This window comes from Syngnathus scovelli, chromosome 16 (assembly GCF_024217435.2).
Source record: "Syngnathus scovelli strain Florida chromosome 16, RoL_Ssco_1.2, whole genome shotgun sequence".
Classification (NCBI taxonomy): Eukaryota; Metazoa; Chordata; class Actinopteri; order Syngnathiformes; family Syngnathidae; genus Syngnathus; species Syngnathus scovelli.
The window spans coordinates 3,644,762-3,766,730 of NC_090862.1; the positions used below are offsets into that span (position 1 = coordinate 3,644,762).

A 121,969-nucleotide genomic window follows, 5' to 3' on the forward strand; every position below is an offset into this window, starting at 1 on the left:
CCAAACATCGCATACTAGGAAAACAAAGAGACTTAGTAACTAGTTTGTCAAATGTTGCATAGATTCTTACCGTTTAACCTCTAACGGACTGAATGGGCTCTTGCGCAGGGTGGCGAAAGGAGCTCGACTGAAGTGAGCAAGGCGAGTGACACACGGGAAAAAAAGAATTGACGTTAACAAGCGTAACAACATCCGGGAAATGCTATCAAAATAAAAGCATGACTCAATTTGGTAAAATAAGGTTGCAATGCTTGAAACTTGACTCCCTTGACATTTTATTTGTATGCAAAGTTAGTATTATGAAATAGTTAAAATACGCGACTGATTTGTTCTAAAAGCATGCACTTCAATAACACTGCACCCCAGAGCCGTTAGTCACTTATTTCATAACATTTCCACTGTGAAAGAACAGGTGACTGTGGCAAGATGGCGGACATTTGACGTACAATCCGACTAGCAATGAGGAGTCTGGGTTTAACCGGAAGTGGTTTGCTTTACATTGAAATCTATTCACCTTCTAGTACTTATTTGCTGCGTAGTGACACCTAGCGGTACAACTGTAGAACAGCGTTTACTTTCTAACTTCACTGCGTAACCCTTTGCCTCTCCCAAGCATTTATTTGGAGGGTAATCTTCCTCCATTCCAGATCAGACTGACTAAAATAATAATAATAATAAAGAACAAATTGAACACCTGTTGTATTCACTGCAGATGTAGAAAACAATACAAAACATTGGTTGATTAATATACACCGTAGGTTTTATTATAAGTTTCATTTACTACAAGTTTTACGGAATGAACTTGGAAATTACAACTTTTAACCTACAGACAAAAATCACTTTTGTCAAAAAGAAAAGAAAAAGAATGGTAAAAAACACTTCAGAGCAGTTAAGAAGCTGGAGCGACGACCAAACACATCAGGACAACCATGTGTAAAACAATTCGCACTATTGTAACAAGCATCCTTCTGTGCAGGACAAGAAAGGATGACCAAGTAGAACTGCAACACTTCTTAGCTGGTGTCCATCTGAGAATACAGAACCAGAGTAACCATTAGACAGCTGAAAAACAAAAGCAATCCTTTAAAACATTAGTAGGAAAGTCAGACTCACTCTTGCATTGTAGGCGTCTAACTGGGCATCAAGTTCTTCTGCTGATATCGGCTGCTTGCTACCGCCTCGGCCTCCTCGGCCCCGTCCTCTGAAGTTGCCACGACCTCCAATGCGGCCTCCTCTTTGCATGCCACCGAAGTTGCCCCCGCGGCCCCTGTTCATGCCACCGCCTCTGTTCATACTTATGGGGGTAAAAAAAATAAAATTAATGAACATCAGGAACTTTTAGGGACTCAGTTTATTGATAAGGACACCTACCCCTGCATTGGCCGCCTTTGAGTATCAATCTGTGATGTGACGAGTTGAATGTTCATGGGCCTCCCTGAAAAAATAAACAATTATCAGGAGACTTGTAAAATAAGCATGCAAATAAACATTGTATGCAAAACAAAGTGTTTGAGCAGTACTTACCATCAAGCGGGATGCCATTGTACTGTTTCATGGCCTTGAGCGCATCTGCCCTTCTTTCAAAGTGAACATCTGCAGTCCCTAAGCTTCTTCCTGAACGATCATAATGGACTGCAGCCTTTTTCAGTGTGCCAAACTCAGCAAAAAGTTCCTACAGAGCAAAAGAAACTTGAGCAAAAACGCCACAATCCCTCATTTGCCGACAAAAGAACATGGAATTGCACCTGAATATCGGCATCAGAAACCCCAAAATCGAGATTGGAGACAAGAAGTTTCCCTCCGGTTTCGACACCAGCGCCGCCACCTGCTGCGCCGTTGAATCCACTGTAGCCGTTGTCGAACATGTCGTGTTGCCATTTATCCGGAAGTTGTTTGGGCTGCAACAGACGAAAGAGAACGCACCTGCTGACTTGAGGAATCCGCTTGCCTCTCTGTCAATCACAGAGTCCACATGGCTGGGCGTTGGGGCAAGCAGAGGCTCCACTTCCAACACGGCCAGGGTGCTCCGCTTCCCCAAAAGGGTGCCCATTATGCCCACCCAATTACGAAATGCATGTCAATCCTTACAGGAGGATGTAATCAATCACAAGTATATGTGGGCGGCACTGCCCGTCATGCATGCATTATTTAGCTCAGTCTGATGTTTGGTGCTTTTTTTTTTTTTTACATTTCTCCAAACAACCACAATTTTTTTTTCTCTTTTCCTTTTTTTTTTTTTTTTAGTGGTGGTTAACTGGCCCACCCAGACTAACAGCAATTGCAGCCCACTGCTTCCTCCACCACAGGCTCTCCAGAAATGATCCTGATCTTCTTTGTCTCCTGCTGAAACAGCCTTGCCTCCCGCGATGAACAAGCATTCTTGGCCGATCAAAAGTTCATTTAAGCCCAAGGAAGTGGCTTTAATTGAAGTAGGGGCAAATGTCCATGATGAATGTAGATGGAATAGAAAACTAGCTCAGCTACGGCGTTTACAGAAGCGTAGCTTTAGCCGAGCGTCCATTTTGAGACCACGCCATTTTGACTTGGGCTTCGTCTGGTACGTTCAGAGACGCACGCAAACATGGGCCGGTGATTATTTAACTACCAGGAGGACACTTTTATGAAAAGGTGGCGTGAAGTCCTCGGATCCATCCACCACACCGCTTGAAAAAATAAAAAGGCCTTCATATGGAGCCGGTCTGCCATTCTCGGACAAAGGACATCGTGATCTCTCACAAACTGCTTCTTCTTCTGAGATGAAAAAAATAAATATTGGATGCTCTCTCTTGGGGGGGTCTCCTCTCACCGCCACAAAGACGCTCGATGAAAAGCAAAGATATAGGCGGTGGCCGAAAAAATGTAATCTGCGGTAGTAGATTCAAAATGGCGCCGCCAAGACCTTCCACGATCCAACTGCAGCTAATGGGGCCAAGTTGGCTAGCACATTAGCCGTTTCAAAAAGGGGCTTCTTCTTGGGGCGGGTGGGGGAATGCAACATAAGGTTTGTTCGGGAAAGGACAGACATATAAAGCATACAATTTCCTTTAATGCTCAACCGCTCGTGTTTAGAGCTCTCCGTCGAGAGAAATTTGGCGGCTAGCAATCACTTTTATTCGTTGATTAGCAAGCTGGCTGGAGTATAGAAGGATGTTACCCAGGCATTCCGAAGTTTGCCCAAGGTTTTTTCCCCCTTTCCTGCCCATTCTCATACCCTGTTGTATGGCGTCGGTCTGCCTCGAGCGCGATTCGTGTTTTGACGGCTCCTCATGGGGCCGGATCCTCCGCCTCGGGTTCCAAATCCTCCGCCGCTCATTCCAAGGCGCCCAACGCCTCCTCGGCCGACGCCAAAACCTCCGCGGCCTCGGCCTCTTCCACCCCTGCCACCACCTCTCTGCTGCCTGTTCTGTTTGATAATGTCGTCTAAAGACATATCCATTTTGTCGGTCATAATGCTGACTTCAAAAAGCTTAAATTGAAAAAGGAATTTAAAAAAAAGTACACTGGCCTAAACTTGCTAATCTTGCTCGTCTGTCTTCTCTCGCGCCCGAACCCAACTGGTTCAGTGAAACACAAAGGGTTTAAAAAAAAACGTTCAGCTACTCCTACGTCATCACGCAACATACGTAACTACGTACTTACGTCACAGACCTTGAGCGCTGCTGTTTTCTCAAAATATTCTCTTTTGTAATAATCCCGTTTTGAATACGTTTTGAATATCTTTTTTTGTTTCCAATCTGCGTATTGCGTCAAATTACAATTTTGCATTAAAAATATTTCATACTAATGAAAAATTCGGATGTTGGAAACATGCAGTAAAACAAACAAAAAACACAACAACACAAAATTCGCGAGGGTATTAAAAAGGGTAAAGACTTGGAGATAAAAAAAAAACATTCAGAATAAGCAACAATTTTCAACTGGATAAATTTAAACTTTATTATCTCCCAAGTCATTGGCTGCCTCAGGGACATAAAAACAATAAACAGCTTTGGTGCCTTAAATAATTTGCAAACAGGTGTAGTTTCATTCCTTTTCTGTTTATTGTCCCAGGGGCGATATTTGTATGGTATCTGGGCATTGCTATGGAATGCTGAGATGTTCTAAACAATGTCCTCAGTTCATTTTGTTTGTTTTTAGGTAACAGAAAATACAATGTGGAAAGATGACATTCACAGATTGTTTCTGAAAATGCTCAATTTTGTTGCATTCTGACCTGGGATATTTAGTACACTAAAGAGTACATGTCATCAATATCTGTGGTAGATGAATACAAGAAGGTTTAGTGTAAAAATTATTTTTATTCAACATTTTGTTGCAAGGCTTTTGGAAGAGGGGCTAGTCAATTGAGAATACTTTGGGAGCTTTCTTAATGAAGCCTGTTTCAGGGTAAACACAATTTCGGATTAAGATCGTTGGCATGGCATTTGGCTTTTCAAATATGCTCAAGTGTGCATCTTTCATGCTACACCTTATCTAGCCGACTACCTTTTTACAAAAACAATAAAACAAAACAGAAAAGCCCTTTATCATCTTCCCCCAGAATCGTGTACGTAGTAGTAAAGACTGCAGTCTTTTGTGTCCGATGGAACAGTTTGTACCTCGGCATCAGATGCCAACAACATCTGAGAGAGGGTTATCCGTCCTTTTTCATAGATTAGCGGAGTTGTGTGGCCTTCAATATGATTCGCGGCAAATTTTTAACAAGAGGAACTCTTCGTCACTTCTAGGGTGTAAAGATGAGGGCTTGCTGTAGTTCAAAGTTCACAGAAAATTGTTTGGCATTCTGCCTCAGACTGGCAAATAGGGCTGACTTTGGATGTCAGGGGAAAAGTTCTCGATGATGACGCTTGGGGAGGATAAAAGTGCTTGGACCATCTTGAGGACTAGGACTTCTTTGAGTCCTGTGTGTTACGTTTCTTGAGGTCAGTCAAGTCCACTGGCGTGAAAGCTGATGATCACCAAAAGGAAAAATGTCAGTATGAATCTTTTACTGATGACTGACATTTGATTTCACATATGCTTACAGTGTAGGTTAGGATTTGGATTCTTCTCAACATATTCCTGTGGTCCACGGTCATTACGCTCTGCGTTCTGTGCTGATCTGATTTCTCTGAGCACAAACTGCCATGCTGTGAAACAATTAAAAACACAGCTTGATTAATTTAGACCCTTGGGGTAGAATCTGTTACACCCTTATGCTTATGTTGTTGCAAGCTTGCTTGGCTTGTTGTTCAACCATACTCCACCAGTATGTATTTGCAAGATGTTGTAAAGAAATACTCAACCCCACCCTGCTTTCTTACAATAAAAAGGCTCTTGTAAGATAAAATAATAAAAAATAATATGGCTAGGAAATACAAAGAGGTAATAATAAAATCAAATAACAGTTAGAATGGAAATAAGTAGGGAATAATAAGACTTGGTCTGTGTGAACTGATACTTACTATCATGAATAAAACGCACATTTTCCTCATGTGCTGGAGTGAAGAGCTCCCCGCAGTTGGTAGGTGATCTGGGGCTTGTAGTCCGCTTGTAACTATTCACCATTCTGGGAGCAGATGAGCTGTAGAAATTTGAAACAACCACATCAGAACAACAAATTGCACGTTAGTACTGATGTACTAATCTGATGTATTTATACGAGTTGGAATAATGCACAATTTACCTTGTCATCCTGTTTACAATACTGCTCTCCCCTCACTGCTCTGTGGCGAGTATCCTTGAGGAATTCTGCAGTTTCCAAGTCCCCAATCAGCAATGAAAATCAGTGAGAATTTTAGTAAAACGTCAAAACACAATGGCAACAACAAAACAAAACCGTACCATCTGTGCCATTTAACAGAAACGATCATGTTTAAATTAATATAAAAATTGCTGATGCTGAGTTGGTGGTATAAACTCTGTGGCAAAGACACGACATACGTCAGCAAAATTGAGTAAACAAAGGAGCTTTGTTTACATTTGGACTTTCCTCGATTCAGTTTTACTATCAGCCAACGCAACCAAAACTACAGTAGAACGTAGTTCACACTGTGGACTCGCTGTTAAATATTCGTAGCAATTAATTAAGTATGTCGCCCTTAAGTTACTCGGGGACAACAACCGCTGCAGATTTGCTGACACAATAAATTCAGCTAACATTAGCCCGCATTGCTAGCTGTTAATTGTCTTGACGTAACGTTAGCTTCGAAAGCCAAATTGTTTATCAATATGAGCACTATATTTAATTATTACAAGATTGCATGTGTGTATGAAACAAAGAAAATCTCAAATACAAACCTTTAAAAATATTTCTTTAGGTTTCTTTATGCTGTATACGACGCTGGATTTAGCTAAAACGTTGCCAATGCCAACCAATCATTTCCGGTAAAAAACACGGAAGTGCTCTTCTTCGTCCTCTCATTGGGTTTTAAGACGCAAACGCGCTGCATACTGCCGCTTACTGTATCGGCGCAGAATTGCAATATCTAGGAAAAATAATTTTAGCGATTAATCACTGTGACCCTAATGTAAAATAGGCCACTTAAACCACGATTTTACAGCAAAACAGAAATAATGGCATATTCGTAATTTATCTACACATTTTGTTGTATTATTTTTTTGCATTACACATTCTGCCGTCATAATTTGTATCCTGTACTGTTTTTTAATTTTGAGTTGATTTACTTTATTCTTTAAAATGTTTACCAAACACAATACTGTATCATCCTCCAATATGCCAATGCAAAATAGGTAGGTCCACACATAATGTCTTGTAATATCTTGCCATAATACTCAAAGGGTATTACCAGTAACACTAGCAGTATGCTGACTCCCTCTAGCGGTGAGTGAATCACGGCCACACTTAGGCATACCATACACATACAGTATAAACTATATATTCATATATATATGTATATACCCCCCACACACAAAATATTTGAAACAAACACAAATTCTGACATTTATATGTTTATTAAAAAAAATCTTTGTTTATGAAAACGTACAAAAATAATTATTGAGGAGAAAATGATAAGACTTTCCTTGCTGACATTGTTTTATTCAGCATAGTCTTTATGACAAAAATATACTTATATATAATGGGGAAATTGTACAGCAGTAGATGAAGAGCATCAAGATTTTCCTGACTGAAATAATAATTTATCATTTTGATGCTCCTCTTTCTGCCCAGCAGCTAGAATTTACACAAATAAACCTCGACTGAATGGAAGACAAACATCTCAAATCCCCCATTTTAAATTAATTTCAAGAATACTGGAAGTAATTCACAAAAAGTGCTTACACCATGACATAACTCGTAATATTTCCATTCAGTGATACATTTTGGACATTGCGTTATACTGGTAAAGTTAAACGGAAAAGAGAGTTACTGTCAGCCACCGAACAGAAACACAGAAATAGAAATAAAAAAGTGACTCGTTAGAGAACAGCTGCAGCTCCCAAATGATATATTTAAAAAAAACATGACAAATTCTCATTGTCGTCAGTACCAAGTTCTGTGTAAAAAAAACCTTTGGAAAAAAAATTAACTATTTTCCAAGCTATGACTAAGAAGTGCGTAATTACACGCAGCCAGCCTCGAAGAGTTTAGACAACGCTGTGCAGTCGGGGTCAATGAGGTCGGCCGGTTTCTCTCCGTTCTCATTTTCTGCCTCTTTGTTGGCTCCCAGCGCAAGGAGATAGCTGTGTGGGGTTTACAATTTTAGACACTGTAGGAAACAATTCCCTGTCACTTTTATTTATTTATTTTTTTACTTTTTATTTCATATGTGATGTTAATCATTTAGTTCTTTTTATTTGTACACATAAAAAATATACGTATCGTATAATTTTTTTTTTATTTGAGGCAAAATTCAGAATCTGTCTATCTATCCATTACCTTGTTTTTTGTTCCATAATTTTTTTATTTTCATTATTTATCACTTTTCAATTGCTAATTCACTGGATAAAAAAGGAAAACGTGATTTACCTTGCAATCTCGGGATAGCCATCACTGCAGGCCATGTGAAGAGGTGTCCAACCTTCCTCATCCCTCTGATTAACATCAGCACCAAACTTGACCAGCAGCGTCACCACTTCCAGATTCCCCGTCAGCACCGCTTCATGTATCGCTGCCATACCTGCACCACACACACTCCATGAAACCATCTCATCATCACATCACCCTCACCAACCAATAATAATTTTCATGCTCACCTGATGGGAAGAGCGTATCCACACGAACCTTCCTCGATCTGATGAAGCGACCAATTTGCGCCAATTCCCCTCGTCTAACAACATCCTGGAAGATGATGTCATTAGGAAAATGCACAGTCCTCTTAATAGGTATGATCGGTCTCACAGGAGCAGGATTTTCTCGCCTTTGGGTACTCTGCGTTGAGCTGTAGCGGGAGGGGATGTATGTTGATGTAGAATTGTAGGAGGGTGTGTAGTATGACGGGGTGTAATGTGTACTACTATACTGGGTTGGGGTGTATTTTGATGTCGAGGTGTACGATGGTGTGTAGTGACTGGATGCAGAAGGTGTGTGGTAAGTTGGGATGTACTGAGAATGCCGTGTGTACGTTGACACTGGCACGTGGTAGTTGTACTTCATTCCTGTAGTCTTCTTTTATGCTGTCAGCACAGCAGAGAGAATATAAAAGCTCAGAGAACAACAAAAAAATCAGAAAAAAAAAAAGAGGAAAAAATATCCTTTTTGTTCCTTCGTCCTTGGATCCTTCCACCTGGGTCCAACTTGCTCAGTATGATAAAAGTTATTTTATCATCATTGTCTTTAGTCCGTATTCCCCGGTTAGCTCGTGTGATCTTCTTTTTTCTCGTTGAAATTCTGCGCTCGCTCCACTGGAAGTTTTGAAGGCTGAAAGATGGCGCGAGCCGTGCAAGGTCAGCTATATAGCTTCTGTTGAGCTATTTCTGGGTCTAATATCCAATGACTTCAACGTGAAAATGAGAAGCCCTTGTCCAACTCCACCCAATGTGAAGTCACTTGACCAATGAAATTGCACACACGTCTTGCTCATAAAAATGTTTACTGCCGTGATGTTCCTTGGAAGTCTTGCAAAATACGTATAACCACCTTAAAAACAAACGGATCAAAATGGGGTTCATCTTTTTATATTTTCTCAGGTTCTCCTAAAATATTACATTTCCTTACATAATTAAATATTACAAAAATGATCGGGCTAACATTTGGTCAACAAATACTTTCTGAACGTGTGAATCGTGTTGCAACATGGAGATGGTGGCACCAGCTGTCCTGAGACTCGCTGATCAGCTGGTCATAACTGGTTTAAAAGAAGAAGAACCATTTGGAACTTTAATCTACTTCCAAATGGTGTTGACAACCCCTGTAACTTATCTGCTCTCAAAGGATTCTCTTCACAGCAGGAAATGATCTCGCATGGCCACCAAAAGTCTCATGAGGCAATGTTTAGATGCTTGGGCTAAGTCTATTAAAACTACTCAGAAGATTTCCATAAATGTTTTCTGGCGAGGTGGTAAATGTGGAGACTAATTCCGTGCAGACTGAACAGAAGCTTCAACAATTGGAATTTCCACAGCTTGAGAAGGAGGCCTTCTCAGATTTCAGCCCCTCTTATATGGTTCTGCAGGAGTCCAAGGGTGTCCCTGACTTCCAAAACACTACCTTGAATGCAAGAAGAAACCTGGAAAATGTTTGTTTGCTACATCCCGGTGTTAAACCTCCTCCTGATCATGTGCCAAATGGAGGTCTCACACGTTCCATGGGCTTTCTATACATAGGTTCAGGGTGCCCTACCTCCCACCTGCTGTTTGGGGGTGCAAATTACCAAGAAGTCACAGTTGACATTCGGATGCACCTAACACCACCAAACACAACGCCAGCCGCCCTCTGTCTCCAATAATTTTGATGTATATCTTTGTGGCCGTTGGCTCTGCTTTGTGAATTTTAATCTTTCTTTTGTGGCTTGACACATTAGTGTCAAGGCCATGGATTTAAGTAGCACTGGTCACTTCTCAGTATTCCATGCCAGGGATACCTGCTCCACTTCAGGAGATTATGATTCAGTTACCAGTTATATTATTTTTAGTCTCATGGAAATATGACATTAGTATTTTGGCAAATCCTAATTCAATCAGTTATACAGAATGAGGAAGTGTTGCGTAATTGCTAGTACCCCGCTACTAACTTAACTACATATATGAGAATTGCTATTTTCAAGGTTAAATTATATTTCAGTCATGCAGCTACTATAGTAATATTTTAGACCGTAAAATACATGTAGGAACAAAAAAAAAAATTACACTCACCTCGCTTACCAAAATGAGTATATGTAGTGATGCATTTCACTAGTGACTCTCATGACCCGGGGTGAATAGTTTGGTGACTTCATTCCCTAAAAATAAAGAACTGTGTTGCAAGCATGCTCGTTCATAGCATGTTACCAATACAAGTAGTGATCAAATTCAAAACAGTCTTCGGGTGTAACACAAGTCCTCCTTTTTTATGGAGGCTCTAAAAATGATGCTAAGTATAAAGAGAATGAAGACCATATGGTTAGGCACAGTCCTCTCCAAAAGTATTGGAACGGAAAAGTCAATTCCTTTGTATTGTATTGTATATTTTAACGTAAATATGTTTTCAGATGACAGCCTGGGGCTTCCTTTTTTTATTTAACATCATCTGTGCATAACATTTAAAAAATAAGAAATTAACCACCATTTCCAGCATCATCTATGGTGGCCTGTAAGCACCAGTAAGAGAGAGAGAGAGAGAAATAAATCTCTTAATGCCAAGTTGGCAAAGAAAGTGGACGCGTTGAACTCTCATCTTATCTGCTCATAAACACGAAAAAACTTGCCAATGTTTTGAAATTAAAGCATCTAATAAAACAATTTCTACAATTGTCCCATAAGAGTCACTTTAGGAGTCATTGCAAGGTGTCTCTGGATGGACGTAATAAATCAGTGTTATCCAACTTTGAATCAAGCTTCCCTGCAAATAAGTAAAGGCAGGAAGGGATCCAGCAGCTGTCCAGAACGGGAGGACTGAGAATTAACACGCATTTGAACGGGAGTATCGCAGCTCAAGCTCACTGCTTGTGTGAGGATGAGGTTACACAGGCCCAAAACTGCATCCGTGGAAAAAGATGCCAAAGCGGGGGCGAAAGGTTATGCCTCATGATACCTGATTACACAATAGCGTGTGTGTTTCACGGCGCAAATGTCAATTATAACCCGGATCAACAATCACCTTAAACAGTCGGGCAACAAAGTGTAGACAAGGTTATTGAATTAGTGCTTATGCAATGAAATATGCTTGACCTTAATCAGGTATACTCACAAAATGTAACCTTTTTTTTATTTTTATTTTTTAAAAATAAAATCAAGTTATGTACTGATGCACCTTTCAAAGCTCCAAACTGGACTACAAGCTATAGCTAGTAATAAGTTAAATAAATAAATAATAATAATAATAATAAATAAATACAAAAATAAATAAATACAAATGAATAAATAAAATAATAATAAGAAATGATAAATAACTTTTTCATTGTGTTAATGGCTAAGTCCAAATGATGACCCCATTACTGTGTAGTAGCTTAAGACAACAGATTTGTCCCCATAAGGCCAAGTCAAAAGAAGATATTCCCCGAGTGCATTTCACAGGGGTCAATACGCTAATATTATCCCATCAGCCAAAGGCAATTTAGGAGTGGTGCCCCAGAAAGAGGTGACGTCTGGGTTGGGTTTCACGGTGAAGACTTGAACAGCATATGGGCTGAAATAAAGAGGGGTCAGAAGACTGTTGTATCATTCATACTATGGAGTCAAGTCGCCTGCCTTATTTAGTACCATTGGTCTTAATAGCCTCTGAGGCCACATGAACTCTTACGTCATCATCGATCATCTTTTCTCGTGACACACCGACGCCCCCCGTTCTACATTTTTTTATTTTTTTTTTGCTATGAGGTCTTGTGATTTCCCAAAATAAAATGGCCGATGGCACTAAACTCAGTGTCTACTTCCCTATGAGAACATCATGGTTAAGATTAATACTCTTATTATTTAATTCAGATTCATAATTTCAAATTATTATTTTATTTTTTTAAAATTATCATTATTCATGGGTTCCTTCATGGTCACACCACACTATTCCGCAAAGATTTGTGGAACTTTTTGATTAATTGCAAGTCCATAATAATAATAATAATAATAATAATAATAATAATAATAATAATAATAATAATAGATTTTTTTTAAACAACACATTTTCATGAAACAATTGAAGAAGATGGGTTAGTCTTGGAATTTCATTGAGGAGCCACTGCCATCAAATTAATATATCAACTAATAGTTTGAAATTGCTACAAGGGACGTACTACATTTGTTAAATTATAAATAAAAGATAAGATAACAAATCCTCATTAAATTCTAATATAAAAAACAGGCAACTTTTCATTAGAATTTAATCATGAGGCCATTCACATTAGTGTTTAACGAGATTGCCTCGATTTCATCATGATCCTGCAAGATGCAGAGATTTCCACTGAGGGGTGCTACAGATTAACAAAAAATGAGCGGGGAGGTGGTTAGGACGCTTGGAGCCACATTGTATCGAAATAGAACAGAGGTACATGATAAAATAGATATGAAGGAAAACTGGAAACTGTATTGCAATTGTTGCATATGTGGTTTGATCCCTTATTTTTTTTTGCTTTCTCCATGCACGGCCATACTTGTGCTGTCTATTCTATGTCCATCTGTTTTCAGCTGTAACAGGTCAACTTTAGTTAAAAATATATTTCTCATCTATTTTTTAAGAACTGTGTAACACGGCACAGAGTGATGGATGGTGACCGTGGCAGTAACATTGACACTGTCAAATTTGGATGGTCCAATGGGGCGCTGTGATTGATGTTTCTTCTTCAGAGCTCTTTGCTGTCAGCACTCTTGTCCACCCAAACAGGAATCATAGTCAGCTGCACACAGACATGCATTGTGTTTGGATTGTGCATTACATGTGCCATAAAAAAAAAAAAGTGGTCACCTAATCACTACTTTTATAATTAACTCAGGATGCAGGGAATAAGTTGCAGATATTCTATTTATTGCACTTAGTTGAAAATGCTTCAAGGAGACTTTGATCACTCGTCTTATAATTCTTTACATATAAATATTGAATATGTCAAGAGGCTTACCAATCTCTGCAGGCACTCTTTCTGTAGGTTAGAATCGTCACGGCATTTCTGTAAGGGCACAAAACTGAAAGGGGACATGCTCATTGTTCCGTAATGCAGAACATGAAAGTGAGCATTGCCGGATGTGTGTGTCAGAGCACAAACCTTCACTTGTCCCCTGCTGGTGTTGACGTGGACTGTCACGCCATTCTCTCATCAGGGGGGTGTTTATTAAAATATCAGAGGAAAATCTGGATTCAAAGAAACATTTTTGGGTGTTTTTTACAAATAAAATGGCAGCATTGAGGTACGGGGTGACCCAATTTATGTGATTTATGAGCAGTTGATTGGATATTTTGCTTTGACTTGCAGATAGATACAAGGCGGACACAACAATATCAGATAAGTAAATAGTCTACAAAAAGGCTTCAAGCTCGGTATTGACACTCTCAACTAAAGGTTACTGTCAAACTAAACATAAATAATTCTCTTGAATGAAAGATATAGAACGCCACTCTACATACACCATCCATCCTTTCCCTTCAGGCAGGAGGCGATGGAGGATCTGGAGCAGGATCAGCAGGCGGAGGAACAACTTTTTTCCTAAGCTGTTATACAATACAGCACTACTGTATTGGATTAAAAAAATATTTCTTATATTCCTAAATGACAATAAAAAATAAATATAATAAAAATATATAAATATTTTATTAAAGGAAACTTTGACTTTGTATTGTATAAAAAATATTTCTTATATTCCTAAATGACAAAAAAAAATATATATAAATATATGTAATGAAAAAAAAAAAATAAATATCTTAGTCAAGGAAACTTTGACTACAAGGTTAATATGAATAGGAGCCACTGGAAGGAAAAAATGTGATTTAGAAGAGGAAGAGAACACATGAACTGCAGGATTTAACTGTCACCCCGGGCAGACAGATTACAACGCTAAGTGGATGTGAGCGGCAACATTGAAATAAGGCGCAAGACACAGGAGGAGACAGACAAAAGTAAAATGAGAGACGTTTTCTTTTTGCCTTCACCCTTTTTCTCCCTGTACAATAACTCAGAATAAAAAGTTGGCTCGGTTTGCTGCCAACAATTACTTTTGAATCGCCTTTTCCTCATTAAAGGTCATTTATTCATTATCCCAGCTGTCTTTGGGTAAGAGACAAAATGGTCGCCAGCCAAATTGCAGGGTACAAAAGACAAACCATTCCCACTCACATTTACACCTGCAGACAATTTAGAGTTCAATGATAATTCAATTTATTTTAAAGCCTTTTTTTGCTCTGCAATAAAATAAACAATAACTACAACCCAGCAACCAAACAAGCAAACGCACACACTGGGATGAAAAGATAATGTCACTGCTGCTTTTTGTCGTTTCCAAAGCACAGTACAACTATTTTATAAACAACTGTGACTTTTGAGAGACATTTGACTGGAATAACAAAACTGTTACTATAGCAACAATTAAACAACAAACTGAAGAAAAGGCACATTCTTTTGGATTCACTCCTTACACAAGCTGACCCATAATGAAATATAAAAAACTATTTATGCGAGTATTTTATACAACAAAGCCGCAAATTACGCTTGACAATAAGGTGGGTAGATTTTTCATACTAATTATTATTAGAGAAAGCGTTGTGGTTTAGTCTTAAGCAAAGTGAAGATGAGCTGCAATGTTCTTTTTGAAAGGGAGTCGTGTTGTTCCGTGTTGCCATGGTGAAAATGTCCTTTCGTGTGGAAGCACTGCATATGTATGTGTGCCATCTGAGTTTGAATTTAAATTTATAACATATATTATTTACATTCAAGTTATAAACAGTGTCAAAAAAATAGACTATTAAATTCAAAATCAAACTTAGGGCACAATGATATTGAAGTACGGTCATCAAATATGGTCATTCACATTTAAAAAAAAATATATATTTTTAAATATATTTAAAAAATATAAATATATTATATAAATATCTAATGATATAAATATAATATTTTAAAAATATTTAAAAAAATATATTTTTCCACAGTGGCATATTAATACAAAGCAATAAGTGTCAAGAGTGCATCAAAGTCCAAAATGCTACATTTTAATTTTTTTTCAGTACATCACTAAGGTAATTAATTTCGTTCCTGTTTCCAAAGTGACTGCCATCTTGACAGATCATAATTTACAACTGCATCTGTTACACAACAAATTTGAGAAGGACACAGCATCACCTTGCTCTTCTTTTCATAGCTGCCATCTGACCTGACAGCTGCGAATAAATACACACCGACGTGCACGTTACAAAAGCGCACGTGCAACAAAAACACAAAAGCAATATCGACCAAGGCTTTGATGACCGGATGGTCTTCCTCTCCGAGTCAGGAGACTGCAAACTGGGGACAAATAAAGACATCGGGGGAATGTGCACAACGGTACTCAGCAGAATGAAACACGCATGATGATAATCTTAGTCATGCAGGTGATGTATAGCAGCAAATGGTGATTAGAGTCTTGAACAAAATCATAATCCCACAGGTTTCAATTATAGAATTTAATTATGGCAAAAGCTAAGCACACATTATTCATATCAGCTTTGTGGTACTTGTATATAAAATGACTCAGGGGAAAATCTTGGAGCATATGCAAAGTGATGCAAGGCTGGAAGCAAAAGCCCTGTTGTTGCTGAAGACTTCAGCGTCATGCTTTTTCAGATTGTTTTTACCCGTGGGACTGATGATTCTGTTAGCAACTTGCATTTTGTTGCACTATAGAGGGCAATCTGTGATGTAAGGATTTTTTTTTTTGGCAACACAAAATAGAGCCTTGGAGAAGTTTTTGGTGGCATTTACAAGAGACCGTTTAAAAAAAAAAACAAGGGTACACGTTTTTGCGGCGGGACTCGGGCAATACTCGGGAGACTAGAACGTTCGAAAATCCATAAATCATATAAGACACAATTTCTGGAGCAATGTATGTGCTGTACACAGCCTCCATTTTTAAAACAAGCACACAGAAATGTGGCTTCTGCTCTGAATTATTCATAGTCAAGTGCTCTTTTTCTAAAGAACAGGGATCAGCCCCTTGGAGAAAGTTCTCCGGGTTGCCGTGTTCTTGCAAAATCTAAGTTCACTTAAGCCTGATGATCAATATACGGTCAAATGGATGTATGAGCAAAAATGAAAATATGTGTTATATAAAAACTATATGTGCTAATGAAGGCTAGCCTTTTTTTTTTCTGGATTAAAAAATAAAGACCAATTAATCAGATTTAAAAGAGTGGAAATTTCCAGATGAAGTTAAGTTGTATCTTAAAGCCAGTGAAGCGTATTATATTTCAGTTGTGCTCCGTGAAAAGCTGCCAGAAGGATCAAGTGTAAGAGACAGCCAAGATATGGAACAGTGGCATCTGAGGAACTGATCTGAATTCTAAAATGATGTTAGGGCTCGGAGCATTTCAAAAACTGCGCAGGTGGGACCCAAGTGACAGAACATGAGGCAGCCAGCATCTGACTGTCTGAGATAGACCAAACCTACGCCTTCTTATGTTGCGTAACAAAAAGAAGATCTCAATTGGAAAACATTTTTATAATTACAACTATCATCATGTTTGCACAATTTTTTTTTTTTTACTTCTATTATCCACAACAATCGTGTGAAATTAGATTTTCTCAAATTACTGGAATGATGAAACTCGAGCGTTTCTGTTTCTCTCTTATTACCTTTAGAAGCGACATCACAGTCAAATGTGAGGCGTAACACGAGAACTCTTGAATGGAATGTTAGCGTCTGATAGATAGGGAGCGAATTCTAACGATGAGGAAAAAAAATGCAAGTGAGTGGGTGGACCTGGACCTTGAACCTAGAGGAAGCTTCCGTACCAATCAAAATTCTCTCAATGGATTCCTGAGGCAATTACAGGATCTGACTTACAAGGTGGTGAAAACAACCAGCGTTTATTATCAGTAAATTTTTACAGATAATTTTAATTCCTTTTCCCAATCAACTGCCCAAAATAATTAACTCATTCAATGCAATTGATGGTTATAGACATCAAGGATATTATTAATTTGATCAATGTGAGCACACTATTTCCAATACTGCTTTGTTGGTTTCATTTAGTTCTCTGTTTCTCATGCTCTCAGCATCTGAGACCAGAATCAATATTACAGCAAGCAGTGATTAGTGCTCAATTAAGTCTCGCCTTTTTTTTTCCACAGTTGCTTTAATTTGGACAGAAATCATGTAGCTGATTAAAGAGATTGATTCACATTTTTTTTTTTGGAGCATTGCATGCAAGGATGTTTTTTTTTTTTTTCTTCTTGGCTGACTCACTGCAGCCACATTTTATGTTCAGATTAATTACCTGCCATGTTGTAATATTGTTTTACAATCCAGAACTAATAATATAGTTTTGGTAGACCACAAATGGCAGCCATGTTGTCAATCTTGATGTATAATTATATAATGATTTTCTGGTGGCGTTTTAATATTATTATTTTTAAGTAATTAACTTGAGCAGGTCAAAAACTCCTTTCAATCGTGAACATTCCTCAGGTTCCAATGAAATATTTTGTCCTCCTTTGCTCACACTACAAATATATTTTTAAACATTGCAAGCAGGAATGTTTTGCCCGTTAACATGACAAGATGTCACGGCATCAAAGGAAAACAACGATTCAGTTCCCTTTGCTATATGTGACCTCAGGGTGTTGACACAATAATGATCTCAATCTGTCTCTGGCATCTGTCAACAAGTTACTTTTTTTTTTAGCTGACTGAAAAATGTGACACTTGCAAGACAGATGATAGATGTGTGTGTGTGTTTTTTTTTCCTACTGTCCATAAATTCTCATGAAATGTCTGTCAGGTGTCTTTTTTTTTTGTTTACATTTAATTCATCTTACACTTAGATGGCATGTTGAACTATTTCTTTAATTGCCACCTATAGATTTATTTCATGATAGAAGCCGATTTTTATTCATTTTACATCATTGAGATTTTTTTCATTCAAAATGATGCACTATACATCTATTGTACGATCCATCCATATCTTTTGCATCTTTCTTCTCACATCCTGGTGAAGGTCAAGAATACCAGCACTGATCAGATTGCATTTTGTCTGCAGGAAAGCCTTCAAATTGTGATTATTCATGAATTCAAAGCAGTGAGGATTGAGCTTCAGGGTTTTTTCAGGTTTATTCACGCCGAAGGTCCCCGAAGAGCATCAGGCTACTTTTGGATAGAACATGACCATGAAATTTCTAAATGGTTTTCTCGGTAACCACAAAATGGTTGGACGGCTGACAGACACTTAATGAAAAGTAATGGGCAGTTTAAAAAAAAAAAAAAAAGAACATGTCTATCATTTGTCTTGGGAGTGTCAAATTAGTAGTATGAGAAGCAGGATTGATGACAGGTTACACGTATGACAAACTTTTTGCCCGACCTTCATTAAGGCCATTTTGATATATCCAGTTCACATTTAATGACAACCTACATGGGCACTAATGATCTACGTTCACGGCAGCCCCTTCAGCACTTCTCTCGGAAGGCTTGACATTTACTAGCGCTATGACAAAGCAAGTTTGTTCCCGCTGTTGTCTTCTGCAGGTTGAGCGGGTTTATGCCACTAAGGTGATTGTCCACAATCTGGTGGAGTGCATCTGAGCTCCTTCTTTGTTATATTCTAATTACTGTACTGTATTTATAGCTTCTAAATATATTTTTCCCTTTTTTTTTTGGGGTAAAACCACTTTTTTTTTTATTTCCACATGTCAAATTTCCATTAAAAAAATGCCAATTTGCTATAATTATGTATATTTTAAATTCTCTAGATACTTTTAAAGTAATATTTTAAAATGGAAAATTTTTCAGTGCATCCTGACAATCACTGAGAGCTACTAAATGTTTTCTAAATAGAATGTTTGGCATTTCATTTTTTTGCTGTTGTTGGAGCACAATATAAAGCAGCACACCTTGGTAAATAAACTCTATGCAAGGGCAGAAGGTTGCAACATAATGTCTGAATCGAAACATTTTTGCATTATCTGTGTGCTGTCGGAATGAACCTACTGAGCTGTTATACAAGCATATATTTATATTCTCCACATTTTGCAAAACATTCTGCTCTACTTCGATTTTATCGATTAACGCAGACAAAAAGAGCATGGCCAAGAGGTTCAACAAAATAAAGTTTTAGGCTGAAGACTTGCAGTAATATTTTAGCTGTCGCAAAAACACTATTTAGGTTTATTATGGTGAGTGAAATTTAATGCTTCAATTTAAATATTGATTGCAATATATAGTCTAAAATGAACTGGCAATAGTCGTTGACGCCACAGTAGATTTAAGGGATTAAACACTTTGAATAGGTTCTATTCATCCTTTCCAGACAAATTGATCCCGATTCATATTGTGAGCTGCTCTAGTGACGTCTGACACGCTGTGTCTAAAATAATTCACATGAAACAGAGCGCCACGGCGTGGGGCGGAAAGGATGACGCCGTCGTGCCCTCTGTTCCATCCAGATGTTGCGTCAGAAAGTCACAGCTGCGTGACACACGTGCTCCCCCTCTGCCTGCTCTGATTTGTTCCTTTTCAATCCCGAGATCTTTTTTCCTCAATGGATTATAGATGGTTATCCTGCTACACACGTGCGACTCTTGGGTCACACTGTTGAAGCAAATCAGATTCAACTTTTTGTTGTGGTCAAGATAAATGTACCGTATTTTCCGCACTATAAGGCGCACTGGGTTATAAGGCGCACCTTCAATGAACGGCCCATTTTAAAACTTTGTCCTTATATAAGATATATACATTTGGCCCGCAGGCTGGACTTTGGACACACCTGCTGTAGTGGCTCAATATTGGTCCATATATAAGGCACACCTGATTAAAAAGCGGCTTTTGAGAAAATTTGAGGTTTTTAGGTGCGCCTTATAGTGCGGAAAATACGGTAACCAAACATGACAACTGTCCTTAAACAAATAGAGAGTAACTTTTGAAATTGCTTCTATGGTCATTGATGAAAGGATAAATAAAGTTTACTTTTCAACATCTACGATATATTGAGCTCTGGAGACAGAGATGACATGATGACCCAGTGCGACACACACACACACACATCACCGAGCACACATTCCTCTTTCCCCTTGATGGGATTATCATCCTGAACGCTATTTGATGAGAAGTGGACCTGCTGCAGCAGTAATCCATGCTCTGGTGTCACCTGACCTGTCAGCATCCCCGCTACGCCATGTGACAGGCGTCATGTGTGATTTATGACGGGGTTACGAGAGAGCCCAGATAAAGGTTACAGCTCAAAATTACACGGCGTGACTTCAATTGACACGGGAGGATAGCACCAAATTCTGACATTGACTTCAATGTTGGGGGAATGAAGGTTTTTATGATATTATTTTGATATTTTATATTATTTTCTTCGATGTGTTAAATGTGACGTTATATAATGAGAATTTTCCTAATGATGACAATGACGTGCGGCCATGTTGACCTGACATACTTAGCGAATATTTACCATCTAATGGCACTTAAAAATCCAGACAGCTGCTGCGTTCTAATTTCTGATGATCCTGTAATCCCGCAAGTCGTAACCTGCCAATGGGAACATGATGCAGCACCATTTCTCTCCTAAAAAAAAACGTTTTCAGGCCATACGCAGTAGCGAGTGTAAAAAAATTATAAAAGCATCATAGCTAAAGCGCTGCTCTGAATTACACCAGAAATAGCCCAAGATCAGAGAGACAAAATATTTAATCAGTCTGCACTCTATCTGGGTCAGACTATCTGAATTTCCAGCAATGAATAAACAAAAAATAAATTTAAAATACAGAGAATTTGAAAAGCCTAGATTTTTTTTTTTTGCCCACCTCAATAAGAAGCAATGTCATTCATGGCACGTTTGCTGAACGCACACAATCCCATCCTTCCTCCCGTGATAATATTCCCAGTGAAGTGTGTTGTGATTTATTTTTTCCACGCACAACCAAGCAGTTTATGACTCTCTACTGCTTCCATGTTTCTCTCGCCTTGTATGTGGGAGGAGACGCCATAAAACAGCAATGACTCAGGGTACCGCCAAGGGTTTAGACAGGCCGTAAAAGTCAGGGACCAGCTGATGATTATCTGCTCAGCAGGACATCATCGAGGCTATTTTACGGCCTAACATCACCCCACAAACTTATACGAAAAAAAGCTTCGTGTTGCATAATTTAAGTTGGCTGCATATTGTTAATATCAAAACGGCCAACACAAATTGTAATGACCCCATTTGGTTGTTAATTCAAACACAAAACATTGAATGCAATACAGCCAAACACAAGCCAGTGAAAGTCACATAATATAACGTGACAGCTTTTGTTAAGCTCATTTTGTCATCATTTATTATTTATCTCCACAGCCAGCCTTTACTTTTAATTGGTTATTTTCGATCTGTAGGACAACTTGATGAAAGCGTACATTTGAACTGTGTCACTACAATATGGAGACTGTGCCCCTGCTTAGATTTACATGTGACGGGTAGATGGAGGTGAACCCCGCTTGTAATTAGGACCCAGATGGCATTGCACTGACTAATTATAGATGGCGCCGATATGTGACAGCGCATAATAAATACTCATGCAAACAGGAATATATCGTTAAGAGCCTGATGGATTTATGATTAGCTGAGGGAGGGGAAGAAGACAAATTTATCTATCACATGTTACAGTTTCATTTTAAAATAAATATTCCAAGTGCTCTCTTTTGTCTCATTTTCCGGCTTTAGCTTGCTTATGATTTTTTTTTTCTATCTTTTTAATCATTCCTTTGAAATGATCGCTCTCATTAAAAATGGATTATATTATTGGCTGGGAACAGCTGCCAGATGTTGATCTCCCACTGCTTCCCATATTCATAAAACTACACTGTACAGTATACATCAATTAATGAAAAATCATAACAAATTATAAATTCAAACTTAGGGGGATATCTTTATATAGTCGTTTTCAGAATCTGTGGCATAAAAGTTGATGAATGAAGTTAATGAAAAAAAAACAAAAGCAATTTGACAGTATCAATTATTTAGTATAGCAGTTCCACCCTTTCACTCAATCAAAATTGAGCTGGAAAAAGAGCAAATAAAACTGTCGTGGATATACTACTCTTGTTCACTTACAAGTCTCAGTTGTGTCTTTCGATGAATGCCCTCAAAATTGAACCGGATGAAAGTCTCCAGCCGGCGAGAAAACAATATCCCTTCCAGTCAAGACTGTCAAACCTTTCATCACGGCAAGTCGGAGTTGCCAACCAGCCACAAATCTTTAATTATAAATCAATTTCTTATTACAGAGTGCAATCAGGAAAAACGGCCGCTCGGAGACCTCCCGCAGGACCAGCGAACCCATTTCGCCGCGTTGAAATTAGTTTCAACAAACAAAACAACAAATGAGAATGTTGACAGATGCATGTCTTCAATAACTACAAAATGTAAATAATTTCTGGAGGCTTATTAGCAAGTTGATGGATACAAGAACATATTAGATTTTAGTAATAAACCCAACAGGCGTTTTGCTTTTGCTTCATAATTTGGGAGGTCGATGAAGCCCGAAGACGGAATGTAGGCCATGTTGTGATACTAATGCGCTCCACTGACAGTAATAAAACTGTTGGAGCCTAAAAAAAAAAAAAAAACTTTCTGAGGAGGAAAGTGTTGAATAAATTAAACTTCAAAGGAAGTAACAATAAGCAAGCATAACCGTTGTCGCCCGAATAAATCCAATCACATAATCGTGTACCTGAATACCAATTCCATTTTATTTCTGAAAACGGCACACGACATTTGTCCGCTTCACTGGCATTAATGGATTGAAAACGCACGTGCGTTCATTTAGGAAGGTAAGAGGACGTGACAAACATGTCGGCGGTATATTTTAATCAGATAAGGTAAATTACACGGAGCGACAGAACAGATAAATGTAGGAAACAAGTACAAGTCGGGTTAATATGATGCATGTTAAGTCTAGACAGTCGGAACGATTTAGACCACCGGTGACACATTAATGGGGTTTTATGAAACGGGGATTAATCTCTGAATAGGTTATTCATGCGGAGTGTTGGAATCTGTTTTTTATTTTTTTTCTACTGTGGAGTTCAACAGTTGGCAGCGGCTTGTTCTGGTTTGGAATTAAAACTGATTATGGGCCAAGCATACCCTTTGGGTAAAATGTTCATATGACAGATTCAAAGATTTCCTTAAAAGTGACCAAATTAATTAATTTGACAGTAGCTGGCAAAATGTTCAAAACGGTGGTCAGAATATGTTCCAACTTCTAATTTGTTACGGAAATGTTGCTAGAAGGTACTCCTTGTAGGACGGTAATGGACTTTAAGAGCACTACCTTCGTTAATGTTTTGGAAGTTTGACATAATTTATTTAGGTGCTGGTCTTCGGAGTGCTGAGGTCCCCACTTTGCAGTGTCCATGCAGGATGATCCTTTAAATAAAGTAAGAATTTGTCTTGCATTCATCAAATTACCCCACTGATTAAGAATTATTGCACACTTTACACACTTGTCTTGTTGAAATCAGAAATCTGAACCATATCATATTTTGCTTATTGGAAATAAATGTGTGGCTGTATGTATGATATAAAAAATATATTTATATTACAATGTCTATCTTTGCACCTCTCTCTCTCTGTAGAGAAAACATAATGGAAACATAGTTTAACTCTAAGGTATTAGTCTTCTCAAGCTTTTTTAAAAACAATCTAATGTGGTTTATGATGTCTCTTGAATTATTGAATAGCCTACTAAAGCAACAAAAGCCCTTTTCTAAATTAGACACAATCACCTCTCCAAAGCCAACATATTATTTATCTTAATATTAAAAATTCATGCGCTACTTAATGGTCACATTATATAAAGCATGTCGACTGCTTGGGTATTTACTTCTTGTTCTTCTCTCCCTCTAAAATAGTATTCAAGTCACACGGTTAGAAAATACAGCATTTGAAGGTTCTTTGCAGTTCAACGCGGCTTTGATGCCTTCACACGTGTGAATGCGGCTTCCCTCGCTTGAATATGTGAGTCAGCCTTCTTTCAAAACACAAAAACTAATCTTTGGAATAAGCTTAACCTTACTTTCTCAAGGTTACATTCCTCAAGTTTCACCAATTATTATTTTTTAATATCTTACAACCACATTCACTTATCAACTTGTCGTGTTTCTTGGAAACAATCTACCGTAATTTCCGGACTATAAGCCGCGGCTTTTTTCCAAAATTTTGAACCCTGCGGCTTATAGTCAGGTGCGGCTTATATGAGATTTTTTTCGTGATTTTTGTGATGACTTGATCGCTTTTATACACTCGTAAAAAGGCTGTGGACCACTGTTGTGCGGTATCTTGAAGAAAAAAACAACAAAAATACTATTTTAAAACACTACTATGGCTGCTGCTTATTCTGGCTGTGTTGTTTGTGACTATTATGAGCTTTAGTAGGAATGCACACTAGGTTACCTGCGTCAAAGGGCTCTAAACCCTTTCTCTTACTCTGCCATGTGACTCAGAGTGGCGCTGTTTGGACCATCTGCATTGTATTAAAACCCAATCAATCAGCATTTAAATTCAATTCTTCTGAAATTTTGCTCACCAAAAACAAGTTGTAATGAATGTGAACTTTTAATGCATTTTATTCAGAAGGTTACTTTGAACCCTGAGGCTTAAATGGCGGTGCGGCGTATTTATGGATTTTTACGGCTTTCTGTGTACTGTCTTTCTTTGTGAAAAACTCATGTGCACGTGCGGCTTATAGTCCGGTGCGGCTTATGTAAGAAAAAAACTAAAATATCCCTGAATTTTAGCTGGTGCGGCTTATAGTCCGGTGCGGCTTATAGTCCGGAAATTACGGTACTATTAGGAATCAATCGACTAATTCGCCTCAACAACTCTGCTTATTGATTGTTGACGAATTGTGTCTTGAGATTTGAGAAGTAAATTTAGTTAAATGTCATCAGTGCTTTATTTGCAAATACAATTTTATGAGACTACAACAAATATGCGGGACTGTCAAAAATAAACCCGTGCTTGCCATGAAGCAAATCTGCTGAGACTTCACACCGCTCGCATGATGGCCGCCATTATCGTAAAACATACCGAGCACAGGGTATATTAAAATGTTTACTCCGTGCATGCCACTGAGTGCGATCAATACAATCTCAGTATCCTACGTGCTGCTTGTCAGTCTTTTTATGTGCGTCATCACTTGACTAATAATTTTCCTCAGCTGGAGGAATCTCAAGAAACTCAACCAAAGTTAATCGTCAAGGAAATAAAGAAAGAAAAAGAAAAACCGTCAGTACAGAAACATAAATCAAAAGTGGCAGCAGTTTAAGTTGGATGACAAAACGAGATTTCTGATGATATATGGTTCTGATACTTTTAAAAATGCAATATATAATGAAGTAGCTCAAGTTGAAGGTCTGTAGGTGACATCAATAAAAGCGGGAAAAAAAATTTGATTAAAATGACTTGCTTAATAATGGATGATTAAAGATCAGCTTGTTGGTGAGCCTGTGAGGCCATTGTGTGAAATCAGGACAAGGTCAGCAGACAGAAAGTATCGTGGATTATGCGTGCAGGTGGGAACGTGCTACATGAGCACATGCTAACCGTGGAAACGGGTGAAAGGAAGAAACATACTTTCGGTTTGTTTACATCGACAAACATTCAAATTGTGATTTCCAAAAGGGAATTGGGTTAAAGCATATTTTGGTATGTATTATCTTTATGGCAGTGATGCGAGAGAAAAAGACTGCACCTTCATCAGACAAGGCTCACATATCTCGGGAACAGAGGGACTCAAGAAGAAGATCCTACCTCTATTATTTCTTAAGGATTGTTTTTATGGAATTGTTTTCATTCCCATGATACATTTCTTCTTTTTTTTTTTTATGAGACGCTTATCTAGAGGGAAATAAAAGATTCCTCAATTTGCCATGCACACTATTATATTCCGTGTTTGTTGTCGGGTATATTATATCAGGCAGTACTTGTTTGGAGTACTGAGTATTTGTTTCTTCGGAGTTAATAAAAAAATACCAGCCCGGAATTATACTCGTTTATGGAAATCTCAACATGTTGGAACAGATTGAGTGAGTCCAATAATGTTTAGACTGACCAGGCAGATTGTGTGGTAGGAATCCCCTTGATCCATATTTGCAGGTAATCATTTCTGGCACATAAGGATGACATGTTTCCAGAATATTACAGATGCCAAGAGTCTATTTGGGAGTCCAGGTTTCCTTGACGGTCCGGAACACCCATATGTGCCAGATTAATTATTAACTCCGGCAGGGGAGAGAGTGGGCCAAGGCATCTGCATTGTTCCAGATGGTGACCTGCAAACCCTGGAGATGGACTTGTGGACAGTTTTGAGAAAATGAATTAGGAATGCAAAATGGAGGGTAAACAATGCGAGTCGTTATTGTGAGTTCAGTACATTCCTGGTAAATTTGTGCTTTTGAAACTTCATTTTGTGTCACAGGTGGCTGCTTTTTCAGATTTGTTTTATTCCATTACTTTGCATTCACTTCTAAATTCATAAGGTCTCCTTAGAGGAGCACTTTTCAAATTAGTCTCCGCTAGATATCAACTGTTTTGACGGCATTAGATTTGAGTTTAGATTGCGTCCTTGTTTTTCGTGTCTCAATTTTCTCTTTGCAAAACAAATAAATGGAAACCATTTTCAAAAGTGGCAAAGAACCTGGAGGCAGAGGTCCGCGTGGGTGGCGAGATGGAGTCGAGCATGTGTGCGGCTCAGGAATTCCTTTGACTGTAAAGAAAAGACGGAGGAGTCGCTGTCTCACTTCGACTTGGATTGAAATAGCAAGAGTTTGCGTGACTGTTAGATTCACGAGCGAGAAAATATGTCAGTATGTAGCTTAAATAATATATTTACATCAAATCCATAAACTGAATAATTAATTTTCAAATAAATCACATCCCACGTCACTGTGAGTCATTTCATCGTCTTTCTTTCACTCTCCCGCCAACAATTGTCATTTCGAATATCTGGAATAGGCTACAAAGACAAATCCACTCTTGCTGGGCTTTGATTGAGTCACAATTTTTTTCTAAAACAAAGCAGGACTTGCAAAAATTACGACTTATAGTGCATTATAAAATGTAAATAGACTATAGAACGGAATTGAATCTATAAGCTTTTCTCGCCCACGTTACGTAACTGTCTGTTACCAACATCAGATACATTTTGATGTTATTTTAATCCACAGTTTATCTCTGCTGAGTCTGAAGCATCACAAACTGTGAGAGTGTGTGAGGATCTGTCACCCTATGCATTTGTAAAATTCCTACAGATGTTATGTATTTGTTTTCATTTAGATTTACACACGCGTGCAACGAAACGATCTAATAAGTCGACACGCTTTCTTGTAATCGCACAGATGAGCCAGGTCAGAGGTCATTAAGGTCAACTCAGGGGGAAATACTAGCATCAGCAATACATGCAGTAGAACAGAATATAAAATATATTAATATAACAACATAAGCAAATAGACAAAAGGATTTCGATTTATTTGTTATAGTTGAAACGCTTACAATTATCGTGTTTATTCTGCTCAACAAATTGTTTTCAGTGGAGAGTTGATTGTTTTTCTTGTTTTCTAGCAAGTCCAAGGTAATTGGGGAGCTAAAATGTTGATTTACATTGATCTATAAAAAGTTCGGGGGATTCTGGGAAACATCCCAAGCCCCCAGTGAACTAAAAGAGAATAAAGAAGTGTAGAAAATAGATGCATGCATTTTGTCAGTTCTTTTTCATGTTTTTATTTTCGTCTAAAGCTCCAAGGTAATCTTTGTTCATCTTTGCAGAATGTGACCTCTTTATAACCCAGCATCTTTTTCTCGCTCACTCTGCCCGCATTTAGTCTTCCTGTTTCATATGCTGTCGAGGTTTGGACTGTTCGCAAGCCCAGCAGGAGCTGGTCAGTCAGGTTGCCATGGCAGATGACGTGGCGGCAACATGGCTCAGGAAGCAAAGATTATGTAAAGCTACAAACTGACTGCCAGAGAACTGCAAAGAATTGTGCAACGCTTCCAAAAAAAGTGACTATTAAATGTGATGGAAGGAGGTAGAGCTTTTTGCAGTTCTGGGAATCCATCAAAAAGATTTGCCCTTTGACGACAAATCGGGTGTCAAATGATTTTTGACATTCTTTAGATAAATCGTGACTGATCAAAACAGTCATATAAAAAAAGGAACGCGATGTAAGGAGTGCTACTTTTGTTAAAAAACATTGGCAAACAAAAATCGCACAATATTGACATTTAAAAAAAAAATTAAAAAAAGGAAAATATTCTTATTTTTAAAGGTGACTATTTCAAAACATTTTAAAAAAATAGGAAAATATTTTTTAAGAGTGACTATTTCAAAAAGTATCATCAGCTGAGTTCAAAACAATAATATTCTATTCATTTTACAAACCACGGTAGATGTGCACAAGCCTTACTGAAAGGATTACAAGTGCTACAAATCTGGATAAACACCTTCCCAAACATTACATCACTGTAATTGTTTAGGACAAACACTTCTTGCGTCATACACACGTCCAGGGTTTGGCACCCTGTCAAAAAAAAAAAAAAAAAAATCTCCCACTGCGAGCCCCTCTATGTCATTTCTGCAAATTGAAAATCTTGTTTCTTCAGCCCCTGTCAGTCACGGGGACCACTATCAAGCGACTTAACTTGAATGCTTCCATATCCACATGACCTTCAGAACATCCTTTTTTTTTTTAGTCCCACTGTAATTTGCCTTCAGGATGAAAACCACCCATCGCTATATAACTGCATCAAAAAAGGCTTCTGTGCAACGTGCAAACGTACAACCGTCCCTGAAGAATCAGAGGCCACTTACTTCAAGGAAAGCGGTACTATTATGTCTGTAACATTGAACCCATTAGTCGTTTATTTTTATTTTTTCCCATCCCACAAATAAAACCTGAACAGCACTCAGAAGAGCGCTGACCTCATCCAAGGTTTTAGTGAAACTAATTCAATGGTCATAAATGTGTGTGTGTACTTGCAAGCACACACATGCATACATTGAGATATCTCAGGTGCATTTTTGGAACAGACAGGAAATTATTTTGGTACACTTACTAAATATCTTAGAGCTGTGAAGTGAGATGTCGTTTTGTTATAAAGAGAATTTGTAGTCTTTCACTTCCGTCCAGACATTTTACAACTTCTGATGACAAGTTCTATTTCATGCAAAAGGTTATTTATAGTCAAATCTTTCCTTTAAAAAGCCAAAATGATAAAGAGGTAATAAATCTGTGCTTCACCGGACAAAAAAGTAGAGAAGATGAGTTGAGGATGAAAAGTAGATCAAATGAATCAGCGGACACGCTTGACGTCATACGCTTGCTCCATCTTTGTAATATGTAACCATTTGTTGCAGTGAAGTCTATCCTGTATAAATCTTTTTTTTTTTTTTTTTATCTAAGAGTGGGATGCCTTTGGGTTAAAAGAAAAACAAAAAAGGAAGTAGGAGAAAACCTCAGTTTGCACTTTGTGTTTCGACCTCAGCTTCCTTTGTTCTCCGCAGCTGTCGACCTTTCCCCGCTAAACACTCGTGCGTAGTTTTATCCCTGTTTACTGCATCAAAAAAGTGCCAACGTGCTTGCATCCGTACTGTTTTATCTTCTTACCAAACAAAAAAAGGGAGACGAGCTCAGATTCAGTGAATTGTGTGAGCTGTCATTATCTTCAAAGTGCATTGATGTGATTGGGCATTAAGGAGACATGGTTGACTTTGTGAGTGTTGATTCACAAGGATGCTTATGTAACTTGCAGTCCCAGGCAAGAAGGTTTCAAAATAACTATCTAAAATCATAAATCTAAAAGCAGATTTTTCCTTCATTGAAAAGTAAAAAAAAAAAAAAAAAAAATAGAATTCGTGACTGATATGAACAATGACGCTTTCTAATTTTAGTAAATTTTTGATGAACATGACAGGTTGTAACTTTTGACAGCTCTTGAAAAATAGATTATATTGTATTTTCTGTGTTAAATAAAAAATTAATAAAGCTAAATAAAAATACACCACTTAGTGTACTGGTATCAAACTTAAGGCCCAGATTTGGCCCACTTTATCATTTTATATGGCCCGCAAAAACAAATCATGTCAACTCCCATGATCATTGCTGAAATCTGCACCAACATTTACAATTTGCATGTATAATAAATAATGTAGAATTTTTGCAAAAAAAAAAAATCAGTTACTCTTTTTACAGTAATTCGAACGATATTTGAATAAAATAATATTTCTGCTTTCTAAACCGGTAATTTGTTGTGCATCTGAATTAATACGACACGATTAAACATTTATTTGGTGTCACTGTCCTAAGGGAAGCCACAACTACAAAGAAGTCCACAATAAAAGAGTTTGACACTCCTGCATTTCTGCACACCACTGCCTAACTATAAAGGTGTGATCCAGAAAAAAATCCCCCTGGCTTGTAATACAGTTTTGGCCAACAAATTGAACACAGCAGGAGCATAAATAAATAAATTGCCATCTTGTGAAGAAGACCTTAATGATCCCACGGTGGAGAAATCCGCTTGTTGTGTAAGCAGACTTGTACTTCGACTCCATCTCACAATGTGCCACATCACACAGGTGAAAATGTTTCCCATGTGACACATGCAGTCATAAAATTAAAGATAAAAGCCAGAACCTTGCTGTCGAATCGTACCCCTCCACTCTTTTGATCACTCTACGAATGGCTCAAGGCGCACGCTCTCGTCGTTAAATAAAATGCATAAATCACACTGAAACCTTGCCAGTCGGAGTGCATACACTATTTACCAGGAGGACATGCATTTTGTATTCATGATGATGCCTGCGTCAGCAAAAATTCATGCACTCCTCTCTTCGAACACATTACAATACAGTAGATGATGGAGAACATTATATTTCAGTACATTAAATTCCTAGAGCAACTTTTGGCTTGAGTCATTCACATGATTTGTTTGGTCCAGTTTTTATGTTGTACGCATATTGCATCATAGTATCGTAAAATAAGAAAACATTACTGTACCATACAGAAGATGTGGTTCTGCAGCTTGAATGAGTTTCGGGCACTAATAAGGAAATAAATACTGATAATTATTTGTGCAAACTGACAAATAATGCATGCAGGTGGAACAATGCAGCACGATAATTAAAATACTCGACAACACACAATATTGCAATATGCATGACGTAACTACTCAAAGATGCTAAAATAACTATAAAGTGAGCTGAACAACATTCCAAACAAGTCACCAAAGTGGGCGTGGCCGCTGTCATGGCGGCGCCCGTTAAAGTACACGCTGAATATGTCAGGACGTGCCAAAGTTGCATAAGCATGCAAATAAGTACATATTTTGCGCTTATATTTCTTCCGGCGTAGGGAAATAGACATGTGAGCATTCGATTGTTGTTATTTGGGGCGCTCAGGAAGATAGAAGGCAAATTTAAAGGAGCGCACCGGAGCTGTCAAATCAAAGTACAGCAACACAAGTGCAAAAAAAATGCAAAAAAAGCAGCACAACAACAAACGATATTAACATACTAAACATTATTCGGTGTACTTACGTGATGTCAAAGGTCACAGCAGCATCGAACTCCCCTCCATACATTATTGCTGCACAAGTTGTAAACAATCAGTCACGCGAGGCAATTCACGCGAGAATTATGACGTGGTGACGTCACTTTCAGCCCAACCTATACATCCTAATACAAAATATATATTGATGTCCAGCAAGTATAGAATATGATATGTGATACAGTAGTAGTCAGCAAAATACAACAACATGCACTGTAGTGTATTATATGGCAACACTATAGTGTGATGCAATCTTTCACCAAGTAGTTCTCTTCAGTAATGTCCATTTTGGTGCCTAACAGAACAGCATGCTTGTGCAGAGCTGAACTTGCTGCATAGTAGAGGAAATGGCATTGCAGTGCAATAATGAGGGGTAAAAATAAAAGTGAATTAAATGGAAATTCAGTATCCTCCAAAAGTAAAAGTGGAGAATTCTAGGTTTTTTTTTCATGCTGGCTGAAAAAAAAAAAATCATCCATGATGATACTGCAATGTAATGCATTATATTAGAACCCAATGCCATGGCGGTGATTGTTTTCCGTTTTTGACCCTTGACGGCTCCAGAGGCCATGGCAAGTGTCTCATCGATGATGACTTACTTTGGCACTTCATATGGCAGCGCCTGCCATAAGTGGGTGTCTGTGCTGTAAAGCATGATGATTCATTGGTAGAGATTAATATTGCTGTGGAATTTTTATCAAAGTAAATCAGTCTCAAGTGAAGTGCTGTGTATAATCTTGTTTCTGTGAAATTTATGATACCCAAAGAGCAACACTTCTTTCCCTTTTGATTTCTGTCCTTCTGTAGCGCTTTAATCTTCTTTATAGGTCCACAAAGATTATTTGTGTCTCTGATTACTCACATATCCATAAACACATTCAGGAAAATAAAACACTCACTTTATGGAGCATTGTGTGACCCTGGTAAGTTTTGCTCCCATTCAAGTTTGCAATTGTAATATTTGAATATATAAGAAAAACTAAGATACTTTATTGGTGTGTCCGGAATATTGAATTTAAAATGGCTTCCCTTGATTTTTTTTCCTGACATGTAAAACAAACAGAAGGAAGTTGGCTGAACAAGCAGGTCAGTTAAGGAAAAGACATTTGGATGTTGTTGGGCCACATGTGCAGCAGCGGGTTAAATACTATTGGTGATTATCGGCTTGGATGGAAAAGACAGGCTTAACTAAGGCTTAAGCTTAACTTATAGCTTCTCCCGGTGGGCAGGATATTTGCTTCAGGATGCTGACCAAATAAAGGAAATGGCATGCTAACAAGGATTTAAAGAAAATAAAAAATAAAAAAGTAAAATAAAAAATAAATAAAATAAATAAAATAAATAAAATAAATAAAATAAATAAAACATTGACATGTACTGTTGAACAATGTTGACATTCAATTTCGTTTAGTGTCTCACAGAAAAAGAAAAGAGGGAATTAAGTGACAAGTATTCCTAGCCAAGGGCGATGGAGTTGTTTGTGCTCGCTGTCAACACCATCTGCTTCCGGAGCATATCAGCCTGCCAATGAAGGGAGCAGCACAACAAGCGTGTGCCAAGACGTTTTGCAACAACATTGCAAGCAACACAAACAACCCTCGCAGATTGCAACAAACTACGCTGCAGCATGCTAACTATCCATCAAAAGCTGCAATCACGACGTTGAATGAATTCCCAGCGGCGGGTAACACAATAAGGAAAAATAATAACCTTCATGTCGGAGAGATAACTTGCAATACTCTTGTGAGCTGTGTTCAGGTGAGGCAGTGTGAATTCTGGGCCCAAGGCTGGCTGAGTCAGGCCCATGATGACAGCGCATGAGAGCACCCGTGAGAAAGCAGCGATGTATGGCAACGTGCTGAAGTCAGCTCCACCAATATCTGGTCTCAAGATTTTTTTTTCCCTCTGCTTGTGCCGCATGTGTTTTTGTGGCTGTCTCACAAATTTTTTTATGATCTTACAGGCTAATCCGGCTCACATTCCCAAAACATGCTTGCTAGGTCAACGGAAGATATTGAAATCAATAGGAGTGAATGTGACCGGAAAAAAAAAAATGGATACCGTATTTTCCGGACTATAAGGCGCACCTAAAAACCTAAAACGCCTTATATATGGAGCAAATTCCTAAATTTAAACTAGCCCGAAGCATTGTGTCATGAAATCAATCATAAGTGGCCCGCTGAAGACTATGAATCATGAATCAAAAAGACTATGGATCATTATTTTGTGATTATAAAGTAATTTGTTGTGTCTGAAGTTGAAATAAAAAAGATACAATGGAGAATGATTTGATTTGGATTAAAAATCTGACATGATGCATTAATAGTGTGCCTTATAGTCCGGTGCACCTTATATAAGGACAAAGTTTTAAAATGGGTCATTCATTAAAGGTGCGCCTTATAGTCCGGAAAATACGGTACATGTCACCAGTGGTAAGACTTCGCAGATGACCGCAAAGTCTTTTTTTTTGTAGACTGTCGGCATGTGTCCTTTCCAAACCAGCACGTGGACAGTAGAAAAATGATTTGTACGTTCAATAGAGTTCAGAATATAGCCACTCCATCTTCCTGTACCTTACCTGTCAATGACCCTCAAATGACTTCTTTACAGTTTACTTTCGTGGAAAAACAAAGAATCAATGCACATACACAAAACCTTTGCGTAAGCTATTTTTTTTAGGTGGAAAACAAAAGTAGCAGATATTACTAGATTGAGAGGCAGCCAATTATCCAATTACCATTTACACATTAAAGCACTTCTAAAAAAAAATCTCTGAAAAGGCTCAGAACTCAATTTACTCAGGATAATTATGTTAAAACCACAGAATTACTTAATTAAATTGGTAAGTGGCTTTCATTTTTGAGAGTGATTTTTCAATCTTTAGAAGATTGCAAAAAATGCATCTCATATTGAAGTAATCCGTCAAGGGTTGGGCCGAACCCCAAGAAATGTACCCATCGATCCATCCATCTTTTGGCACTCATTAAGGTCACAGGTGAGTTGGCGCCTATCCCAGCTGACCTTGGGAGATCAGCAGGGTACAACTAGAGGCTTCCAACTTTGAATACATCTGGGAATTTATTTTCTAATCCCAATGCACAAAAGCGAGGTCGAAGGCGTGCTTGGATGGTGTGGATGAACTTGAGAGCCCTGATGCCAACCCCCATCAATCACCTACGAGATGAACTAAAACCAAGATTCCCGCATTGCTGCATATCAGAACGGCAGAAACAATCACGGCTAGCATTACTCATTAGCCGATAACAACATCGCAATGTGTGAGGTGACCCGTCATTTCTCAGTTATCAACCACGGTCACATGATGACTTTGACCCTGGCCCTTTCTCCCATGAGCGTTTTCTTAATAGCTTTGCCGCCGGCAATATATTTCCCCTCTCACTACCATCACTAACAATCTCCTTCTCTCCTTGGGCTGCAAATTATTGGCTAATGCCAACGACTAGCTGAATGGTAATTTGTGGAGGAGCGGACCTTCATCCTCTTGACCTTCTCTCCAAGTGAGACAGCAGACGTCACTCCCATCAATTCCTCCATTTAATTTTCCCCCCCCCCCCCCCCCCTTTCCGCCAGTGAGTGTCTCATCACTCTATACGTTCTTGTGCCAATTTACACTCCTTCAGAATAAACACTTTATTTTTTTTTTTTAATTGACTGATAATGAGCCGACATTAGTTTTGCATGCGTCGCTTCTATAAACGGACGCAGGTGCAGCCCCCCCAGGCGCACGAGGTTGGCTATCATTGAAATTCTAATGGCAGACACGCAGACACCACAACGAGATGAGGCTTGAGGAATAAAACTCATCTTCTGAGTCAGACAGAGTCAAGAGAGCATTTGCTCAACAATGCAGAAAGAGAAGAGGGCGGTGTGACGAATGAGTCAAGTTGATTCATCGTTGGTAGGCGAGTGTGCGCATTACACTGCGACACCCACATATTCAACATGAAGACCTGCTGTGGGCCGCCTGCTCTCTATGGCAGACGTAGACATCTCTTTTGAAACTCAGAATAGGTTTCAGAGACCATCTACCAATCCGGTAAAACGTATCCCAAGCCGAGCTCGCAATCTTTGTTCGGGTTTTTGAGTTATATAAAGTTGTGCTGCTTCCAAAATACTTTTTCCCTCTATTTTGACCTTTTTAAAAAACGATTGTGATTCATTGAGGTAAACTGTTGTTTGCAGCTGAGTCAGAGGGATTTATGACAATGTATGATGATATAAAATGTCAAATGCGCTCAGTTTGAAGGCAGAGGCGTTTCACTGTCCGATAATAATAATGACAATAATAATAATAATAATGATTTGTTTTGATTATATCTATATTTTTTTAAATAGCTTTTCAGCACTAGTAAAGAGAAAACGTCACCTATCCATGACATGCATAAAATGTCACTTGCTAGGGCTACCTTCTTTGCTATCATACAATCCATCCAGAGTGCAAGTCCAATTTATTTCCCGTGCTCCATTATGTTGTTATGGCAACTAACTTGTGAATTAGAGAATTGAGAGACATGCATATACTGTTAATACACGGGTGCAATGTTTATATACTTCTTTTCCTCTCCTTCTTCACTGGGAGTAAAGTCTTTCGGACTGGTCAGAACCCGAGCTGCAGCTTTCTGAACGAGATGTTTGCAAATAGAAAGACCCATTTTATCAAGAAATCGTAACTAGCGTAACATAGCGTAACATACCGTAACATAGCGTAACATCGCGTAACATCGTGTAACATCACGTAACATCACGTAACATAACATAGCGTAACATATCGTAACATAGCGTAACATCGCGTAACATAACGTAACATAGCATAACATAACGTAACATAGCGTAACATAACGTAACATAGCGTAACAGCGTAACATAGAGCGATGCACTTAATAAGCCCTATCCTTTTTTGTCACTGTCGCTCACAAAAAAAAGACCAAATAAAAATATCACCATAAAATAAAATAACAAGAACAGCCACAGTACATTTTGATCCTCGTGGTCCCTGCTGATTCCAGCTACATTTGCAGGTTAATTACAGAGGCTGCTGAGCCTCCGCAGCGGACCAGCTGCTTTGTCGGCCATTGATCCTGCCAGCTGGGCGCTGCCAAATGACCCAAGCATCTGTTATGTTGTAGTCAAAGACCTTGTGGCATCTGACTTTCACCTTATACATATACACTAATTAATTGGGGTTGGTAATTGGCTTAATTATGACATTTTGTCAAAAACCTTTTGTCAGGTTGAATGCAGACCTCAACTCTTTGTAACCCGAACTCAACATTTATTACTTGTGCGCTCATTTTCTGTCTTTGTAAGCTTTGATTTTCCATGACGACAAGAGCACAAACCAAGTACAATTCACCAACCAAAGAGAATGCAAGGTGTGTCAGAAAAGTTCCAAGACTAGTATCACGAATCCAAACTACAAGTTTTCACATCAAAGTAATCCCCCCCTGGATTGCAACACACTTTCTCAGCCTTAATGTGCCCCTGGAAGGATTCTATCAGAATCTCCGTTGTGGCAGCCATCTTGATGTCATCCATTTCTTCAAAACTGCCCCCTTGTGACCCCAAGTTTGGAAAATAAGAAAAAAATAAAGCCAAATTGGGTGAAAAGGGAGGTTGCCCCAGCATGTCGATGCTATTCTCAGCTAGGAACTACCAGATGCTCATTGTCTCCAGGCGTGTTGTCATGGTAACACAACACGATTATATCTTTCCTCGTGAAGGACGTTTTTTTTCTAACAACCCACACCAGGCCTTCCAACTGACACAGGCTTGGACATCCTAATTTGTTTTACTTCAGCTCATGAACTCCACCAACTGATTTAATCTATGGGAGATTTGATCGGAGGATTGCTGCAATGATCCTTTGCGGGTTGAATGATAAAGTTGAGTCAATTTTTAATGGATTTCACCGTATCAGACTATGCTCAGCATGAGCACAGTGTCATGTTGGATCCGCTTTCTCGAGGTTGTATTGATGGATTGTACCTTCAAGGCTATGCTACCTATAGCTCAGTATAGAAACTATGCACTACAAAGCAGTTGGCGATCCTGAGAAAGAAACATGTCCAATATTAAGTTCCAGGAATTCCATTCTTGGTATGCAGCCGTTGGTGTTGGACAGCTTAAGGTGTTGATGAAGGTATGGGTGAGAAAATGTTGAATTTACGACCTAGGCATAGAAAATTCCGTCTTGTAAAGGCCAATTTAATTGGTTTTAGAGAGCAGCCTATAAAGTCTGAAGATTCCCAACCTCTCAAAACAAGCACTCTTAAGTCCTCATCAGAACTCACCCAAACTTGGAGCCACTGCATAATAATCCTTCAATGGTCTATTTGATCTCATCAGAACACCACGGCATCACAAAACAAGCCCCTTTAATCAGAAAAAAGAAGTTAGAGCGCTAATAACATTTTCTGGGCATTTAATCTAATAATTTGTCCAATATTAAGATTTTGAATTAGCTTTGTGACACAAATAAAATGACAGATGATGCTAAAACTGCTATAAAACAGCACTGATGAAAAAAAACTAACAGAGCAGGGATCAGAAAAAGGAAATCACGATTCATAGTAAAAATAGAACATGGATACAATGAAATCTCCGCAGGGGATTATTAAAAGGCCGCAACGTGGAGAGCTGCGAGCTCTTGACTCATGATAAAGGGTCATTCTAAAAAAGGTGCAGCGAAGCCATGAAGAGTCTTAGCCCAGTTCTACATTGTCTTAAGATAAAAGCATAGAATCAAAAAATGGATTTATCAATAATTACCTGATTGTTCACACTGTGCGATACAAGTCTGACTGATTTTTGGGCTCGACATGCGGAGCCGCGGCATCATCAGTGTGAATCTTCCTCAGGTTGTTGTCATGGCGACAGCGAGCTGAAATGTTGCGATTGAGTTTTGTGCATTGAAGATAGAAGAAAAGGAGGAAGGAAAAAAATGGCAAACTACATGAGCACGGGAAAACCCCTAATGAGACTTATTTGGCCAGAATTGTCATTAACAACCAAGTAAAGGATGTTGGAATTCAAAATAAATTGCAATTAAAAATAACTTAGCTGCCTTTCAAGAACTTTTTCTTCTAATTAGAAAGATCAACACGTTTTAAGGACATTAGCTAAAATTCTGCATATGACACAAAAATCACAGATACATTCTCCAAAATAAGCAAATGCCCTGTCAGAAAAAAAAAAAAAGATAAAAGGTCACACATATTAGGTTTACATAATGAAATATGGCCATCTATGACATTTTGGGCAAATGCATTCAAGGCCTCATTTAGTAAAAAATATAAAAAATAAAATAAAATAAAATAAAATAAAATAAAAGAAAAGAAAAGAAAAGAAAAGAAAATAATAAATAAATAAATAAATAAATAAATAAATAAATAAATAAATAAATAAATAAATAAATAAATCTGCTTTTAGCGTATGCAACAATACACTCTATTAATTAAAGTTATTAAACTTCACAACATTGAAGATCAATCTCAAGGTCTACTTGAAGGAGCAAAATCAAGTTGAGGTATTGGATTTTTGTATGTTTGTACTTCTACTATATCGACAATTATCATCGATACGTGTTATTAGTCTAACCCACGTCATCGATCTAAATGAAATCAATCGAGCTCAAGTAGGGCAAGAATGTCACATGTTCTATTGTTCAATGAACTTTAAATGTGTCATATTAAAAATTTCATTGGCTGTACATGCTGTAGGAATATTGCAGCTGTTAGTCGGAACCTTCCAGCATATCACACCGTGACTCATGTTTTATTTTCTTTTTCTGGCTCCTACATGCCTCTTTGTAACGCTGCCGTCAGATTCTTCTCTTTATCCTCTCTTCCTTAGTGACTTACAGAATCAATGCATTCCATCAATACTCTAAAGAAGAACACTCATATACGAATCTCAAAGGGACACAGATAATTTTTTTTTTCTTGAAGGCAAAGGTCTATTTATTGAGATAAAATCAAATTGAGCCTTTTTAGTCACTTCACAGCTGCTAACGGCGGGGGATGACAGCAACCCGCCGACTTGGCTGATTTGGACTGATGAGGTGGGCATGGTGGGGCAAACCTGGACTTTTTTTTTATTTTTTCATGCATGTTGCCCAAACCAAGGTTTGTTCGCACCATCGGGGTTTCCCCCGGCCACATTTCTCCCCACTGACGATATTGAACCTTCAATAAGTCGAGAGAGTGGTCAGTTTGACTTTGCAAAAATTCTGTATTGCACTTTGAATCCCTGCCAGGCAAGCCTGCCTTGATCGATGCACAGAGGCTTAGAAGAAGCGGAGAAGAGCTGGCACCTGTGAGCTGCATTGAGTTTCAATTGACAGTTGCTGAGTTCTGAGGTGTTTCTCCGTGTAGGCAGGTGGCTGAGCCTCACAAACCTCTCCCTACACTTTGTTGTACTCTCGTTAAATAGCTACAAAGCAACACAATCGCCAATGCTATCTTTCTAATCAAGCATTTATTTATTTATTTTTTTACATGCAATCGTGAGAGCTCCTGTGTGAAAAGCGTGAAATTGCAGCAGTGTGATAGCTCGCAAATGAATTGTATTCTTCCCAGCTTTTTTTTTCATATTGATTTCTAGATGAGATTGAAGTGTGATGTCTTTCCTGACATCAATCTTCCCTATTTATCTGGATTTGAGTTCAGCAATGAGTTTGCAAAATAAAAAAGAAGATATATTCTTATCTGAGATAGGATTATATAAACCTATTGGTATACCTGGACAGTATAGTGAGTGGCCATTAAGAACTCTTTTTTTTTTTTGGTATGCCTTTAAAACAAAGTCACCACTCAGTAATCTTCAGATATTCCGGAAGCAATCGGAATACGGAAGCAACAAGGCTTTTAGAGAGTAAATATAGAGGCAGAGTGTGATGTGCATGCAAAGTACCCGGAGGGCATTTGTGAAGATGTACAGCTGGTAAATATGGCACGGGAAAAGTCAATGCAAGCTTTTAGTAGTTGACCGCTTACTTTCCATTATGGTTATTCTGCTACCACAATTCAACAACAATGAAAATATTAATAAAAATGTTCTACCGTCATATAAATACTTCAAATGAGACAGACGTTCATTTCTGAAGATGAAAAAAAAAAATAATAATAATAATACAATTTAGAGCACTTCATATTTTATACAGTAAAAGCTATAAAACAAACTGACAAATAACTCCTTTTCAAATCAGACGAGTTAAAAACTGGTCAAATATTTTAAAAAAAGATATTATTAAAAGTGAAGACAATTTGTAATTCTAGTAATGATAATTTGATGCACAATTTGTCTCGGCGGGCTGTATCTGGCCCCCGGGCCTTGAGTTTGACACCTGTGATTTAGATGATCTGCAGAATGTGGAACATATTACAGTTTTTTTTTGTTTGTGTAAATGTTTGCAGTTGCCCAAAAGCGCTGCTGTTATCCTTTTAGCTGCATCCATTATTTGCCATCCAGCTCTAACAAAGCGATGAGTCGATTCAATGAACTGTGTGAACTGCACATAACTAAACTTGCCTGACACTTGGGTGGCTTTTCTTCCCACAAGCCAGAAGGCATCTCGGTAAATGCTCGGGTGTATTCATCAGTGACTTCCAATAAACCATTGAAGCAAAACACGGAGATTTTGCTCATGTAATGGGATAATTGGGTTTTCCCTGCTGTCATGATCCGGACGGAATACAGCGTATGTATTTATTTTTCCCCTTTTTTTTTGCATTTCGCCATCTGCAACAACAGGGTTACTGCAGATTATTTTTTTTTTTACCACAAACTTTCCACTTAGAATTCTCAAAAAGGTGCATGACAGAAAAGTTGTCTTCTGAGAACAATCACTAAAGGTAGCAAAAGATAAATTGTTGGTGTTAGAGACACACTGTCCTAAAGAATTCTCCCAATTTGCATCACCACCATTATTCCGAGTAAACTCAAGAGTAATTTAACTTCTGGTAAAATCTGCCAAGGACAAAAACAGACTGCAGCTTTGACATCTGTTCCATTGGCTGCTGTGTACTTTTACACCATAACTTATTCTTAAGCTCTACTGGGACACTGCGGTGAGCCGATAAGGTTGGACACGCTCGATAAAAGAACATAACGTGCGGCTCATTCAGGACAAGTGAGCTATTACTTTTCTTTGTCGAATGCTCGTTTGCTCTGAAATATTGGACGTTTTTTTGCGAGCTCAAAGACGATATCACAGATTGTGCTCGCGTAATCCTCATGCTGCTCAGAGTCGGACGGGGCCCAGTTTTAGGATTGGCATGATAGATGTGATGAACTTAATGCCGTATTAAAAACTGCTGAATTTTTTCCAAAATGACTTTCAATGACTACCGTATTTTCCAGACTATAAGCTGCTACTTTTTGCACAAGTTTATAGTCCAGTGCGTCTTATCTATACATTTTTTTATGATTTTGATGATATTTTCTAATTTGTGTATATTTTTTCTTACATATGGAAATTAAACATTCGGGCTATAGTCCAGTGCGGCTTACGTAGATATTAGCAAAAACGGTTTTCCCTGAATTTTACCTGGTGGGACTTATATTCAGGTGCGAGACCCTGATCTGAAAATGAAGTTAAAAACACTCTTGTGAGTGAGCAGTGAGCAGAATGAACTATAAGTGGAAGCAAAGCCGACACCAACATGAGCACTATCAGCAACCTCATAAGCACACATTATATAATAAACAGCAAGGTGGCTCTCTGCGGAATATTCGCCTTTCTTCCTTCCTTCCAGTCAGTCGGGAAGGTCAGGAGAGCATTTTGTGCAATATCAGCTAAAGAACTCTAACTAAAAGCCATCGAGGGAAAGGCACATGGTGTATGAGGTGTACTCCAGCGCCAGAGAAATCACATTTGCTCAGAGGTGGTGAGACACACGACTGATCATGCTGTGAACAAATGGGCTCGCAGTAAGCGCTTCTTCTCTGCTTGAGTGTGCATTACTGATGACAAATCGGACTTGGGATTAATTGGGAAGAAACAAGCAAAGAAAGGCTCTGAGTAAATTTATCAAGAGCTTGCTGCATGTAGCAGTTGCTCCGAAATAAATCACTCCAAATTATGCAAACAAAAAAGTGGGAACAATTCATAAAGGGGTGGCCGGAATGCAGACAAAAATGGCCTCCATTGCCAATTTCAATTCATTCTGATTATTCGTACTCATTTAAATTACATATGCACCACCTCCACTAAATAAAATGTGTCCAAATAATAATATCCAAATAATACTTTTTAATAAAATACCTCATGGATCAAGAATTATAGAGCCGTTTGCTATTCCCGAATATTTTTTAGGTTTTTTAATTTCTTTTTTTGGACGGGCTTGAGAAGTCCTTGGCCACCGAAAAAAATCCTAGCTCTACCAGCAGCTAAAAGTATTGCTGAAATAAGCCAAACTGCACACCCAACACCTGAACCAATATTGAATACAGTTTTCGTTACCATGACAACAAGGGGGGTAAGTTACGGGATGGCTCCTTACGAGAATAATGTGGGATCAAACATGCCCAAAAATATTTTGACTCAAGTTAATGCCAATCCATGCAGCCAACAAAACTCAATGCAGCTCTGCTTACTTTTTTTTTTTTTTGCAAACTACGCATTGGCAATAAAGTGTTGGATTTACTGTCCAAACGTGGGCGAGGGTAAAAGCCATCTTAAATTTAACATATATCTTAAAGAACATCAAAAGTGATAGAAGGATTGAAAGTGCAAATGAAATATTGAAGAGAAAAGGAGGTCTATTTTTAGACGCAAGTGGAGGTGGCTGGGGGGCGTGGTTTCGTTGTATTATTGATGTGTCTCTGTGAGGGGGGGGGCTTTCTGGTTTCTTGCCTGAGAGAACAGCTGAGCAGAACTTTGTGGTGTTCCGCGAGGAGATCTTGTTGCATTAGCGAGACAAGATTAGGCCAAAAGAGTTCTTAGCTGCAAAATAGTTGCATATCATTTTTCCAGCGAGTCTGAAGAGGTCAGAAGAATTAAAGGAGGTTTGTCAGACATTCGCTTTTTATTATATCGAAGCTTGCGTAATCCATCATCATCCATATAAATCCTAAAACTAAAGTGTATGACTTGATGTACTTACGTGATGACGTTAATGCTCAAAATACTTATGGATAAAGGGTCGATGAAGAGGCAGCTGAGACCGGATATGACCCGAGCGACGTGCGTAAAGACGATCCGGTAGCTTTGGATAAAGCACATCTTTAACAAATGAAGTATATAAAATGGGCCTGACTGAGCTGTTCCATCTCAGACTTTGCACGCAACCCAAATACAGATAAGCTGCAAATGAAAAAAAGTCAAATCACTTTTTCAAGTCACTTTTTTCTCTTGAGTTTTAATTGAATATAATTTGCTAGAATCTGTCATCTACTAAGTGTGTGGGAGTGTTTGAATCTTAATAAGTTGGGTCAAAGCGTAATTTTTTTTTCTCCCCCTCGCCTGTCTACTTTTCTCTCATGCCAGGCGCGAGCCAGCGTGATTACTTCAGTTTGGAGTCTCTTCTGCAGAGAAGGTGCCAGACAGAAACCTTGAGCAAGTCACTCACTTTTCTTTTGTGTTGCTAAGCAAGAGCACATGCCTTCATTAGACTGCTACTCTTGACAAGCCGTTCATGCTTCCACAGCTTCTCTGACAGCACACTGCATGCTTCACCGGATGAACGCTACAATGAAAACTGTGGCACAAACACATCGACCCGTTCATTAAATAAACTAATAAATATATATAAATCAAAATAAATGAATGAATAAAAAAAATAAATTAAATAATACTGTGTTTAGAATAGTGTAAAGTGTAAAGAACTTCCACTTTAGTATGTCCCCTTTAAATACCGTATTTTCCGGACTACAAGGCGCACCTAAAAACCTAAAATTTTCTCAAAAGCCGACAGTGCGCCTTATATATGGACCAAATTACTAAATTTAAACTGGCTCAAAGCATTGTGTCATGAAATCAATCATGAGTGGCCCGCTGAAGACTATGAATCATGAATCAAAAAGGCTATGGATCATTATTTTGTGATTATAAAGTAATTTGTTGCATCTGAAGTTGAAATAAAAAAGATAAAATGAAGAATGATTTGATTTGGATTAAAAATCTGACATGATGCATTAATGGTGCACCTTATAGTCCAGTGCGCCTTATATAAGGACAAAGTTTTAAAATGGACCATTCATTGAAGGTGCACCTTATAGTCCGGAAACTACGGTAAGCACTTTAAAAAACAAAAAAGACACAAAATCAGTGTCCTACAATTACCAGAGGCTCGCCGCATAAAAGCGCAATAATAATTTAGTGAGTATATCACATCAGAAATGTGCACATGTAAGCCTTCTTTTCATTGATATATATAAAATGGCGATAAATCTCACATTAATGAATCCAATCTTCAGTGTGAGGTTCTTCGCTTTCTCCCTCAGCATTTCCTCAAAAGGTTGCAAACTGCCAAAGGAAAAAGTCAACATGGACAGTGTAAACAGATAGAAGCAGAAAAGGGCAAGTGCATAAAACCAAACATGCACAAACTACAGAGAGCAGATTACTTCCTGGCAGATTACAAATACTGCATTGGCTCTCCACGACTATTTTCTGTGCCTGAATCTTTGCATGCATTTCAGATTAAATGTGAGGAATTAAATCAGGAATAAGCAAGTAGTGGAAAATCCCAACGCGGATATATTTAGAAATCTTCACAGTCTTGGCCATGAGAAAGTCTGCCATGCACTTGTTTGTAAACAGTCGTTGCTCTTCTTCTGGAACGAGAACACAGTCACTTAATGAGGCAGGATGATCCCCATGCATTGCATCAATTTCCGAAGATATAGCGGCTCATGCAGAAGAAAAAAGTAATTAAACCACAAACTAGACCATGAAGGAAATTAGAAATAAAAATAAATGCAGCTGTAACACACTGTTTCTTCGTCTAATTTAGCTTCTCTTAGCTATTTGTGTACAATTGCTTGGCATTAATTGCAATTACTTCATAGTTCCAGTGGGGGAAAAAAATAAAATAAATAAATATTAATAATTAATTACAAATAAATAAATATATACTGTATACTATACAGTGACAGCACATCAACAAAATTATTAACTGATCCAAATCTGTAATTTTTGATTCACAGTTCCCGTTTCCATGCTCACTTTAATCCACCACCAATTGGTGCACAGCCCTAGACAGCACCATTGATTTTTTCCGATACTGTATAGCAGAACTTCATAACGTCTGCTTGCACTCCACTCACTTTGAGTAATAGGATTTATCTTTGGCGATCAACATCTATGTTTACTGCTACTAGCGTAATGGGCAGTTTGTCCCCCTTGATGACATTGTCACATCAGCACCACAAGTCAGAGCAATGAACATATGAGATTACAACTATTGATTAGCCGGTGTTGTGGAATTCTTCCATCCATATGGAGAAGACAGGTGGACGCTGACCTGGCTGCAAAACCATGTTAAAATAATCAATGCAGGGTGTATAATTGTGCAACAAACAGTTGTGTGTACCAGATTAGTATCGCCTTATGTCACATATTGTTTTGTTGTCACCTACACTGTAAAATAAAAACTTATTCCAAAGTCCATTATTAATTCATGCACATAGAGTTGAACAACATTAGGCTGGCTGTGTGTTCAACAGCTGTTAGTAGAAAATATTTACTCAAAAAAAAAGAAAAAGAAAACCACAAACAGTTTGTCCAGGCAAATGAAGTTCTGCCCACTTAAAGCATCTGGCAGGAACACTTGTTAGTGTGTGGGAGGTACTAAATAATGATTTTACAATGAGGAAGATTTTGGATATGTTAGTGATTTGGGTTTTAGAAATGTAAAGAAAAAAAAAAGCGGCCATTGTGTCATCTGCTGGCGGACAATTGGAGGTTTTAAAGAATTTTCTTTTACAAGACCATACACCTTATGCTTCAGAATTGAAAGAGCATAATATAGCAGATGGCTTGTTTCAAAAGCACTTGTTTCCCACTTGCATACTAATGACCTTGTGCTGCAGTTTTGTCACACCCAAAATTACCAGCTCAGTGGCCTGAGAGGAGAGTGCCCGCCCTGAGATTGGGAGGTCGTGGGTTCAAACCCCGGCCGAGTCATACCAGTGACTATAACAATGGTACCCATTTCTTCCCTGCTTGGCACTCAGTGTAAGGGGTTGGAATGGGGCCTCCGATCACCAAATAATTGTCAATTTGAGATTGTCAAGCTACAATATAATCAATGATTTGATTTTGAGAGCTGTCAAATTAAGGTTGTACTCAAGTTTTCAAAACTTCTGAACAACCTTCAGCATCATTTTAAAAGGACACTAATGTATTTATCGGGGAGATTCAATTTGACAAAAAAAATGAAATGACATGATGACCGGTCTAGTTTGAAGGCATCTGAAATAAATATTGAAAATTGATGGCGGTTATTTGCCATATAAAGAGCGACACCTTCGACTCCCATCTTAACAGATGCTCTCATTGCAATGAAGCCATTATGTACATGGACAGCTACAATCTACGACCCATTTATGTGTGAATGATGGAATCCATCCATGACACATTAAACTCCATCCAAGCACCTCCCTCCCTCAAACACATTTGTTAATCATCCTTTTCGTGCCTCCCTATTCCTCCTCTCCTAATACATCCAGTCTAATCTGACCGACCCAATAGATTTTCATTGCTAATTGAATGTTCTGATTTTATGATTCAGCATGAGTTGAATAATGTGTGCAGAACGGACAAAGGAGAGTCACAAATGTGTGCTTCCTGGATAATGAATGTCATGATATTTCATTTAATAATTTTTCAAACCACTTATCCTCAGTGGGGTCACAGCTAATAGCACGGCAGTTTGAGGTTTGATTATTGAGGATTCACCCTATCCTATTGCGGGTTTTCATTTAGTGACCTTCATCTTTTTGGACCAGTCAAGAAAATGCCAATTTAAAAAAATAAATAAATATTCAGAGCATGGTGGGGGGCTTACTGTATATAGTTAGAGATAAAGAAGTAATGAGGTTTTGATTGTCTGTGTGTAAAAAGTAAAGGGCATAGCGAAAACACTGTTTTTTGGATGACGCTGTCCTTGGTGCTGAAACTCAACTTGTGTTCTGCTTGTGCGCATTTGTGCGTATGTTGGAGAGCGGGGGGGGGGGGGGGGGGGGGGGGGGGAGGGAGAGGGAGAGAGAGATAGAGAGAGAGAGAGAGATGTGTGTTCACAAAAAAAAAAAACACAGAAAACAAATCATGCTGCATTTAACTGTTGGTTTCCCGCCATGCGTAAACAATAACCAGCAGTGATAAAGGACAAGTAGTCAAATGATAGAAAAATTGAACATGTGCAAGCCTGGGAGCAAAATGGAAGGGCTTTTCTTTGGGAAGTGACGCTGCCTCTGGTGCCTATTAATGAGGGACTCAGATTCCCTCCCCTCCGGTGGTGATGCAGTGAAGCTGCTCTGCGCACAAGCATGCTCTCTGTATAAAACGGCTTCTCCTCCACACACGGATTACACTACACACGGGAAGTCACTGGGGCTTCTTTTTAAAAACCAAAGCAAATTGCAGACCTCCAAAAAGCCAACATGCAAACTACAGACGGTGTGAGCTTTTGGAGATTTTTTCTATTTTCATGCCTCTTTTTGCAGAGTTCCAGTCAAGACTTTGGAGGACAAACGCAATTTATCTGCACCTCGGTTCCAAAGGATACGGACATATGCGCCGCTACTTTGCAAAACAGCGTCCCGGGTGATGATTTGAAGAGCACCGTGGTGCAGCTGAGGGAGACGGTCTTGCAGCAGAAGGAAACCATCATGAACCAGAAGGAAACCATTCGAGAACTGACCTCAAAGTTAGCGCGATGCGAGAGCCAGAGCGGCGCCGAGGCAGGGGAAGGGCGTCCCGGGGGTAGGAGGAAAGAACCTGGCACCAAAAACACCATGGGGGATGTTTCCAGGGGCCCCGCGGACACTTTGGCGCAACTCTCGCAGACTTTACAGTCCCTCAAGCAGAGATTGGAAAACCTTGAGGTAGGGTGGAGACATTGCGATCAGGCTATTTGAGAAAATATGCATCATGATTTAATCCAATACAATTAATTATTTACTAATAGCTACGACACATTATATATTTTTACACAGCTGCCAGAATTTGTGTATTGTTTTCAATGCATGAGCAAAACTTCAAATATTTCTTATGTATGTGAACTTAACGAGCAGTTTCAAATTGCTGCTATGCTGAGAATAGATTCCTCAGCTCAAAGTGTATCTATCTCTCCCCCTTTCCTTTCTCACAGCAATTCAGTCGAAGTAACAACTCGGTACAAGCCAACAGCCTCAAAGACCTGCTACAAAGTAAAATCGATGACTTGGAGAGGCAGGTGTTGTCCCGAGTGAATAGCATTGAGGAGGGAAAGCCCGGACTCCGAAATGAGACAGAGCAGCGTGGGAGAGTGGAGTCCACCCTCACGTCTCTGCACCAGAGGATCACCGACCTGGAGAAAGGTACAAATACACACAATAGAGGACATCTGGTAGGTCCTTCAAGACCAGAACTGTGGGGAAATCGGATCATTCCATCATCCCATGAGGGAGCAAATATTTTTGGAGACTTTACAGCTCTTCCATCAGATTAAAACATTTTATCCCTCCATTTGAAACCTAAAACCAGAAACGTGTGCACGTGTTTGGGACCGGGCTCTGATCTCCTGGCAGACACAAGTATTCATGTGGCAGCGAGATGAAGGTTGGAAACGTCACCTCTCCTCGGATGTGAATATCAAATTGAGATTAAAAGCAAATCCGGAGCATCGCCATCGTGGATTTGTTGTGTAATATATAATTCCAATGTAAATCCCCAGCGTGTTTGCACGAGTGTGTTGAGAAGGATCCATTGACTGGACACTTGATTAGGGATACTAGCGCAATCTGATAAGGGATGACTAGACAATATAAAAATAATTTTTGTAGGTGTTCAACCTCTTTAAATATTGAAATATCTAAGATTAAGTAGCTGCTGGCGGAGCTAGGATTTTTTTGTCCTTGTGAGGGCCATTGGGTGGCCAAGGATATCCCTCAAGGAATCCACACCCCCAAATTATTTTCACACCCCCCCCCAAATTATTCAGAAAACAGTAAAAAAACATTTATTGTATGTTTCCAATGAGGGATGGAGGGAAAAATATGAAAATACCCCAAATCTGGCACCTGGGGACGACCAAGCATATTTCAGGGGGGGCAGTTTCCCCTGGAGACCCCCCTCTAGCTCAGTCTGTGGAGATAGCGTATGCTTTCTTTTCAAATTTTTCATGTTAACTTTTGAGAATTAATTAAAGTATATTTATGTAGTACTTTTGTACATTTAAGCTCTGCCTGCCACTATATGTCACAAATATATTTTGGGGACCAATTAAGTGAGAGGTGTTTTTCATATTTTGGCCTCATGAAGATCTATAAGAAGGGCAGATCTAATTCCATTGTGCTCCTGTACCGAATCAAATACTTGTAAATGTCAGTGGCTAAGCTAACCAAATAGAAACGTGATTGAGGAAGCACTTGTAGCAGCATTCTGCAAGATGTCGACATCATGCAAAATATATGCCACGTAAACACATTTCCATTTCCTCTAAACAGGTCAGCGAGAAAACAGGCCTCTGGATAAATTCCAACTCACATTTCCACTGAGAACCAACTACATGTACGCAAAGGTGAAGAAGAGTTTACCTGAGATGTACGCACTCACCGTTTGCATGTGGCTCAAGTCCAACGCGTCCCCAGGAGTGGGCACGCCTTTTTCCTACGCTGTTCCCGGTCAGGCTAACGAGCTGGTGCTCATCGAATGGGGAAACAACCCGATGGAGATCTTGATTAATGATAAGGTATTGCTCGTTTTTTAACTTTTGGATCGGCCGGGCTCGATTGAGGTTGATGGATTCTACATTGTCGTCAAGGTTGCCAAATTGCCTTTCCTGATCAATGACGGCAAATGGCATCATATCTGCGTGACGTGGACTACTCGTGATGGGGTCTGGGAAGCTTTCCAGGATGGCGTCAAGAGGGGGAGCGGTGAGAACCTGGCACCGTATCATCCTATAAAACCACAAGGCCTGCTGATCCTCGGTCAAGAGCAGGTGATGTCATCAAATTGTCACATGACTCATTTTTCCCAATCAATATTCAGGGATTGATTCTATCTGTATTTTCTACAGGACACGTACGGAGGAGGTTTTGACGCCACCCAAGCGTTTGTTGGAGATCTGGCCAACTTTCACATCTGGGATCGGAAACTATCCGTGGGAGAAATCTATAATTTGGCAACTTGCAGCAGCAAAGCACAAGTGGGCAATGTTTTTGCGTGGCTGGAAACCAGTCTTGAAATTTACGGAGGTGCCTCCAAGTGGACATTTGAAGCTTGCCGCCATCTCAACTAAAGAACGGAAAGGTCGCTGTGGTCAGAAAGTCTGTAAAGGAATTGGAAGGCAGTTACTAGATGCTGAGTTGAAAAAAAATATGAGCAAAGCCTTTTTTCAAACCAGATTTCCTCTTTGGGAGAGTATTTGAGTAATGCACATTTGCAACTTTATGCGGTGTGTAAAATGCACGACAGGTTGTCCCGAGGATGCTCACGACAACACAAAGAAAAAATTGAATGCAGCAGATGGTCATGTAGTCTTTGTAAAAAAAGATATCCTGCGATTCAACTTCCTCGAGAGATTCCTTTTTTTTTTTTTTTTTTTTGACTGCCAGGGATTTTCACTGTGAAAATGGACAAGGCGGACTTCTTTGAAGAGTTGCTCAACAGACCGCTGGGTTTCCTCTCTTTTACTTTTCATCCCCTCCCCCTCCCCTCCTGCCAATTGCTTGACGTGATTTCGTGTGAAGAAGGGTGACACGCCCATTGCCAACATTCAAGCCTGAGTGCCTTGGGCTGTTGAAAAGAATCTCAGCGCATTCACGAGTGCTTGTCTGTCTCATTATTTTTCGTCAATTTAATTTGATCCGTGTGTTTATCAGAACACTTTAAATAAGGCAAGGGTAGTCCTGAAATGCAATTTATGGGGCATTTTGCAGAATGTTTGTACATTATTAGGAATGTTCTCTGTACAGTAAACAGCATGTCTTAACTTGTGTAAATGCTGCGTAAGCATCTACTGTATGATCTTTGCTTTTACTGTTGGATTTTCAGATGGAGATTTTATACTGCATTGTTATATGCTTAAAGCATGGCAGCACTAACAGATGAAAAAAATTCTAGTTTTTGTAATAAATTGTGATACTTGACTCAAAAATGTGTATTTATTTTTACTTATTGAGTGCCCATTTTTTGCCATACACATTATGGACAGACAAGATGTCGCTATTGAATATTCAACTTTCAATCTATAGATTTTCTGTGGAATGGAATCACGGCTGACGTGTTTTTCCTTTTTCGTTCCTTGTAATTATCGGGGTAATTTGGCTCCACAACGTTCAGGTCAAATGTTACGCTAATTGCTTTTCCATTCACTACTTGGTTGTCTTCTTATCGACTGGCCTTTCACCGGACACCAGACTAACTGGGGAACATACCAACGACAGCTAGTGTGACTCTATGACGGTTGGATTCCTCACTGAGAGATACAATATTAAATTTAAGTCCTAGTCTTAAACAAAATAACATTATCAATAATTGATACAGTCTGCTAAATTTCAACATAACCATATTTTGGTGCAATGCAATCGCCCAACTCCCCCCCCTCCCCTTTTTTTTTCTCTTTCAGCCAGGGGTGAAAAGACCATAATCAAAAGTCACAGCAGGGCAGTAGCAAATATCACCTCGTGGAAAAATGCTTACTGGGCTTTTTATAAGGGAAACACATGAAATGTGTCACAGAGTGGCTGATGAAAAATTCATGACAAGGGAGAAGGAAAACAAACAAGAGCTAGATGTGCATGGGCTTCACTGGATTGTAACTGTCCCACTGAGGTTGAGAAATATCTTTGGACCGTTGTCCCAGACAAGGTCGTTATAGTTTTTCATCCAAAGGAATTTATGTTTGTTGATTATATAAGTTTATAGAGTCCTGGCAGCATGGAACCTCTCCGAATACAATGTGTTAGTTTATCATTCTTATATTTCTCCTGCTCAATTTTATTCTTGTTCGTCTTTGGAATTGTTTATTTTCAAGCTCTGTAAACAAAATTCTGAGCATCTGATGCGCTATGGGTGAAGTCAGGGCCACTGTGTGTTTGGAGGAGAGGCAAGAAGGATTTGGCGCACATGAGGGACAAATTCAAAGTTGTTCTTATTCTCAGAGCTCCTTAAAACCGTATTGCTCAACCCCCTGTGCGACCGAATGCATAATTAATTCTCTCTTGACGGGGGAATATCCCGAACCAGTTGGCCATTTGAGCCTCAGTCCACATATATGCAAAAAAGAAACTGGAACAAAAACACTTGCGAAGGAATGCATCAGTAGATCAATTAATATTCGAAAAGTTTAACGACAAAAAAAAAGGCTCTTGATAATTATCTCGATATATTTTGTTTTACGACTAATAAAAAAAAAGTGTGTGCATGTCAGTGAGAGTTGTTTTTTGCTCGTTCTCCATCGTGCCGAAGGACCTAAAATGACCACCGGGCGAGACCAAGATTTCTGAATGCCTTGACAGTTTTGACATGTCTTTGTACTCTGCACAGATTGAAGATATCCGGATGCAGTATGAAGCCCCAAAATGTAACCAAGTCCCACAATAGCTATGGTGTTTTTTTTCCTTCAATAAATAATAATAAAAAAAAAATAATGTAATAAATATATATATATAAATATAATAATAAATTCTACCTTTTTTTCTCTCCGTCCCCTCCTCAGCTACAGTACATACCACCCGATCAACAAACAATCATCCTAACATAAAGATAACAGGAGTTAAAAGAGAATGAAAAAAAGTACACTAAACTTGACCCTGATTATTCCATCTCTTGCCAAAAAGCTAATGATGAGCACATAAAGTTTCACAGCAACCCGCCTGAGATGATTAAAGATTAACAGCTCCGTTTCCTTACAAGAGAGAAAAGCAGGCCCACGTCCAGCATCCTGGGATGTGCTTTGCCTCTGAGCACACCCATAGATCTACGCTAATTAGAGCAAAGTCCACTTTTGAGAGAACCATATCCGTCCCCAGTTAAACCCAACATATCTGAAAAAAAAAAATAACGGAGGGGTTATCACAATGTCTTGAATTGATAACATTAAATTATTAAATGTCATAATCCACCTCACCCTCTTTCCCTCAAAATAGCTGCTTACCCACCAGGCCCCAGATTTTATCAACAGGCATCTTGCGACAGAAGCTGGCGCAACAGGCGTATTTTTGACGCCACAGTCCACGCAACCTCTGGGAGCAATGCCAAGGAGCCGCTTTTTATGTTTTTCAGGTCAGCCACAGACAGCATGGCACCCCCACCCCCCTATGCCACCACTTCTGCATCGCACTTAAAACAGAACATGGATGCCTGCAGTGCCTGCACTTGACAACCAATGCTAACGATAAGAATAGCAACGCTGACTGGGCTGCTCATGTTCCATTCGAACGTGACAGGGGTGTTATATATGCTAATGACTTCTATACCCCCTGCTGTTTTATAGAGAAAAGCGTGGGGGTCACATACGGCAGACTATATACTTTACCAGGTGTGAGTCACTGTATATGTCTCAGTTGGAGGTAATAATCAGTTTCCAGTCGCAACTGATGCTGGGAATCCTCAGGGTGCCAAGTCACAAATTAATTCTAATGTAATCTTCCCTCGTTAATCTACACAGTAAAGAGAGAGAAAAAATATATCAGTCAAGATAGGAGACATCATTTCTTTCCACAAGCAGTGATTTTTACCTGCATGTATTTATTGGAATTCATTTGTTGTACTGAAAATGATGTACCGTATTTTCCGCACTATAAGGCGCACCTAAAAACCTCAAATTTTCTCAAAAGTGCGCCTTATAATCCGGTGCGCCTTATATATGGACTAATATGGATTCGTGGATGAGGACTAACTTATTAAAATAAGCTTTATGTGTTTATTTTGTGTGTTGTTGATATTAACACTTGAGCAACGTTGAGTTATTGATATATTGTTATCACTATTTCGAGTGTTACTATATTGTGATTACATTAACGTTTGAGCAACGTTGAGTTATTTAATCTATGCGCTTTATAATCCAGTGCGCCTTATAGTGCGGAAAATACGGTACACATCAATAAATTTAGAGCTCTGTGATGGAAAAAAATATTCATATAATTTAGAAATGCTAGCCACATTGAAATGATTATTAAGCATTGCTATTGTTTGCTTATCAAAAGTTTTGATAACGATAGCTGGTAAAGAGCGAGAGAGATTCCTAAAAGTGTCGTACACGGTGACACCGAACTACCCAGACCGGAATTACATGACTGTTTCATCATTTATACTCAGGGAGCTTCTAAAATAACACTTCAGTTTCATAGCAATGAAATATCATAGTTGGGAGGGGGAGTATAAAAGGATACCTACCATATGCTCGCTCAATTCAGCAATCAAAAAGGTGTTTTTTTTGGGGGATTTCAACTGCTGTCAAATATAATGAAAAACCAGAACACCAACAACGAAAGATAATCATCTTATTGGGTCAGAGAGCAATTATTTGGTTGGTGTCAATCTGGTTTGATCAATGTCAAAAATTGGGTGTGTGACAAGGTTTGGTTCTGAAGTGACGCATGGAGGCTTGTCCTCCGAGCAGACAATGAGGCACACAGTGGGACAGCTCCATGAGCCATGAATAATCCATGAGCTCAGAGGCACCAGGAACAACTCTGGGTATGCGGTGTGAGACTTTAACTGAAGCAACCTGTCAAACGGGGTCAGGATTGTTTACAAGCACCCGGCACAAGGTGGGAGAATGTACCCAAAAAAAAAAAAAAAAAACCAACAACAATGGTGCAGCTGTGCTTCAGAAATGTTATTTCCCAACTGTATTTGTGGCCATAACTTTGAGAAATCATAATAGACATTTAAAGACGGAATCCCCGGTGATACATGACAAAAAAAAGACATTAAGGTACAAGACAAATGCTTTAGTTTTGTGCTAGTCATAATATTAAGATGTATTTACTCTGGCATTGTGGTTTTGTTTTTTTAACCCCAATTACTTTTCATATTTCTAGCAATGATTTCAATGTTCTGCCTGTCGACCAAAACTAAATTTATTTTAACTCAACCTTGGTCAAATGTTTCTCTTGCCAGCTTGTTAAAGTAATTTCATTGGTGCACAAATTTCTTTTTCATGAGCTGCTGAATAAACTTCAATCAATCAAAACTTTCAGGTAAGGAGGATTTTCTTTCCCCAAGCTATTATTCTTTTGTCACAATGTGTTCTGGTGCAATAATATTCTGTGGACTGTGAGAGTAGCCGGAGTGCCACTGACAGCTTTTATCCTTAAAGCTCTTTGTGGCTCAGTTCTTCAGGCTTACAAGAACCAAAGTGTACTCTCCAGTTTGGGTTTAATTGTAATCTGTGATTTCAAACAAGATCCAGTTACCAGAAAAAGTGTTTGGACTTATTTTCCTTGAGATTAGTCAAAAGAAAAAAAAAAATATAATTAAATAAGTAGATAAATAAAAAAATAAAAAATGTATGTGTATAATTATATATATTTAAAAAAAGATGCATCTATATATATTAAAATATATACTATATATATTAAAAAATATATATATATATATTAAAATATATATGTATATTAAAATATATATATTAATATATTTTTTTTCCCCACAACTGTTTTCAGAAATGCAATATCACTAATTACATGGCTTTAGAACATCCTTCCCTGGGAGTCCTAGCTTATATGGGATCAAGCAGAAAAAGCCAAAGCCACAAGAGAGCTTGATCTCAGCCCAACCTCTCCTATACTTGTCTGGGCATTAAACCTGCATCCATTGCTCAAATGCTGTCATGCTCCACTACATTGCAGCTTCTTATAATAACCATCCTCTTTATCTTTGTCTCGTGCTGCTCCCTGCAGACCTCCACAAGGCGCACATGACATGCAATGATATCTTCTTTGTAAAGAAATATACCAGGGTATTGTATCAGGACCCAATTATCAGAGTTAGATGGATGAAAGTGGCTTCACCCATGAGGAGGATGGCGGGAGTTATTTTAACCGCTTTGTTGGCGCTGCTATTGATCGGAAAAAAAGATTACACGTGTCACAAAACATGTCAGCAAATGTCTACTTTGACATTTAACAAAAGAATCTTCTTTAAAACAAATATATATATTTTTTAAATGGTTCTTCAGAGCCATTTTGTGTTGAAGTATTAAAAGATAATAGCCACAAATCTAATTCACTTTTAGCAACATCAAATAAAGCGAGTAATATAAACAACGATCCTGTCCTACAATCCAACAGATTACAAATCAAAGCCTGACTCAGATCTATTTAAACGCAAATTATTCTTAACCGAATGATGTAGCAATGGGGGAGGATGAAATCATCTCAATATGGGTCCAGCATTTTCCCATGGTAGTGAACTTTATTGCAGCATATCCACTGAGTGTTAAATTGAGAAGCCATTAGGAGCCAAATGGATCATTTTCTAAATGCATTTTCCACACAAAATGTGAAAAGAGGAAAACCATTTTAAATTGCGATGGAATGATTGCAGACATTAGAACAGGCCTAGGCTTGTTTTTAAATACTGTGTCATGGCGATACTAAAAAATTTGGTCACATGACGTCTGCAAGTTGAGCCCTTGGGCACTGTGATGTTATTTTGTTTCTCTTGACAAGTGGAAGCATCTTAATTATGAAGCACCCTTGGGAAACAATCAATTCCTTCCTTGATCCCCAAGAAGAGACAATTGTTGGATTGCAATGAGAAGGTTCTCAATTGCAAGTGGTACAAAGACATGTCATCATGTGGAGGTAGCTGAGAATAAAGCTTCCATCATCTCCTGTGAGTCACATCGCAAGTTATGGGTAGGCAGGAAGACCTTAAGAGATTGATCGCTAACATTATTAGCATTTTAATAGCATGTTATGTGACTGGAGAGAGCCTAAGCAATGTGAAATGACGGAAATCTATACAATGTTGACAGACAAAGCCTGAGGCCATTCTCGTGTCTTGTCATTCTTTATTTATTTTTTTATTTTTTTATAAATCCAAGTGCTTTTAATCAACGTTTGGCAGTACCTATTTTATATAATAATTCTTTTTTATTATCAAAGTTTGGCAGAACTTCTTTTTTCTATAATAAATAACTATGTTTTCCAAAAACAGATTAAAAATCAAATAATTGCTGCAGTGTCATAAAAGTGTCACTGGGTTTGCGGGTAGTTTTAAAAACAACAATTACAAAAGAATCATGAATTAATTTTTTGTGAGCTATAACACATTATCAATTTACCTTGAAGCATAAAAAAAATACATTGGTGAATTCATCAGTAAAAAGCAAATGATCTTTGACTACATAACACAACAATAATGTCCAACGTTGGAATATTGAGCGATGTAAACAATTGCTGGAGAAATGTTCCTCAGAGTCAAGGTTAAATTTGTGAGGGATGTGACAGCTGTCTTTGTGGAAAAACCTACAGCTATTATCACTTGAGGACAAAAGGATATTTCACGGAAAAATCATTGTGTATTGTGCTCAAAACGACATTTTAAAATGCTGACTCATGTTCAAAGTTTATCTTTGGCGGTATTAGAATTAAACAGCGTGCACGGGGATTATTATTGTGTTTAAAATATAACTACTTGTCCTTTCAAGTACACTTTTGTGGCTATTTCCAAATTTGTATCATATTTTTTATTATATTTATTTTTTATTTTTTTAACTGCAGGTAACATCTGCATTAATCCACAATCGATTCCTCGTGCACATTGATTTAAAATGTAATCTATGCTTTTTGGACCACTTTGCATCCCATACAATATTTCATTTTGTCTCTATACAAAAAGACAAACATAAAATGGTGATGAGAAAGCAAGTGGTACAAATTGTTAAGACAGTGAGACATTCTTTCATATTGGATTGTGTTTCTTGGTGCTAACAAGCGTGTAACAGGCTTAGCTCTTCTTGGCGGAAAAATCCACCGGTCTTGAGGCTCAAGTCACACTTTAAGGCAATTAAAAGCACCATGCCTGAGCCCGATGGGGATTGACGATTCATCTACTCTCTGCTCATCTTACGACGATGGCGGTGACAGGAAATTGTCTCAGCGGCAAGCTTAAAGAAAAAAAAAACAGTCATTGAACACAACGTATTAACCACAATGTGGTAGATGATTTTGAGAAGACACCAAAGGTGAAATTTCAAGTCAATCAAATTAAAATATATCCCGCACACATCAACAAGCAGGCCAAGATTACATTTGAATGCAATCACTGCTTGACAAAGTCTGAACAGATGAGAAGTGACTGAGAAACAAAAAATGGGAGATGCTCCCATGAGATGCCCCGCAGCTTTTTTAAAATGAGAACTTGCCTTGATCGCCTAGCTCTCTTCATGGCTAATCCCACCTTCGTACCTTTATCTACCATCTTTTGCTCTCACTCGTTTTTTTTTTTTTTGCTCTTCTTTATCCTCGCAGATACTCACAAACCCAAACGAATGGTCGCTGAGCGACAGTGGCCTGGTAGGTTAAAAAGAAAAGACAGACGCCTTCAACTTCAATCTTTTGTTCGGTAGCAGACAGATTTGAAATGACTGCGGCGTGCAGACTTGCTTCTATCGATAATTGCGAATCATTGGAAAAAAATGTGGAGGCATGAAGGTCACCTGCATTGTGGATGTCAAGTTCTTGTTTTAGTGTTGTGTATGGAATCATTATAAAAGTGTTTTAGGGAGATTCTCAAAGCAAGAAAATGATTATTTTTCAGATTTGATCACATGTGCCCTTGCAGTCTCTCTGCAGCATGTTGGTCACGATTTCCACCTGACACGAGTACAGAGAATTGGTGACAACGTTATGTGAGATTTGAGCTGTTGCTGGATTCTAACACTTTTCACTAGCCTTTTTTTTTTTTTTTTTACACAAAACATCACATTTGCCAGTGACAGTGATGCTTCATTAAAGCATGATTTTCTCAGATTTTCAATACTGTAGCATTTGTAAATATATTATATGCTATAGTTTAAAAAGATTCTACTTCAAGAAAATAATCTGAAACCTAGATCCAGTCCAAATTATCCCAACACAATATTGTTGTCACATACCACATGAAACATTTAATTTCCATCAGCTGACTATAAGGTGAAAGATTTTACCCTTCACATGGTTAAGCGTGTCGGGAATTGTATTTTAACTGCATCAGGCAGATGAGTGCAAAAGATCTCACAAGTGGCTCGTGATTTAATTGCCAGGTCTTCCCGTGGTGACTCAGAGGAGTCTTAAACCCAACAACCCTTCCAATGCAATCAAAAAATCATTGAGATACTTTCTATTGCTCGGTAAGGACAAAATATTAGTCATAGTTTACTGTATGTCCTTCCTAATATAAACGCAATATGCAGTCACAGTTTGCTATCCATATGTGATCAGCATGAGATCCAACACAAGAGCTAAACAGTATAAATAAAGTGTAAGCTGCATAATTGTAACCCAAAAAATGTTGTCATTGACGTGCACAGTATAGGAAGAAAAAAAAAGCAAGGTCTTGTGTTAGAAAAGCAATAAAGCAACATTGGGTTGTAGGCAGAGCGCTGTCTCGTCATTGCAAATGAGGCCAGCGCTCAGGAGTCGGCGGCCTAAATTGAGGCCAGATTGATGGTCTCTCTTATTGCGGGGAAAAATCAATGCGGGAAGATATGAGATTTAGTGTGAAGTAGTTGAGATAAGTAACCGTGACTGCATCAATTTGTCTGAAGCCATTTTAATTAGGCCTACTAAAATCATGTATTAAATTAGGGTTCCAAACTAGCCATTGAGATTAGCGGTCAATGCTAAAAGTCCTGCGGTTCAGTTTTTTATCCATTCAAATGATCTCATTTAGTGAGAATTGGCAATTTCTGTTATATGGATAAAAATTGTGACAAAAGAAATGAAGTATAAATGACGGGACTGCATCTTTAGTCTTCATTTTAGCATGACATTTAGCACAGGTGTATATTTCACAAAGTTGGGGAAGACCACTCTTTTTTTCCGTGAACTTATCTAAAAAGTTCAACTAGAAAATTTACTTCAAAATGTATTTTTTCCTTTCCTGGTTTGAAGGTGTCGAACGGATTAATTGGATTTACATGATTTCCTATGGGAAGCATGCTTTAGTTTTTGTATTAATTTTTTTTTCTTACTTTTTTTTTTAACACTGCAGGCAAAAGTCTATGAAGGACAGTCAAAGTCAGCCTACTAATCAATCAACATACTACTGAAAAGGGTATTTTACAAGCAAATTAAAAATCTTCAAAGATGTCCATTAAAAGTCTGTTACTGTTCAAAGTTTGAGTTTAGACCAAGAAGCAGCAGACATTTGCCAGTGAAGGAAAATTTAATCAAGACTGAGCTGGGAGCATATGTTAAATTTATGGATATTAAGGTTTTATGTAAATGCATTGTGCATCCAAAATAATAAAAAAAAAACATCTCATGGTTTTCAAATTAGCAGCCTCTGAAAACATGTTTATGCAAATACTTCAATCTCAGCCTGCATCAACTTATGGCCAGCTTTTGTTGTTTTTATCCTTACAACTGAATTTCATTCAATTTCCCAAGTCTATATTTGAAAGCAGATTATATCTTCTACCTTAATGCGAGTAAATCAAGGCACCTCTTATCAAATCCTGCATACAAGGAGCAATCTGGAGTTTCTCTTCCCAATCATCCACTTATTGCTGTGAAGAGGATAAGTATTACAGCTACACTGCAACACAGCCACTGCAGACATTTCTTTCCTCCATTTCACTATAAAGGCTCTCTAGAGGCCACAGCAATGTATGCTCTTGTAATGAATTCTTTATTCAAGCAACTCTTCTATTTCTTTGCCCAATGAGCTCGAAAGGGAAAAAAAATGTATTTGCTACACATTTGGGACAATGAGACTTTCAAAGGATGTTGTTTCTAGCAGTCTCAATTATGTCGTTAAGTAGTGTTGCTTTATGTCATTAAAGATGTTTTTTCTGCTCAATATAAGGATTTGCAAAATGTATCCGGTAATATCTTGCAGTGGAGTTTGTAATAATTGGTAAATGGGCACCAAAATATTAGATGCTGGGCTACAAAATAGTAAAATATACAAACTGAGGCTTGAATATTTTCTGTGCAAGGGAAGCCTGACATCTAGTGGACAATCAAAGAAATTCAGTGACTGCCTTATCTTTTGACATTGCAATTTATTGACTCATTAATGCAGTGAAAACCGTCCAATGATTGATTACACTTGGCAGAAATTTCAAATCCAACACCTTCTGCTACAGAAACGATCCAATTAATGGATTCCTTATTGAGTCGATGCTACCTTGAGACAGTTGAGCTGGCGTGTGATTGGCTAGAAAGAGTAGTGGACACGCTAAGTTGAGAAAAACCACTATGACTGGACTCTAGGCTGGTCATGGATCCCCTTAAAAAAAAAAAAGGGATTTCTTTATATTCTAAACAAACACATATCCAGGGAATAAATGAACTAACCTGATGTCTTGGGAAGCCAGCACCTCGGTATAATACATGATTTTACATTTGTGGGTGCAGACCTGCAGAGAAGCCAGCACGTCATCCACGTAAGACAAACTGGAGGCCGAGGCGGCCGGGGCGCTGTGAAAGCACCACTGGAGGATGTAGTAACCAGGCCAGCGAGTGATGTGGGAGCCCTGTTTGAACAAAGTGAGGCACATAATCAATATGAAGGGAAAAGAGGATGGTGGTGGATTGTCTTGAGACATGTCCAAAAAAAGAACTATTCCATTTACCTGTGCACTCTCCCCCTCCCTGCATGTAAGGGATTTCTCCACCAGGCTGTAGTCCCGACCCAGTACCCAGGTCTTGTCTAATAGCTGCGGATTGACAGAGCCTAAGGATGTAAAAGCGTGTGTGCCGATTGTGTCTTTTTTTGGTGATTGTGGAGCCCTTTTTGAATGGTAGATGTTGAAGAGCACGTCTCCTTTAGATACATCAAAGTCCCAAGTGATGACAGAAGATGCTTCCACGATCTCAATCAAAATCTGTATTTAGAACGGATGGGAAGAAAGAATAGAGCATATTGATATTCACATGACGTTCTCATTATTTCCAGCAGATGGCGCCCTAAGCTTACAATGAATCTTATTTTTGGTGTACTAAATGGATGAGAACAGTTTTATTTATTTATTATTCTCTTTATCAGAGAAAGGAACATTCACTTTAACATTCAGCTTGTGCTTCTTTAGATAAGTAACTTTACCTCATATGGAGCTCCCTTGAAAATACTGGCACTTTTATATATGGATTCTGTCAATAATCCATTGTCTTCCATCTCCAGCTCCTCTGCTGTCCTATACAAAGACTTGGGGACTAAACCTCCATCTGGAATGTCACACTTGAGAGATAAGAAAATAAAAGAGTAAGCTGACAACTCTTAAAAGTAATACAAGTGCAGCTTTATGTATTGAATCAAGCTCACCACGCATTCTCCTCCTAAAAAGTCAGGAATAAACGCTTGGTCAATGTAGTCCACCAAACCTCCTGGACCTTGGTAGTCACTTGCAGCATACACAAGAAACTTCTTACGGGTGTTTTCATTGATCAGAGGGCTGACCTGCAAGTCAGAACATCAACAATATTTATGCAATATTCATGTCATAAATAATGAATTTTTAATTTTTTTTAAATTTTGATCTTTGGAATGGCCTTAACCTTAAAAAAATATTTATATAATGTAAATTATATATATATATATATATATATATATATATTACAAATAAAAAAATATAGTAAAATTTTTTTTTTTTGTGTACTGTGACATTCTTCCATTCTATTCCACATTTGACATTCTACAGAGGTTTGGAAAACACCAAATTAAGGCTGCCACCATTATCTGTCCATCCAGCAACACACAGCGCTATCATGTGCAATCTTTCTATTACAGTGAGTTGTTGACATTTTCCCATTTTGAACAAGAATGGGCAATTATTTTCAACGTGGTGACCTTCTCCAAAAGAGCAAAAATATTAGAAGCATCCCTCTTGCATGCCTACCATTGTGGCTAGCGAATATAGCGGTTTATCCTTACCAAGGTCCAGATGACGGGAAATATTCTGGGGGCTTTCAGCATGAGCAGGCGACCCAGTGTCTCAGGGTAGTTGGCCTCCACAACTTCAATGATCCTCAGAAGAGCCTTTAGTCCAGGTCTCCACAGATGACGCATGTTAAGACCCTCCAGATCCACCAGGCACGTCCAGCACCTGGTGCACAAATTTTCACGATTATTTCGTTTTTCTAATCGCTATTTTGCGACCACAAGGAAAAAATTCTGGCACCAGATTGGTCGACCAAAGAGTGCCGTGTTTTCCTCACAGCGCCGAAGTCCCTCTTCATTGATGGCGACGGCCTGGGTCATGAAGGTAAATGTCAGTCGTAAAATCTGTTTACAAAACGTGCTGAATGGCGTGTAAATGTGGGCTTAAACCTTTTCACCTGTTGAACCAGCACCTCCTCTGTTAAAGCTCGCATCAAACCTTTTGTGTCCATGTGACCCAATCGCAATATGTAGAGAGGTCGGCCATCTAAACACAAACACAATAAATAATTCCATCAAAATTCAATTTAAATATATTTTTTAAATATTTTCTTGAATTGCTGGATATTGATGATCTGTGTTTAAGACACGTGAGAACTATGACAGCTGGTTTGGAGACATTAGTTAATAATCTACACGCTTATCTAGTTGCACAAGGAGTGACCCTTTCTCTAAATATGCAGTAAAAGGTAAATAATTTAAAAAAAATAAAGGACTGTGCCTCTGTCATTGTGGTGCCAGCCTCCACTGTAATAATCCTGGAGAAGTTGAGGACGCTGCCATGAGTTCAGTAGGAAATCCACTTGATGTTGTTTCCTCCATGTAAGCGATTGGCACAGAAGCTCTCGAGCTTTGTCAAAGTTAAAATCTGTGGCTATCAGAAAACGAAGAACATGCTGATCCTTTGGACTCTGAAAAGGCAAAACAAAAAAAAAGATTCACCACAAGATCACCATAAAATATAAACCTACTGACTTAAGTTAAGGCTGTCATTATCAAATATTTTTTAGAATTGATTATTCCGTCGATTTATCGCATAATAATTTATTTTTCATAAAAGTGTATAAAACATTCTCCCCTATTTATTATTTTTGTTGATTTTCCGTAGAAAAAGCAAACATGCCTTGTTTTGATTAAACACAAAAGATAATTGTTTGTTTTCATGAATAAATAACACAAAAAAATAATTAATAGCTGTTGAGAAGTAGACATAAAAGGATTTGGACAATTATAAAATAAAAAAACGATTACTCAGTTGTCGATTAGGTCGATAAATCGATTCATTTTGACAGCGCTAAAAAAATACCAGGAAAGTAGCAGATAACTTATGTAAACAATACGGATTGACATGGAAAAGTGACCTTATCTGTTCAGACAAAATTAATATGACCTTGCCCTTGTTGGTTTCCTGGAGCCAGTGCCGCAGTCGAATAAGGCAGCTTTCCTGCAGAGGTGTTAAATCACCAAGGTAACGTCTGATGTAATCAGCATCCAACTTGTCTGCAGGCCAAAACACAGCTTCAACTTAGCACATCGTCCATTGCATGCATTACAGAAAGACTCGGGGCACTTTCAACCTGAATGAAAAATATCACCGACATGCTCAATGTGAAATCTTCTCACACTTTCTCAACAAAGAGTTTCTCTTTTTCGTACAACAGCAAAAAAAAAAAAATAATCTGCTTTGTCATGAGCTACAAAAGGCAAACCAAGGAAGATTTATAATATTAAGGTTGCCACCTACCATCAGCAGAGGTAGTTGCTATTTCTGTGTGGTGGTCCTCGTCATCTTTCACACAATTTCCAGGAACGACTCCCGAAGGAGACGATGGAGTCCAACGAGGTATAAACGTTATTCCCTCGTTTTCCAGCTCTGTCAGGTGATACTGGATAATTTCTTTACCCTACCGATACATCAATGGAATGGTAAACATCAGCAGACATTTTTTTTTCCGTCCACACAAATCATTATGATCAATACCAACCTTTTCGATGCTACTAGCATATTGTTTCATTGCTATCTTCTCTGCCATGCTTTCAAAGCCAAAAAAAGATTTAACATCAAGACTAGCTGTCTGCTCAAAACATGTCCATTCCTCATTCTCGGGATGAACCTGTGAAGCAAGTGTAAGACTAATATTAAAATCGCACAAGGTCCAATATTGGAGTGAATGATGACAATACAAATCTGGATTGATTTATGTAATTTAGATTACAACCGCTCACCGTGTATTTGCAGCACTCAGACGAAATGACCCTGTTGGAAAACGTTTCATTCAGGACCTCAATGACGAGAGTCCGCTCTCGGCGGTTCAGGGTGTTCTTTTGGATGAAATACAGGTAGTCTATGCCAGCAATCTTGGTAGAGAAAAACAAAGCAAAAAGATATGTGGTGGTTATAAAAAGTCTACACACCCTTGTTCAAACGCCAGGTTTTTGTGATACCATAAAATAAAAATGACCATGATTAATTATTTAAAAAAAACTTCCATCAGTGTGACCTACAAACTCAAATGAAAAAAAAATATAATAAATAAAAATAAATTAGTTTGTAAAAGCTAACCCGTTTGAGGAGTCGAGGTGCATCAATGTCAATAGTGCAGCGCCTCTCGATCACCAGTATGGAGCCATCCTGGCTTTGGCTCTCGTTGATTATCTCGCTGTCTACAAACACTGGGATCAATGTACACTTAGGGAATCTCTTGTTGTAAGCCTGACAAAGAGAAATCAAAGTAGCCACAGTTAATTAAGGAGTGTAATTTACTGCCGTACCGACAAATCAGCAGCTGTCAACAAACAGAAGATCATTTCAAGGGTCTACAAATTTTTTAAAAGCAAAATGGGCTCATCATAATAGCATTCAGGCAAGTTATAAAAAAAAAAAAGTGTAATTAGGACAGTTGGTAGGAATACTGACTGCCAAAGGCAAGCTAATGAAAAATCTTGAGAGTAAATAAAAGAGTCTGAAGGGAGAGACGATTTATTTGTTCTCAAAGGAGTTGGAGATTCTACAAGAAAGTATTATTTTATTATCCCTTAGACGAAGGAGATTGACTTGAAGAGAACATTCTCACGGGGTCAAATAAAGTGTCTGTGAATGTTTACTCGCACGATGTATTGAAAACGTCTCGGCTGGTGTCTGCGGTGCAAAGTGTCACGGTGATTGCGTAAGCTCGGTTTAATGTATAACGTCGTTAGGGAAAAGCGAAAAGAATCTGGGAGGAAAAAAAAAAAGCTCTAATATAAATATATACATTTAGTGTAGCCTATGTAAAACTGCTATGCTGCGTAGAAAGTATCAATACTACAATCAATCAAGCTAATCATTTCAATTTTGAGCTGCCACGTTGGCACCTCCAAGCTGTCAGCTGCTCAGTTACGTAACCGTCTGTGAACTGTAAAAAAATAAAAAAAATAAAAATATATAAATAAATAAAGGTCTACTGGCTACAATAAAAAAATTAAACCTGCAGTAAAATGACATTTTCTTGCATGACAATTATCTTCTTGCAGGAATAATATTAATAATAATAAAATTAAAATAGACACTTACGGCTATTATCAACTCAAATGGATGTTTGTAGACCCGAACAGGCGACTGGTATTCTCGAACCATGGCTGCAGTTCAGTCAGTCAGTCCCTGAATAGAATCAACGACATTCACATGACTCACTGCCATGCTTTTATAACGGCTGATTATAAAGTTTCTATAAAGCCGACACAATATTTGAAAGTGTATGACTTACAGTAATGGGATGTTGATCCACACGTTTCAGATGTTTCAAGTTAGAGATCCATTTGAATGCCGTCCACAATCAACTGGCAGATGAAATATTTTTTACCTCATTGGGTGTTGTAAAACTGAAAGCACCGTGACCAGCTGGTGACTGTGAACTCCGCCTCTTTCGAGCCAACAGGAAACCATAAATCCGTGTCGGATTTAGTATCTCTGGTGGAAGAGGGCAGATAGGTTGTTAAGTAAATGTAAGTGGACATAATTGGGGGAAAATAAAAATAATTTAGTTGTATTTCTATATATACATGCACTTACTATTATTTTATTATTTATGAGCTTATTGAAAATACACTGATAATTTCAAGACAAAACTCAAACTGAAGTGGACCTCTTCAAAATTGTCCTTTTTTATTTTTTTTTTGTGCTCAGCTTGCTCTAACAAGGGCCTGAATGGCCAAAATCACAAGGACGTCCACTTCTATGCCTTCTCTAGCTCTTTGTTGGCTGACTAACCCTCTGGGAACATTCTGTTCAAGTCTTGCAAGGGCAAGATACCTTTGAGAAATTCCAAAATGTTTTCCTATCATGATGGCAAGAAGAGGAACAATTGCAATTTATCACGGTAAATTTATGGGACACGTTTTTTTGTAATTATATTATTGTATTTAAATAAATACAGATATGGATCTGACAATAAAGAACAATAAAAGCGGAAAATAGAGACTTTTGACATGTTCAAAGCAAACAATACATTTGATTAAGGCGTGACAAAAATTAGATTACATTTTACGGAGCGTATTAGCAAATTACTCAAACATAAAGACTAGTTTTCAAAAATATATATATATACTACCATGTTGCAGCTTGCAAGTCGACGCTTGCAGACTTTGAGCGTTAAAGTTCAGCTGACAGCAACGACGCACTTCCTGGAAGGCAACCGGATGTCACGTTGATATCTAATTTTTTTTTTATTATATCCGCCGTCAAAATACAGAAGTCGATCGTTATGCGTAAACAATGTGTGACGTAAAGTGTTTCATGAGAACGTTTCACCAGCTCAAAGCCAGCTTGATGACGTCACTGGCGTCAAATGACGTCATTGCTCAAGGGTTACAATTTGTAAATATCATTTTATATGAACAGGTTAACAACTTACAAAATACCTAATGTAAGTTGTTAACCTGTTTTTTTTTGGGTCAATGTTTTTATAAACAATATTAGCCAAGTAAGTTTTTCCCTAGTTTCACATTTATGTACAAATACACATAATACATAACATTTTATTAATAATTTTAATAAAATCAAGTCGCACATTTTTAACAATTATGATATTGCATTCGCATTCAGCTAGGATGTGAACTATGGCTCGTTTTATTTCCCATGATAACAGAATACAGGAATTAATCACGCTGAAATTGCTTTGGAAAATGTCAACTGCCACTTCCCGGTTGCCTAGCTCATGACTTAATTTTGACTTAATTATTACCTGTAATTACTCTAAATGTCTTTTGAGAGGCATTATGTTTCCTCCTGTCCTTTTTGTTTTCTTGCACATCTTTTATAGAACTCTTCCAATAATCATCACAGACAGCAAATACTGAACTTTACAGGATTGGAAGTAAACACCTCCCAATTTGAGAGCTACAGTTTTTGTTTTACACAATGTAAAATTAAAATGCAACATCAAATGAAATTGAAAAATTATCTGCAAAACCAATAAAATATTGCAGTTCATCTTCTATCCGCTTGAGGGCCCCAGTCAATTATGATAATGACTTGAATGTGTGATTTACATGCAGGAGCGCGTCAAGCCAAGTAAGTAAGTAATTCAACGTCAAACTCTGATTCACATCAACCTCACAAGATATATAACTGTCATGTTTGTGGCCTGGGGCCATCACCTTTTTTTTCTCAGTAAGAGCGAGGCAATACAGCAATGTCAGATTAGCATTTATATCCAAAGCATGTGCCCTACTTTATTCCCTGAGCTGCAGCACCAATAAATAAATAGCACTCATATCTATCTACCTGAGAAATTTAACACTGAGATAGCTCCACTTTGTCAACATAATAAAATAATAATGATGAAATGTTAAATTATTATTATTATTACGAAAGGCAAGGATCAAAAGAGTATATTTTGCTCTTAAGAAGCGGTTTCAGTTCGAATTGAATGAATGTGCTACTACATATATCTAAATGTCATGTTCATTTTCAAAAATACGGAGAATAATTTATGAGCCGATTTAACACAAACGTCATATGACTTTAATGCCTGTCACGCTGCATGAAGAACACATTTATTTTTGTCATACTTTCATCTAACACACTTCATGAAATACAAGCCATGCACCCCTGTAATGTTTCCCATCAAACAATGCCAGCATGACCTGCCCCCTACGGAATCAAATCAAAATCCAGAAGACAGATGAGATTTATGAAAATCCCTCGCCTCACATTTCCAGAAGAAAAAGACTGTTGTGCATATGAAATCAAAGACACTTCGATCTAAAGAGGAAAGAAAAACTAAATTTAGCTCTATGGATAAAAAAAAAAAATCCACTGGAATAATTACAATTGAGTGCAATATATTTCCCCCTTTGGATTAAAGAGGCTTCAGGGAATACAAACCTGAAGTAGTTAAAATAGAAATAATGTCTTTACTTCTTTAGTGAAGCGGGAGAGTGCAAAACGGTGTCAAGTGAAAGCGCTGCTCATTAGAAAATATAATCCCTTACAACTCTTATTTAACTGCTGCTTCAATATTTCCATTGACAGTTTCTCATTGTATCAATAAAAGTAGACAATCACATTGGAAAATACTGTAGATCAAGGTTACCACACAAGTGCTGATGCAAGCGCATAGTTGTGGACGGAAGACCTCAAGGACTTCAAATACTCGAAAAAAAAAATCTCTACATACTGAGGTGAAGGTTTTTTTCCCCTGAAAAAATATTATGCAACAATATGGCATGAGTTAATTTGAGTCTTGGGGAAAACAATTTTTTTAAGTGCACTTAAAGCACTCCTTCCAAAATTACAATCCCCAAATTGCCACCATGAGGATGTTTTTTTTTTTTTTTTGTCATGCGACAAACTGGACAATTGTCAAAGAAAGTAACTAAATAAATGATTTAATTTGTACAACACAAAGCAGCAGGGCAGCCATGGAGAACAAAAACAAAAAAAAGGCTGTTAAGCATCCCTGCTCCATCTCGTCGAAAAAAAAAAGCTTAATTAAAAAGTCTGCCTTTCCAAAGATAATGCCCAATTTGGAGGCTTTCATTTCAGAATGTATTTCATTTCTCTGCCTTTTACATAAACCTCTTCAAACACGCTGGCGCCCTAATTGAGCAACTAGATGATTAGAATTGCAAGCTGTGTTTTGATATACGCCAATAATATCGTATTTTTAAACCTGACAGCGAGTGTCAATCAAACCGAAGCATTATTATTGTAGGTACATTTTGTCAGATTGCAACTCCACCCATCTGTCGCATCAAATTGCTTACATGACATTTAGACAAGCCAGCAAAGTCTGCCGACAGATGTGATCGGTGCAGATGGAGACATCAAACCAGCTCGAATGAGACCAATTAAAGCAATTACACGGGAGATTACGTGAAAGTGATGCGTCACTCTTCACATATTTTTGCCGCGTCATCGAATTAACTTGCATGAAATAGTTTTGTCGGAATAAATTAAGATTCAAGAATAAAGTCGTGGTGATCAAGAGATTAATCATGACTCTAGGCATGGTATAATCAAAAGAGTTCACATCTTATATTTATTTTGGAGATCAAAAATGACAGATTTTTTTTTTTTCCTATCCAATGATGCCTAATCAATTGCGGAATCTGCAGCAAGATTCAGTCTTGGGATTTGATTAGTCATGTGTTACATCTTTTATTAAACATTTCTGCAAGATGGAAATACACACAAGTGTGTATCAGAAGGATTTAAAGATCTGAATGATTTAGCGCACAGATGTGAGTTTTGGCAAAAGTCCATTTCTAGTTTTCAAAAACATTGTAAATGGCAAGAGGGCGAATTCAAGAAAGTCACGATATGTTCTGCAGCCACATTCATCTGACTCATCTACAGGCGTTTCACCTCCAGCATTGATCCAGAGGTTAAATAACACATGAGAAGTTGCGCCATGTTGTTTCCAAGCACGGCAGCATTTTCTCACCCCTGCGAGAACTTTGACATCAAATGTTTTGACAACCCTGAACTGCAAAAACATGTTTTTTTTTTTAACGTGATGAACTTTGTAGTCCACAGATTGATGTTTGCGCAAGGATCACTTTAAAGTTAAAGCTTGGATGCATCCTGTCACATATAGCTAATTCTTTGCTGTCATCTCCGTTCCTATTTCCGACCAAACTCCTGACGTCTGATTCATCTACTTGTCTGCATCCTCTTTTCAGTCAATCCATTGGTTTCATCCGAACGACAGACAGTTTTATCTCCCACGTGGAAAATTCTTTTCACACTCAATCACCTCAATGACAACTTGACAGTCCACTCAGACTAAAGGGTCAGCGGGTGCAGATGAAACGTCTATCAAGCGTTTCGCTATCCTTTTCTCCTTCTCTCATCGCTATCGCGTGGTGTCGTCAGCTTCTTTATTTGTCATGGCTGATTATTCGGTGACCTCGAAAGAGTCATAAGCCGCAGATGAGCAGGGCCTCCCTTGTCAAAATGGTGTCAGACTGTGTTTTCTGGGTCTGTTAGGAAGTCACCATCATCCGATTTAATGCTAAATATTATTTCATGTTAAAATACTCGAATAATTTCAGAATCGATTAGACTACCGATTATTCCATCGATTAATTGGATAAAATGTTTCCCTGATTACGGGTAATTAATGATTTAGTTTTATTTTGTGATTATAAACACGTACAAAACTACAAACAAATGTTTGACCCTGAAAATGAAAAAATAGATTTATTTTTCTTTCAAACCTGCACACAATTCAAGAGTAATGTCAAAATGTAATGTCACCAGCTTCCATTTACCGGTAGCAGCAATCAAGATCCAATTTAAGAGCTCTGGCAACAATTTTGTTCTTTCAAAAAGGAAATAATGCTTTTTATGTCCATAATATGTTCATTGTGGTTGGTCTTTTATGTCCATGGTCGAATGAGGTACGTAATCAAAATGGTGTGAAAATTACCAGCATTTAACTCCCATAATAATTTACCTTTTTTCTTTCTTACCTATTTCATTTTCTTCGGTTTTTAAAAGTGACGAGTCTAAATCTCAAACACATTTGCTACCTGTACCTTAAATAATGAATGTCAAAAAGTAGCACACTTAACAACGTTTGACAACACATGTCAAAATGATTCTATTTTGCACGCAGATGAAAGGAACAACACTGCTTGTAAGAAATGATGCTTTAGGGAAAAAGATCTCAGTAGGATGCTTTGCAGTTCTCCACCAGTGAACATACTGTACTGATCATTATTAGCCAACTGACAGTGTTGGTGAAAGCTCGCTTGGGGTCTTAAAGTGTTGCGATGGTCTAGCCCATTGAAAATTTAGAGCTCTTAGCAATTTGGTCAAATGGAAACAAGCCATCCGTGACAAATACAAAATTGTGCCTCTGGTTCCGGATACCCATGGACAATCACGATTAAGCAACTGGGAGTCCATTTTGTTCTTTTTCTAAGGTGCTTTTCCATTGCAAGGATGTGCCAAAGCAATTTTGGACTAGCTGCGCCTTCATGCTAGCTTAGAAGAACTGTTCTTTTTACACGGGCAAGAAATCAATGCCAACCTCGGTGTGACTGCCGTTGAGCAGGCTGCTGATTCCAATGGGAAATTTGACAGGTTAGCATGAACGGGTTGAATAGCCTGCTGAATAAGCCACTGCCTCAAGGCCGCTATATTGTCATACCTCAAGTGCTTTGAGACAAAAAAATGAAACTGAATGAGAAAGCTTGACATCAACTGTCACTTAGTGAAGACAATAATTCAATAAAATCACCCCATACAATTTTCTAAGGTAGAAATACAGAAATATACAGAATTTTCCGCACTATAAGGCGCACCGGATTATAAGGCGCACCTTCAATGAATGGCCCATTTTAAAACTTTGTCCATATATAAGGCGCACTGGATTATAAGGCACGCTTTTGAAAAAATTGGAGGTTTTTAGGTGCGCCTTATAGTGCGGAAAATACGGTACATAAAAAAATACATTGATCACCAATAATACTGGTAATTTCATTCCGTTGAAATATTTTCGTCACTATCAAAGTGCTTCACGCTTACGAAGATTGCTAATCTGAAATTTTACAACAAGTTACTCTTAAATGTATACTCAGTGCAATGCGGGTGTGTAAAACAGATGGATAAAACCGCTTCAGTGACTATGCAAATCCTGACAGTTTGCATTAATGGTGTAATTTCCAGCAAGATATCCGTGAAGCAGCTTTTAACACCATCTGGGTCGACAGACGCGGCGGCGACGTTAGAATTCTGATGCGTTATCGCGTGTCGATTAATGAATATGACAGAATGAGATGAAGTGAAATGCCAACATTAACCCTTGCTGATTCAATATTTACTCGCCGCCTTCACACCCCACCTGTGATGCCCCTGGTTGTTTTTAAATGAGACTAGCCTTATCACACACGCGCAGAACACTCCGCAAATGGAGCGGAACGCGTTACCTCGGGTCTCTTCTTTGCATCTTGGTATTTGCATGAGGGGGGGCAATCTCAACCAGGAGTTAACCACAGGGATCAATCGATGAAAATGAAAATTACCACTGCGGAGGAAAATGTATATTTAAGATTAAATGAGAAAGTTGTAAAGCAATTAACATTAGTGGTATTTTCAATTATTTTGGTGTAGACTTGATAATTAAATAATAAAGTCCTGTTGAACTTAATGATGGAAAATATTTCGTACATACCTGTAATCTGTGTGGATTTTTTTCAGGCACCAAAGACTCCTGCCGGTCTTGGAAAGGTCACGTCTGTCTGTTGGCACATGTTACATGTTAAGCGTGACCTCTGAATAGATTTTGCAAATGAGGTGCCGACCTGTACACTTTGCATACTTTACCTTTCCTCCAATGCTTTCATGGCTGTGGGGATGAAATGAGAAAATAATCGGATGGTATTACAACACACCATTTTGTTGTTTTGTGTATTTATTAAATAATTATGTACAAATACAAGACATGGAAAATAGTACATCTCAACATGGTGTAAATGGCTTTGGGTGCATCTGATACAAATATACACTTTGATCACTGAAAGGTTTGGAAACAATATCAAGACACTCACATTGAAGATTTTCAAGCATGATGTCCCTTTTTTTTTTTTTTTTTTTACTTGCGTGGAAATTCATTTGTAAGCTCACAGACATTTACGATCAATAACTTTCATATGGTCCTAAAGCACACACGTAAACCTTTCGACTGAGACTCAAAGCCTGACAAATATAAAGTACAATCATGCAAGTCCCTGAGTTTTTTTTTTTTTTTCTTCTCCATCCAGATTGTAAAGGATTTTTTTTTCACGGTGGCTCATGTCAAAACGTTTGAGCAAGACCACAAGTTAACCAGTCGGAGAGAATCTCCTGGGATAACTGAAGCAGGTGTCGCCAGTCACAAACAGTCTCTACACAAGGCCACCTGGCCATCTCGATAGTCTCTGCAGGGACAAAGGCGTTGGTATTTGATGCTGGCACCTGCACAGCTGAACAGCAGTGGGTCTTGCTGCAGGCTACATTCTGCATGTTCTGCTGAGAAGGCGGGAAAGAGGTGATTCATCTCCGACTCCAGTCCTGCACATTGGAAGTCCAGCCTTGAAGACAAAAGGTAGAGGACACAGTGTATTTGAGGAAAATGGAAATATATTTTTTTTCAATCTGATGGAAAAATCTAAAGGGAGTACGACAATGTTTTTGATGTGGTTTGTGAAGACAGATGGAAAAATGTCCAATGAGGAAAATACAGTGTTGTCGTTTATCAGGTGCAAGGTTATACTCAATAAAAAAAGACTGGAAATAACTAAGAATAGATTTGAAAAAGGAAATAAAAAAAGATTGCTTTGAAAAAAAGCACAACTGACTGAAACTACATTTTACATTTATGAAGCTAGCTATAATTATTGTGAAAATGTCCTTTGTCGGTTATTTCATTCACGCTAGATTTAAATGCATTTATTTTGGAATTTGAAGGTTGAATCGTCGTTTGTAAATTGTAGTTTATCACACAATACAGTGTGACCTTTTTTTATTTTAAATCTTGCGCTTGAAAAATTGTCCATTTATAAAAAAAAATCAATAAAAGCTAAACTGAAAGAAGCAATTTTTCAAAAACTAATAAAAATAAATGAATTAAAAAATAATTATAATTAAAAAGAAAAAAAATGTAAACAATTACAGTGTCCTATTTTTCTGCAAAACACAGTATCGAGTAAAAATGCACACATCTTACGCATTAAAGGCTTCCTTAATGTTGATGAAGCGATACAAGGCAGGTTCACAGATTAAGCCCGCATCCTGGCAGGCCTTCACACACGACTCCCCCTGCAACGAAGCCAAGAGCTGCAGGGCACCCAGGGGGGGCCAGGATGTGTAGGAGGTGACGTTGGACGCCCAAGTTAGGACGCTGGAGTTGGGCAGCAACATGAAAGGAGCCAATGGGCTACCTTGCCATACCCTCGAAGCGTTTACTGGAGGAAACGAAGCTTCAGGAGAGCAAAAATCCTACAGGTGCACATCAAATAACTCTGATCAGCCGTTACAGCGCCAACACATTGACCTGCCGGTGAAAATAAATTCCACGAATGAGTGATTACAATTTGCATATTCAAATGAGCAGGTTGAATAGCATCTGGGCAACCCATAGGAGAAAAAACAAAACGACCATGACAATACAAAAGGTGCTTGATATGGCTGACAAATGCTTGTCAAATTTTCCTATGTGGTTATTCCACCCAACAACAAATGAGAATTAAAGATGAATCATGCTCCTTTGAGAGGCAGGATTAGATTCCCTCCTTCCAGCTCCAGCTATTCATAAGACTCAGGTAATAACATTTCTCTGACATGTCCCTCTGGCCTCAAGAGCCGTTTATTAAAGCGTCTCCGGCACCTCCAGGCAATAACTAGTCTTCCAATCTTGCTCTACCTTTCTTAAAACAAAAATGGGTAGATGTTTTTTTTATTTTATTTAAACTCATAACATGTAGGAATGTTGAGGAAATTGTCCAATCCATTGCTTCAATGCAAAACTACAATCGTATCCAATGTGATTTTTTATATTTTTTTAAATAGCCATTCATTTAATCAGATGAAAAAAAAAACCAGTGTTGACTGAATGATCAGGAATTAGAAATTAGGAATTACAAGAATAGAAGTTTGAAATTTTCATGCAATTTTGAGATAAAATGCTAATTTGTCTTTATTTAAAATCCATTGCTTCAATGCAAAAATCAAACTATCTAATTTAAATATTTTCTTTTAAATAGCCATTTATTTAATCAGATACAAAAAAAAAAGAGTGTTGACTGAATGATCAGGAATTAGAAATTAGGAATTACAAGAATAGAAGTTTGAAAATTTCATGCAATTTTGAGATAAAATGCTATTGTATCTTTTTGGAAAAATATCCAAAGAGGTCGTTGACTTTTGTGGACAGTCATTTTCTATTTTTTTTGCATTTTGCGTATCTGGACCCACCTGGTTCTGAATATAGGCATGGACTCTTTCCAGCATGCCCTCACAAGTGTACTCGTACGGCAAAAAAGGCTCCACCTGCAAACACAGATGAAAGAACACTTGTTTTTCTACACAACTAAGCCAATGTAATTACTGTCACCGAGCAAGGTAGTTAATCAACACTGACATATTCATTAGCGTAATTGTGAAAGGCTTATATCGTTCCATGCGCTTCACATTAAAATCAATGACCTAATACATCACGGGGGGACAGCGTTGAAAATTGATTTCATTATTTTAGTGATGACTTCATCAATATGTCAAAAACAAAGATTAAAGTGATGGGGCTCCCAAGTCATTCTGGGTCTGGCTTTGGATATTTGGAAATTGAACAGGATCAATAGTTTGGCCTTTTTACTTTTTAATTACTTTTTGTAATGCTCACACCAGCTCAGAAGTGAAAGTGTGTTGAAAAGTCCCCAAAATATTATAAAATAAAAATTATAAATGGGGTGGCTCCAGTTATCCTATTACATTTAAATTGCTCTCATGGTGGCTTAAGCATCTAATCAGGCAAAAAAAAAATATTGGTAATGAGAATGTCTATAAATACAGAAAATAAATTAAATTAAAAAAAAAATAACTGGCATTTAAATGAGTGCTGCAAAGCGTTGGATATAATTGTTGTCATGTGGCTACGAAAGTTCTTGACTCCAGTTAATTAAATGCAGTAAACACTACATTTTTTTCAAAATAGCACAACTTTAAACAGAATTAAATGAATGTTTACTGGAAATCACTGAAGTTGTTATGATCACACTCTGTAGGTCACTGACAAAGTTTTCAATTAAATTATAAAACAATATTTTAGTCACGTTGGGCAAAACTCACAACCTTCAGCTATTTGTTGATAACAAGTACAAACATCTTATTATGTAAAGTCATTATATCTTGCGGCTCATAACTTCGTATAGCGACATGATTTATTGGGGTTGCTGTTGCGGTGACTTTTATCGAGTTGGTTTAATGAAGTCCAGGCGGTTATTTGGTTGTCCTGCCCTTTGACCTGTTGTTATGGTACTCTCAAAGGCTTTAGTCGCAGCAATTAAGCGATGGAGCTGGTGAAGCAATTACGCAGTTACCCTGATATTTCCCGTGGGAGTTCGTAGAGACAACGGCTCAAGTTGGGTCAACGAGTTCGTTATTTTCGGATTTTTTGTGAAAGAGAGAAGAAAATATTTTGCACGCCTTAAACTCTTTGCTGCAACTATAAATTATATAATATCTGTGTTGGAAGTCTACTTCGTTGGAAATGCTCTGACAAATTAGAGCACCGCTGCCATCTACTGTGGTGGATGTGCAATTACACTTTATTCTACTAGGGGGGAAAAGAAAATCTGTCTAACTGAACTCCAGACTGATGTATTATAATGATGATAATGATTATAAGATGGCAGCCAGCAAAACATTTTTTTTATATTTTCTTATGACGCAATGAAGAGCTCTCTGTTGCCGTCTTCAAAGTAGGTCAAACATGAAGAAGAGAATCAATTTCTCATTTTCTCAAGATACAAGTGCGATTAGTACAGTCCAAGATAATAATACGTGAGGGTCACAAATGGGTTGCATGAGCAAGGGGGTGAGTTTCCAAACGTACGTTACTCTTTACGATGTCACGGATGGCTGCGTCGAACTCTTCGGAGTTATTAAAGTCCACTGTGATGACGTGCGGCTTGCCGATGTACTGCTCTGCATAGGGATGCTGAGAAGACACCTGAAAGAAGGACAGTGGCCTATCAATGATGAAACAGTACAAAAAATAAAATAAAATAAAATAAAAATAATTACCTAGCTGTACATCTATAATGTGTTTTGTTAAAAGAAAAAAATGTTTTATGTTTAGAGCCGAGAGCATGAAGGTGTACATACCTCCCTGGAGGTGGGCTTCCCTCTGAAGAACTCATGGTTGAGAGAACTGTGAGGAGGGCTAAACTTGGGCTGCAGAAAGATGCAGCCATTGGCGATGGCTTCTAAAGGAGCGGGACCTTCATATGGGAAGCCAAATCCAATGAACAGCTTTTAAGGGGAAATGAATAGTAGAGACAGAGAGAGAGAGAGAGAGAGAGAGAGAGAGAGAGAGAGAGAGAGAGAGAGAGAGAGAGAGAGAGAGAGAGAGAGAGAGAAGATGAGTCAGGAAGCCATACGCAATGCATTCACTTGATTTTCATTTCAAAGTTTCACCTTAGCCTTCCGAAGGAGCTGCTGCAGTTCCTGCTGAGGGAGAAGGCCGTGGTTCTTCACAAAGGCGGGCACCTCTGGGGGACGCTGTGTTTCATAGTACACCGTCCCATGGATCTCCATATGGCGATGCAGGATGGATAGGAATGTTTCCTTACCCTTTTGAGTCATAAGATGTATGACTTCATTTATTTATTCCATTTGTTTCTAATTCATCCATGCTTATATGTATGCTACTTTGTGACACAGTCTGAAAATATTTTCTTGTAGAGAAGAATTAACATTGTTAATTCATTAAATAGTGTCCCAATACTTTTGTCTCCAACACTTTGTACTTTGCCTCTCTGCTGCGAGAAGTTAAACTCTCCCAACAGGACTACAGATCAAAATCTAAAAGTCGAGCAAAATACCCAAAAGGTGTGCTTGAGAGCAAAAGGCTTTGATGGATTGCACGACTTAAATCGAAGTTCAATTGACGTCCATAATTGTCGAGCTATGCGGACAAGAATGACTAAAATGCATACTGGGTTGAAAAGTGATTCTGAAGAATGTTATGAATGATTTACTCAAGCTGTGTCTTTGAGTTATATATCATTTATAAATGTCATATGAATGTAACTCCATACTTTTTAGAAAGACTGAGAAAATATATGAGGGGGAGGGGGCGCACTTGAGGCGATGTCTCCCAGTCTTTAGTCAGCAAAGGCATCTATTTTACATTTGAAAAATCTCACAGCACACCAAACAAAAAAGTCACAAAGGGGATGAATAATAAATGAGAAGGAATTACAGAGCATTAATTCATGTTGATTTAAAGAGGTGTCTATAAGCTTCGTTTACTTACGTGAAGCTACGAGCGTCGGTGGTCATGATACAAGTGAGGAAAAAAAAAAAAAAAAAAGGTCATTAGTGAGAAGAAAGACAAATTGCCCTTTGGAATTTTAACTTTCAAACTGTAAAAAAAAAAAAAAGAGCTGCGGTTGAACAAAGACGATTCTGGAGAGAATGCGGCTTACTTCAAAAGAACTTTCAAAGAAGTGACTCCGACATAAATGAATTAAATATTCTTGCAGTTTCAGAGTTTTACGTCACGTTCCAGGCGGAACAACTAGGAAAACTTCTTATCAACAAATAACTCAGAAATTATATGACTATAAGAACTTTTTTTTTTTTTTTTTTTTTACCTTCCACATGCTGACCTCTTTGCCATAGACGACAGCCATGTTGTTTACTTTGCTTTTCTGGATGTTCAGTCTTGCAGTATCATTGAGTTCCTCCGCCACAAAACCCATAAAAGAATTATCTGGGGTGTGAGCTGTAACAGAAGAAACGACACAATTTAGGCTGGAGCACAAAACTAATATTACAACGACAAAATTGATGGACGATTGTATAGTTCTGAAATTACAAGCCAGTAAAAATATATATTTTTTAATTTTAAAATGGAGATTGAAAAATGCTTGCAATATATAAATGTTATTAAAAATGAAGCCAATTTTAATATTTTACCAAGAAAACTAAAGTTCTTTGTGAAGGCCTTTGCGGGCCACGTAAAATAAAACGACCGAGCCAAATCTGACCCCCCGGGCCTTGAGTTTGACACCCATCTATCATGACACTAATAAGGAGGCGTAACGAGTAAACAGAGTGAAGATAAAAACTGAACACTTAATGAACACTTAATCGACTGATTGATTATTATGCTCGTTCCCGTCGGTAAAACAGATTTTAATTTTGTTTTGGCATGCGTGTGCATGAGTCAGTGCGACGGGGAACTGCTGGCCACAGTTGGCGGCTTGACGCATAGGCGCAGAGGCAGCTGTTCTGTGGACGCCCTCCAGCTCAGCTCGAAGCACAGCAACAACTCGCACTGCAGATGTGCACACCTTGAAGTATTTGTGGATGAGTGTGAGTAATCCATATCACATTAAGATATCCACATACGGAACATGGTCATGTACTGTTGGCTGTTAAGGTTCCAGTAGCCCCAGTTGGTTCTGTAACCATGCAGAGTGGCATATTCCTCGTGGTTGTAAGCCGGCTCCGTGCCAAAAGTGTCAATCACACGGATGTGGCACCTAGAAAATATGAAGTGGAGTTATAATAAGAATTTCTGATGCTTGATAAATTGATGACTAAAAATAAATGCTGTCACACTTATGGGTTTTTTTTCCATCAGTATTTTGATTTGTGTGTGCATCAGTCTGCCTATCCGAGACATTTGGAGAAATGAGGTCGGTAATTAAAGGAGTAAAGTAGTCACTTTGTTGACTAAATTACACATTAGTTTTTATTTCGAGGTTAATTGTAGATAGGTTGCACTTTTAATTAAATATATTTATTTCTGAAAAACAGAAATGGGCCTTTACAATTTTTGCTTCATCGGATTTTTTAAATGTTATTTTTAAAATCAAATATTGATAATATTGTAAGAACGCTTACCACAACATTTTTTTGTGTATACTTGGATCAATGAAAGTCATTCTAATATGATTGACAAAAGCATTAAAAAAAAAAGCTGTGTTGCCATAGTAACCAGGTAGAATAGCAGTCCATCCACCAGAAAATGAGTCATTTCATAATGCTTATTATATTGAAAAGCTTAAGCCTTGCACCGAACTGCCTTTTGACTGCTCACATAAAGACAGAAAAAAAAATATATATATTTTTCGATGCATTTTCAATTACAGCGTTTGACCCTTAAAAGAAACTATTTTGAAGTACTGAAATCTAATTAAGGGTGCACCTGCACGTTTCATTTTAAATGGGCTATAAGAGCCAGCGAGATCAGCAGTAAACACAAAATGATCACACAGGGAAGCCTAAAATCAATTGATGTAATCCAATTTAAGAAGATTTATCAGCACACTGCCCACAGCCATAATCAGTATTGGGCCTCGAGAGAGAATCTAAGTTAAAGTAGTAATTAACAAATAGTACCTCACTCTCTGTGTGACATTTTAGATAGCTTGTATTTTCAATTTTTTCCATTTCACCCAAAAATATTTTAGATTATTATTTTTAATTTAGATTTGCAGATACCTGCAAAGTATCTGGCTCATAATAATGAGAAATTTTAATAATCAACACAGGTAGGAAGGGGAAAACACTAACTTGTGCTTTTTTAGTGACAGCCCCATGTGCTGCTTCATCTGCTGGAGGCCGTGGTAGTCTGTGTAGATGAGGTCAAAGGGCAGAGGGCCGGTAAGAGGGCAGCTTCCTCTCCCTGGAGGGACTCCCAAAAGCCTGCAGACAGGATATCAATATTGAAGTTGATTGTTGTCTTATTATACATGGTCTTTTTTTTTTTTGACTTTGAAGGAACGTGTGTGTGTGTGTGCAAGTATGAAATCATCCTGGGTGATGTATAGATACAGACACAGGCAGTGTGTTCAAAGAGTAAAGAATTAAAAAAAATAAAAAAGAACTCAATTGCTTTGTGAAGCATGTCAGTACTCTCAGGAAGATGATAGTGAAGCTATTGAAGCGTACAAACACAGCGAGCAAGTCTCGCAATAGGGGAGTCAGCCAATTTGTCCACACAGCTTGGTTTTGGATCTCATAAGAACACACACACACACACTCACATGCACACATTATCTGTGCAACACTGACAGCACATCTTTGACACAACACCGGAATGACTGCTTTCAAGTATTATTTCTGCTCCACGCGTTTGTCACGACGCCTTCATGGCGCTTGTCACATCATGCAAAATGTTGCGACAGTGTTTTGTTTGCATGTGCATTGCAGAAACATAACAAGGCATGAATGGAACACAGATGTCTTCGAAGGTTAAAATAAATGCCATGTGACACAAATTTTGCTTATTTCAAGTAAATAATTGAGAATATTTACTATAATTAAACTTGATATTAAATTTATATTAAATTATATAATATTATTAATATTATATATTATGTGAAATTTTTAAAATAGTTAAATATTCTGCCTGTAATTTATCTCTTTATTGCTATAACTGTTGAAAATGTGTATTTTATTTTATTTATTTATTTATTTTTTAAATTACTCAGCTGATTTGTCCATTATCGGAATTTTATTCCTCCAAATATTGGAATCTGCCTAAGAAAATCCAAATGGGTTGGGCCTTCAATCATGATATAATTGTTTAACTAGTTGTAGAGCATATTACGGGACAAAAAAAAAAGTTGGCGAAAATATAGTGAGAAAAACTCCTTGGCAAATCGAATACGCACTACATACACAATGCATGATGGATTAATTATACAATAGTTAAGACAAAGATGTAGCACCTGAATTTCTCCATGACCTACTTGAGCGGTGTATAATTTATATTATGTGAAGAGCATCTAATCACACACAAAGCTACTTCTGCATGCACGCAAAGCTCGACCAGTCCCAAATAACACGCTGGGTGGTTGAAAAACAAATTTCCCCAGCAAAATCGTCATGCCACATTTCACCTAGTAACGAATACACTCAGCATGGCGGTCGCTCATTATTTGCACACAGCCATCGGTGCAACTTGGTGGCAGGTGGTTGTCGACACTAAATGACACGAATAGCAGGAATGTGTCAGCTAACGGCACTTTAAGTTAAAAATTTGTCGATCACAAGGTAGACCCAAATGGATTTCTGCACTTAGGCTAGTAAAGTGCCAGTCACCCCTGCAGCATTTGTGTGCTGCGATATAACCCTAGAAGACACGCCCCCTTTTCAAATACATATTGCAATGACCAATTATCTTAACATGTTGCTCATAGCTGAGCAGGACTAATGTAAGAGGACATGTGTTACAGGAAATAAGATTGAAATGTTACGTGACATTGCCCCGAAGAGATCCACTGATGCTGCTAGAGGTCTAATTGGATATATGCAAATGTGATAGTAAAAGGATTATCGTGCGATGAAGAGTTGTTAGTGTGGACATACTAACATCTATTTCCCCCCCCCCATAGTGAGACCTCATATGATGAAATTAGTGTTGAATTGTATAAAAAAAACAATCTGAGCTGTTTTACTGTTCAAAGTTCAAAGTTCAAAGTCTGCTTTATTGTCAATTTCTTCAGATGTCAAGACGCACAAGATAATAATAATAATGATGTTAAGATAATAAAATTAAAATAATAAAAAATAAAATAAATAATTAAATGAAATAAATAATAATAATAAAAGTTAATAATGTAAAAATAATAATGTTAAGATGAATGCTGTGAAAACAACAGAAACTTGTGACGGCCTTGACTTATGTATTATATAATGATGAATGAGGTTCGTAAATGTTATCCATTAGATGACAATATGCGCTCGGTTAAGGTTAGAGAGATTCTATATATGTCCGTATTAAATCATCTGGGTGAGAAATCAACTTTTAGGGAGGAGGCGGGGTGAGTTGACTGCAATGCACAGTCAGCAAGTCATTTGTATTCTCGCCATATTTCATTTTTCTCTCTCTTTTAAGAGCGCATTGAGAAGCATTGCGTATGAATACCTCGTTTTGTTAGGTAGGAAAAATTCATGAGTTAAAGACGCGAAAGATGTTTTGGACGTTGAGATGGATTTAAATGTCGGGTCTCGGTGACAAAGTGCTCTTAAAAACAAATTGGGCTTTCTTTAAGAGGGAAAATGTCGATACACAACTGATGCTAGAATAAATGTTTGTCCACCTGTTGCCGTTCGTACAGCAGAATAAATCATGATAAATTAGGGCGCCTTTTTAAATAAATTAAATAAATAAATATAATAAATAAAAATGTATAATAAATACATATTTATAATTAAAAATATGTATAGTAAATAAATAGTTATAATAAATGAATAAATACATCAATAAATATTTTGTAGACAAAGCTAAAAAAAAAAAAAGGGAGGTAAATTGCCATCTACAGAGTTTGGTTTCATACAAGAGTTCTCACAAGATTGCTGCAGCTTTTGGTTCCAATCATAAAACATAAAAACGGAGGTAAATAAATCAGAATCCTGCAAGGTGAGCACATACGCACCGGCCACCAACCCGAGACTGCCGCTATAACGAGGATCATCATTTATCGACCTTTCTGATATGACACCTCATTGTCTCTGGGCCAACTCGACAAGCCGACTGATTACCCATGCGTTTGACACACTGATATTTCTAAAAATAAATCCTTAGTTACTCTGACACTATCACACACTTGAGAAAGTGTGACCACTCCTGATAGTACCTTCGAGGAGCCCGCGGAATAATAATTGAAAAGCCATAGGCAAAATGCAAAGCAGCACTCACAAGTGAGAAGGGGATACAAAAGCATGAGGTGAAGTTGATGTCAACCACAGAAAAGAAGAAGATGAGATTTGTACAATCTATTAAAAGTAGCTCCTGAGAGGTGACGGGGATTGTCTTCAGATTATCTCTGGATGAACCCATTATATGTCCACATGTGAACTCGATGTCCCCAGACATCACTTGTTTCTCATTAATTAGCTATTCTCGCTCTGCAGATACAGACCAAACACCAATGATGTCATCATCACCACTCTGAGTTACTGAGAGGCTTCATCCTCCTCGCATCTTCACGCTGCTCCCCGCATGACTCAACGCCAAATCAACATCCAAGAAGAAGCTTTCAGAAATAGTGCACTGAGGCAAAGAAAGCAGAATCTATTCATCTTTTTTCTATGGGACTTCTCCTCTTCAGGGTCGCGGAGAGCTGGAGCTGATCACCGCTGACATTGGGTGAAATGCAAACTGCAACCTGGAACGGTTCCCAATCAATCACCCTGATACAAATATAGACGGACAAACAGCCACTCCCTGCACGGAAGCTGAGTAAACAACTCTTAAGGGAATTTCAACCATCTGCCTAAATCACAGGCGTCAAATTGATCAAGGCTATTCGATATTGCGCAATAGATGTTTCTATTTAATCAATCATGTGATAAATGTGCCGGTGGTTACTGACAAAGTGACAATTTAATATTCATTTGAGAGGCTGAGAAATATTAGGTGCTGCCACAAAGGGTGGAAATTGATGTTTCTCGACTGGGATCAACATTATTAATCAATAGGACGTGTCAAAAGCAGATAAAAGGGAAACAATTGACTTATAGAGCTAAAGATGTAGACAGAGTCGTGGCCAGTCTTCTTCAGAAATTCTGGGCTTGAATAAAAAAAAAATATAATTCATATCAAGGAATTTTAATATACGAGCTGCCATTTTGAGCCTCTTCTTAAAACATGAGTGGGAAAGCTAAGAGTAGATGTAAATAGATCCAAGCCCAAGGGACTCCGTGGGAGCAAAACCCACATAAGTCAATTTAATAGCAAGTGGGCGAGCAAGAATATGAAATTGAGAGATAAGTATACATATTACTCAATAACACTCATGGGGAAATGGATTTGGGAATGTTGCTTATGATCATTTAAAAATATATCCTTTACAGAACATAACAAAAAAAAGTTGACAAATATGGCGGATGCTCACAAACAAAAAGATACACAGTCATATTGCCCAGACTTTCATTTTAGCCGAGTCATAAAATCAGAAACTTGAGTCGTATCATTCGAGCCTCTGATATCTAAACGGACACTGCATCCCAAAGAGGTTGACAAATCCATTTGGCTTCAATTTCAGCCTCCACCATTACGTTTTCCCCTTAGGCTGCACATTTTATTTCCTGATGAATATCAACTCCGGAGCAATGCCATGCAGGCTGAATCTAGAAATGTATATTTACTAACAAGCTCTCCACTGTGTATCTCCAAATCTGCTGACACACACATACACACACACACATCACACACCAGCAGTTACGATTTAACAACCCTAACCGCCGCATGTTTCTTCGGCTGCACGGTTCAAATGGCCCACTTTCATTATTTATCACGCCACGTGGCGTCAGGCATCGATAATGCAGCTTTTTTTTTTTTCCTACAGGAGACATTTTGTGTAAACACATATTGCCACTTCAATGTCAATCTAAAAAAAAAATTCGGATAAAAACAGGCAAAGCAATCGTTTTCGTGTCAGCTCATACGATTCTGAAGCATTGTTACCATCTCGCTCCCAAATGAGTTACCCCTGCCACGAGTCAATACATCATGACATCAATTAGTGAGGTAAATAATGGTGAGGCTAGCTTTTCCCCCACCTCACGGATCTCCTGACTCTGCCCTTATCAAAGCACCTTTTCTTCCCAGCCTGATATTTAAGCTCAAAGGGCAGCACAAACTCATTAACGCCACGGGCTCTTCTCTACACTACTGGATAGTTTGCTCGCTAACAAGCACACATTATCATCAGCCTGTCTGCATCGACTTCTCACCGCCCACAGAAAATCAAATATTGCACACGGGCCTTTTCCCAAAGGTGGAGAAATTGTGAATTGTGTGAATTCGGTGAGTGACAACGGATCAGGTTTTAGGTTTTGAAGATGAAACTCAAGAAATGCCAGTTTACTTGGAAGAAGTGTCGTACGTGTGTGTGCGTTTCGTGACAAGCGACAAGCCTGTTATCACTCTGGAGTCGCTGAGCTGCGGCAGAGAGGAGGTGCATAAACTGCAGTGATGCTGTCGAGCCCTCCGGGGAAAAAAAAAATACAGAAAGTCGGAATTATCAACGTGGTAAGTGGGAACAAAGGTGATCCGAAAAAAAAAAGATGCGAAATAGCACCGTGATTGTGCTGTTGATTGCTTTGAGAGAACACCGAATTATTTTCTTTGAGTAAACAATGTGTGAGACCGAGTTAACGATCCACGCTGTCACAAATTGTTTAATAAACACCCGCGGAAAATTATTTTCCAACTGCAGAAAAAGCAGCACATCATTTTAGATTGGAAGGTAGTGGCGGGCTGGTCGATAGGGATGCTGGGTTGAAACAAAAAGGTGGGGGGGAGGGAGGGGGAGGAGGGTCACATGGTTCAACCAGCATGGAATTACACAGGCGGTTTTGGAAAATTCTCCCTAAATTCACAATCAGTGCTAATGAAGTTACTGAATCAAAATATTTCCAGACAATTGTACGTTTTCATCTTTGAGGAGGGAACGACCCCAATGACCTCGTTAAAAATGGCTTCCTTAATGAACATAAATACATGTGTGTGTACTTACCCGTGGAGCTCCTTGACAGAAACGGAGATCTTGAGGTCGTGTCCAAGCACAAAGAGAGCGGTGAGGATGTCGGCCCACTGCACCATCTCACCCAGAGGACCTCCTTTCAGCACTTTGGGGCTGAACACATCGCCGGACTCCTCTGTCAGAAATCCCACGTGGACGAGGATCTGTATTCAGAGGAATGGTTAAGAGTGAGTTTTTTTTTGGACCGGTACTACAAAAAAAAACCTTGGGCTTTACGATTTTTCCTCTTTTTGTTCATTTAATTTGACTTTGGCCACTTCGTATTGATCGCTAGTCAATCCCAGGGCACTACTGACAACGGCTGACGTGAGAGTAAACACGAGGAAAATCCATCCTAACAAAAGGATAAAAAAAATTCCACACTAGAAAAGTTCAAGCTGAGATTCTTGATTTGAACAATCACACACTCTATCATGATTCCTGATTGCAAATTGTTTCATGTAAGTGCCCACTTTCAAACTAAAAACACTCTTCAAACACTATTAAAAAAAAAAAAAGTGGGCTGGACCTTCAATTACTCGACCGCTACAATGCTATCAAGAAAAGTGAGCCGATTTAAAAAAAAAAAAAATGATTGAAACACAAGACTCAAGTCTCGCACTCCAAAATATGCTTGATACAATTAAGTAAGAGTCACAAAGCAGTTATGGACCGGCTTGTCCCAGTGGTTTGTTTGAACAGTATTAAGACACTTGAGTGAAACCAAACGAGCCACTTGAAGTGTCGTGTCATCTGTTCGTGGAAGCGCTTGAGTGTAGATTCCCTTTTTTTTTTTTTTTTTCTCCACGCTTACCCGCTTCTCATCCCTCCAGTGGCTCCGCAGCTTGTCATCAAGCCGTCGGGCAGCAGAAGCCCACTGCGCTGCCAGCCTGCGTATTCGTCTCTTCATGAAGTTTAAAGACTCTTTCCCGGTGCCCACCTGCTCCAGCAGAGCGCCTGTGTCAAACCGGAAAACAGCCTGGAGGAAATGAGCCATTGTTAGTGGTGGAACTGATTAGTTTTGTTTTTTTTCTTCATATGCTATTTTATTTCTTCAAGCTGAAATTGAATAGTGGTGGGGGAAATGAAGCTTCAAATTTGCTTCATGAACCACTTTTTTTTTCCAGCTGTGTCATAAGTGTTGTCTTCACTAATATAGTTGGTTATAGTTTTATTTATTTTTAATACATATTTTCTTTCTTTCTTTCTTTCTTTCTTTCTTTCTTTCTTTCTTTCTTTCTTTCTTTCTTTCTTTCTTTCTTTCTTTCTTTCTTTCTTTCTTTCTTTCTTTCAATTATTTGTATTTAATTGAATGCATTTTAAACTGTCAAACAACATTTTCATTTTTATTTTAAAACCACTTTTATGCTGGATCATTCGAAAAAAAATATTTTAGTACCTCTGGAGGCCAAGGTGCCTAAATAAATAAATTGAATAGTGGTGGGGGAAATGAAGCTTCAAATTTGCTTAATGAACCAGTTTTTTTTTTTTCAGCTGTGTCATAAGTGCTGTCTTCACCAACAAAGTTGGTTATAGTTTTATTTTTAATAAATATTAATATTTTCTTTCTTTCTTTCTTTCTTTCTCTTCCTTTCTTTACTTATTTATTTATTTAAATTATTTTTATTTCATTTAATGCATTATGAACTGTCAAACAACATTTTCATTTTTATTTTAAGGCCACTTTTATGCTGGATTTCTTTAGAAAAAAAATATTTGATTGCCTCTGGAGGCCAAAGTGCCTCAATAAATCCATGTAAATACAGCGGAGCTCTCCTCCACTCTCGCAATGACGCTAACTATGAAGAGCATGATGTGTACAGCAAATCCACACGCAGAGCACTCAAGGGATGCATCCAAGTGAGTTCAGCCGGCAAATACAGTAGAGCGGTGTGCTCTGCAGACTGACTCCGCATCAAAATTCATTGTGGAGGCGACACAATACTCTGGAGAGTCGACAAACATTCATGCGAGAAGAGAGGCTAAACACGGAGCTGGACCTTTAGCAATCATTGCACTTGAATGCATCATTTGGTCCGAATGGAAAGATGGCGTGCTGCATATTCAGCACTGCCAGGATGTTATTGATCATATATGAAAGCTACGGATTGATTTAACAAGTGATAAATGCTTCGGCTGACCTCAATAAGTTAAAAGCATACCCGCAGAAACAGGCTGAGGTCCAAAGGTAGGAGAAGCAGCTATGTTTAGTATTCCGCTCTACTTCATTTGGCTTGACATTTTTGAAATATTCCCTCCCCGACAGCTCTCACACTGGGAGCGCTGTTCCCGATTGCTTATGCTTTTCAAGACAAAGATCTTTGCAGGGGTAATAAATACCATCCCACTACGTCTGCTGCTTTAGCTCCATACTTGTTTTCTGGGTGGAGGTTTCAAGGTGGGTGTCGCGGTTTGGTTCCTCCAGGCCAGCGGGGGGCAGAACCACTCCACTTCACTCAGGTAGATGAGAAAAGAGCAATCGGAGCCGTCGACTCCGTAAAAGGCGTAGCAGGGGTCAGAGGTCCAACGGGCACGCATCCACTGGGAACACACACATGGGGGTATATTTGGATTTATTCGTGAGATCATTTCAAATAGTTTGGGGAATCGACACTTACGTCCATCTTGCCGGGGCAGTCAGGGTAATGAGGGTCTTTAGGAATGTCACACTGTCCGAATGTTCCTTCTTTAACTGGAGACATGAAAAGTGGGCGGTTAACAGAGCTGCCGCACACACACAACATCCCTCGACCTCGTTTCAGACGGCGTCAAAGGATGTTTTGATTTTTCTACTAGCTTTCTGTGCCTCGTTCTCTGAAAGGAATGCGCTAAGAGAAGAAAGGAGATGGAGATAAATATTCGACAGAGGTTAACGTCAATGACACAGGGAAGCATTAAAAGCTGAAAGACACCAACACGTTTTATTCAGCGTTTTGGTGTCATGCCAGTCGAACATCATATGACTGAGAAGAAGTGTTTTTTTTGTTTTGTTTTTCTGTTAAGTGATACTCAGTGCTCCCACAGCGTTCAGGAGTTTGGATTTTGTGTGACAGATTCGTGTTCTTCTTGTGAAGGAAACTCTGGACTGCTTTCTCTCTTAAGCTTAACTAGCTAGCAACCAACCGGCTTAAATTTTAATGTACACTTAACTCGACCCAAATTCTTATTAACTCATTCACTGCCAAGCCAGTTCATATCTTTGACGTCTATAATCGTCGATGGCACTTAAGGTAAGGCAATTTTTTTTTTTTTTTTTTTTTTTTTTTTTTTTTCAAGGCCAGATTTCCCCTAATATTTTGACCTCTTCCTCTTCAACAAAGACAAATGAGGTAATATGAGTAGCTGGCAAGCTCATGCAAGTTATTGCCCTTACATGGCTCATGTGCTTAATGACCATGTCAGCTTTTATTATCCCTTGCAGTGTCGTCTTTTTTTTTTTGTCCCTTCTCACTTAACTCACTCTGTCTTTATCACTCCACACCTCCTTCCATCTCCATCCATCCTGCTCCTCAAAGGCCCGGGCGACACTGGTGAGCCCAATTAGAGTCGCAGTTGCAGCTTCTACCCCATCCAGCATCTCATCAGTCACAAGGTCTTATTAGCACGATAGAAGCGTGACTTGAGGAAAAAAAAAAATCCGTACTCGGATCAAGCTCATTTAAATGTCGTCAGACATGATGACACATTAACGAGACCGGATTGTTGTCGCAAAAAGCGGCGAGGATTAAAATGTTGCTTTGTAGCTAACGTAAAAATTAAAAGTGACAGCTAATGAAAACGCTGACAGAGCCACATGGTATTAACTCGGAGGTCATTCATCATCATGATTTAAATATCCTTCCTTCGGTGTGTTGTGCTACGCGAATCACCTGAGTGCTTCCACTTGTGACATAAATGAAGGGTTCGCTATTTGAATGGGCAATGTGTCGTGAATAATACTTGTCATGTTTTGTGAGCACAACCAGCGAGTGCAAGTTACTCATAAATTGTGCATTGGAGACCATTTGAAATTGACAGCTTGGCTTGTGTGGGCAGAGAGGAAAGTGTTTTCCAAATTGCAAGGATTTGAAATAGAAGGGTGGGATTCATCTCAAGGGCTATAGCTTTATTTGACATTTTCAAGAGATGTACGGGACAAGTGTGTGTGTGTGTGTCTGAATTTCAATGTCACCTCTTTTGCTGGCCATGCTACGCTGTAGAATCTGCTCCACCCTGCCTGCCATGTCCGACATGTTTTGGGCTATGGCCTGGATCCGTTCCACCAGACCTATCGGCTGAATTCTGATACACACAAGTGAAGACACACAATCGCATATTATATTCCATATTAATTTCCGACCTCGCACTACTAATGCAGTTGTGTAAAAAGAAAGAAGAAAAACAGCTTGCTGTCTCCAGATTTTAAAAAAAAATGGTTTAGTAAATTGCATAAATTGTTTTTAATTTTGTGGTTTTCTATTGGGACTTAAACAGATCTGAAGAAGCCTTGATGCATACAGTGAGTATATTTGCAATATTAAATTGGATATCTCAAAAGACATGCATAATTCTGGAATCAATTATACTTAAAAAACAATCTGTTCGCCATATTCATTAGTCAATTATTTTTCATTATCCCGCTAAATTCCACAGAAAGATAAACTGGCTTTTGTGGATCTTGGCCTCGATAATGTGAAATGAACTCGTACATTTTTAACTTGTGGAAGAGTGGGAGTATTAAAGTATTCATAAATACCACAAACCTTTTCAACCACACAAAAAAAAATTTGTTTTGGAGAATTTCTCATCGGGTAGTTTACACACTATAGAAATCCTTAGTTGCCAGCTATTAGACTGTCCCTTTTTCACTTTTTCACAGGCTTTTTGCAACAAGCTATAAATTGTCTGAACATGGCTCCTCTCCTTTTAAAGAGTTCTTTTTAATGAGCTCTCTCGCTTGGCTTCTCTGAAATTCTCTTCAAAGTAATGGAATGGTGGTTCCGTTTGGTTCTGTGGGCGCCGAGCTCATTTGCATAACTACGTTCGAGCCGAGCCTAAACTTTTATTCCTCCTCACTATTCCGGAAAGATGTGATAGGAAAACATTGTCCTTTATCCTTTGGATCAACAGATTAGCAAAAAATGAAAAGTCATTCACGGGGAGACAAAAAGCATAACAGAGACAATAAAATACACACACACACACACGTAAAAGCGATAATGTAGAAACGTAACAGCTGTGTCTCTGAGGTCGCCGTTTATTAACCGGCTTCGTCAAATTAAATGGAGGTTGGCATTATAATCATTCGGAAAATTAGAAGCGCCAAATTGCTAGCCCTTTGCTATTGTAACATTTATCATTTGGTCTCTAAAGTGCCAATTAAATGTTCATTTGAAATCTACTCATTCTAATTCAAAAAAGTATTTTGCAAAGAATTGATAGTCTAGTCTGAGCCGCACTGAATTTGCTGTGTGAGAGACAAAAAAAAAAAATGGAATTCATGAAATGTTTCCCTGTGGGGTTCTTAAAAAAAATAAAAAAAGCAACCGTGCATCTTTTAGTTCATTTCAGGTCACATGTTTTACTACTTTCCTATGTACTCCCAACAAGAGGTGATTACGCAATTGAGTGCAAGGATGCAAGAAAGCTCGGGAAAACATTTTAGCAAGGCGGAAATGGGGAGTACTGTATATAAAGAGCAAGGATCCTCCTTTACTCAAACCCACGAGTAGATTTGAGTATGAGAGGTCCGTTGCTGTGGCAACCACACTCAAATCTGGGTTGGCAGCTCCAGCACTTTGTTAAAGACCAATACTCTTATTGGCATTGGCTGCGTTGTGCTCACCTCTACATATTATTTTATTATAAATTATTCAGAGTTGTTTTGTCTCACTCACAAAAGACTAAAATGACAAAGAGGGATGTACTTAAGGATTAAACTCATCCAATAGCCGCCTCATGAAAAAGTGCCAAGGCGGCGGAAATATTTGCTCCAACAAGACAAAACGTGTCCAGTTGAGACGTGCCAGCTTTACCTGTCAAGGACGGAGGCAAGTTCATCCAGTTTGTGGCTTTCAGTGGTGTTACCAAGTCTAGACAGAGTGTCTATCCGCTTCAGAATGACTTCCAGCATGTCACTGATTTTCCTGAGCACACCTCGAGATTCTTGACCTCCGAATACTAAAAAAAAAAAAGCAGAGGAGAAAAACGACAGCTTTCAAAATAATCAGGGAAATCAGCAAAAAATAATGTGCGTATCAATACAATTAAATATATGAGAATTAGTAATATTATTAATTTGAATAAATAATAATTATTCTATTATTATTATGAATAAAATTATTTTGATAATTACTATATCTACTCTACTGTATTAAAGTGTGGCTTTATTTTTTTCCCCTTCATTACTAAATCAACATCTGACTGGGAGTCAATGTTCTCACAGAAGGAGGTGAAAAGGCAGAATCAGCAATTTATTCTGACAGTATCGCTTTTGCTTTCTTGCTGGACTCAAATAATTAATGACCCGAGTGGTGGTCTAATGCTGTTAGCAAACACCTTGTCAATTTATTGGCCCTACAGCAGCACACAATGAGGTCGAAAGACTGCATTGCGATGTGTCGAGGTCCGACCTCAGCGCTGTTGTTTGATCACACTAAGCTCCAAACGCTAATTAACACCCGATAGCATCAACAAGCAAGCGAGTGAGCATCCTTGCAGCTAAAAATAAATAAAAAATAAATCACAAATTAGACCAAGCAGATAACCTTAGTGCATCCTTCTGGAATTATCAGATTTTTTTCATGTTTTCCCACAGTGAAAAAAAAATTGAAACTAAGCACGTTTTTTTCCAATCTAAGAAAATATTGAATAAAATATTATGCGTGACAATTCTAACCTTTCAACAGCAACACATGGACTTGGAAAGTCGCCTTAAATCTCCAGTCAACAGAATATGCACCCAAAAAAAAAAAAAATCCTTCTCTTTGTGTACGGGAAAAAAATTCCAGTCAGAAAACTTGCATGAGTCGTTCAGCCGGTAAGCGAAAAGTGTTTTGGAGAGAGCGTAAATATTTCTTTCTCCTTTTACTTACACCTTTCAAATCATTGCTGGGATGTATGCAGTCAAATAGGCCAAGTGAGAACCTCCTTTCAATAATTCAACACTGACAACAATTTTTCATTTGAATTCCTGTTCAGGCAGCTTTGTAGCAATGCTTTAACATTCACATTCAGGAAAAGGGTCAAGAATTCAAATAGGACTCAAGTGCTGCATGGTAAAAAATGGACAATACTGTACTTTGACCACGCTGTGCTCAATTATTTCTAAGAGTAGCTCCTCTAACTTTAAATATTGGAGCTCCTCGAGAAGGATTCCAGATATTTGCTATAAGTTGGTCTCTGAGCTGCAGTGCTGCAGTAAATCTAAAAGCCTCTGGGCTAAAGTGTGGGAAGGAGAACTCGCAATTCTTCACAGTAATACTTCTCATAAATCACCATTACTGAGACCAAACACCCTTTCTACCGTTTTTTCAGACCCTTATGGTTGCAATCTAGTGTTCATTAGGCCAGCATTCATTCGTTCCTTTTTTGCCTCCTGGGAAACATTGTGTTCCAAAACAGTTTGGATTTTTGTGTCCATGTAGCATCGCCGGGGTATGATTGGCCATCTGACAGTTATTAAAGACTTTAAATAGCAGTAGCTAATCTTATCTAACGACTTTGCGGCAGTGCCACGGCACCATTAATATTAAAGGAGTTCCTGTATTAAAACCGCTGCGGCTTGCTGTGTGTTCTCGGATCAGCCTGCTGCCAAGGTAACCGAGATGAATGCAAAATCTGGAAAAATGCCATCAACACCGACCAGCCACAATATTCTGACCTCCTGCCAAATATAATCATACAAGTTGTAAATGTTCTGTTATGCCAAGCTCCTTCGGTGTTTACAGCTAACAAATGTCAATTTTTTTCCCTACGTCTTACAATATACAATACCGTATTTTCCGCACTATAAGGCGGATTATAAAGTGCATCTTCAATGAATGGCCCATTTTAAAAGTTTGTCCATATATAAGGCGCACCGGATTATAAGGCGCACCTTTAATGAATGGCCCATTTTAAAACTTTGTCCATATATAAGATATATACATTTGGCCCGCGGGCTGGACTTTGTATTGGCTTAATATTGGTCCATATATAAGGCGCACCTGATTATAAGGCGCACCTTCAATGAATGGCCCATTTTAAAACTTTGTCCATATATAAGATATATACATTTGGCCCGCAAGCTGGACTTTGGACCCGCCTGCTGTAGTGGCTCAATATTGGTCCATATATAAGGCGCACCTGATTATAAGGCGCACTGTCGGCTTTTGAGAAAATTTGAGGTTTTTAGGTGCGCCTTATAGTGTGGAAAATACGGTATGTAAAATTAACCTACGTTCATCACTTTCTGTAGGCATAAAAAGCAGGATTATAGAGAATTTGACATTGAATTAAAACATTTTTTCACTAATTCTTTCAAATTCACACAGCGTAAAACAACCACCATCTTGTGGTCAGCATTGGAATTACACGCAAAAGTAAGCAAATGTAATTTTCATGGTATCACACAAAAGTTTATTCAACATTATTCTCCACCATACTTCTCCCAGTCTCCATCTCATCAGGATACCATCCGAACACACACAATCGAAAGCTCTTCCTGTGCTTTCACTCCTAATTTAAAGATTCATTACAGAGGAGGCTGATTGAGATCTGGCAGTGTCGGATGGAAAAGCTATCAGAGCAGAGAATGACTATCCCTGAACCTCAGTGCGACCCCGCCTTCTTATTTTATCTGACAGCTTGGAATTGGAAACAAGCTCGAGCATTTAAATAGCTTCGATCAAAAGTCGCTGATGTCTGCCGTTATAAGTCTGTACTATTGTTTGGTTGTATTTTATTAGATGACAGAATTAAAATAATTTTGTCAATTTGTGCTAGGAGTAAGATTCGTTCGATTAAAAAAAGAAAAAGATCAGACACAATGCTAGGCTGATAAAACTCGAGGCTATTAAAATATAACTCATTTCAGCGCAGTGTGTCCCGGCAAACAATGAGGATATGAGTTATTACGGGTTTCATTCTCTTTTATGCTCTCGCTGCTCTCATTGTGCCAAACCGGGACAATATGAAGATCATTTGCATAGGCGTATTTCCTGTTTCCATAGCAAAACAAAAATTTTCTTTTGCATGTATGCAAAATACACAGAAGAGGATTGCAAATATTTTCTCAAGCAGGACTTATTGTGAATTTCCTGACCCACTTTCACGTCAAACAAACAGATGAGAGTCAGAATCAGCAAGTTATTGATGATGAAATGGATTTAATTGATGAAATCCTGAAACTATCAAATAGATTCTGTGCCGCACAAAGTGCAGCTTTTAGATTTATTTTGTTCTGCAGCTAATTTAGAGAAACCATTGCAATTAGGTTGTTAATTTCCCACCGGTATCCTCGTGAGACAATTTAAATAAGTGGCACAAGTTACATTGATACTTTGTGTCAATTTGAACCAACAAATTGTTTTCAGTTTGAAATTAAGGAAGAATGAATGCAGATTAGGTTTGTGCAGTTTGGAGTCGTCAAGCTTGATTTGGATTGTGTCTATGACACAATAAATGGATTTTTGGTATAAAAATAGCTTGATATCAAATTACAAAATGACAAATATTCAAATCATCCAGTTACAAAATAAAGACATACTTGGAAAAGCTACATTGTATTTTTTGGGTTTTGATTAATAGGAGTCATCAATCCATGCCAAAGAAAAATAATGGCACAGAAGAAATGTGATTTATTGATAAATAGCCGATTAAGTATAAATCATGTTTTGGAACGGGAAAATTATTTAATAAATAGTTAAGAATTTGATTTATTGGGTGGAAATGATTGTTGATTAATCACATCTTGTAATATGTAAATGAGCTGCTAGATAACCTGAATAACCTAGAAATATATTATTGCTAAAGAAATTAGCTTCAGTTTGTACGGCAGTAATAAAAGTTTGAGAGTGGCATATTAACATACTTTTAGTGTCCAGGATAAGTATCAGGGTCTTGCTCCATTAAGACCCTCAGGTTAAAAGAACATACTGAAGGTGGTCTTCAAAGAGCTTATGAGAAAGTACCTGCACACCTCTGGAGCCTTTCAGATAGCTCGGATCAAACGTCTTTAATGCTTCTCACTCTGGTTGAAAATGTATCCCGGCGCCACTCTTCTGCTTTTTCACATCATTAGTCGCTTTCACTTTGATGGGGACGTATTAAAGGAAATGGAAATACGTTCGTTTTATTAGTGGACGGGATACAGTTCGGAAAGCTTGGTGATTTTCCAACTGTGACATACTGTGAGGTGTTTCTAATATTTTGCCTTCATGTGAGATCTATTCGTCAATACATTTTGAAAAGAAGTCATCATGTTAAGGTTTAAAGGGGAGACGATCCCTGCTGTCTTACAAACTAAACGAGATTTCTAAGCGTGGTATTGAGCAAAAAAGATCAACAGCATGAAAAATCATTTCAGATTTTTTTCCACCTGTGTGACCTATGAACTGTGCAACTCAATAGATTTTTTTTTTTTTACCACATTTTTTTCTAAAGGCAAAGTAAGAAATAAACAACTGGAATAACAAGAGTGCACAACAGCTAACTGAAAATGTGACTGTGTTCAGGATTAACCAATCAAATCCAAACTCGCGTTAAATAGGAGTCAGCACGAGCGTGTCATTATTTTAAATGCCTCTTGATAATCCCAAAATACATTTCAGATGTCCTCGTAGGCTTTCATTGACATTATTATTATTGTATTTATCCTTTAATTCTAATTATTTTTAATTTGTACTTTTTAGAAGTCTGAAAGTCGTCATGCCAACAACTGTTCATATTTACTTTGCAAATGAAATGAATTAAATGCAGGTTGAATAGATACTGGAAGTATGTGCGGTGCTACTAAGACGTGTTTATCAATATGTTTACACGTGAAGTACATGTGAGGTTTTTCCGTACATAGAGTGATCTTCCATGGCATGGAGTAAGGCGGATTTTAATGAGCTAAAGGCCAAACAATCCTTCCCCTGACGATAGCGTGCGAGGGCTAAATTAATCAGACAGCTCCGCTGTCGTTTACAACCCACACTTTCACAACTCTGCATATGGGGCTTCATTAATGAGCAAGAACCTTTGAATTGTTTTTATGTAAGAGGACTAAGTGCACATCACTGGAGCTTCCTAGACTTAAAAGTAACATTGCACCAATTCATCCAGCCATGTAAAATCATGAATGGTATCTGGGAAAAAAAAAAAAAATGGATGGTCAAGTCAACTATACCATCACAAGTGATAACAGCTAAATAAATTATAGCAATTATTTGGTCAATAAAAGACAAATGGACTGTGATAGATTGAGGTGTTGCTCACAGCTTTTTCCTGCCAGCGGCTATCAGCCACATGAGCTCTACACAATGTCAACAGCGTGCCCGACACAGATAAAAGGTGAGACAGTGGAGAGGGGAAAAAAAAAAAAAAAAAAAGCTAGCAGCCATTCTCCCAATTGGCTCATGCTGTGGCCATTTATATGCACAGGCACAAAGCGGAAACACTGACGTGCTTGGAAAGATAACACTTTGCTCTCTCAATAACAATTTTAATGTTCGGGTAGATTGCCAACAGTAACTTGTCAGTGTGATACACGAGTGTTGTCTTGGAACTAATGTAATTTACATACAACTTTTTATTTCAATCCTCGGCGGTAATATTGGTGTACGATATGAATGTTTGTTTCGCTAAAACGCTATAAATCTATTTTGTTATGAGGAAAAAATGGTCATTATTTACCAAGACCTTTAAATTTAACTAAGGTCCTGGAAGTCACAATTCAATGCCTGTGAAGATTTTCTACAAAAGTTAATAGAGCCGCTGCATAATAAATAGCTTAGCAAGATTAATCTTTTTATTAATTTAACTTTTAATTAGTTTGGGGGGAAAAAAACACTCGTGGAGGTGAGGTCCCAACATTGCTTCTAATGGGAAGATTTTCTCCATGACTGTGCCGATGCGGATTGTATCAGTATCCATGGAGACGGAGAAAAGGTCTATCTCGCAAGCTCTGTTGAAGTTCAGATAATATTGTCAAAATAGGTTATGCCGGGGTGTTTTTTTTAATCCTTGTGGCATTTGCTTTATTTCTAATGATTTTTTTTCAAACATTAACATGCATTATCCTAAAAAGAACTTTGTAGAGGCACTTTTCATTTTGACAAAAAGGTGAATTTGAAAATTCATCTGAACTTGACCCGCTCCTCAAAATGAATAAATTGCTCTTCGAATCAATTTTTAGAGTTACACAATTTCTTGGGCAAACTTGCCTCCATGATTTTCTTCTACCAAGTTCCATTCTGGAACACAGGGTAAAAATGATTGCACTCACGTCGCCTATTTCTTAGCATGGATCAAAAACCGAACTTGATGGCTTCTTGATGAACAAAGCAAAGGAGTCTGCCAGCCTGCTATGCAGCAATCAAGGAAGCAGCGTCATGCAGAGCTCAGCATGATGTTGCTTGTCTACAGACATTCTAGACAGTGGCGTAGAACTGCTGGCCTACCTTCTGCCCGTGTGGTGAAAGGGGAATCGGAGGGTCGCTTGGCTGAGAACTGGCCCCCGAGAGAAGTCATTAGAAAGCACAAACTGAAGAAGCCAATCCCTGCCACGAAAATCCTAAAGGGAGGAAGACAGCAACAAAGTCAACATCACATCTGAAGAAACAACGTACACAAAAAAAAGCGTAGGGAATTTTGATTCCTGTCAAACATTAGGTCCACTGTGAGATGTTGACACTGCACCGATGGACCTACGTGAATCACTTTTGTAATTTCGCATCTTTCATTCAAAGTGCTGAGTGAGCTGTTCTCTCTTTTTTTTTTTTTTTTTTTGTGTGGCAGAATTCACTGGCCACAAAAACACAGTCATTGAATTCTTGTGATGATTCAGAAGCTACTAATTAGATTTTTTTTTCCCCATACAAATGCTCTTAAGTGCAAATACTGATATTAATGTTTACTGGTAACAGCAGAAGTATTTATTGAAGACCAGCAATCATTCCTGGAGCAGACAACAACAAAAAAAAAAAATCAATAAGTCAAATTGGCAGCTTTGACTAACCATAACTGTTCATAGAATTCATCATTTCTTCCCATCTCATAATTTTAACAATTAAAAAAAGGAACAGCTGCACGTAATTAGCTCATTGGCTTTTTTTTTTTTTTGCTTACCTGAATGGTTTGTAAGTGAGAAGACATCTCCTCGTCATCATGGAAATGTCGCTGCTCATCATTGTGCACGCGCGTGTCCATTCACCGTGCGGTGTGTGTGGAGGAGCGCAGGACTCGAACGCATGACTTTAAATCAGGCAGGTGGCAGCCAGAGTGTCCCTAAAAAACACAACTTCCATGCTTCTCTGCTCTTATCCACACCACGCCGGCCGGGCTGCAACTTCTTCTTCTGATTGCGTAATAGTGCGTCTCGGTGGCTCCGGGTGACGCTAGATCCACCTCACGCGGCACACTGCGTGAATATTAGCCTTGCATCCAGTGTGCTCCGGGACTTGGAGCGGTCTGCGGAGGGCATGAACAGCACACGACAGGCGTGAAAGAAAAACACTGGAGCCGGCTCGTAGCGCCATCTAGCGAGTCACACTGTAAAAGGAGAGCAAACATGACAACAAAGCGAATATAATTTGTTGATTCAAGGCGGAATTTGAGACAACTAGGTCAACGCACATGCAGGGGTGTTCCAGTTGTGTCCTTGAAATAGAGCAACATGATTCAGAGAAAAAAAAAGAGTATTAAATTAAAAATGAGGCGTAAAGCCAAGTAGTCATGCCAGCGCTATTGCTCATCAGCAAACTTTACCGCGTGACTGTTATATTATTACTCATGCTGCAGTGTATATAATATTACAAATTAGGGGCGACAGTCAGCGTGGGGTCCCGCTGTGGAGGGGGGAAAAAAAAGTTAATTAGGTGTTGGAGAGATGCTGGTCTGCTTCCAGATAAATTTGAAGGTCCCTTGAGCAAGGCATCAGATGGTTGGATGGACGGGCAGACTGACAGATGGATGGTTATCATTATATAATAATAATAATAATAATATAAATAAATAAATAAGATTAGGGCCAGCGCCGTGTATGCATCCAGCACCATGGAGAGCGCCTGCGGAGACTGTAAGCGAACAACGGTTTGTCCCTGCCACCTACTGGCCAAATCACACATTGCAACTTTCAGTCGTGTTAATTCAAATCGGAATATTTACGCAATAGTTTAACTGTCGTTCCCGTTTATGTTTCTGATGACTAGAAAGCAACAATTTATTTAATATAGTTTCACTTTTGTATTCAAGTACATTTCAAAGAAGTGCATTAGTTTCACTTTTACTTGAAAAGCACGACATATTGTCACTGCAAATTTTTATTTTGTCCTTGTTCACGTTTCTGTTCTACTGGGCAATTTCCCAACACCTCAGATCCTCCCGAATTTTCCTTGACCTTTTTCTTCTTCCAGCGTCATTAAATACAAACTTTACCTGTCCACTGACGTGTACCTGCAAAAATAATACTGGTACCCTAAAGCTATGCTACTGACTGACGGGAAAAAAAATTGTCCATGAGTATTTGTATTACATAAATTCGGACAAGTTTGAACAGGAAAGGAAACTTTCTTGTCTTAACTGTCATTCCAAGACATGTTGAAACAAACGCATCATACCATACCAGAAGTTTGGATTCAACGTTGACGAGAAGTCACGCGCGGGCTCCGCTGATTAAGTGGATAAACCTGGACAACAAAAGTCACGTGTGCAGAAAACATGGTGAGTAAAGATCATAACCGTGCGAAGCTTGCATATTTTTATCCTACTTATTTTTTTCTTATACAATTGCAGATAAAAAGAAGCATTTTCTCCTCTGTGTTGACATGTGTGTTCAACTTTTCCATAACGTGGCTCGCTATGGCATTTGCCACTACTGGTGAGTGATTTATCTGCATTAAATTTGAGCTTAATGCATTTTGTGAAATGATAAACTGCTTCGTTCAGCCTGCTTTAAGTTTTTTTCCCTCTTAAACCTCCGCTACTAGCACAATTGATGAATTAAGATCTAATTAAAACAGTTAAAAACTGGTATCAGATTCTACTTTCACTTTAAATACTGTGCTATAAACGCATTAAACTGCAGGGGGCAGTAGTGCTAATTTCTAATTAAAACTATTAAAAAGTGGATCGGATCGTACTTTCACTTTGCATACTGTGCTATAAACGCATTGAACTGCAGGGGGCAGTAGTGCTATACGTTTCTTTAATCTGACATGAAGGGGCCACAAGATAATCACATTCGGCATTACTTCACTGATATTCATCGGAACTCTAATATTATTTGGATGACCTCTATCGTATTCTCAGATGTGGTGATGGAGACGACCCCCAACAAGACAGCTGGCTGCAGGGACAACGTAACCCTGATATGCGAGGTCAACTCCGCCAAGCTGTTGAATGTGAAGGATGTGAAATTATTCTCCTGGAATGACCCAAACAGTATATCACTTTGTAATACTACGGTCAACACCTCCATGTGTCGGTACGAAACGGATGGATCCTTCCATAAACTCTCTGTGACAATCTTCGACATAATGCCAATCCATGAAGGAAAGTATCTCTGTAAATTACACTCAAAAATGGGAACAAAATACAGTGCCACTTTTATCACCGTACAAGGTGAGCTTGCTCGTTTTTTATTTTTTTATTTTGCTGCCTTTGTTTTGATTCTTCTAATGGTTCTTTGTCTCTTCCAGGTTGCCTTGGAAGTCAAGATTACTTTGTTAATAACTCAATGGCAACGTGCAAGTTCAACGGAGTTTACAGCTGGGGTGACATCCATTGGTTTGAAGGAGATCAGGAGTTAAACTCGAGCTTAAATGGAGTCGTTGACGAATATGGGCGCTATGATATTATGAGCGCAATTGAAGTACAGAGCGGAAATCATACTTATTACTGCAAATTATGGATGTACGATTTGAGACGTTATGTCTCAACTCAAAAGGTGGTTACAGATTTAAAAAATTCATTTGGGAGCAAAGGCGAGCATCAGTGGATTTGTATGTTGTTACCGGCCATATTAGTGACATTTATTGTGAAAGTTTGAATTTATGTACCAGGATTGTATTTTCGAAATGTTTGTTTTATATTACAGGCTTGTTTTTAAACAGAATTATCATATCTATATTTTTCTTCAGGCAGTTGGAGCTCACAGTTATTATATGCTGAACATGGAGGGTCAATGGTTATAGACGTCAAAGATATTAACTGGGTTGGCAGTGAATGAGTTAAGGATGTCCTGAAAATCTGATACATGGATTTCTTCACCTGAAACAAATCAATTGTCCAAACTGGACACAAAGATTGCAGTTGACTCGATAAGCCTTTGTATCACGATGAGCGAGTTGTCTCTAAGAAACCGTTGCCATGGTAAACTGAAAGCCTTTTCAATAAAATGTACGAGATTTGATGGATTCCATTTCTTATGTTTTTGTTGCACATTTTTTTTTGGGATGGAATAATAATGAGATATGATTTGAAAAGCACTCCAGTACTTGTAATGGACCAATTTGAATGCTCATCAAGTAAAGAGTCCAATTAATGTCTGGAGGGGATGATGGACATCAAAAAATTTCTGGAACGCCAACTCAAATATCTCCTTGGTTAGTGAATGCCAGAGGTTATTTTACTATTCACTTAAAAGAAATTCACCTTCCACACTTCCTCAAATCCATAGAGGAGAATACTGAATATGCAAATGAACAATAATTTTAAAAGTTTGCTCTCGGAATTCATATTTATTATTATTACTCAGACTGTTGCAGATTCTAAGTTGCAATGTGAACGCCTGGAGGGCATTTGAATGGAAGATCAGATTATTCCTTCCACAATATTGCAGATTGATGAAGTGGAATCAACACCGGCCAAGCAGCTAAACTCAATAAAATGGCAGCCTGAGGTTTTTTTTAAACTGTGTGTTCCACATTGGACGAACTATGACCATTTCTCGATATTAAATATATAAATAAATACCAATGAGCGCCAAATGCTATTTAAAAAAATAAATAAAAATGGTGGCTTTAACTGGTGAATGCACCAAGGGTCCTCACTTCAAAAGGGTTACATAAAAAAATAAAAAAAACAAGGAAGAAATGAAATTCATGCCTCTTCTGACAGCGCTAAAGGTCAAACCGCTCTTAGCGAGCATTTTTTGAAAAATCTTTTCGTCCCTGCCGACATGTGAATACAGTGAAGCAAAATAAAATGCCCTAAACATCCAATTACAATTATCAAAATATTCAAACACACACATCTTCATAACATTTCTCTGGCTCGTCTGATAAGCCCAAATAAGTGAGCGAAAGGTCATTCAAATATATAACAAGATCAAAAGTCAAACTCTCTTTTCTTTCCAGCTATCTTTTTGCCCACAGGATTATTTATGCTAATTGTATGCAGACTGAATTTGCGTTCACTGTTCACATGAAACAGAAGTGAAAGGTTACAGTTTTGCGGAGCTTCAACGTGCTACGCTATCTCAAAACCCCTGGCATGACTCATGAATACTAATAAATAAACATATCAGCAAACGCAGACTATTTGGACTGAGCACGATTTAGTACGACATAATAACGCATCACATAATTGCACAGCAAAATCAATTAATATCCCAATCTAATTATTAGCTGGAAGGCATTTTTAGGAAATTGAAAAAGCACTTAATGCAAAAGCTGATTTATTTCGCTTGAAAAATGGAGGTTATCTTTGCTAGGGAAAAAAAACAAACCACTGAACCCGCTGAACCCGAAGTGATGTTGTCAAATAGTCCAAATCACGGATATGTAAATTTAGAGAAAAAAAAATTACCGATTTAGCCCATTTAATGCTATAAATGGTTCTTGAAGTAGGGACAACACGATCGAGCGATGTAATTAGAGGAGATGCAAACACTGTGCCAGCAGGAACACACCTCTTGTTACCAGGACTGGATGTTCCCTATTAGAAAGCCTGCTCCTGAAAACAAATTTGTAAGCAACAAGCATGTGCCATTTCATTATGTGCGAATACACGACGGGACAGAGTGAAAGGCTGGATTAGTGAGTGAGCAGAACATATCGGTGTGGATGCTCTCGTGGGATTTGTGAGCAGGACTAATGTCAGATTGCAGCTTCACCATCCAAAATGTTTAGTATATAATATTTAGATAATGTCATATTTTTAGAATGACAATAATGATTTGTCACATACGCCACAACTTAGACCTGCGTTTAGCTAGTCTAATAAGATCTAATAAGCCTTAAGAGGAAAATAGTTGTCCTACTTTTCCAGCGTACGCGAACAAAGGTGTCGAACTGGTGTCTCTCCAGACTTCATTACGTCGTGCACCGAAGAGTGCAGACGTTAATTGCCCACTTTACGAAGCTGTGAACATCGACGGATGTAACACGGCGTTGGCAAGGTTACCAAAGAAGCTTCCGTCAAATAATTTTGATTTGGTTACAACTAGAAGACTTCCACTTAAAAAAATTATTTATGAGTTGATGAGACAACATGACCTTTCCAATTTAAGCGCATGATAGAAGAAGTGCAGTTGCATTGGGGACATTGAGCTTGTTAGATATGGAGACGTTTAATCCTCGTGATTATCGACAGCCCAGAGAGTGGCTGAGGCAAGATAAAGGTCAAGCTACCCAAAACTAAATTTGTGGAGTCTTTTTGTGGAGAAATTATTAATTGCTAAAGGATGCTAGCATGACTGAAAAGGTCAAACTACCCCAAACTAAATTTGTGGAGTTTTATTGTCGAGAAATTATTAATTGCTAAAGGATACTAGCATGATTGAAAATAATTTGAATAACAATACAAGCTCAAAATTGATTGAAATGTGCACGACTCCATTTTCACAGCAATTATGACCATTATAGAAATGAAAGTCCAATGTGCTAATTTGCATAATTAGGATCTAACATTACTTTTCAATCAACTTGAAGTCTGGTGACAGCTTCCATATGCGCTCAAGTGCCAATTGCTTCCAACAAAGATGGTTTCACTGGTATCATAGCAACAAGTGGCACATTTTTACACTTGAGTTGCATCGCACAGATTTTTTCTTTTACTAATTGAACTTTTTCAGTCAGTCTCAAGATTATACCCCAGCAGGAGCACAACTGAAAATAAAAGTTTGATTGATGCAAAATGGTATGTAAACATGCAAAAAGATAAGTTGCCTGTGAATGTAAAATCAAAGTTTTCGAAATCCAGTGCTATTATAGACGTCAAAGATATTAACTGGGTTGGCACTGAATGAGTTAATTGGACTCCATTATCCAATGGATATAATGGTACTGCATCTTCAGTACAGTATGTCTTCAAATATCTGCTCCCACATGACAAGCTGTCTCACGATTGGTTGGAAGACAGAGGAGGCAGGCGTGTGTGTGAACATAAAAACACAGATTTTCATACACTCTGGTGTTCACTCATCATCTGCCTCCATCCAAACATTCCACGCAAAACACATCCCAAAGCTTCTTCAGCATGTCTCTTGAAGAAAAAGACAAGACCAACGTGCGGATCGTTTTTTTAGGAGCAGCAGGAGTGGGGAAGACAGCCCTCATCCAGCGTTTCTTAAAGGACACTTTTGAACCTAAGCATCGCCGTACCGTCGAGGAGCTCCACAGCAAGGAGTATGAAGTCGGGGGTGTCAAAGTCAACATCAACATCATGGACACCAGCGGCAGCTATTCTTTCCCAGCCATGAGAAGGCTCTCCATCCAGAATAGTGATGCCTTTGCACTGGTCTACGCAGTGAATGACCCGGCATCCCTGGAGGCAGTTAAGCGTCTACGGGATGAGATCCTGGAGGTCAAGGAGGACAAGTACATGCCTATCGTTGTGATAGGGAACAAGATCGACCGTCAGCACGAGCGTCAGGTGTCGAGCGAGGATGTTGTCTCCACAGTGGAGTTGGACTGGAATAATAGTTTTGTGGAGGCATCTGCCAAAGAGGACATTAACGTGCTACAAGTGTTCCGGGAGCTTTTACAGCAAGCTAATTTGCCAAGCTGGCTCAGCCCGACACTTTGCCACAGGAGGGAAACCTTTCCCAAGGGGAAGGATAAGATGCCGAAAATGAACAAGGCCAACAGCTGCCTCCTATCCTAACTTTGAGGACATCATCTAAAAATTCACTGAAAAAAATATATAAAAGGGAAGATGACTGAATGGATGTATTGTATTGCTACTGAACAAGACCTCAATGGAAGTGCTTCTAAATATGTGATTTTAAATATGGACTTCTGTATTTTCTTCGTCTTTTATGGAACGTCTGAAAAGCTTTCTGTGGATTGAGAATTAGTACTTATCCCAGAATATTTAAAACAATGCATTTCGTTTGTCCAGTGGTTTTGTAATGTCCTTCTAAAATAAAGAAATTAATTAAATATGAGTACCTCTTGAAAATAAACCTTGGGGGAAAAAAAATGGTGAACACTGAATAATATAAGATGCCAGAACAGTGGTTACTTTGAGTGGAAACTATTTCAAATTGGCTGCTGATCAGAATTTCTCACAGCATTTGAGACCATGGAAGAACTCAAGCAGAAGCTTGTCTGATACTGCCCTCTTGTGGTCAACAATGTCGCTACAGTATTTTCTTAATACATGCCAGATTTTTTCCTCCCTCTTATTTGCATTACAATTTGGAACAGCTTCACTTCTATCTGAATCTATTAAATCTAATAAATGATTAATTTGTTCAGGAATTATTATTCCCATTAACTGTCAGGGGTTGTTTTAATTGGTAAAAACTATAAATATTCACCTAAAATCAAATTTTATTGCCCTGCTCGGATAGGCAAACCAAATATGTAAATCGATACTGAAACCAACAATGGCAAGGTGGATCATTTACTGCAATAAAATCAAAGTGAGATCAAAGATAAGCTCAAATGGAGGTGGATTTGTTAGCACTTGTGTTTGAATCTTCACGCGTGACGGAGACCTTTTAACAAGTCGAATTTTAACGAGATGTCCGCTTTTACGTGCTTTTGAAGACTTCTGACGTCAATCTGCCACAATCACACATTGTTGTCACGTCCTGAGTGGTGGAATTCACACACACTTCCACCAAACTAAAGCCATGTCAAAATTTGCAATATACGTAAGTGAGTCTCTGAATTTATGAGCTGTTTTATCAATTTTTAAATAGTCACTTTTTTAGATCAGTATGGCAAATTGTTTCTTTTATTTAACGGACAATGACAAATATTCATTTGGGAAGTGGATAAGGGAAATCGGGAAGACATCATTAAGTTACAGCAACTGCCTGCTTGCAAATCAGCACATGCGAGCATTTACAGTACAGTTTAGGAGAAATAATACATTGGAAACAAAATGGCCCAAAAAAAAAGCAAGCCCCCACAACCAACATCAGGAACATGGAAAATATTTTTGCATTGTCTCATTAAGTATGTCCCTGAGCAAAGAGCTATAATAACATACAGAGTAGACGAAGCAATATTTTTAACGCTCAAAAAGTGCACATGTTCAAAACATACATAAGTCAACTTATGCGTACACTCCGACTGTAATTATATTTGCATTGTTGCCGAAAGCAATCACTTTTTCGGATATCAATATAAGTCCAGGCGGTGGTTGTATTTTCATTTTTTGTGACATGTAAACAAAATCATACTTATGGAAATATACAAGTTGAAATAGAACTCATTAGATTCAGTATTGTCATTTTCTATCATCACAATTGAGACTCAAAAATCAATTGGGTAGCTAAATTTGATTTTTATTCAAGAAAAGATGCCTGCTAACAGTAATATTAGATTACTAGCACGTTTAAGAGTTGACATATTGCATCGCTATTGCCTTTGGGTATTTCATCAAAATAAGGTTTTTACAAGACCAAAAGTGTTTTAAGTTCATACTTCGGCTATGAATCAATATTTAAAACACTTTCAATAAGCGTGTGTACCTAGGCGAAACATACTGACTTGTGAAAATAGTCTTTGGAAAGTAAAGCTAAGCTAAATGGCTAACACAAAAGCGAAACAGACATTTTGTGGGAGCGCCACAGAAACTGTAGCAATGTGAGTGACATCACTGTTGCTAATGAATGAACAAACAAAAAAAATTTAGTCGCAATGAGGAGTTTGTCCGGCTGAAAACCTTTCGCCGCAAATTAAATGCCTGCTAATCATAGTGCAACGTAGCTCAGACCGAAAAAGCTAGCAAGAGAGTTAGCGACACACAACAGCAAGAAGATGCGTCTTACTACTTCTCAGTCATTAAGTACATCAGTAGTTATTTTTAAGCATTTTTTTTAAGGCAAATCATCTAGAGTTCTATACAATATGATGATTTAAGAAAGCTTTCAAAAACTAGACATAATCAAGATTTAAAAAGAAAATAATTCTATCACTTCACTCATTTTGTAAACACTATTGGTGTGGTTGAAGATTTTTTTTTTTGGCAGTCAAAAGGGGAAAAACACTTGCGTACAAATGGACAATGACTTAGACATATGTGATGCATCTATGTTTCGTTTCTTGTTGGTTTTAAAACATTACAATATGTTAGAAGTAGGCGGAAAAGTCCAAACCTTCCTTCAGTCACCATCTGACCCACCTTTCTGGTTTAGTCGTCCACAGCAATGTTGCGGAATAAGTAAGCCATGGACTCGCCGTTATGGATACGGCGGATGGCCTCAGCTAGGATCATACTGACGTCCACCGTTTTGATTTTGGGACACTGAAGCTTCTGCACTTCATGTGGGACTGTGTTGGTCACCACCACCTCAAACAAAAAACAAATTCTTACTTACTAATGCAGTGCTAGCACAAACTTGTTTTTTTCTGTTCAAATATTTTGGGATGTTTCCTGTTGACGAGAAAGGATTCAACCCTACAATGACATGGATTAGACATTAATATTGTTTTCGTTATCCTCACCTCATCAATAGCCGACTCTTCTATGAGACGTGGAGCATCGGCAGAGAGTAATCCATGTGTGGCCATGATGTAAATTTTGTAGGCGCCTCTTTCTTTCAGGATCTCAGCGGCTGCCAAAAAATCTCCTACGTCGTCGATGATGTCATCCTGGAGAGGAAACATGGCAGTCAAGAATTTGAGTTTTGGGTGTATGATAAGCGACTCCTGCAAAAGTGGACCAATGCTTGCAAATTGGTGCACGCAAAATTTAAAATACCGTAAATTTCGGACTATAAGCCGCGACTTTTTTGAACCCGGATGTTTTAGCTGGTGCGGCTTATAGTCCGAAAAATACGGTAGTCTTTTCTGTATATATAGAATTGAATCTTTTAGTTAGACACAATCAACCCAAGATTGAAGCAACCTCTTACCACAATGATGGCAATTCTTCCCCCCACGTCCCCAACAACAGTAATGGGAGGTTTCTCCTTGGCCATCATCACTGAAAAAGCAAATCAATTTTCGTTAGCAGCATCGCAGATTCGACGTTCGAGCCTGATCACGAGTCACTCTCAGTAGATTGGGTAAAATGGGTTGAGAAAATAATTTGAGGAAAATCACTGTCCCAAATTCCTTTCTGTTTAGTTCACAACGCCATCTTAAATTTTTAATTGGCTGCTGAATTACTCCCCCCATTCTACCCCACCTATGAGATTTTTTTTTTTTTTAAGAACGCCAAAATGTATAGCACATGCCATGCAAAGAATCAAGAGGGGTTTTTTTTCTGCCCAGGATACCCAATCAGAAGGCAGCGCCGCAACTGCCCGCAGCGTGCATATGAACAACTATGCACCAGAGAAAGGTTATTTGACGGTGGACAAGTGTATGGCAACCACTGCCGAGGCTTTCTTCATTCTCGGTTGCCAATGTCACGGGGTCAATCGTCAGTCCAACAATCGCTGCTTCCAGCGAACACTTGCATACATGCACACAATCGTCACAATGCACCTTGAGATTATTTTTTTTTTTGTGTGTGTGCATTTTTTAAACTTTGTAAATAAATGGTCTTTTTCTTCCAAGACAGTAGCATTGTGAGAATTGTTGGCCATGTAAATGCTTCGATTAATTCAAAAGGGTTGAAGGAGACAATCAGCCAAACCAAGCCAATTCTAAGAGGGGGAAAGTATCAGGAAGAAGAGAAAGGAAGGCGCATGCCTTGTGCAACACTACTGAATACCGCGAGGCACACACGGCATCAGTCAGTCATGTAAACACCACAAAGTCAAACCAATGATCGCCTGGTTAGCAGTAAACACACCTCTGTGAAGTTCTTAACGACTTGCCGAGACACTTTGAAACATGAGACATGTCTGATCGCCAAACGCTATGCTATTCTAAATAAGCCCAAAAAAACGATTCAACAAAAAAAAATTTCAGAGCTGAATTGTATCAAGCAAATTCATTTGGAAGGTTTCCTCTTCCTGCAGGTAAATCATTTTTAACGTTAGGGAAAAGCATGCTTCATCGGTCTCATCACATGCAGTCGACAAGAGCAAAAATGTTAATCAGATTTTCCCCCAAAAAAATAAAGCTTGAATAAAGATGCCACATGTGCTGATTGGCAAGATGAGTCCAGATTTTGAAGTCAAGAAGAATAAAAGGGAAAAATAATAATGTTTGCCGTGGTTCTGGTTTTGATTTATGGAAAATAAAATCAGAACAAACAAAGGTTTGGATCATCTTGTAGAAGAAACCGTCTGGAATGTGAGGTGGGGTGCCGAAAATTTTTTGCAATTGTGTCTTTTACCGCTTATAACGTTTTGACACCGGTCACCCTTCTTCAATCCAGATGATTTTTTTCCCAGGATGAGACACAAACTCTTTGCCGGCACATGCACGAAGAACCGAGGAACCATTTGAAGAGGAACCGTTTCATAGTTAGAATGTAGGTTAGGTTTATGCTCGTACTTGGAAGCTCTATGCCAGGGAACGGAGCTTGTTGTTTGCCTGCTATCGCCAACAAATAAACACCACATTAAACACAAATGCACACATATTTTCACAAACACATGATGCCAAGACTTGCAAAATCCTCTTGTGGATCATTCGTCAATCGACTTTCTTTGGATACGTTGACGGAATTTGAAAATTGCTGCTCCAGTGGAGGATTTTTAAAGTCAATGGTGAGAATAAAAACATAAGTAAAAAGGAGAAATATTTTGATTAAATAAAGGGGATGTTGTGTTTTTTTTTTTTTTGGAGTCATTTGCCAATGACACAAATATTAGATTTTTTTTTTTTTGGGGTCAGACTCAGTTGCTGGCCTTACCGGTAAATGATTAAAAACTTCCAAATTAATACATGCAATAAAATATTTTTTAAAACTTGGACATTGGTCTTATATTGTTCCCCAATGTCATTAAACTTAATTAGTTGACAACTGCAAAAAGTAAGATAAGTAACAACTAATTAAATTGAGGTTATTTATGAGGTTATTTCAAGGTTGCAACGCGATAAATAATATTTAGGCAATCAAAAAGCATGCAATCCTATTTCTTCATATATGATTGATGATATGGGTGGAAAAACAGGCTAAAATTTCGTTTGGTTCAAGTATGGCAAATGAACACAAAGCTTGGACAAATGTCAGTCTTAGTTCCACGAGACGATACAATGCGCTGCTTTTGGCTTCATTCCAACCTACAAAATCATAACAGAAAAAAATTGAAGTTATCCATTTTAAACAATGGCTTCCTTACAAGGCAGCTCTAATCCCGTGTGTCCCGTGGTGTTGCGTACACATGGCGGCGAATGCCTTCCGTCAGCCATGTCCGACTCCGAACACTGAGCCTCGCCGTGAATCACGGCCAGACCCAAACGCAGGCGTTCCGCGTAGGACTGAGCTCTAGAAGAATCAACGACAGATTTTTACTTTGTGCCAAAATCTCTTTCATCTTTTCCATGCATTTACCTCTTGGCTGCTGCTGGAGATTTAGCCACAATGATGGCGTTCCTGTAATCTGGAATCTATATGAAGAAAAAAAACAATCTTTAAAATGGTTATTTAAGTGCTAAGAAGTTTGCTTGAATGGAATGATCACCTCCTCTTGGATATACTGGATCAAGAACGGGGAAGCCCGCAAATTGTCCACGGGAAAGGAAAAGAAACCTTGGATCTCTTTTTGATGCAAGTCCATTGTGATAATGTGTGTAAGACCTTTATTGGAAAAGATGAAATTAATTCTTGCAAGATATAAACAAATGAGGTGACAGAGACGCTCTTTACCTGCTTTTGCCAACATGGACGCTAACAGCTTACATACTATGGAGCCCCTCTTCCTCATCTTGCACTGTTTGCTGTAGGGGAAGTATGGAATAACCCCGATGATGTTTTTTGCACAGGAGGTCTTGAGGGCGTAGGCCATAACCAGCAGCTCCATGATTGCCGTGTTGACATCTCTGCTTGGAGTTAAGAGACAATGTTATCTCCAGAGCTTCAACCACGGATATTGCGACACTCACCGTGGTATGGTTTGGATTATGAAGATTGTTTGTCCGCGAACAGATTCTTTCACATCCACTCTTGTTTCTGCAAACAAATAGAATATGGAACAAACAACAAAGCAGTCAGTATTTTTTTTGTGTCATAACATTTCAGCTGATAAAAATATGACTACGGCTGGAAAAATACTTTATGGAAATGTTGAATGCTTTCTTTACACCTCTTTTTTTTTCTTACTAGTTTTCTCTTACCACTATTAGACTCTTGAAAGACAACGGATTTTCCCAACTCAACTCCCAGTCGTCTGAAAAGCAAAAGTATTTGTGTTACGCAGACACACCCAAACAAGTGGTCTTTCAAAAATTCAGAATAAATTGATTTATGGATTGATCGACTATGGAATTAGACAGAGTGCAATGTATGTACAGTTCTAACCAACTCAAACTATAACAGGTTTAACAGGTTAACATATGGAGACGAATGTTTAACTTGAATAGTTGAGTAAAATTAGCAAACATGATGGAGTGAGATGAATTGCAACATTCTTACTCTGTTATCTTCTTCGCTAGTTCTGTGCAGGCTACGGAGGAATTTGCCGAGAAAACACGATAACCACTTTTGGCGACGTTCATGGTGCTGTTGATCCCGTCCACTACTAAAAAGACCCAAACTGGATTTTTGAGTGAAATTTGCGGTTTCGTTTCTAGTGACGTTGATGTTAGCTTCCGCGTTAGCTTCTTGTGCACTCGCCTGTGATCTTAAACAGCGCCGATCGAAACTACAACTTTGGATTTGCTGGAAAGGTAAGAAAAGAGTTGCGTAGAAGTATGCTAGGTCATTTGAAATTTTCTAGAAGGTCTTGCGATGTTCTCACGACTGATGGATACCTGACCGGTACAGGTAGCGGTGCTGCTGTTGCAAGCATCAGCTGATATTTGTTACTACGGAAGCTTCGCTGAGACAAACTTTGCGAGTTCGCGTCGCACATTCTGTTATGCGTCACCGCGTGGCTCAGATAAACCCTTAAATAATTCGCGTATTATTTCGGATTGTTATGTTTAAATACGATGTTAATTAATAATGAAATAAAATTAAATTAAATAAGTATACTTATATTTAATATTTATTTTCATTACTTATATTTAATAAAATAGCTTAAATGCCATAATTTTGCCACTCCTGCAGCTGCATATTAGAATTTGCCAGAATCCTTTAGAATCTAAAGGTTGTGAAGGTACATAAACACATTTTGAAGCGTTTTCCATCATTATTTCGTCGATTGTCACTTTGCCTTTAATTCTACCGCTAATAATCATTCAAGCAAAAATATTACTATTATTTTAATATTATTATACACTCTGCTGTAAAAAAAAAATCACAGAGAACCGCTGGCATGCAAGGAGATGAATTCAACTCATCTCTAGCTCTATCTAATTGACCTCATCTCACCATGATATCAATCAAGCATCTGGGTGCACCAAAATAAACTGAGAAGATAAACAAAAATCTGCAAACAATGACAAAGTGGTCGCACAAGGTTGGCAGTGGCACGTCTGCACAACGTTGTGTTACTCTCTTTTCTCTTTTTTTTTTAAACAGCTTGATCATTAATGACAAACTTGTCAATGTTTAACCTGCGTCCGTACATTGTTAACACCTTCTGCATACCCATTGCAGCCCCCCTGTGTATGTTGATCTTTTAACATTTATTCCTCTCAACAGGTGGCCCTAAAATAATTCTCGACTGATTGATGTTCCAATCCAGCCAGGAATGAAATCTGAGCACATTCTCAGCTGTGACAACAAAACTAAGGTACCACTTCCTTGGATAACCTTTGACACATTCTCACAGCAAGGGTGAATAGTATATATTTCAAAGAGTGTGTATATATGTGTGTGTGTGGAGGGGGGGGGGGGGAGGTGGGGGGAGACTTGAAACCATGCAGTGACGCATGTGGTGTATAAAAAAAATCAAAATAAATGAGATTCTGTCCCATTTATTACTGACGTCATTCTGTTTAATTTACACCCCTTGGTGTGCCATTTATGCTGTCTGGTTTTGTGTGGAATTGAAAAATGATGAGAGGTTAATCTCCTAAGAATGGGAATAATAGAAGAACAGGTTTGACATTGTATCTCTGACGGCGGATTATTTTTCCAAACTTCTATCTCATCATGTTTTCATCAAACAGCACTTATAAAAAAAAAAAAAAAAAAGTGAGGTGGAAAGGGGAGCAGGAGGAGAGGGAGTGTGTGAAAGGGAGCGTAGAGAAGCTCCTCCTTGTTCGCTGCGTGTGTTTCTTGTGTTTTTTTTTTTTCTCCCCAGCCTGTTCTTCACTCACACCGAGATTCAGGGCTGGGAGCGCAACAATTCTCATTGGGGCAAAGACGTAAAGGAAAGCAGCCTCTTTTCCCATCAAGAGCCAAGGCAAAAAAAAAAAAAAAAAAGGTAGGATTTGACTTTTATTTGTTTGGTGGGTAGGGGGGCAGCTAGATCTTTGCCCTCCCTTTTGATTAAATATGTTTCTAGATGGAGAGGATGCAAGGAGAGGGAGATCTGGACCACCTGGAGAGACCAAGCTCACTGACTGACAAGGATAAGGTGAACATCCAGGACTCCTGGGCAAAGGTTTACCAGAACTGTGATGATGTTGGAGTGGCCATACTCATTCGGTATTTACTTTTTCTCTCTTGTTGATTGCATCTAGAGATTTCTTTTCTTCTCAATTTATTTTCAGATGTGCACCATCAATTAGTTCCATAATGTTTAAATTTAAATGACTGTACTCATTCGGTATTTACTTTTACGCTCTTGTTGACAGCATCAGATTTTTTTTTCTTCACATATTATTTTCAAATTTATTCTCAGATGTGCACCATCAATTAGTTCCATAATTTAAATTTATAGGACTGTAATTATCAGGACATATTGATGCTTTTTTTTTTTTAAATGAAATAGTTTAACTTTCTTGTACATTCATCAAAAAGTAGAGGCAAAGGGATAAACAAGAATCCATCAGTGAGACTCCCTTGGCTCTCAAAGGGCTCCCTCCCTTAAAGCAGGTTATGTTTTGAATGCCACAGTGGTTCAACTATATCGCAAGCAATCAGTTTTTTTAAACATCTCTATTTTTTTTTTTTGGGAGGGGTGAGTCTGTTTTCTTTACAAACTGCATCATTGAATTTTGTGAAGTCATCATGCAAACATTCACCCAAGTATGGTGGACCTTGCAATCTGCTTGGGTTTATTCTGGAAGTTTGGGCAGCAGCTGTTGTTGTCTTTTCAATTGACAAAAAAAAAAAAAAAAAGGGAGGAAACGCAGCAATGGGTTATCTCCATACATATGAATAGGAAGTTTAAGGGGACCTCAGATGGAATGCAAAGAATCTACCTCCTCCCACTCACCTTTATTCGCCTATGTATTACTTACAGATGACGGGGTGGGTATCACAGTTGAACCATAATATTTTTTTTTAAAACTCACTGGAATTTTTATTAGAAATATCAGTTCCAACGAACACACACTACCGATGGGCGATCCAATGAAGAATTATATCAAAAATATTACCTGTGTAAAATTAATACATTTCAAACAGTCCATTTATCAGTTGTATATTTTGGTTACTATATTAAATTGGATAAAAATAAATAAAAAAAATGAATAAAGAAAGAAAGAAAGAAAGAAAGAAAGAAAGAAAGAAAGAAAGAAAGAAAGAAAGAAAGAAAGAAAGAAGTACATAAATTATATATATATATATATATATATATATATATATATATATATATATATATATATTATGATTTGCTTGTGTGGCTAATGCAGAGTGTCAAACCCAGATACTGTCCATCTTTAATTTAAAATCTTTTTTTTTCGTTCCATCCGGCGACCTTGAGGGATTTAATGAATGAATCCACGGTAAATTTCCTGCTTGTTGCTGAGAGTCCTCTCCATCAAATCTCAGAGTAAACTTTAAAGCTTTGAAACTGCCCATTCCCCCTTCTTACAGGTTACAGATAATATCTAAAAAAGCAGACTTTGACACAGCCTGTGAAATGAAAAACTTTTTCCGGGGTTCAGCTTCTGGGTTCATCTTGAAGAATAGATAACGACGGATTACGACTGTGATGGCCGTGTAAAATACTAATGAGGCTATTTATATGCAACCACAGGTGGTGCAATTCCATGCACCAAAGATTAAACATCATGGTCCCTCATTAGCTTGTAAGAGTCAAATTAAAATACTTATAGAGGTCTTCCATTTACATAGAGCTCAACATTCAACTTGAATCTCTGTCAGGAATTTCAATTCATAAGGAAAAGTCTGAAAGAGGAAGTCCTTTGTTTAAAGGCTAATTAGTAGATGATAAAAAACAATGAAACATCAGGGTTAGATTAGCAGATGTTTTGGCCCTCGTTCTAAAAGGTGGGAAGGGTTCAGATTGTTTTTTCTAAATTTGAAGAATACAGAATAAAACTGATGCCGACTGAAAGTAATAATCAGTAACAGGCAATTTTATTTTACAATAATGAAATCATTCACTCATGGATGATTTTTTATACTGTTTGTCAACAAGGTCAACCAAAGTCTCTCCTAGCTGAGAGACGTGAGACAGGCTGCAGACTTGTCTGGACCTTCTCTTATTTGGTCTCAAATTGTCACATGTGGACAATTTAGAGTCTCAATAATCCTAACACACATGTTTTTGGAATGTGGTAGGAAGTAACCAAGCAAACTCCCAAAAGGAAAGGCTGGAAATGAAATTCGAACCCTGGCATTTTATAATGAGATGCAGATGTGCCGACATTTCACCAAAACTAACCAAAATCATTACAAGTTCGCTACTAACTTTGTTTTCACCAGATGTTATTCATTTAATCCAGTGAGAAGTTAAATTATTCAGTTATTGTATTCCATAACCAAAATAAAAATACACAAAAAACAGTTTTTTTATTGTTTTTTTTTCCTGCCCATTTTATATTAACATTTTCACAATAAATGTATAAACACAATTTTGTCCACAAATTAAACAAAACAAAATAGGTTATGCATATTTTCCATTGGCTGTATATATTTGCTCATAATAATAAAAAAAATAATAAATAAATAAAAAACTAGTGCAACCACAAATTCAAGGGATTAAATGAGCTCCGTACCTTCATACTGATTTTCATCTCCCTCCGACAGGCTGTTTGTGAACTTCCCCTCATCCAAGCAATACTTCATCAAGTTTAAGAACATAGAGGACCCAGAGGAACTGGAGAAGAATCCCCAGCTGAAGAATCACGCCCGCAGAGTCATGAACAGCATCAATACGCTGGTGGAGAACCTGGCTAACCCGGAGAAGATCACCTCAGCGCTGAAGCTACTCGGCAAAGCTCATGCGCTTCGGCACAAAGTGGACCCGGCGTACTTTAAGGTTGCACCACAAACTAATCATCCACAATTTCCCTACATTTTATTTTGTCTTAATTTTCTCACATCTGTCCATGTCAGATCCTCAATGGTGTTATCCTGGAAGTATTGGGAGAAGTTTTCCCAGAGGTGATAACAGCAGATGTAGCAGGAGCATGGACTAAACTCTTGGCTACAGTCTACTCCGGTATCACCAGCACCTATGAAGAAGTGGGTTGGACCAAGCTCTCCACCTCAACCGGGTGAAGGTTTACTGAACGGCGCGTACCTATAGACCTCTGACTGTGTGTCTTCAAGGATGAACGACTTCACTTTGAAATATCTTCTTTGCATAGAATCTATATCGCAGAAATACCGTCTCATGTTATCTATCGGCAGCTATGGGATAGCATCGAAGTGTATCAAAGGAGAAGAAGACACATAGAATGTGCCTTGTAATGTATGTGTAAAGTACCGTATTTTCGACACTATAAGGCGCACCTAAAAACCTCCAATTTTCTCAAAAGCCGACAGTGCGCCTTATAATCAGGTGCGCCTTATATACGGACAAACTTTTAAAATGGGCCATTCATTGAAGGTGCGCCTTATAATCCGGTGCGCCTTATATTGCGGAAAATACGGTACATATATCCTAAAAACTGCCATGTAAATATCACACAATGCTTCTGTCTTTGCTAGTGTAACCCATGCGGGATACTCAGAATAACATTTTTACATTTTTAACAATAATCATAATAGATTTTCTCATCATGACGTACCTTTGTATCCACATTTACCTATGTTTTGAAATAAAAATATTATAAAAAGTGACTCGATATGAAATACCAATATACTTATAGTAGTCCATTTTGGATAATTCATTCTCTCCTGTTGTTTCGATCTCGTTACGCTTAGCTAATGAGCGTATTGAATAATATATGGTGACACCATTGCATTTAACATGAAAGAAGAGCTAGTACATTATTTAGCCCGATGATTTCTGCAACAACAGTCTTGATTTAAATACTCCAGATATCATCCATGTATTTTCTATTCTGCATTCTCCAGGTGGATTTAGCTTGCTGTGCTGACAATCTGACAATGAATCTCACCATGGTTGTTTTTAGAACAGAACCCCACAGCAGGCTCTGTTTGCCTCCTAGTCCTGCCAGCTAGATCTAACCCCTT

General features: G+C 38.3%; 10 protein-coding genes, 3 long non-coding RNA genes and 1 other non-coding gene across 23 annotated transcripts in view; 4 read left to right on the forward strand and 10 right to left on the reverse strand.

Annotated features, from left to right (window-relative positions):
- The window catches only part of arhgdia (Rho GDP dissociation inhibitor (GDI) alpha), a 7,444-nt gene extending 7,230 nt beyond the window's left edge, over positions 1 to 214 (reverse strand). Inside the window, exon 1 of the mRNA XM_049744177.2 lies at positions 71 to 214. The gene's annotated coding sequence lies outside the window, so the exon portion shown is untranslated. The remainder of the gene's footprint in view (positions 1 to 70) is intronic.
- Positions 215 to 738: 524 nt separating this feature from the next.
- alyref (Aly/REF export factor) lies at positions 739 to 3,574 on the reverse strand. Of its 2 annotated transcripts, none has more exons than XM_049744173.2 (6): positions 3,212 to 3,574; positions 1,746 to 1,898; positions 1,525 to 1,672; positions 1,372 to 1,435; positions 1,114 to 1,294; positions 739 to 1,028 (listed from the first exon to the last, which is right to left on the reverse strand). In XM_049744173.2, exons 1-6 carry the CDS (start codon positions 3,446 to 3,448, stop codon positions 1,014 to 1,016), a joined length of 798 nt encoding a protein of 265 aa, XP_049600130.1. In that variant the 5' UTR covers positions 3,449 to 3,574; the 3' UTR covers positions 739 to 1,013. The 2 variants fall into 2 exon arrangements, with proteins under 2 accessions (XP_049600130.1, XP_049600132.1); XM_049744175.2 differs by having other exon boundaries at positions 2,274 to 3,362.
- A 704-nt stretch (positions 3,575 to 4,278) lies between these two features.
- On the reverse strand, positions 4,279 to 6,424 carry mcrip1 (MAPK regulated corepressor interacting protein 1). 2 transcript variants are annotated; one of them, XM_049744178.1, is made up of 5 exons: positions 6,280 to 6,424; positions 5,666 to 5,730; positions 5,445 to 5,563; positions 5,025 to 5,129; positions 4,279 to 4,948 (listed from the first exon to the last, which is right to left on the reverse strand). In XM_049744178.1, exons 2-5 carry the CDS (start codon positions 5,671 to 5,673, stop codon positions 4,884 to 4,886), a joined length of 297 nt encoding a protein of 98 aa, XP_049600135.1. In that variant the 5' UTR covers positions 5,674 to 5,730; positions 6,280 to 6,424; the 3' UTR covers positions 4,279 to 4,883. The 2 variants fall into 2 exon arrangements, with proteins under 2 accessions (XP_049600135.1, XP_049600136.1); XM_049744179.2 differs by having other exon boundaries at positions 5,666 to 5,752; positions 6,280 to 6,339.
- A 511-nt stretch (positions 6,425 to 6,935) lies between these two features.
- On the reverse strand, positions 6,936 to 8,883 carry ppp1r27a (protein phosphatase 1, regulatory subunit 27a). Its single transcript, XM_049744176.2, has 3 exons — positions 8,197 to 8,883; positions 7,970 to 8,120; positions 6,936 to 7,683 (listed from the first exon to the last, which is right to left on the reverse strand). Exons 1-3 carry the CDS (start codon positions 8,594 to 8,596, stop codon positions 7,563 to 7,565), a joined length of 672 nt encoding a protein of 223 aa, XP_049600133.1. The 5' UTR covers positions 8,597 to 8,883; the 3' UTR covers positions 6,936 to 7,562.
- Positions 8,884 to 12,579: 3,696 nt separating this feature from the next.
- LOC125983697 (uncharacterized) lies at positions 12,580 to 20,801 on the reverse strand. 3 transcript variants are annotated; one of them, XR_007486782.2, is made up of 3 exons: positions 15,393 to 20,801; positions 13,185 to 13,414; positions 12,580 to 12,965 (listed from the first exon to the last, which is right to left on the reverse strand). It is a non-coding gene; the product is annotated as an uncharacterized lncRNA (long non-coding RNA). The 3 variants fall into 3 exon arrangements; XR_007486781.2 differs by lacking the exon at positions 15,393 to 20,801 and having other exon boundaries at positions 13,185 to 13,248; positions 13,329 to 15,054; XR_007486780.2 differs by lacking the exon at positions 15,393 to 20,801 and having other exon boundaries at positions 13,185 to 15,069.
- Positions 20,802 to 35,406: 14,605 nt separating this feature from the next.
- LOC125983956 (uncharacterized) lies at positions 35,407 to 39,164 on the reverse strand. Its single transcript, XR_007486830.2, has 3 exons — positions 38,620 to 39,164; positions 38,142 to 38,223; positions 35,407 to 38,020 (listed from the first exon to the last, which is right to left on the reverse strand). It is a non-coding gene; the product is annotated as an uncharacterized lncRNA (long non-coding RNA).
- Positions 39,165 to 39,991: 827 nt separating this feature from the next.
- LOC125983598 (uncharacterized) lies at positions 39,992 to 48,845 on the reverse strand. Its single transcript, XR_007486754.2, has 3 exons — positions 48,717 to 48,845; positions 45,247 to 45,316; positions 39,992 to 44,549 (listed from the first exon to the last, which is right to left on the reverse strand). It is a non-coding gene; the product is annotated as an uncharacterized lncRNA (long non-coding RNA).
- nptx1l (neuronal pentraxin 1 like) lies at positions 48,243 to 52,157 on the forward strand. The gene is made up of 5 exons (XM_049744971.2): positions 48,243 to 48,900; positions 49,167 to 49,374; positions 50,503 to 50,747; positions 50,820 to 50,999; positions 51,078 to 52,157. The coding sequence occupies exons 1-5, from the start codon at positions 48,457 to 48,459 to the stop codon at positions 51,297 to 51,299; spliced, it is 1,299 nt and encodes a 432-aa protein (XP_049600928.1). The 5' UTR covers positions 48,243 to 48,456; the 3' UTR covers positions 51,300 to 52,157.
- A 10,048-nt stretch (positions 52,158 to 62,205) lies between these two features.
- On the reverse strand, positions 62,206 to 68,820 carry LOC125983602 (SEC14-like protein 1). The gene is made up of 17 exons (XM_049744976.1): positions 68,692 to 68,820; positions 67,849 to 68,051; positions 67,656 to 67,742; positions 66,666 to 66,815; positions 66,329 to 66,460; positions 66,088 to 66,216; positions 65,847 to 66,006; positions 65,493 to 65,602; positions 64,824 to 65,013; positions 64,501 to 64,589; positions 64,344 to 64,414; positions 64,097 to 64,268; positions 63,488 to 63,622; positions 63,269 to 63,403; positions 62,799 to 63,050; positions 62,521 to 62,699; positions 62,206 to 62,452 (listed from the first exon to the last, which is right to left on the reverse strand). Exons 3-17 carry the CDS (start codon positions 67,716 to 67,718, stop codon positions 62,347 to 62,349), a joined length of 2,073 nt encoding a protein of 690 aa, XP_049600933.1. The 5' UTR covers positions 67,719 to 67,742; positions 67,849 to 68,051; positions 68,692 to 68,820; the 3' UTR covers positions 62,206 to 62,346.
- Positions 68,821 to 74,988: 6,168 nt separating this feature from the next.
- Positions 74,989 to 103,470, reverse strand: LOC125983524 (alpha-1,6-mannosylglycoprotein 6-beta-N-acetylglucosaminyltransferase B). Its single transcript, XM_049744872.1, has 18 exons — positions 102,131 to 103,470; positions 101,464 to 101,576; positions 94,855 to 94,999; positions 93,012 to 93,121; positions 91,459 to 91,532; positions 91,214 to 91,381; positions 89,655 to 89,819; positions 88,835 to 89,004; positions 82,878 to 83,009; positions 81,708 to 81,841; positions 80,948 to 81,078; positions 80,608 to 80,613; positions 79,767 to 79,922; positions 79,455 to 79,601; positions 79,183 to 79,299; positions 77,547 to 77,621; positions 76,300 to 76,571; positions 74,989 to 75,664 (listed from the first exon to the last, which is right to left on the reverse strand). The coding sequence occupies exons 1-18, from the start codon at positions 102,190 to 102,192 to the stop codon at positions 75,466 to 75,468; spliced, it is 2,376 nt and encodes a 791-aa protein (XP_049600829.1). The 5' UTR covers positions 102,193 to 103,470; the 3' UTR covers positions 74,989 to 75,465.
- A 110-nt stretch (positions 103,471 to 103,580) lies between these two features.
- LOC125983537 (uncharacterized) lies at positions 103,581 to 105,417 on the forward strand. Its single transcript, XR_011088339.1, has 4 exons — positions 103,581 to 103,723; positions 103,796 to 103,880; positions 104,312 to 104,623; positions 104,701 to 105,417. It is a non-coding gene; the product is annotated as an uncharacterized protein (transcript).
- A 2,921-nt stretch (positions 105,418 to 108,338) lies between these two features.
- LOC125983546 (ras-related protein Rap-2a) lies at positions 108,339 to 109,386 on the forward strand. Its single transcript, XM_049744908.1, has one exon. The coding sequence runs from the start codon at positions 108,482 to 108,484 to the stop codon at positions 109,106 to 109,108; it is 627 nt and encodes a 208-aa protein (XP_049600865.1). The 5' UTR covers positions 108,339 to 108,481; the 3' UTR covers positions 109,109 to 109,386.
- A 784-nt stretch (positions 109,387 to 110,170) lies between these two features.
- LOC125983530 (phosphoribosyl pyrophosphate synthase-associated protein 1) lies at positions 110,171 to 116,338 on the reverse strand. 3 transcript variants are annotated; one of them, XM_049744884.2, is made up of 11 exons: positions 115,937 to 116,338; positions 115,639 to 115,691; positions 115,408 to 115,474; positions 115,172 to 115,344; positions 114,987 to 115,102; positions 114,857 to 114,912; positions 114,645 to 114,790; positions 113,854 to 113,892; positions 112,317 to 112,387; positions 111,907 to 112,053; positions 110,171 to 111,751 (listed from the first exon to the last, which is right to left on the reverse strand). In XM_049744884.2, exons 1-11 carry the CDS (start codon positions 116,017 to 116,019, stop codon positions 111,593 to 111,595), a joined length of 1,110 nt encoding a protein of 369 aa, XP_049600841.1. In that variant the 5' UTR covers positions 116,020 to 116,338; the 3' UTR covers positions 110,171 to 111,592. The 3 variants fall into 3 exon arrangements, with proteins under 3 accessions (XP_049600841.1, XP_049600840.1, XP_049600842.1); XM_049744883.2 differs by having other exon boundaries at positions 113,854 to 113,895; XM_049744885.2 differs by lacking the exon at positions 113,854 to 113,892.
- An 805-nt stretch (positions 116,339 to 117,143) lies between these two features.
- LOC125983539 (cytoglobin-1) lies at positions 117,144 to 121,612 on the forward strand. 4 transcript variants are annotated; one of them, XM_049744896.1, is made up of 5 exons: positions 117,144 to 117,200; positions 117,714 to 117,836; positions 117,918 to 118,060; positions 120,575 to 120,806; positions 120,884 to 121,612. In XM_049744896.1, exons 1-5 carry the CDS (start codon positions 117,159 to 117,161, stop codon positions 121,046 to 121,048), a joined length of 705 nt encoding a protein of 234 aa, XP_049600853.1. In that variant the 5' UTR covers positions 117,144 to 117,158; the 3' UTR covers positions 121,049 to 121,612. The 4 variants fall into 4 exon arrangements, with proteins under 4 accessions (XP_049600853.1, XP_068509426.1, XP_049600855.1 ...); XM_068653325.1 differs by having other exon boundaries at positions 117,714 to 117,831; positions 117,916 to 118,060; XM_049744898.1 differs by lacking the exon at positions 117,144 to 117,200 and having other exon boundaries at positions 117,711 to 117,830; positions 117,916 to 118,060.
- The last annotated feature ends 357 nt before the right edge of the window (positions 121,613 to 121,969 follow it).

What these genes read in the sequence shown, in the direction of transcription:
- alyref (XM_049744173.2), bottom strand. Translation starts at nt 3,448, where the DNA reads ATGACCGACAAAATGGATATGTCTTTAGACGACATTATCAAACAGAAC. An exon ending in GACCGACGCCATACAACAGG is followed by an intron (nt 1,899 to 3,211) that starts GTATGAGAATGG and finishes CGTCTGTTGCAG; the next exon opens with CCCAAACAACTTCCGGATAA. An exon ending in TTTCTGATGCCGATATTCAG is followed by an intron (nt 1,673 to 1,745) that starts GTGCAATTCCAT and finishes TTTGCTCTGTAG; the next exon opens with GAACTTTTTGCTGAGTTTGG.
- mcrip1 (XM_049744178.1), bottom strand. An exon ending in TGTGCGTTTTATTCATGATA is followed by an intron (nt 5,130 to 5,444) that starts GTAAGTATCAGT and finishes ATTGTTTCACAG; the next exon opens with CATGGCAGTTTGTGCTCAGA. An exon ending in TCCAAATCCTAACCTACACT is followed by an intron (nt 4,949 to 5,024) that starts GTAAGCATATGT and finishes GGTGATCATCAG; the next exon opens with CTTTCACGCCAGTGGACTTG.
- ppp1r27a (XM_049744176.2), bottom strand. Translation starts at nt 8,596, where the DNA reads ATGAAGTACAACTACCACGTGCCAGTGTCAACGTACACACGGCATTCT. An exon ending in GGATACGCTCTTCCCATCAG is followed by an intron (nt 8,121 to 8,196) that starts GTGAGCATGAAA and finishes TGTGTGGTGCAG; the next exon opens with GTATGGCAGCGATACATGAA. An exon ending in GGCTATCCCGAGATTGCAAG is followed by an intron (nt 7,684 to 7,969) that starts GTAAATCACGTT and finishes AACCCCACACAG; the next exon opens with CTATCTCCTTGCGCTGGGAG.
- nptx1l (XM_049744971.2), top strand. Translation starts at nt 48,457, where the DNA reads ATGCAAACTACAGACGGTGTGAGCTTTTGGAGATTTTTTCTATTTTCA. An exon ending in GATCACCGACCTGGAGAAAG is followed by an intron (nt 49,375 to 50,502) that starts GTACAAATACAC and finishes TCCTCTAAACAG; the next exon opens with GTCAGCGAGAAAACAGGCCT. An exon ending in AGATCTTGATTAATGATAAG is followed by an intron (nt 50,748 to 50,819) that starts GTATTGCTCGTT and finishes ATTGTCGTCAAG; the next exon opens with GTTGCCAAATTGCCTTTCCT.
- LOC125983602 (XM_049744976.1), bottom strand. Translation starts at nt 67,718, where the DNA reads ATGGTTCGAGAATACCAGTCGCCTGTTCGGGTCTACAAACATCCATTT. An exon ending in AGGAAACCAACAAGGGCAAG is followed by an intron (nt 65,014 to 65,492) that starts GTCATATTAATT and finishes TTGCCTTTTCAG; the next exon opens with AGTCCAAAGGATCAGCATGT. An exon ending in CTGGCACCACAATGACAGAG is followed by an intron (nt 64,590 to 64,823) that starts GCACAGTCCTTT and finishes GTTTGTGTTTAG; the next exon opens with ATGGCCGACCTCTCTACATA.
- LOC125983524 (XM_049744872.1), bottom strand. Translation starts at nt 102,192, where the DNA reads ATGATGAGCAGCGACATTTCCATGATGACGAGGAGATGTCTTCTCACT. An exon ending in CTCACTTACAAACCATTCAG is followed by an intron (nt 101,577 to 102,130) that starts GTAAGCAAAAAA and finishes TCCTCCCTTTAG; the next exon opens with GATTTTCGTGGCAGGGATTG. An exon ending in ATGCCTATATTCAGAACCAG is followed by an intron (nt 76,572 to 77,546) that starts GTGGGTCCAGAT and finishes GTGCACCTGTAG; the next exon opens with GATTTTTGCTCTCCTGAAGC.
- LOC125983546 (XM_049744908.1), top strand. Translation starts at nt 108,482, where the DNA reads ATGTCTCTTGAAGAAAAAGACAAGACCAACGTGCGGATCGTTTTTTTA.
- LOC125983530 (XM_049744883.2), bottom strand. Translation starts at nt 116,019, where the DNA reads ATGAACGTCGCCAAAAGTGGTTATCGTGTTTTCTCGGCAAATTCCTCC. An exon ending in CTTTCAAGAGTCTAATAGTG is followed by an intron (nt 115,475 to 115,638) that starts GTAAGAGAAAAC and finishes ATTTGTTTGCAG; the next exon opens with AAACAAGAGTGGATGTGAAA. An exon ending in TCCAGTATATCCAAGAGGAG is followed by an intron (nt 114,913 to 114,986) that starts GTGATCATTCCA and finishes TTCTTCATATAG; the next exon opens with ATTCCAGATTACAGGAACGC.
- LOC125983539 (XM_049744896.1), top strand. Translation starts at nt 117,159, where the DNA reads ATGAAATCTGAGCACATTCTCAGCTGTGACAACAAAACTAAG. An exon ending in GCTGTGACAACAAAACTAAG is followed by an intron (nt 117,201 to 117,713) that starts GTACCACTTCCT and finishes TTTTCTCCCCAG; the next exon opens with CCTGTTCTTCACTCACACCG. An exon ending in CAAAAAAAAAAAAAAAAAAG is followed by an intron (nt 117,837 to 117,917) that starts GTAGGATTTGAC and finishes ATATGTTTCTAG; the next exon opens with ATGGAGAGGATGCAAGGAGA.